This window comes from Phyllostomus hastatus, unplaced genomic scaffold (genome assembly GCF_019186645.2).
Source record: "Phyllostomus hastatus isolate PE091 unplaced genomic scaffold, TTU_PhHast_1.1 phas_contig_196, whole genome shotgun sequence".
Lineage (NCBI taxonomy): Eukaryota > Metazoa > Chordata > Mammalia > Chiroptera > Phyllostomidae > Phyllostomus > Phyllostomus hastatus.
The window spans coordinates 14,197,184-14,341,362 of NW_025333709.1; the positions used below are offsets into that span (position 1 = coordinate 14,197,184).

Sequence of the window (144,179 nt, forward strand, 5' to 3'; positions counted from 1 at the left end):
GCAAGGGATGGGCAGTATGTGAATTATGTCTCAATAAATCTGCTAAAAACAACCAATAGGCAGGCAAGTGTGGGAGTTCCGGGAGCCCGGGGAGGGCGACCTGATTCTGACTCCGGGTGGGGGTGGGTCTCAGCCGAGTCTCCTAAAGGGGCCGAGTCTCCTCTCTGCTCGGATATCAGCGGCAGCCAGACCTGCTGAGATAATGAAGGGAGAAGTGTTCCCTTAATTCCCATTTGTAAAGCAACAACCTCTTACATTATTGACAGTATAGGACACACTACATAATTAAGTCTGTTAATGAGTATTAACAAATTGGCACTTTTTTTTTCCCATTTAGATTAACACTTTTCAAGCCTCGGGAACAGCTTTTGGTGGTTGGGTAGGATCCTATTGGGAACTTGGGGAGAAGACATTTTGTGGGGGAACAAAAAAAGAGCAAGTCCTGGCCCAGAAAATCACAGTGGCAGCTTTGACTCAACCCTCCCCCCTCCTTGGGTCCGAGTGACCACCAGTCCTGATAGGTCTCTGCAGTGAACACACTCCAATACAGTCCCCACTAACGTCCCCTCCCTGACATGCTGCTCTTCACAGTATGAGGCAGCTCTGTCTCCCCTCCCCTGGAATCTCAATGGGCCTGGAACCTCCTTTGGTCAGCAGAAGGTTGTGGAAGCAATTTTCTGAAGAGAACTGAAAGGTTCTCTTTTGTCTCTCTGGACCCCAGGTGCCATGCAGTAAGGAAGCACAGGCCAGGTGGAGGCGTGATCGGAGCTTAAGCACAGAGAGACCTGGGAGGAGGCAGTGGCCTGAATTGCCCGCCCCCCAAAGCTCAGGTTGAAGTCCTAATCTCCGGTGTGGTGGTACCTGGAGATAGGGCCTTTGCAGAAGTAAATAAGGTTAAATGAGGTCACAGGGGTGGGGCCCTAATCTGATAGGGTTAGTGTCCTTACAAGAACAGGAACCTAGACCAGAGCTTTCTCTCCATGAACGTGCACCAAGGGAAGGTCCAGTGAGCACAGAGCAAGCAGGTGGCTGTGTACACGCCAGAAAGAAAGCCCTCACCAGAAATCGGTGTGGCCAGAAACTTCTTGGACTTTCCAGTCTCCAAAACTGGGAGGAAATAAATTGCCCTTGTTTAAGCCATTCAGTCTACGGTATCTTGCTCTGGCAGCCGAAGCAGACTAGTACACGGGATGAGAGGCCAGTTGGAAGCTTCAGCTGCAGCCATCCCCTCAACCGAACGGAGACACGTGAAAACCCCAAGTGAAACCAGCAGCACACCGCCCAGCTGAGCCCTCAAGCACATAACATACAGAGGGAATCCATAACTCATTGTTCTAAGCCAGGGGTGTCAAACTCACTTTCACCAGGGGCCATATCAGCCTCACAGTTGCCTTCAAAGGGCCAAATGTGATTTTAGGACTGTATAAATGTAACCACTCCTTAACAGTTAAGCAAGAGCTCAGTGCTGCTGCTGGGTAGAAACAAGGTGCTGGGCCAGATAACACAGGGTGGAGGAGCAGATTTGGCCCAGGGGCCTTGTGTTTGCCACCTGTGTAATCTAAGCCAATATGTTTTGAAATCTTTTGTTTCATAGCAATGGTACCTGGGGCCAGGGGTGGGGAATCTTCCTTTGGCCCCTTTTCCCTCCTTGGTGTGGTGCTGCAGTCTGACCTCACTAAACCCACCTGGTCACACACAATTATTAGCTGGGTAGCTATTAGCAGTCTCCCCATAGGGGTTTTTAAACTGAGAGTCATGGAATTCAAAAAGGTCTGAGAACTTGGATAAGAAAAAAATAAAATTTTTATTTTCCTTAACTTTTACTGAAGTTTACTATTATCTTAAATTATACAAGGTCTGTCCAGAAAGTATCCACTCATGCAATATGAAAAATGGAGACATTTATTGAAGAAGATACAAGGCACGAGAAACATTGTACATAGGACAATGAAGCCTCAGTCCCCTTCAAAGTAGGCACCTTGGGACCTCACATAGTTCTCCCAATTGCCACCAGCTGCCCCATCATATTTTCCTGAATCTCATCAATAGTCTGAAATCTCTTCCCTTTCAAAGGTGATTTTAGTTTTAGGAAAAGCCAGAAATCACAGGGCACTGAGTCTGGGCTGTGGAGGGGCTGAGTCACCTGGGTGATTTGATGTTTTGCCAAAAAACTGCATGAGGCATGATACATGAGTGGGCACATTGTCATGATGAAGCTGCCAATCACCAGTTGCTCATAGCTGTGGTTTTCAGAATCATCTGAATAGTTTCCATGGAGGAATGTTCAAGCTTACTGCAAAATTTGATGCAGTTTCACTGCTCTACTTGCTCAGTCATTTTGAATGGGACTGGCCACACAGTACACATGCTCACTCAATGGCATCTACCGCCCCCACTGATTAATACAGTGAAGTCATCATTGTTCACACATGTGCATTCCAGTCCACTCTCCTTGGCTGCCAGGTTACATAGATGTTGAATAAACCATCCTCATTATATTAACAATGGCTGGACTTTTTCCAAACAGACCTCGTAAATGAGGCAACAAACCAAAGTAATATAATAGTGCCTATGACTTTGTCAGTAATGGAAATCACAGATAGGTTATTTTTATATCACATTACAGTTGTTAGCAAGCAGCCTAAAATACCTTTCCTTTTATCACTATGTACTGCTTAGACCTTGCTTTTAAGGTGTGAGTAAAGAAGTACATATATTGTTACAATCACTTTGCCTATTGATATTTTGATAACAGTACTTCAGTGTAATCCATTTCCTCTGTAGTACTAGTATTTTGTTTTATGTATTCAGAATCGTTATCCTCCCATGGTATCCATGGGCTTCCCCAGACTGCTAAAGGGGTCCACGGCCCTGGAAAGGAATAACAACCCAGGAAGCAGAGGCAGGTACAGGCCAACATTCTCTGCTCCACAAGTTTCCCACCAGGTTGCGTTGGAAGCAAGTTCCAGAGTCCCACCGTCTACACAGACATTCGTCAGCAAGCTGGCGCCAAAGCAGCTCCTACCACTTCTTCTGAAAGTGAGATCAGGGTCCGGCTCCCGCCCTTTTCGGGGGTTTCTGCAGCCTCTCCTTGGAAAGGTTTGTTCAAGGCAATTATTCTAGTTGCAGGCGTCAGCCCACAAATAGCTAGACAATATAACCCCACCCTAGGAACTTTCCCGAAGATCATCCTAAAAATGGTTTGAGTCAGGATAATATAGTAACAGCTAACACTCAGACACTATTCTAAGCATTCAGCATAAATTAACTCATTAAATCCTCACAACCGCCAGAGGAGATAAGCGTGTTATTATGCCCATGTTACAGACGAAACCGAGGCTCAGAAAGGTTATTAACTTGCTGAAGGTCACACAGTTCGTAAGTGATGGAGCTCAGTGTGGAGCACACCAGTTCAGTCCATTTGTGCAGGGAGAACCCTGATCTCCTGGTCCTCAGTTGGCCGGCCCACCGTGGCCCGGCCGCAGGGGGAGTGAGAGGAGGAATGAATGTACCGACACTGACTCCAACCCCGTGCTCCTTCCCTGAGCACCAGCAGCCCCTCTGACTTGGAACTTGGTCCTGGATGCAGCAGCGGCAGAAGGTGTGGGAGCAGGAAAGGCAGGCTGTGTGGTGCTGGGCAGGTCACTGGGCCTCTCTGAGCACGTGGCACCTGACCTACAGACCCAGGGACTAGATCCACTGCAGACTATGTAGGACATGAACTCCCTGAAACGGGGTTTTCCCTCTTTGGGGAAAATTACAGCGTCCTAACCAGATTGGCGGTCCACTGGCCTTCTTCCCGGGTTTCTGGCCCGCCCAGGGTGAAATGAGATTCCTTTCACAGCCCCCAGGCTGCCACCCCAGCCTTCCTGGTCCCCCTCCATCTGTCCAGGCCGTGTTAACAGTGCCAGGCATGGGATCCTGGGTTAGGAATCACTGACTGCAGCAGAAATGAAAAAGATACCCCCTCCCTGCCTTAGGAGGGTTCTCAGAAAGCGAGGGATTGGGCAGGGGCGGGGGGGGGGGGGCGGGGAGCGAGGCCCCTCACGCAGCCCACCTCCCAGGGAAGGAAGGGCATTTGCAGAGGCAACAACCTTGAGCCTCCGCACGCACATCTGCTCCTGGCGTGTGCAGTGCACAGCGCGCGGCAGACACGACGCGAAGGGTCCCAGTCATTAACTGGCTGTCAGGCTCTTCAGAAGATGGAGCTAAAAATAGCGCGCTATAGATAGAACCTTCTCCCACGCAGGCAGGCACAGGCTGCAAATGGAAGCGGGGAGTAGGGGCCTGTGTGGCTCTCCCTCCCCTCCAGGAAGGTTGTGCCTATCTCCAGCCCCCACCGCACCTCCCCAGGCCCCCACCCCCACCCTCCACCACCTCCCCAGCCAGGTCCTCTGCGTCCAGCAGCAGCATCCCTCCCTCCTGACCCTCAGGTGCGCCCAAATGTTCCAGACCCCGCGGGGTGCACAGTGGCAGGGTTCATTTGTATGCTGCACCCTGGATAAAAGTGATAAGGCCCCAAACACTCCAAGGAGACACCGCAGATGAAGACCGGTGCTGGCTCGCTCAGGAGGCGAGCTATTTATAGAATCCAAATATCAGCATTTTCCACCCATTTACACAAAGCCATTTCAGCCTTTTCAGATGAGAAAAGAGCAGCCCGGGCCGTCATTCATTCCGGTGCTGGAATCACATTTGGGGCCAGGAAGCCCTGATTTTATAGGAAACCTCGAGGCAGGCTCGGATTAAAGATCAATGGCGACATAAAATGTAGGCTGTCATATTTTCGCTGCGAACATGTCCTGGTAATAAAAAATGTTGCGTTAGTAAATAAACTGGGGGAAATGCATTGCTGGCTGCTGTTTATCCCGCAGGCCTCACCCTCAGCGCTGGGAGAAGGGGACTGGGAGACAGGGGCCCGCAGCCCAGCCCGCCAGGCAGCCCTCGGCCTCCAGCACATTCTCACCTTCACAGCCCAGGCTGCTGTGCTGCGTGTTTCTCTGCAGAGAGACTCCCTTTGCTGCTGCTTTGAGAAAAGTGTGAAATGCCTTTCTAAATAATGATGAGGCAGGCAACTGAGCTGGCTGGCTGGCCCGCAGACCTTGGGGATCCATACACTTGAGATCAGGTAAGGGCCCTGCTGCTCGCCCCGGCTGTGAAGTTAGCTGGGAAGTTACCTAATTCCACTCAAGCTGCGTTTCTGCACTGTTAAATGGGGGCATATAGTCTCTCTCCCTCTCTCTTTCTCCCTCTCTCTTTCTCCCTCTCTCTCTCCCTCTCTCCCTCTCTCCCTCTCTGCCTCTCTGTCTCTCTCTCCCTCTCTCTCTTTCACTCTCTCCCTCTCTCTGTCCCTCTCTCTCTCTCTGTCTCTCTCTATCTCTCCCTCTCTCTCTCTCATTAGGCAGAGTCCCTGTGCATTCAGACCATCCCCTCCAAACCAGTCTGGCATTTCTGACTCCATGCCCTGAGTTGGCCGAATCCAGCAGAGCAGGGAGCTCATACAGGGTTGCCTTTTTTTCAGGCCCCATCTCCTCATCCCTCGCTTCCTCCCCAACTCACTTCTCTCCTTAGACCAGTGGTTCTCAAACTCCAGTTTGTCACCAAAATCACCAGGACAGCTCATCAACCCCAGAGGCCGAGGTCCACCTCCTCCGGAGTTTTCGATTCAGAAGGACTGGGGTGGGGCCTGAGAATTCACATCCCTGACAAGTTCCCAGATGATGCCAAATGATGTAGATCCCATCAGGGACCACACTTTGAGAACCAACAGTCTAGAGAAACTGATAGGGAAAGTGAGGGACCAGGGAGTTCTGATGTTACCATCACGTCTTACAGAATCTCCGTGCATAAACGCTTCAGGTCTTGCTGGATATGGACTTTGAAATGCACAGATAAATACATGATCACAAACGGAGATGAGCGCTATGCAGGAAAGCTCAGCATCTCTCAGGAGAGCATCCGGGGGCGCTGGTCAGGATGAAGAACTGCACTGAGGACAAAACAGAATCTGAGAATGTACAGAATTCTCAGTGTCTTTCGAGTGAGGATGCACAGAATTAAGCGGATGAGGGGCCAGCAAACAGCATTGCAGGAAAGGGGCCCCGCATGGGCCTTGGAGCCACCCTGCCAAGAGAGGGAAGTGAGAACAAAGGAGTCAATACACCGAGTGCGGGTTCCCAAGCCAAAGAAGCCAGTTGCCAGCCGTGGTCTGGACGAGATGTGCTGATAAGAGGTAAGGACAGAGAAGCCGGCTCTTCCTCACCACTCGTCTCTGCCCTTCGCCTCTCCCCTGACCCTCCTCCCACCTGGCCCGGCTCCACCAAGTCCTGCAGCGGGGTGCCCTGCTTCCTTGGATGGTCTCTTCATTGCACTTGTTTTCCGTTGTGGACCGCTGCATAGCAAACCCCGACAGTTAGCTCCCTGATTCTGTGGGCTGGTCGGTGGGCTCTTTAGCCAGACCCACCTGCGATCACTCACGCAGCCATACTCAGCTGACAGGCGGGCCGGGCAGTCAGTGAGCTGGCTTAGCTGGGTGTCAGCCTCCATGTGGCCTTCCCTCACGGGCTCCTTGTCCCATGAAGGCCTCAGGGCAATTAGCAGCCCTGTGTTCCCGTCCTTTCCTCTCTTCCAGAGGCAGCGCGGATGCCGGTTCTGCAGAGTTCCCCCTCCATGTCCCCAATTCCCAGGAACGCCCACCTCTCCCTGCGTCCCAGAGTTACCACCTGTTAGCTACCTCCGTGGTCCTTTTCAGCTTTTTCAGTACTCTGTTCAGCCAATCTCCTGTATTAAACCATCTCTGCCAGAGGTACTGGATGTGGTTTCTGATTTCCTGACTGAGCCCCGAGTAACACTGCCTGTCAGCTACAATGTGCTTTGCTGCAAGCATCAGACACCCAGCTCTTACTGGATTAAACCATAGGACGTTTGTGCTTTACTCAGGAAAAGGTCTGGGGGTTGATAGTGTGGAAGCTGGCGTTGTTTCTCAACAACGTTGCAAAGGACTCGGGTTCCATCTTCCTAGTCTGTGGTCCGTGGGAAGTTGTCTTCTCGCATCCATGCCCATTACCACGTGGTATATATAGCAAGATGGCTGCTGTGGCTCCAGGTGTCACGGCTACATTCAAGGGCAGAAAGCAGAGAGACAGCCTCATGGGACAGTGAGAAAGGACTTTCTCGACTCAGTTTCTCTTTCTCTGCCTCTCCCCTTCTTTCCCTCTCTTAAAATTTCTTTAACAGGCTTTCCCCTACATATCATAGACCCCAAACTAGGACAGCGGTCTACCCCTAACTGCAAGGGAGGCTGGTAAATTATCTAGCAAAGGAGGATGGGATTACCCCAAGAGGCTGCAGTTAATCATTCCTCCCCACCTGGGGCTCCACCTACTGCCTGGAAAAGGTCAGGGCTCGTTCTCGGTGGGCTGTGGGGAGGAGTGGGGACGCTGTGGAGAAAACAGTCCTCCGTCTAGCTCCCGGCTGTGCCTGTCCCCCGTCCCCTGGCAGCTTCACTGCGCTGGACTCCCTTCCCAGTCTCCTCATCCAGGGCTTGCTGCCACCTCCGGGCCCACCTTGCAGCACTGGAAAGAAAGGTGGAGAGACAGACTCCCGCCATGCTAGCCATGCAGGCGGCTAGACAAGCCTGAGGGCATGGCCTCTCCTGCTGCCTTGGCTTCCATACTGCTTACTAGGGCTCCCTTTCTGGGCAGCTAACAGGACATCTCTCTGTCCCTCCAGGCTCAGTTATGCCCTGGGCTGTGTGGCCAATGTCCCTTTCCAAAAGAGTCTCCAGCCTTAAAAAATCCAGAGTCCCACCAGGGCCCTGCCGGCCCCTTCTCCCTGCTACTGCCCCTTCACTCACTGGCCTGCCTAGGGTCAACAGAGAAATAAAGGAATTTAGAAAAACATTCCCCACTGCAGCAGCACCTTGCTTAGCAAGGCTACTCTCCTACGAAGAGGGTCCCAGATGCCAGGGAATGCCCCCTCAGCTGGTCTGGCTCCTGCTCCCACCCCTGTCTCTCCACCATCGCCCACAGCCACGTCCTGTGGGGACAGGCTGAGGGTTGGGTTTCCCCGGGGGCCTGAAGCCCCCCTGAGCCATGCTCCCCCCAGTACAAAAGGTCCAAACTCCACATTCCCTGGCGTACCCCTGCCTAGCTGGACATTTCTGGTGGAGCTGCCCACTCCACCGGTGGCCGGCAGGGAACAGAAAAGCAAAGACCAGTTCGTGACCTATTCAGTCTCCTTTGAGTGCCATTTTCCCCCCACAATCCCTTGAGGTTAGAGAGTGGAGAAGGAATTTTCACCTCCTTTTGTTATATTCCCTTCTTCCTAACTCCAGCTAAGCCTTCGTGATCTCCGTCGGTCCCTGCTGTGTTCTGGGCCTGGCACACAGTGGTGCTCGCCGAGCCACACTGGCTGGGTGGATGCCTTTGTCCCCTGCCCTCACTCTGTGCCTGGGGTGTCTGGCCCCTTTCCCTAGCCCACCCCCAACCCTACGACCCTTCAGGGTCTTGCACACACTCACACCCTCCAGGCAGCCCTCCCATGCTCCCCAGCAGTCAGGATAACTTGGGGAGTCCCTCCTTCTCTCCTCCAGCCTCTCTGAGCCTCATCATCCCCACCTCCCCTGCTTAGGAAGGATTTTGTTCAGCTTCCTGTTAGAGCGACTGGCATGTGCCTCCTGCTGCTGTCCTAGGCGTGTGTCCCCATCCCTGGGGACAGGAGACAGCTGGCCGTGTTCTACAGTTATCGCCTCATTCCCAGGGGCCGGCCCCATGCTTGGCACATAGCAGGCACTTACTGAGTGTTTGTTGAATGAGTAATAATTATGGTACTATATTATCTATAAATACATTATATGTTGTATATCATCTATATATGTAATATGATATTTTGCTTATAATATGTGTTGTGTATATAATACATACTAGCTCTAATAAATTAGCCTTCCTCTGTTCCAGGCAGAGTTCTATGTTTTTTATATATCAACCCATTCCATCCTCCCAGCAGCTCTGAGGGTTCCCCAAGGCCACACAGGCCATACAAGAAAAGTTTGGAAATCTAGCACCGGAGGCTGGTTTTTAAAAAGTGCGTTCTAAGGAAAGGGTACTGGATGGCCGGTTGAGCTCGGTAAGTCCAGGAAGGCTTCTTGAAGGTGGGGCATAGATTCCATGGTATTCAAAGACAGGAAGAATGTTTTCTCGGTGGGAGCAGGCAGAGAAAACCGAGGAGGGATAGAACATTCACAGGCAAAGCCGTGTGCCCTTTTTCTACGCCTCGCTCATTGGCCTGAAGTCAGCAAACGTGAAAGAGCAGCTGCCTTCATCGGTTCCAGGGAAAGCGGGTTCCGCGAGCATTACCCTGATAGTGCTGACCGCATCGGCCAGCGTGGTGGCCCGGTCTCGGCACATCAGACCTTTAGTGAGAGTTCACGGTCAGTTACCGAGGTGCGCCCCTTTCCGCGTAGTTATTCGGCGGATTGCGAGAACGCCATCCACTGTAGCTAACGGGCCCCTCCTCCGCCTGCACAATTCTCAGTGCTGTCAGTCGGCGTGACATGTGTGTGCACCGGGCCTCTCACCGCCATCTGGCAGCCTCTGTGAAAGCACAGCTCCCCCTGCACCCCCCACCCCGCCCTCCATCAGGAGCGGGGTCCCGAGCCAAGACTGTGGGTAAAGCGAGATCAGGACGTATGGGCGCCCCGGCGTTGACAGCCATGATTTAGCTGCGTCGATTGCTTTCTGACATTTCCATAGCTCTTCCTGGCTCTGCCTCTGCAGCCGGCCAGTGGAGAGCGGCGGGAGGCAACAAGCAGAAATTGAATTTTCCACAGTGTGCTCATCTGAGAGGCTCATTCCTCAGTTCTACAGGCAGCTACCTGGGAAGGTTCCAGAGGGTATGACTACCCCCTTCTCCCCCTCCCTCGCCCCCGTGCTTTGCCCTGGCTAACGCCCCTGGGTTGGGGATGGGAGCGGGACTGTCCCCCCCACCCCTCCTGAGGTAGGGAAGCTTGACTCTGGGGAAAGTCAGGGAGGTAAGAGGACGCTCTTCACTGTGGTCACCGAGGGGTGGACAGACACACTGCCCTGAGTGTCCTGAGAACACCCAAGAGAACTTCCCATTTGTTGACACACGTAGCCACCCAGAGGCTCCCAGGGTGTCACAGTGAGCGTGGCTGTGGGGAAGTCATGTGAGTGCCCACACCCGGCCGGTTCTCTAAATCCCTCTGAGGAAGATATGTTCGCAACCCCCACCCCGTGTCTGCCTGGCCCGGGCACAGCGGGCTGGCTCGGGGTGTGCAGGTGACGGGAGGGGCCAGAAAAGCCAGCCAGGTGCTTCTGTGTAAACCTGCTTTCTCCGCCCAGTTCACCCTAACACCTGCGGGGCGGGTGTGGCCCTGAGTCTGGGTATGTAAAGCAATGTCTTGGTAGCTGTGTCCAGACCTGTCCAGTGTCTGGAGGCTCTGACTCCGTGGCTTCGAGATGGGCCCAGGAAAACGCATTTTGAACAAGCACTAGGCGGCGTCCTCTTGTCGGTGGTTCTCCGCTGTAGTTTAGGAGATGTGGTTGCTATACCCAGTCCCTTCCTCCTGCATTGAAACTCTCCTTTCGGGGGATGCTCTGGGATGTTCCCTGCATCCCCTGTCCATCCCCTGGACCTCAAGACGGCTCCCAGAGCACATCCTCTGCAATCCACCACGTGGGGCACCCCTCAGTTCCCTGTTTACCTCCCTCCCCAGCATCGCCTCTTCCTCTCCAAAGGTGGGTGGCCACCCCACACACTCCAGGTCACGTGCTGGGCTCCCCGTGGGCAACAGCGGAAACGATGCCACATTCCCCTCATGTCCGAAGGGGCCCAACATGATGAGAGCTTTATACGTATGCTTGAGCAACTGCGTTACATATACAGCAACACTGACCTCTCTTCAGACCCCAGGCTAACTACCGGTGAGAAGAAAAATGGTAGACAAACACTGTTAACCAAATTGATAAATGGTGCTCAGGGTATAAAGCATGGAACCTAGTAGATTGGGGAAGGGTAGGGAAAAGGAGACCACCCAGCTTTGTCGCAGGTGAGGGGGAGCTCTGACAGCATGTATAGGGCTGTCCTCAGGGTCAATCTGGCCGTTTGTGACTCATCAAAATGTTTCTTCCATTTGATCCCAAAATTCTAGTTCCGGGATCTTGCCCTAAGGAGATAATAGAATGAGGACACAAAACTCTCTGTTCGAGTTATTCCCCAAACACCAACTAAGAACCTGCTCTACACAGGGCTGGGAACCAGGGGCTGGCCTCTGTGACTCAGCAGGGCAGGGGGGTGTCAGAGTGTGCAGGGTCCCCGGGGAATCACCGTGGCAGGGTTCCTCGGAGGAAAAGGCCGGTAGCGACCCACACACGCATCCATGGATGGTGGAGACCACATTCTGATAAAGCCACATACACCATCCAAAACACTCATTTAACATGTTTCTGAGCATCTATAGTCGTTGTTAGAGGGGCTCTCTGGGACATTGTTGAACAAAACATGCAAATTGGGAAACGGAAAAAGGCTCATGTTGAGTCACACACACACGTCAACATGAGCGTGTAGAGAGAAGAAGGTGTGGAAAACTGCACTGTCATGTGTCAGAGTGTTCGAGGAGTTGTTTCTCATTGGTGGGAAGTTGTACATTCTTTCTAGGAAAGTGGTACCTCTTTCTACCTATGTGTTTGAAGTTTTCTACAAGGGCATATACACAAAATGCAAATATTATCTTTCTGAACAGAATGAATGAATGAATGAATGAATGAGGAAAAAGCGAAACAGCATCAAAGTTCAACCGAGGAACTAACTATTAACGACCTGGGAAGGCTAGACAGCCTTCCCCGAAGACCGGCTCCCCCTCACATGCTCCCTGGGAGGGTGTGAGCCCAGAAAGCCTAACAGGTCTCCTCCAATCCGCCAACCATTGAACTCCATGACCTTCCTGTGCCTCTTCCAGCGCCGAGGCTCTGAGAGTCCGAGGCGGCCGTCAGACAAGTGAAACCGATCCAGGGCCCGTGTCAGGCTGGGAGCTGGCTGGCCCCGGCCCTGGCTTGCTGTGCCGAGGCTCCGCTGTACTGGCTGAGGGAAGAGGCACAGCTGAGGCAGTTAAATCTTCCCCGGCAACTGCATGGGCTGTCAGGATTATTCACAGCAGCGTGAGTCCCCTGCCCAAGACCCCTCTCCCAGAGATACCCTTCCAAGCCCGACTCACGGCTAATAAACCCACACCCACGCTGATCTCACAGCTGTTCCCCCTGCGTGCCGCCAGCCCCTCGTCTGAGCCAAGCTGTTCGGACTTGCGATAAATCGGGGTGATTTTTCATCTGGGGCTTGTCATCGGTTTCAGACACTGTTCTCATTCGGCAAAAGCTTTTTTAAAAGATTTTATTTTGTTTACGGCAATGTTAGGTTTACAATAAAATTGAGAGGAAGGCACAGAGGTTTCCCATAGGCCCTCTGTCCTCACACGCACAGCCTCCCCCATGACCAACCCACCAGGCTGGCCGATTTTTCACCAAGGGCAAGCGCACATTGATTGACACGTAATCACCCAAAGGCCGTCGCTGGCCTCAGGGTTCGCTTTTGGTGTTGTACACTCAAAGGCTTTGGAAAAAAGTATAATCACATGTAGCCATCAGTATAATACCATACAGGTATTTTCACTGCCGTAAAAGTCCTCTGTGCTCTGCCTAGACACCTCCCGCACCCCACCCCTGGCTCTCACAGGTGTTTTCACTGTCTCCATAGTTTCGGCAAAGGCTTTTCAAGAGAGACAGGAACCCGTCTGGGCAACCGCGTGAGTGTGGCGTGGTGGTCGGCTTTCCCCTGCTGCCAGATATGCCGGCACAAGAGGCCCCCTCCCTCTGCTGACACAGTTTGGTTCTTTGCAACAACACGATGACAGAACAAATGGAATGCCCCTCCCCGTCCCCCGGCCCCTGTGCCACACCCCATCATGGCTTCCTTCTTTCAGATGGAGCCACAGCTTCAAACACTGTGGCCCAGACGTGACAAGGAGACTGGAAATGAAACACCAGTTGATCAGCTCAGCACCAGGCAGCTGGGGAAAGAGGAGCAGGGTCGTTATTTGGAACAAGGTACCTGGCAGCCCGCAAGCACAGCAGCTGCAGACCACATTGAGGCCCGCACTGGCACGAGGCCTAGAGCCAGAAGCCACAGTGGTGGTGGTAAGTGGTGGCAGGAGTGACAATTACAATGACAAACGTTTGTGGAGAGGTTGGCCCTTTACGAGTGTGTGGCCACACACAATCCCGTTCGCTGCAGATGAAGAGGTTTCTCCTTGGGTGCACAGGGCCTAAGGCCCACGCAGGATCCCTCCACCCGTTCGCTCATCTATTCACTCACATATTCACAAACACAGACTCTCGCTTTTTCCCAGGCACCCTGTTAGGTAATTGTTTTAGCCAGCGTTCTCCAGTGGAACAGAACTGATAGGGTATGTGGACAGAAAGGGACAGATATGTTGTAAGGGATTCACTCAGGTGGTTGCGGAGGCTGGCAAATCTAAAGTGCACAGGGTGGGCCAGGAGGCTGAAGGCCCAGGAAGAGCTAATGTTGCAGTTTGAGTCTGAAAGCTGTCCGCAGGCAGAATTCCCTCGTGCTGAGGGGAGGCAAATTTTTGTTCTATTCAGGCCTTCAACTGATTGGATGAGGCCCACCCACACTGTGGAGGGCAATCTGCTTTACTCAGTATCAACTGATTAAAATGTTAATCTTACCCAAAAACACTTCAGAGACATCCGGAATGATATTCCAAAGCCCCCTGGACACTCCTCATGGGCAGGCAGGCTGGAGAGCCTGAGTTCATGGAGAATATAGTTCTTAATTCTCTCAGGCAGTGCCAGCCCCTTGTGCGAAACCAGGTGACTCCAAGCTCCCAGCAGCTCAGGGCAACCCTCAGTTTGACTAAACACCTCCATTTGGATCACACAGGTCGCGTCCACCCCTGACTGATGGGACTGCCATCTGATCTGCAGGGGCCAAGCGAGGGGTGGGGGATGGGCCAGGAGAAAAGAGGAGACCGCTCCTTCTCTATTTCATTTGGCCTGTCGTTTTTGGAAGGCACACTTTATAGGACTAGGCAGTGACAAAGCGCAGCTGCAGTGAGAAACTCCAGGGACAGCGGCTCCTGGCTTGTCACCACCATGATCCATGTTCTGTCCCACAGCACTTACAAGCACACATGTCCCTGTGACGTGCGGGGGGCAGGGCTGGACCCGAGGCACAGGGAGCAGCGTGAGGGCCAGGACGGGGCCTGGCTGGGACAGGGCCGGGACCCCGCCACATCTGGTCTTTTTACTGGGTTGTTCCATTGTTGGAGCCGTGGGGCTAGGGCCGGGGGTTGGTGACTGGTTTTCCGTGGTTGGCCAAATGTAATCATTTTGAAGTTCCTTTCTGAACCGGCTTCCTTGTTTAAATTAAAAAAAAAAAAATGCCTGGATTGCAATTTTGTTTTATGGCCTCTCCCTCGAGATCAGCTTTTATGTCAAAGATAAAATCCCAGCACAAAGGGGAGGTACGGAGCTAGCAAACCTTTGAGGAGGGCAGGAGAGCACGGGCTTCCGTGACAATGCTTCTGCAGCCCCCACGCTCTCGAGAACACGCACGCTGCGTGCATGTTCTGGGAGATCTCCAGCCTCCTCATGAGCCTGTGACGCGCTCCTGTCCTGCACGGTGCCTGGCACATAGTTGATATTAAGCAAATATTTTTTTTGAAAGAGCAGCAGAAAAGAATGTCTATTGACCAAGAAGCTTCCTTCTTCATCGGCAGATTCTGCGGGGACTTCAGGATTAATGAACCGTGAAATGAGTACCGAACTGTTCGAATTTTGATGAAACATTTCACCATTGGGAGAAAAGTTAAGAAAAAAATGCAAATAAAAAGCGATCCCACGCTTGTTGTTAGTGTTAAGGTGTTTCTACAAACAAATAAAAAATCTCTAATAGTAAGAGGGGGAGAAAAACAGAATAATAGGCCCACTGCTGGGGAGGATGGTACTTATTTCTAAAAGGCCACAGGGAGACGTGCGAGTCCAGGACAGAGCTCTTAAAACCTTCCCCTCAAACAGGTCATTGTTCAACACTCTTCGGCTACAGCCAAAGATGAATCAAGTTGTCCATGCTGTGCAGCCAGACTATATTTCTCCTTCTTGTTCAAAAGGCTGTTGTGTCTCTGATAAATATCTCACAAGGTCAGGGTCCACCAGGTCAAGGTCCACCAGGTCTTTGGCATTTTCTAAATTTATATTAACCCATCACCAAAAGTGATAAAGTGGGTTTGGCATGACTTGTTTGCAGGGAGCCCGTGACAGTGCCGGACAGGACATCTGTGCCCAAACTGTCTCATATCCTCATAAGGGATTATTATCACACCAGTCTGGAGTGTCTACGATTCCCCCTTTTTTGCCTTAAAAAAGAACTAGGAAAGCCCTTTTCATCTCTGGTTCTCTCCTACCACTCCTCTACCTCTTGTTTCCTCGCAGGACACCGACACTAGTTCCATGGCCACGCCAGCAAGTTTTTTGGTGTCCTGGGGTGCCACGTAGCTGAGCCTCAGGCACGGCACTAATCTGGAGTAGCTCAATACACCTTCACGATTCTCCTGGTCTTGAGGATCGGTTCGCTGTTCCCTGCATTGCTGTTTAAAGGCAAGCCTCTCCGAAGAAGCTAGAGGCAAAGCGAATGTGGTCAGGTGTGTTCTGGGCCTCACATTCACCTGTTCACGTCTGGCATAATAACTGTGGCACTTACTGAAGAGCATACAGTAGGAAGGGCATTGTTCTGAGGGCTTTACTTCCAGCCTCACCAGTGACTCTTGCAACAACAGCTTAGAGAAGTAAGTATAGCTGTTCCCCACCTTGTGCAGATGAAGGAACTGAAGCACAGAGAGTGAGAGTAACTTATCCAAGGTCACCCAGCTAGTAGGCAGCAAGACTGCCGTTCAGTCCCCTGTCCTGCTCCATTACACTGTACAGATCTGTCCATATCATGTCGCTTTCAGGACCTGAGCTTTAAAAGCCCTTCATGATGTCTTCATGATGTGATGGAATTATGGGAGATGATTTTTGGTTTCCTGTTAAATTTTTTGCCTTGGAGGAGTAGTGTTTTAAAGCCCTTTTAGGTGGCTCGGGCTCTGCTGACCGGCCCCGCATATATGGAGGCCTGGCCTTCTTCCCAGCAGCCCCCTGGCTTGCTGCCTCCTGGGCTCCTGGTTTAGAGCCGCCCCCTGCTTTGCCCGTCCCGGCTCACCACAGGCAGGCTGCGGCCCTTCCCCAGTCCTCACCAGCACAGCCACTCAGGCTCCTTCCTTTGCTGCCTCCTGGCTCACGCGTCTCTCAGGAGCCACGGGTCCAGACTGTCCATGGTCGTGACAGCAGCCTCTTCCCTGGAGGCGTCCTCCACAGGGACAGACCTGATGTTAGAAGTTGAATTGCATCCACCCCCACCCCCAAAATTCACAGGTTGAAGTCCTAAGCCCAGAACCTCAGAATGTGACCTTCTTTGGAAACGGGTTAAATGCAGATGCCATTAGCTAAGACCAGGTCAGACTGGAGTGGGAAGGGCCCCAATGCAAGAGGACTGGCGTCCTTATGCAGGGAGGAAGTTTGCACACAGACACACACGGGGAGAAGGCCGTGCGGGGGCGGGAAGGGGAGGCAGGGATCAGGGTGAGGCAGCCGGAGCGCAGGGCTGCGGGGCTGACCAGCACACCCCCGGAGCGGGCAGAGGCCTGGACGCGGCTCCCTCACGGCCCTCACAGGGAACCAGCCCAGCCGACACCTTGACCTGACTTCCAGCCTCCAGAACTGGGAGACCAGGTATTTCCGTGGTCTTGGCAGAATTTAAGGACTGTGTTACTGCAGCCCTTGCAAACGAAGACACCGGGTATGACATGATACAGAGGAAAGAAGGAAATCCCAGCGAATGAACTACCTGGACTCCTCACTGAGGTGCCGCCCCCTCAGGAAGCGTCCGGAGCCCCACAGCGGGCCATGGGAGGGGGCTGGGGCAGGTCCCCGGTGAAGAGCAGGTCGGGGATGGCTCTGAGCCCGTGTCTCACAGGTGATGTGCTACTCTGTTTGCTGCGGTGCCTTTGGAGCACGCAGTGTGAAACTGGGAGGGAGCAAAGCCACCTGACGGCTCCCACCTGGGCCCCATCCTGACCCATCCCCACCCGAGTCTGGGAGGGGTCTTCTTCCCACGTGCTCCCTAGCACCTTACTTTCCCTGTCTTCACTTCATCACCAGCCTTGGTGACCACCTCTTTGCTTGTCAGCTGCCCCACTAGACTCAACTCTCAGGACCCGACTGAGGTCAGGGCTGCACCCGCTCTGTCATCCTTGTACCTGCGTGGCTAATCGTGCGCCTGGCTAATCGCGTGCCTGGCCCGCCGTGCCTCTCTGCTCGGTGGATGGATGGGTGGATGGGTGGGTGGATGGATGGATGGATGGATGGGTGGGTTCACGTGTGCATGATTCCATGGCGGGGAGAGGGAGCAAAGAACTAAGATGGAGAAGAAGAAACAGGATGTCTTTAAAAACAGATCGTTCTCATGGAGAGGTAAGAAGGAGGAGAAAGGGGAAGACAGACAAAGAAAGAAAGAGAGCAGGGTGAGAAGAAGGATGTTCAGCCCCTTTTCTAATATGGATTCACAGTTCTCCATCTGGTATCATATGGGACCAAACAGTTCCATATTCTGAATGTTGGGTGTGTTCAGAAAGGTACCGCGGGGCCTGGTCCAAATGGGGTCGCCTCTTGTACACAAACACACTGACATTTCTGCAGCGAAAACGGAGGGCTCGTGTACAAAGCAGGATCCGTGAAGACTAACTGGAGCCTTGCACAGCTCGTCAAGTCGGATTGCTTTCAACGGGAGGTTTTCAGAGTCTGGGATGACGCTAATGGAGTGTGGCTCCGAACCGGCGCGAAGCCAAGCTGAGACCGTCTCTGCTCCACTTCCCACTTCTAAGGAGGGAAATGTTCAGCGCAGAGAGCCCTTCCCCTGCATGGTGAGGTCACAGCCAGGGGGAATTTGGGAAGGGGGTTCCCAAGAAGCTTCTGGGGACAAACCATTTGTTCAATGTATGAAAAAGTGCTTTGTTCTCGAAGCAAGTTGAAGAATGAGAGGCCAGAGGGAAGACTTCTTTTTGAAAATCAGATCCTTTCTTTAGTGCCAGACTCTTCCCCACCTTCCCCCGCCCCCAATCAACTACACTTTCCATTGTTCTCCTTTTCTGGGAAATATTTCCACAGCCATCTCCCCAGCTGCCCAGAGCCCAGCTGTCCTGAGCTGCAGATGGCCCCCAGGCTACCCCTGGGACCTGCTGAGCATTGAGACCGCTCCCCTCCTATAGGATTTTTCCCTGAACCTGGCTGGTTCAAATAACTCGAGACAGATGCAGACATATATTTGCTGTCACTCAAGGGTCCAACTCCCCACTCCCGCTACTGCAGCACCGGGAGAGGATCAGACTAGGGCAGGGGAAGGAAAATGAGATGCAAAGCCAGGCAGGTCTGGCCCTCAGCTGTGTCCTTACCACTTGCCTTGTGACCTCAGGCATGTGGTTCACCTCTTTCTCAGTTCCAGTATCCTCTCCGCAGGAGAGCAATGATTTATTTTTGCAGGATTGCTGTAACATCTACACCAGATAACATATGATAATATATGAAAAGCCTAGGCCCTTAATAAATAGCCACCTTCCCTATGTTTACTGGTCCACGAACCATTCCTCGATTCTCCTCGGAGCCGGCGGCCCACTGCTTCCTAGGAAGGGGTGACGGGATGGAGAACTCAGAAGACATGTGGAGCAAGGCCCAGGTTTCTCTTGCACTGGTCCGTATGCCCCAAACCTCAGGCAATGGCACGGCTTTTAGGACCCTCCATGGATTCCCCTTACAAGGCTGTCCTGGATTTAGAGTTAGTTCCTATAAGGGTAGATTGACCTCAAAACCCCTCTTACAAAATGTCAATGCTCAGGAGCAGGATGTTAATGCTCCCATCAGCTCATCTGCGAGTGGTCTTGCCTACCTGGGGACTGGTAGACATATCCCACCCCCCGGCAGGGCTGGCCCTATCTCAGCACAGACACTCCCCTGTGCCTAGGCAAATGCGCACTGGGCACAGCCCCTCAGTTCATATCATTTCAATTCATATCACTTCATATCTTACTAAGTCCAGTGGTGTGATGGTTGGCAGCTCCCAGGGCCCTCAGAGACAGGGAGGGCACTGGCCAGCACTGACAGCTGCTATCGATACCCAGGGCAGCACAGAGTCCTCCTCAGCCTCCTGGATCTCAGAACACACCCGTGTTAGGTTAGGTCTGGAAAGACTGGCTACCCGTGGTCCCTATCACTTGTTCCATGCTCTCGGCTCCTGGTATCTTTGTGAAACCTTCATGGTCCAAAATAGTTGCTTAAGCTCCAGCCATTACATCTGTGCTCCTCTTGTTTCCCAGAGGCCTCCCAGCCAGAGGTACCAGTACCAAGATAATTTATTGATATGTGTGGTGGTTTTAAACATGTCCACAAATTCTTTGATATTCTTACACGAAAAGGTGGAGATCTGTGTCCCCTCTTCCTGAATCCAGGCCAGCCTTTGTGACTCACTTGTTACCAGTAAAATGCAATGGAAGAGAGGAAGCATAGCTCAGGTCAGAAAGGCCATGTAGCTTCTGGCCGGTACTCAAAGGATGCTTGCTTTGGGGGACTAGGCACCACCTCAGGAGTCTCACACCCCAGGACTGCTATGCTGAATATGCCACGCCACGGAACAGGACTGGTATAAAGACCACTGGAGGGGACCCAGAGGGCCAGTGGCCAGCCGGGTGGCAGTTTCCGAGCAGTCCTTCCTCTCTCCAGCCTGCTGAGGGACGGCAGGGACAAACCGTTAGGATGTGGGCTGCTCAGGCTGAATGCCGTTGATTCATGTGTTGCTTTATCCACCCACTGGCCGAGCACCCTCAGAAAAGCAACTTTACCTCTCTGTGCCTCTGTTTTCCCCATCCGTGCAATGGGGATAACAGCAAGCCTCCTATCACCCAACTGACATGAAAACTCTATTGGTTAAAACACGTGACAGCTCACAATCACACTTCATTCAATACGATCTCGTTTTCTTCGCGGCAGCAGTTATTCCTTGGAAGGCCTCGGTCTCCTCCTTTGCAGCTCTCTGTCCACGAGAATGGGAGTAGACAGGGCAGGCACCAGATATAGCGCCCTCACCACCTAGAAGAATGTCTGGCACACAGTAGGGACTTGTATCACTTTAGGTTGGGTTTGGCTGTGTGTAACACATGAACACATGACAACACTAGTTTAAAAAGTAGCAGTTTATCTGCCTGTCACGAAGCACATTTGGAGGTGTGCAGCCCAGGGAAAGCTCTGTGGAGCTGCCATAGTCAGAGGCCCAAGCTATTTTTATCAGCTCCTCTGCCACACTGGGCTATCTGCCTCATGGCCCAAGATAGGTGCTTGAGCTCCAGCCATCCTAACTGAATCCTGTGTTAGGAACAAGGAAGCATGAAAATGTGTATTGCTTGTCTTTTAAGGAAACTTTCCAGCAATCCCACAAAATAACTCAGCTGATATCTCACTGGCCTGACCTTGCTAGGTGGCTACACCTAACGCCAAGGCAAGCTGGGAAATTTAATCCATCAGAAGGGGTCCATTATTCCCAGTTAGAGATGGGGAGAGACTAGTCTCTGGCCGGTGCTCAGCCAGCAGCTTCATTCCTTTCCAGCCATGCCCTGGGGAGTCCTGCTGAACGGAAGGCCAGTCGGCCTGCAGTTCACGCCAGCCCTGCCTGCAGGAGGCTGTGACTGCTGCCTGAGTGAGCGGGGGTCAGAAGGTCAGGAGGCTGGCTCAAGAGAGGGGATGGGGGAGGCAGAAGCAGCCCCACTCCAGTCTAGGCCTTACCCGCTCCATCCCATACAGAAGGCCCCCACCTCACTGCCAGAGCTGTCCCTGAGCACAGAAGCGGGGACTGACGGGTAGCGGGCTACCTTCTTCCTTTGCATTTCACTCCAGGACTTCAGGTCCCTCCGTGATGCTTCTTACCACCCACCGCCGCACGATGCACAATGTCACCTTCACCCTGGCAGCGGGAGCGTCAGCAGTCCTGCAGGCAGGTGCGCAGAGTCCAGCTGACGGGAACTTCAGGCCAGAGAGCAGGACACTCCACTCGGCCTCTTGGGTCCCAAGAGCCCAGCTCTCCCCCCTGGACCGCACCGTCCCCCGCTCAAGGGTGCGCAGTCATCCAGGAGGGCTGGTCTCCAGAGGGCTCAGAGACAGGTGCCAAGTCACAAGCTCCCGCCTCTGAGCGCGGAGCGCAGGGAGCCCGATCCGGGCAGATCTAGGCCAGGTCCCCACATGCTGAGTGGACAGACTCAGGGCTCTTGCCTGGATCCGGCTCCTCAGCAGCCTTCTGTGCTCGCGGACATCTCCCGCCGGCCCCCACCCTCGCCTTCCCCGCCGAGGTCGGACCCCTGGAGACCGTGCCCCTGGTCTGGGCTGAATGCTCTGGGTGCCAGGAGCGGGGAGTTTCCAAAGTTCACAGTCCCCCGGGGAAAAAGGTACATATTCGGCTAACGGCCAACTCTCTTGCCTGCTCCTCCACCCCCACACCACCAATACCAGCGCCACCATTAACACCAACGCTGGTCTCTCAGAATGCAGACATGACAAGGGGCAGGCAGGGAGCTGTTCCCATGTTGGGAATCGTGTTCAGAACATGCTAAGCACCGTGCTGTGCGCTCGATGCCCATTATCCTATTCATCTTCCCAGCCCTGCGAGGCAGAGACGGTTACTATCACCCCGTTTTACTGAAAGCAGACACTCATCCTGAGCTCCTCTCGGCGGGCCAAACAGGCAGCCTGTTTTCATTTCGTTTGGGCCTTTCTGTCACTGACAAGTTATTATTTTATAAAGATTTATCTTTGGTTTGGGGGAAAAAAAAAGCATGTCTGTAGGCATGTCTGGATTTCCCTGCAACACACAATTTTTCATTAGCTCCAGGTGCAGAAAAGGCTGAGGTTGCTTTAAAAAGACCAGAATCCCCTTTCCATGTATTTAGGGAGGACAAGCCATTCCCCGAACCTGGCATCATTGAATCATGACGCCTCCCATCTACGGAGGGCCAAGGGTACAGCAGGTGCTACGCCGGACACGGCACGGCACTGCAGCTCTCCCTCCAGGCCCCGAAGGTGGAAATCACCGTGACTCTTCCCCTCTCGCGGGCGCTGAGACTCACCCGGGAACCTGCCCCAGTTGCATCCTTAATAAGCGGTGGCCAGCTCTACAGGAGGGTCAGCACCAACCGGCCTATGAGCCAAAGCCAGCCAGCCTCCTATTTTTGCACGGCCCACGGAGTAAGAATAGTTATTACACTTTTAAATGATTGGGGGGAAAAAATCAAACAGAAATAGTTCACAACTCATGAAAATTGCATGGAATTCAAATGTCAGTGTCCATAAATAGCTACTGGACCACAGCCATGCCCATTCCTTCACACGCTGTCTGTGGCTGCTTTCGAGTAGTTGCCACAGAGGCAGGCGTGCAGCCTGCAGAGCCTAAACTATTTACTACCTGCCTAGCCCTTTACAAAACAAAAAAGGCAAAAAAAAAAAAGAAAAGCTTGCTTATCCCTGCTCCAAAGTGCAGGATTTAACCCTCATTCCAAAGCTCCCAGGCTCTGAGGCCCACGTCAGAGCCCTGGGCACCAGGGTTCCCGATCCTGCCCCTGGAAGGAGGCCAGATGAGCCATCTACGCCATCCGGCTTCTCTGGGGCTTAACCGCAAAACACGAAGCATCGCCAGGTCTTGCCCGGCTCCCAAGTCTGTCAGGAGACGAAAACACGATAATGTGCGTGAAAGCATTTTGTGATCCAGGAAGCACTCGGTAACAACGGGAAGGATTACTGCATGATTTGATTCAGAGAAAGGAGGCTGGCACAGACGGGGAAGTCAGCCAGCTGGGGGAGGGGAGGGTTCTGCCTGGCGTTCGTGTGATTTGACAAAGGGACCACACCTGCTAGACGGGGCCTTTGTGTAAGCCCCGGGCCCCTCCTCGCTCAGGTAGCAGTTTCCCTAACCCTGAAGACTGGAATCATCCCTTAGGGTTCAACTCTGGGGCCAGTGCCGCTCCCCCAGACAAACGGCTCACAGCCCCCCCAAGCTCCGCCTCGTCCTCACCCCCCATCCCCGCCCCCACTCCTGGGGAATCTTAAGGTGCTCCTAGGACTTCCCTTCTTCCCCACACCCACCCAGATTCATTTCTATCTTTATTCCGGACTTGTTAAAACAAGTAGTTCTGGAATAGGCTAACGTTAAACCCTATTGGTTATTTCTTTAGCGTGAACAAGTTAGCTGTTCATTTGTTCAACAAACATTCACTGAGGTTCTCCAATGTGCTGAGGAGAAGGAGCTCAATGTAAGTGGACCAACGATCCCCAGAAGGGAGGCAATCCAAGGGACAGGGAGGGGAAGCTAAGTGGGTGCCGTGGGATCGGGAGGCAACACCACTGTGCTGAACCAAACCCCGTTTTCAAGGTGTCTAAGAAAGGGCAAGGTGGAGAGCAAGGTGCAGGGAGAGTTCCTGGAGGTGCGGTTAGGTTCGGGATAGTTCTGTAATAGAGAAGGTCAAGGGTGTGAGACACACCTAGGGTGTGAAGGGGCTCTTGGGGTTGCTGGCCAGTAACGCCAGGGAGGGGTCCCCTGCCACAGAACCTCCTCCCACTCACTGGAAACCCCCGCCCTGGGGGCTCTCAGGACGAAGCCAACCTGGAATGTGAGGCGGCCCCGCTCTCCCTCGACCGTGCCCAGGCCCCCGGCTGGCACGGTGCTGGCCTGACACTCGGCCGATCTTTCACACGTGAGAGACAGACAAAACTGTGCGCAGAATTGGATGTTTATTTCCACCATCTGCGTGGCAATACAAGTTCAAGTTATAACGGCATCCGCTCTCCATCAGTATTAGGGAACCGTTTAAACACCCACAGCCATTTACTGATTATAAACACACACTAAAAAACGGCATCGAGTGGCATGTGGCCCCGCACCTGCTGCCTTTGTGCGCGTCAGTCAATTTCATGCCTAGGAAGCCTGGGCTCCGTGGGGACGGCTATGCACGCAGTGTGGTTGGTTGTGGGCTTTTTTCTTTGTCTTTTTTTTTGTCCTGGGGAACAGCATAAACCAAGTTGGCTCAAAAATACACTTATTGCAAATAGATGGCAATAAATGGAAAATAGACAGTAATCATAAATGCAAACAAAAATTGCTGAATTTACCAATGTTAAAAGGTCCATTTACTTATAATTAGTAAATAAAATGGAAGAGTATCTTTATCGGCCTTGAAGGAAAGTTAGCAGGGACAGCTGTGCAGAAGGCTCCTCTCCCCCACCCCAGACCCCACCAGGCCCCCACCCGGCCCACCCAGGACTGCGTGAGTCACTGGCACAAACAGGGAATACAGCGGGCCTGGTGAGAGCAGGCAGGGGGACTGGAGGTACAAAGAGGAATGGACACATTTTACAAGGAAACAAAGAAAACTGACCTAAAAGGTGTGCAAATGTTTCCTTGGCGGCTCCTGACTCCGAGACTGAGATCTGCCTCCATCTGTGTGACTTGGGGTAGTCGTTCTCAGAACCTGTCTTCTTACTGGGGGCAGCTTCGAAGGGCTGGGGGGCGGGGGGAGGCGTTCATCACACCAATGTATCCAGGAGCTTTTCCGATGGCACGGTTCCAGGTTCACTTCTCCAAGCTGGGGTTGTTTCTGCCTCATTTTGTCTTGTCTGTTTTTCCTCCCCTGACACCTTTCTAAGTACTTTCTGCCTCTATGGTATAAAAGGACCCTTGTATTGCCTATGACCATATTTTTTGGAGGAGGGAGTGCGAAATAACACTCATCTTTGTAATGTCGGGGGATGCAATGTACAATGAAGGGGATATAGTCAGTAATATAGTAACTGTGTGATGACACAAGGTTGCTAGACTTTCTGTGATAACTTCGTAAGGTATACAAATGTCTGATCACTGTTGTACACCTGAAACGGACACACTGTGTGTCGACTATAATTTAAAATCAATTTCAAAAGCTAAAAAGAGAAGATACGCACTTATAGGGGAGTAATGCCTTATAAAAGGGGGGAGCAGGCTGGGCAGGGGGAGCCATCAGCCTGTGATGTAGACCCCACAAAGTTCAGCCAGCCCCCCGGGGGGCTCTGAAGCAAGGACTACCTGTTAGAAAAGTTGTATCGGGTGAAACAGCCAGGCACCTACACTACCACCTTGCCCTGAAATTGACCCAAGAGCTTGACTTTGGCTCAAAAAATGAGTTTTGGGCTCAACCTGAAGGAACTAATAGCAGGGAGGCTGCCGGCTAAGCACACGACTTGCAGCGGGAAGCAGGCCTTTCCTAGAAGGGAGAGCGGAGCAGTACCTTTTGCATCAGCCACACCAGATGCAATTTTTAAGAGTTCTGTCCTAAAAGCAATGGAAAACCACTGAGTAGTTTCAATGACACAAGACAAGCTGGGATTTCATAGTTGCATAAGTATTTAGTAATGCCTACTGAGTCATCCACACAACAAATAGTTGACAATCTGTCACGTGCCAGGTGCCTAGGTGCTTGGGGTCCATGAGTGGACAGGACGAAGACCCTGCCCTGGTGCAGCTTATGTTCTACACAAAGGGAGGGAGACCAACTACAGGACATGATAAATGTGTCAAGTACGTAGTGTGCTGGACTTTCGCTCCTCAGTGTGGTCCATGGGCCAACAGGATCACACTGGGGTTTGCTAGAAACGCCAGCCTCACCCCAGACCTACTGACTTCAAATCTGCATTTTACCAAGGACCCCAAGTGATTCTTATGCACAGTAAAATGGAAGCTCCACTCTCAATTCTGAGATAAGTTTCGGACAATGTGAAAGTGGGGGAAATGACTACAGTATTTTAAAAATGTAGTCTAGGCAGACCTCGTTGGAAAGGGAAACCTTGATTACAAACCTGAAAGAGGGGAGGAGTTAGCCGAGCATCCAGTGCGAGATGTTCACTGGCAGAGGGAGCAGCTGGAAGCAAGGCTGAAGGCAAACAATGCCCACAGTGTTTGAGAGCAAGATGATGCGGGGGGAGGGGGGAGCCATTACAGTAACCCAGGTGAGAAACATGGGTGGCCCACAGCCAGCTGGCCGCAGAGGAGGTGAGAAGTGGTCTGATTCGGGGTCAGTTTTGAAGGTATATCACATCCAACAGGCTTTCTTGATGGATTAGATGTAGGATGTGAGAAAGAGAGGAGTTGAGGGTAAGTCCAAGGCTTTCGGCCTAAGCAGCTGAAAGAACAGACGTGTGAAAGGACTCGAGTGGGGAAGGCTGTGGGTGGAACCGGTGTTTGGGAGGGGAAGATCAAGGAATCATGCTGAAGGTGAGGTGTCTGTCAGACATCCAAGAAATGATCGGGCAGTTCCACCCCAGTGTGGAGTTCAGAACACAGGTCTGTCTGCTGAGATGTAAATTTGGGAGCCATGCTCAGTCACTCCACTACAGTCACCTAAGAACAGAGCTAACTGTAATGAATTACTGCTGCCGCGCCTGCGGATCTGCTGATTACACCGAACAGTGTGGTCAGACAACACAATGATGTGGAAGTCATGGGGGCACAACTTCCGTACACTGTGATCTGAAACTTCAGGTACATAAAATAGCACACTTTAACTATGTTTTAAAAAAATATTCTCAAATATAAATGCAAAACCAAAGGTATTCATAGAAACCAAAAAACTGAAAAAAACGATGATCATCTAAAATCAACTATATACGTTTTAATTTCTGCTGGAGAACAGACAAAACTCATGGATGACTCCCTCTAAAAAAAAACTGTACTAAAACAGAAGTCCTACTGGACCAGATAATGACTACGTTAATTAAAATCTAGCACCACTCGGTACAGTGTAGCTGGGTGCAGCTCATTACAGCGGTTATCAAGTGCTATGTTTTAGGCCCTGAGTTAACCAGTCTCTTATACTATCATCTCACTTAGTGTCAATCCTATCAGGTTGTACCCATTTCACTTAGGATGAGACTGAGATTCAGAGAGGTTAAATATGTGAGCTCATATGGTAATAAGGACCAGCACAGGAATGGAACTCCCAACCAAATGAAAACTACCCACAAAATTCAAACAACACAATTGAAACCTGCTGCAGAAGGAAGTGACACTAATCTATTTTATTTTCAAATAAAAGATAAAGTGCTTCTTTTGGAAAACAGTAACTTCTAAGCATCTAACTTTATATAGTCGATAGACCCTTTACAAAATGGATGCTGGACTGTCATCTCTTTCCTCTTTTTTTTTAATAAAGTACTCTAACCACCCCCCACCCCCTATGACTCATGATTCTCATCGAAGGTCTGTATGACTCTTCTTGCTGGTATCTAGGCAAGTGATACCGATGACTGAATCAGAAATAGGCAAGTAGTTTTGTGTTACCTGTCCTTTCAGATTTTATCTATAGCAATGATGAGGCAAATAATATAATGTACAGTCAATGATTTATTAAAAATTTATTTCATGTAATAAATTATAGAATTCATTTTTAAACCGTATACACCAAAATATTTTTGGAAACATCTTTCTTTTTTTGATAAAACAAACAGTTTAGCAGGTTAGTGTCTGTTTCAATTCTAATGACTAAAATCCCCACAATTATACAGTTAAACATAGCCTTTCTTCACACTTCTCTAAAAGTTTAAGTTGATACTACTTGAAAAAACAATCCAGTATAAACATTTCCATTTTGCCTAAGGCTTTAGATTGAACTGTAGAACATTAGGTGGAAAATTATAAAGATATATTCATTAGCTTTGAACTCATTATCACCTTACATGTGTATATACCATAATGGCCAAAAGGAGCAGGAAAGTGAAAAAAAAAAAGCACAAAAGAATACAGTGGGTAAGTCTTAGCCCTGTATATTATAAGTAGCCATAAAAGATGTATCATCAACACAATGTGAAAGACAAAGAAAAAAACCAGTTTACAGGTTGTTTGTTTGTTTTTCCCTAACAAAGCAAATTCGATTGTTCTTATCAAAGCATTCAGAGGGTATCAAACTGTGTACATAAACTGGATTATTTTTTTATTACAAAATAAGATTAGAGTTACGAAAAGCACAAGATAACAAAACCATTTAAGGGTTTGGCAGAAAGCAGTACATCTTACAAAATGGAAAAGAAAACCCAGCTATTTTATGCACCGAGTGGATTCGTATTCAGAAAAATTTCTGAGTGTAACAAGAACAAGACTCATCGGTGTTTGTTGTTTTTGTCAATTGCTGGCTATCTTCCTCCATGAAAGAACACAAGAATTTTAACTCTCACGGGGAGCTACTAATCCAATATTAAAGCAACATCACTGGCTTAAAAAAATTGCCTTTGCTTAATTTTTTTTTTTTCAATTTACTTTTGTTTCATTTAAATTTCACTAAAACCTACCCTAGGCATATAAGTAAAAGTAAAAGCACATCCTGGAGCTTAGGCCTCATTCAAGTTCTTCTTCTGGGGGGGTTAGAGAAACAGCCACAGTAGAGTTACGTGCTAAGGCAAAATACTGAAAAAATTTATATTTAAATTTTCCATTTTGTATATCAAGTACCTATTGGCTAAACAGGACTGTATTCAATAACTCACATCCTATAATTTTATTCAACTAACAGAAAAAGCTAAATGGAAAGATTTACTGTCGAAGGCTGAGTTCCTAAGGCTGGCATCACACATCACTCCCTGACAGAGGGGGAATTCATCAGCCGAGAGCGCAAGAGCCGGGCGGAGAGCTGGATTTAAAATTCTTCTCCCTGCTGTGCGTATAAGGAGCACAACGTGGAATGACCTAAAGAATACGTTGTGTTATTCGATTTTCTTTTCTGGGCGGACTACCACAGCCCGAGGGCTTTAGAAACCAAACTCCTAAACTCTACCTGACAGCCTGAGGGAAGAGCAGGTGGGCCATAAAGATGGAAGAGGCCACCCCGGCCAACGGCTGGAAAAGGCACCGTCCGCCGCCCGTCTGCCACAGTTCCGGGATAACTAGGGCCAGTTATGCGGGTTGCCAGTGACCCCCAATACTAGCACTTTGAAATGAACAACCGCCTGTACATACTTTTGTATACTTATACGTGGAAACAGGAGTGAACATGGGAAAACACCACCAGGGTGGGGGCAAAGGAAAGCCTGAACATACAGAACCCATAACATCCCTTCAAAAACTCAGGAATTCTGTAATCTCAAGGTCGAATTTAAACCAGCAGGAACAGGACTGAGATTCCAAAACCTCTGAAAAGAAAGCACTGACAATAAAAACTGCAGCTGATTTCATGGACCGGGAATGAGACGTTATAACTTATCTATCATTCACATGTGGGTTCATATAATTTATCTTCAATTAGAATTATTATCTATTCAGCAGCCGAAGCCCAAGAACTGCTGATACACTGCGGATGAGACGACATTTGCTAGTCTCTCAGCTCTGGCCTTTCTTCAGCTAAACGATGATCACGCAGCACAGAGCGCTTATTCTGTAAACCAGCCCTGGCCTACCTGGAGAGTTAGTGCGCCGCCAGCACTGATGCTGGCAACGGCCCTTCGTCCCCTTTCGCAGACTCCAGAGGTTCTGTGGGGACTTTCCAGCTTTCCTGGTTCTACAGTTCAGCCCCGAATTCACATGGAAAACACTACACAACCTTTTAATCCAGGATTTATTCCTTTAAAATGAATTATTAAAACTATTTTTAAAAACAGATTTAAAGTATTTGAACTCCAAAGATTCATTTAAAAGTAACTTCTGTGACATTTATAATTGAGTATTTTATCTCAGGTCTCGACTTCCAAGGCTGCCACCACGCCAGCGTCTGAAGCGCGCTGACGCACCCGAGCGGGAGCAGTGTCTGTCTGAGCTCGTGCGTCACAGCTCACACCGCCAGGTCAGCGGGAAAACACCACCCAGAAACGAAGGCAGGATTCTCTCCCGTAGTGTCTTTAAAAGTATGGTCAATGCATGTAAGTCTTCAAATAAGGATACATTCAAACTGGTTTCAAAGAAATTCTTAGAGCTTTTAATATGCCGATAGGCAGGTTTTCGAAGTCCCCAAACTATTTGTCCACAGAATCTTTTACCCGTGTCAGCACGTCTCAGGAGCAATGTTCTACAGAGCAGGTCTCAGGAAACACGCTTTACCACCTGGTGTGTTCAGAGGTTTCACTGATTCCTCAGACTGTGAGACATCAGTCTATTTCTTAAAATTAACCACCAAACACTTGTTACGGCCAATAATTCTGGAATTTCACACTCAAAAAGTGAGCATGTGGGAGGGAGGGGGGGTTACACCTGTTTATCATCCTGCATCATTTTCACCTCCCTGGAAAAACGTGTTCAAAAATACCCATGGTCAACCACTCTGGCTGGTGGCTCTGCACAACACCCAAACAAATCAACCAACACACAAAGTCTGCTTAAAGCAAAAACAGTGGAATTCAAGTTTTCAGTTGCCCAAATGGAAAAACATGTAAGTGCCACATAAAACAATTTATAATTACATATTTAGAACTGGTAACCCTGGTTATTACTCAGGACTCTATACCATATGCTGAGATAACATTATGGAGCTGTCTTCTTTGAAGCACTAATGAACAATTAAAGTTGCTATGGAAAACTTGTTACTTGAGGAGTTCACTGGCTTTACAGCAGTGTTTCTCAACCTCAGCTCGGCTGAAATTTGGGGCTGGATAATTCTTTGTTTTAGGAAGTTTTCTTGTCCACTGAGAGATGTCAGACGTCAGTAACATCCCACCAGTCAGAACAACCAGAAAAGTCCCAGATGTTGCCTGGATATAAGCAAATTGTCCCCTGTTGAGAACCATTGTTACTGAGAGAAAATCACAGCTTACACCTTGACTCTGCCTCCCATTTTACAGGCATATCGTGACCTACATGTATCAACAGACATCTAGTTCTTAGTGGCATTGGAGACCCTCTAAATTCAGTGTGATCAGAAGCGTAAGTGGTCTGTGAACAGCAGAGATGGTCAGGAAGAAGCAGTCTACGCATTTCAAAGCGTACTATGGTAATTACACTGCCCTCACATTAGTAAGAATTATCTGAATCATAATGCTTAATTGACAAATATTCTCACAATTAGAAAAATGCTAATTGCATATTGTAATATGTTAAGGATCATAATGACTCAGGCAGTGTAAGAATAAGAAATGTAACAATCATCAGTGGCCAATCAGACCATATTCTACTCCCTGACCAAACATGCTCCATGACATTCTCAATCCAAGTATCTCAAGTCTTGTCTTTAAACTGCTTCCTGTACTGTTGCCGCATCGTTTCTTTCAAATTAGCACAAGGAACCCCTTCACATGTCATGAGGAAGGGTCCTGCTATGTGTCAAGAATTCGATTACTACTTGTAGAGTTCTTCAGCGTCCACATCTTCAGCTTTGTCACTACTGTCAATTCCAGACACGTCACTCTCCCTATTTTGTTCTTTCCTTATTGTCTTTAAACACTTGTCAAGTCTCTGTATGAACAAGTCCACGTCCTGGGTCTTCATTCCGATGGCGGACGCAGCATTGAGGTACGCACACGGGTAACTATCTGTGTGTGACATGAAGCCTCTGAAAGTGTAGCCGTTCACGGTTTGCACAGACCCAAGAGGCACAACTCTAGAATGGAAAAAGTTTACCCATTTAATATATCTGGTGATGTTAGTACACCACCCATAAACAAAAGATGTCTGTGTTAGTAAGCCTTACATCTACTTAAGAGGGTTATAATTTGTTGCCTATGAAAAAAGACTGTCAGCCTTAAACTACCATATTTTTCAGACTATAAGACACACCCCTTCTTTCTCTCCCCGCCCCCACCACAAATCTGGGAGGAATAATGGTTGTTAATGCTGCTGTTGAGTTCTGTTTACATTTACATTGGTGAAATAATGTTATTTATGTTATTAAATATTTTATCACATTTTTTGCTTCAAAAATTTTTTTCCTATTTTCCTCCTCTAAAACCTAGGTGGGTCTTATGGTCCAAAAATATGGTAAAAAGTATACAATGCACTCAATTTTATATGGAAACATGATTACCATGTATTCATCTTATATTAAAGAGGTAAAAGCTCGCAGAATCATAAATACCCATACATATTCTTCAAAAAGGTGAAAAGAAAATTATTCATTTTTATACCAAATATGGAATGTGACCTCACATATACAGACTTTAATGGAATGGTTAAACTAGTAAGCCAAAACCATTTTGATTAATTGCCATGTGTCATCTCAAATAATCAACAAACAAAAATACCACTGATCTAACCAGTGCTATGCAGTAAGGGTTTTAAAGCAAGGATCTAGAAGAAATTATGTAACTGCTTACAGTGGGGTAGTTCTCAGCAATCAATAATACTCAGCAATGACACATGTATTTTTTAAGGTTGATTTCACTGGCATACTTGATATAAGAAGATTTCTAAGAGTTACTTTTTTTTTCTGCAAAGAAGTCAATTAAGATCAACTCTAACATAAAGACAAATAGTGGCAACACTAAAAGCAAGGCCAAGAAAAACATTTTAGGAGTGTCCAACTATGCTGTGTTAAACAGAAATGGAACAAGTTCTGTTTACAGAACATGTAAACATGAATAGTTCAAGGTAAAAACTCAACTAATCTAAGTTTTTTTTCTTTTAAAAAGTTGTTCTTCGATGTAAAATCTCTAACCTCTGGTGGTCAGAGAAAAATAATAGAAGAATGTAAAGAAGAATACTTAGAGCAAGATATTTCTTTTCAAGTCATTTTTCTCTGACACCAGCAAATTAAAAGTTAAATTAATTTTTAAGCCATGTACATAAAAAAGCAAAAATTGCATTTTTAAAAGGCAGTACTTAGACAAGAACTGCATAACCTGCCCTGACCAGCGCGGCTCAGTTGGTTGACTGTCATCCTGCAAAGCAAAATGTTGCCAGTTCGATTCCCGGTCAAGACGCATGCCTGGGTTGCAGGCCAGGTCCCCAGATGGGGCGTGTGTGAGAGGCTACCAATCAACGTTTCTCTCACACATTGATATTTCCTTCTCTCCCTCTCTTTCTCCCTCCCTCCCCTCTCTCTAAAATAAACAAATAAAATCTTTTAATAAAAATAAATTTTTAAAAAAGAATTGCATAACCTTCTTTAGTTTAGAAAATGGGCTTTTCCTTAAAAACATTTTCACTTAAATTTAGTAACGAAGATGACTTATTTCTAACACCATTAAGTGACACCACAGGGCAGATTATCTAACAAAAGAAAATAAAGACAAATATTTGCACAGAGAGGTAATGTACTTCTGTTTCTGTGTGTCTATTAAAACCAACAAGATTCATATCTCTCTGTGACGATTTCAAGTGCAGGCAGCCCACAGGTGCACATTACCCTCCTGGGTTCTCTACCGCATCACCACTTACTGCACGATGAATCCTCGCGGGTGGTTCAGCATATGCGTGGGGGGCAATTGTTAAAGAAAGGTACTTCATTAAAATTAACTTTACAGGCTGAACAAATCCAAGCCCCTTTTAAACATACCTGGCTCCAGAAACCTGTCTGGTGAAAAGCATTGAGCCCAGCTGAGTGACAGCTTTGTCACAGTGTTCATCTAATGTCTTAAGTGTTACAGCTGAAAAGGAAAAAAAGTATCCCAATGAGCCTCAAAAAAACAACACATAATAACGAGACATTACTTATTTGTGTCTAAAAACACACGTAACATGGAATTTACCATCTCAGCCAGTTTTAAGTGCACGTTCTGTGGTACTAAATACATTCACACTGCTGTGCGGCCATCACCACCACCCGCCCACCCCAGAGTTCTTATCATCTTGCAAAACCAGAACTGTGCACCTAACACAAAATGACTCGCAGTTCTCCCCTCCTAGCAGCCACCACTGTACTTCCTGTCTCTGTAGTTCTGACTGCTCTAAGCACCTCATATAAATGAATCAATGCAGTATTTGTCTTTTTCTAACTGGCTTATTTCACAGAGACGTTACTTTTTATTCATTGTCAAGTGGCATGATTTTACTTGAATGCACTTAATAAATTATAGTCAGGATTTGTTTGTATATCAGACAAAAATATGTTAATATAAATTAACATACTCAGAATCAGACAGAATTTCCATATCACCCCTCTAAAGAGTGAATTTTCCAATTAAACAGATGGAACAATGACGTGATCAATATGGCAGTTTATTCAAATTCAACCATGTTTTAAGACATTATGAAATGAGAATGTGGGGTGTATTTCAGCACACGTGTAAGACTAAGTAACATCAGCTTCTGCATATGGACATAAAAACTCCTTCTGAGGTCATGGGCAAACTACACTCTACTCATACCGCCAACCACTGACACTGGGCACCGCTTCCTGAGGACAGACTTACCATACTAGATGGTTTACAAACATAAGCTCAACCATTCTTTACCAACTTTGCATGTGAGGGATCGTTATCTCTCTTTTACAGATAAGAGAAAGGAAGTTAGAGGCTAGTATGTGGCAGAACAGGGATTCAAACTATACTATATCACCTTCCACAATATCTACCAGGGCTATAGGCTAGCGAAGGACTGACTGGGGTGAGGGTTATTACATATTAATAGTCACATCGTTTTACATGGAAGCCCATTCCAGAAAAGGTTTCAGTTACAAATGACTGTTTCCTTACTTTCCTCAAATGTACATGAAATATGAAACATATTACACTGCATATATTCACAAACTAAAAAGGATAATTATGAAATCCTTTATGCATAAAAGTCAACATTCATATTACTCTGTTTAGTAGGTCTTGTACTACATGACAAAAATATATAATTCTTATATAAACAAAGGAAATTATCATAAATACAGAATTCTCTAACATAGAGACACTCAAGAAAACAAACTTCTAATATTATGGTGTTTTGTTAACTGATAGAAATTTTTTATATAGACTCCTTACTAGTGACCAAATGATTTTTATTAGAAGCAGGAGTTAAAGTATTACTTCTCTGTCTCTTCATTATAATATTTAATATTGATTTGGATTCTTTCAGTATGTAGTTTTTTTATCTCAGAAATACATTAAAGCATTTCTAAAGGCTAACTAAATCTTTTCAATTTACAAATTAATACTGTAATAAATTTAGAAATAACACTGTAACCAGAAAGAATTCATACTCTTTCTAGAAATAAGAGCTTCCTGCTGGGGATGGTTCAGAAGTGCTGATTTTTTCTTTAAAGGAAAAAAAGATTACCTAAAGATATGGGATTTTGAGGTGTATGCAACAGTCTTTCATTATAGGCTTCTGACAGCTTCTTTAGTTGGATGGACAAATATGAAAACATTTCCTGCAATAACAAAATGTTACACTTAAAGAAAATCAAATAAATTTGTATTGCAACTTGCCAAATTTAGAAAGACAAAATCTGCCTGGTGAAAGCGTGTGATGTATATTAAATTATACTCATCCGTGTGCCTAGGAGCAGTTCTGTCCTTTGCTGGCAATCCAGTGAGATTCAGAGCTGCCACGCTGATCAGAAACCACAGGATTTAGGTGAAGAAGGCAATGAACCTGAATTGGGGCTATTACATATCTATCACAAATCGATCCTCTTTTCAGAACCTCTGGGGCTACTGCTCTCATCCAAGCGGCTGTCGCCCTCTGTCCTGGACCACAGCAATACATTCTAAATGATTTCTCTGCCTCCTTTCCCACCTCTCTACAATCCGTTCTACACGCAGAGGCCAGAGTGGTCTTTCAAAAGCATAAATCAGATCACGTCCCTCCCAATGACTTCCACTTGTAGGTATGAAAAAACAAACTCTTCATCTGTAAGGCCCAAAATGATCTGCCTACCCAACAAGCCCAAGTCAGCCACTGTCCTCCCCTCCACTTCCTGTGGCACCAGCCAACATCAGCCTTCTCGCCGACAGCGCCTGCGCCTGCTTCCGCAGACTCAGAAGGTCTTCCCCCAGGCCATCCCACCAGTGGTTCCTCCTGACACAGACTAGTAAGACATTCCTTTGTCACTTCCCTACAAAAGTAGCTCTCCAACCCTGCCCATTCCCAACTCGCAGTCTCACTCCAACACCATTACCTATTTTGGTTCCTTCACTATATTATCACAATTTGAAATTACCTCATTTATTTGCTAAAATGCATATTGCCTATGATGACCTAGTAAAATAGAAAAACTCCTTGAAAGGGACTTTGTCTCCTTCACCAGTTTTCTCAACATGAAGAAAAATGTGCCAGGCTTTTAGAATATTTTACTTCCTAAGTAAATTAGGAAGAGGTAGTTTAAAAATGTATTTCTTTTAAATCATATAAACTGAAAATCAATGATTCTCTAAACTCAATTAAAAAATATAGCAACTAAAAACTAAAAATTGTATTCATGATCCCACTCCAAAAAACAATGAAGAAAATAAAATTAAAAAATGTATATTTTGTGAGTATAAAATTTCATGGGCACATGTAAGAAGTTACAAATTGACCTAGAATTATACTTTCTTCTCCTAGTAAGCCCTTACAAAAGGACAGAAATGAAAATCTGCCCACCAAAGTCTGCCCTTGAACACCCATCCGTACTGGCCTCCTCCAGCCACAGTCAAAGCCGATACACTAAGGGCCAGGGGCCAGCCCTGGCAGGGAGACAGCAGGAGAAGATGCTCCTCTGATGCCCAAGGCCACAGAAGCTGCCGCAGTCTCCGTAAGGCCAGGGCTACAGAGTCTGGTCCCACACAGGCCCTCGGAAGAGCTTTTTCATGTCTAAAGCACAAAGATGACGAACTCCATCTTTTGTTAGCTAAAGGTTAAAAGAAGAGGACAATTCCTACCAAGTTTATGAATTATTAATGAGTCTACTGAAGACCACAACATTTTTACCCTTGTTGACACACAGTATATTTCATATTCTGACATAAAAAATTTTTAAACTAATTATTGTTCTTAAGTTCTTAGGATATTATATAAGACTGATCTCAACATGCCAGAATTACGAAATCTTAGATTAAAAGAAATTGATTTTTTTGTATTTAAAAAGTCGATATCCATATCTGTCATACCTACTGAACCCACTGATAGATGTGATGTCTTTTTCTTTTGTCATTTAAAAATTGTAGAGAAATATTTAAGGAGACAAATGTTATCACCATAAACAGAAAAAGAAAGTTGTGGTAGGCATCTTTTCTTAAACATATAAAGATTTCTGACCCCTCCTTCTTAAATTAGTATTTCGATATTCACTTCAGAAGGTAAAACAATCACCAAATAGAATAAAGAAGCTAAGAGGTTTTCTAGCAACTGGAACAATTCATAATCTTTTAGTACCACACCAGTGTTAATGAAGAGCAGAATTCCTGGGTTCCTTTTACATATTTTCATCTACTATAAAGTACGTAGGTCACAAATTTAAATGCTCTGTATTTTTTAACTCACATTTTTAAATACTAATTGCTGATTTTCCTTCCCCTATATTATAAACTAAAGTCTTAATCTGCATTTTCTTATTCTTGTATTCATCAACTTCTCATAAATAGAAATAAATATAATAGCCCGGAAATGCCTATTACAGACTCCTATGTTTTCCCTCCAGTGTAACAAAAAAAATTTTCCGAAGTGAGGAACAATTTAAAATATCATTCTGTCTAGTATGGCTGCCACAACACTCACCAATGTGGTCACACTTGTAGAGTACAGCTGACCCTTGAACAGCACAGATTTCAGTACTTTGATGCACAGTTCGGACTCCGTGGATATATATGGAGGGCCTACTGGATACATTGCTCTATGCCGTTTTATATAAGGACTTGGGCACCTGCAGATCTATCTACAGGGGCAGGGGAGTGTCCTAGAGCCAATCAATCTCCCACAGATAGCCAGGGCTCACTGTAGTTAAGTTTCAGGGGAGTCAAAAGTTATATGTGGATTTTCAACACTATGTTGTTTGAATGAACTATACTTAATTTGTACTTAGCTATTTCTAAAGAGAGAAATATGCATCCTTAGTAATAGCCCTAGCAGTACTTTTAAACTTACTACTGCATACATGCCTATTAAAAAACTGAGATTTTTTTCCCAATGTTCAATTTCTAGTACTTGAACAAATTAGTTTTAACCAAATCAGTTCTATAATCACTTGGTAATGGCACTAGACTTCAGTGTTAACTGCAGCTAACAATGGGATAAAAATCTTTAGACAATAAACATAACACTAAGGGAACTAAATCTCATACCACTACTCTGGGAGTAATTAGACAAAAAAAAATACTTGTGAGTCAAGTTCACATCCACTTGCAAATATTTATAGTATCTCTACTCTGTGAAAAGTTATGATAGGTAATCCAATAAGCAAAGGAGCTTAAATTATCTGAAAGCATAATACACTGAATCTTACAATATTCCAGATATTAAGGTCCTAAATGCTCTCCCGTTAATATCACTACATTTAAAATACATCATTTAGGAGACCGTATCACTATTTCCTACACTAATACTTAGCTAAGCATTTTTTTACCTGATATATTAAAGGTACTACAGAACCTGCACTATATATTTTTGCTACAGTTAAATCTATAACTGACATTTATTATAAAATACTTCTATAAAGGGAGAAATTTATTAGCACCCCAAGCAAATGTATATAGAAAGATCTTACTTAAAAGAAATGAAATATTATTGATTTTCTATGTCTTTTTTGCTGTACTTAACCTAATTTTAAAAGACTCTCACTAGAGATAAACTGAGCTGTATACCTGAATGCTAATGTCAGCTACATTTCCAGACTAAAAATACAAAACTTTACACCATAGTTCAAGATGTTAATGGAAGAGAAGTTGAATTATATTAAGCATTACCTTTCATGTGGCCTTTTGCAAACTAATTTGCAGTCATGACGCCCAACATTCAGCCTATCCCTCCCCATAACCCAAAGATGCACATAATTCACTAAATTTTAAAGAGAAAAGTCTTTTGTAATCATGTTTTTTGAAACATACTGTTTCATGTTACAGAATAAGATGTAAAAAGAACTCCACATATTATTGCAGTATGCCTCGCAGGTGGATAATACATCAAATGAGAAACGTAACAAGCAGCCTAGTAGTTCAGTGATGGCAGGAAAGGGCGAGTGGACAGCAGACTGCAGGCACTTATCCATGCACAGATGTCCGTATCCGAAGATAGCAGTACAGACGCAGTGTGCTGCTCTCTCTGAGCGTGGCCAGATTAGAGGATCCAGGCACACGTGGCGGTCTTTGCACTGGAGGCTAAAGCACTGATTTCAACCCTTCTGTTGAGGCCCCACAGCGAGGCTTGAAATCTCATGCTTTTGTTGAGATTCAACTACTCCACTTTTAGGGGTGCAGAAATACTAATGTGTCCAAACTCAGCTTTGTTATAGGACGTTGTTTGAAGCAGATGTCTGATGTCCTCTTAGAACTTAGCCTGTCCTCCAAGCTTCAGCTAAGAAATGCCCGCCACTGGCGCGGCCATTCCCATGTCATCCCTCCTCTGCACCTGTCCGACTCCGCAGCTATCTGCGACCGTGACTACCTGCCGGCCCTGTTCCACACAGCACTCCTCTAACACGGAAGCTAGGCAGAATAATGGTTTTTTTCTCTGGAAGCAAAACAGAGGCGAGGATAAACTTCTGAGACTGACCTTTCTTTTTCTTAGGGAAACCCAAAGAAACAGTCTCTTACATTTTAACCCCTTTTCTTCAAGGCTGCTTCAGTTAAATTCACGGTCGTTTCTCCCCTCAACGCAGCAGATGTGTTGGTGGGGAAGGGGCTAAGGACAAAGCTTCAATTCACACACACAGTTCCACTCTCTCTGCTCCTTTCACCCTTCAAAAATGATGGCTTGAGGAGGAATGGCTTCAAGCTGAGTTCTTGTCTGTCTCTATTTTGAAAAAAGATAGTCTTTTCTGAAGGGATATACTAGATGAAATAACCTCTAAAAATATCATTGTGGTGAATAAGGGCACAGAATAAAAAAATCCTAAGTTTTCTTTTAACACTCCTTTTTTAGTACGCGGTTACACCAATAATATAAAAAGGAGCTCTCAGTGATGGTATATAAATAGCTCTGGATGGAGCAAAATAGCTTTGCCTCAGCTTCTCCAGAGCTGAACCAATAAACTATTACGATTAAATTTTCACAGTTCAGAAGCAAGTCCATTTAAACAGAAGAGGCCCTTACTTCTGCAACAAATCCAATAAAAAAAAACAATATTTATGCTACATATATGCAATTATGGTTTATGGAGGACATCGACATTTTTCAATGGAAAGACTTGCCTGATGAATGAAGTTGTTAAAGAACAATTTTATTCGCTTACAGTGACAGAGTTCTCAAATGAGCATTCCAACACTTTGAAGGTTACTACTGCAGACGGTCTCTATTCGAAGTAAATGCTATACAAAGAATTTTAAATAAAACCAGTTAACCCAATAGAGTCGGTGGGGTTTTACATACCTCCACTAGAGAAAATGCGGGGCAGTCACGAAACCATCCTTTTCACGGCTCTCATGCCTAGCACAGAGCAGGCGAACCCTCCCTCACCACTGCAAGCAGTGGGAGCAGAATGGCAAGACAGAAAGGAGAAGCTTTAGGGTCACACCAACCTGAGTTTCAATGGCAGTTCTGCCACTTACATGTGGGCCCTGGGTAAGTACTTAGCTTTTCTGAGCCTCAGTTCCATCTGGTAAACAGGAATAACAGCTACCTCATAAACTTACTCTGAGTCATACGAAATGTTGAATTTAATAAACCTAGCAGAGTTCCTGGAGTATAGCACACATTCATAAAAATGTTTGCTCCCCACCCACCTGCTTTTCCCACAGCCTAAAAGGGTTTTCTGGTTACAGCTAACATTAGCTAACAGGACTCCTACAGACTCATGCTAATGCCTGGTAGCTATAATCCTACTCTTGTCCTGTCCCTGTGTATCCCACACTTCTCTACCTAGATAAAAGGAAAAGAACCAAGTTCTGGATGTTACAAAAACAGTTACCTCTTGACATCTGACATAGAGCCACCCAATTCATAAATATCACTAGAACATAAAATTTCTCCCATGAAATATTTATCCAATGATTAATAAGAACAACATCCCAGGGACAAGCAGAGCTGGGCTGCCTCCTGGAGCCACTCACCAGCTGACCTACACATTCCTGCAGGTCATTCTCAAAGCAGGTGCCTTTCCATTCATACTAAGCACAACGAACACAAGCATGGGCCCGTCAGTCATCTAAAAGTAGCTGAAAACTTTAAAGTCAAACCCCAAATGTCAAAAGTTAGAAGAACCATAGTATAACAGGAATGCTTAGATTCCAAAATGATGACAGAACACCCCTCAAGTCAACAGCACCATCACCTGGATGTAAGAAAAGAGCCTTCGAAGGGCAGCGCCTGCCCAGGAGGAAGTCCTGTGCCCACAAGTGTGGTTCCTGTTACACACAACAGGCACTCGCCATTTCAACTCAGTCCCTTCCACGAGGTTTCAACGATATTCACACAGGGAAATGTTCTGTAAAACATCTAATTCAATGAAGTCAGTGTCAAAATCAGTGTCGAAATGTGATTTGCTTTTTAACTAATTTTCCAGAAAGATGCTATTCTTTCTGGATGACTCTACATCCAGAACAAGAGATGACTACACAATGGTGAACCTGAGTGTGCCCAAATACCCTGCACTGGCTCATTCAACAAGCATCCGATGAGCATCTACCATGTATCAAGCAAAGGATGCCAAGAGTAGAAAGACCAATGGCAACTCCAAGGTGGACACTAGTCTACTAGATTACCTATAATCAAGGACCAAGTTTCATTTCAGACACCTGATGGTTAATTCTTAGGGGCGTGCACTAAAATAATCGGTTTAATCTGCTAGCTAAGTAAGTGTAACCAAAAAATCACTTTGAGACTTACATTAATTTATTATAGCAAATATTTAATATTATTAGCTATTTAGTTTCAATTCAAGAACAAAAATAGAAAATAGAAATATGCTCATTTGACGTAACAGCATATTAAATTTTTTTAAGTTTCTATGTATCAATACATAATAAATTATACTCTTTAAGTGTCTAACTTTGTGTAAAAGTCTTATTGTCACAGCTATTATATATTCCATAGTGATTAATATAAGGCAAAAAGCAGCTATGACATAAGAAAAGACAACAACTATGAAAAATAAAAAATAAATAATAATGAATTATATCTCAAAGCTTCGATATTTGGGATATTTATACAGTCTGTCTCAAACTCCATAAAATATTACCTACCTAAGCATAAGTATTAAAATGCTATGAAAGGGTTCTGGTCAAGACGGCAGCAGAGGTAAATGCAGCACTCACATCCTCCCACAACCAGGCCCAGCACTAGCAGCAGCTGGCTGTAGTTCACAGCCTGGCCTCGCTGGGGTACCTCCAAGCCCAGCACAAGTAGTGGTCATCTGCAGATAACTTTGTAGCTCCTGCTGGGTGACCCTGAACAAGGCACAGGTGCTGGCTGACCTTGGCCTGCACCTCCCAGGAGGCCCCAGAGCCAGCACACCTGGTGGAGAGCTTTAGACCACGTTGAACCACCACACAACCTCCTCCACGAGGAACATGCTCCGGGGGAGGACTCAGCAGGCCCCAGGCCCCAGTGAAGTAAGCCCTGTTCTGTAGGATCAGCCCCTGCACAGCTGATCCTCCACGGTGGTTGCAGCCAGTCCTTGCCCCAATCCGTCTAGGGGGAAATCCTTCCCATTGAAGTGCCAACAGTAACCGAAACTTGACTACAACAGGAGAGTACACACAGCTCTCATGGGGATGGGTCTAGAATGCCCAGCTCAAGTGATGGGGAGGCTGTGCCACTGGACCCCACAGGACCCCTAATATATAAGGCAAACCCATGAGACACAGCAGCTCCACCTAATACATAGAGACAAACATGAGGAGGCAGCCAAAATGAGGAAACAAAGAAATGTGTCCCAAAAGAACAGGGCAAAATTCCAGAAAAAGAACTAAATAATATAGAGCCAAGCAATCTATTAGATGCAGAGTTCAAAACACTGGTTATAAGGATGCTTAATGAACTTAAGGGGGAGTAGATGAACTTAGAACTTCAACAAAGAGGCAGGAAACATAAAAACAGAGAAAATATAAAAAAGAACTGATCAAAAATAAAGAGTACACTAACTACTAACTAAAATGAACATATTACAGGGAATCCATAGGGGAGCAGATGAAGCAGAAAATCACATCAGAGATTGGAAGATAAGGAAGCAGAAAACACCTAATCAGAAAAGCTAAAAGAAAAAAAATTAAAAAAAATGAAGATAGTATAAGGAGCCTCTGGGAGAACTTCAAGAATACCAGCATTCACATTATAGAGGTATCAGTGGGAGAAGAGAGCGAGCAAGGAATAATTGAAAACGTATGGGAAAAAATAATGACAGAAAACTTCTCTAACCTGGTGAAGGAAACAGACATACACACAAGTCCAGGAAGCACAGAGAGTCCTAAACAAGATAACCCCAAAGAAGTCCACACCAAGACACATCATCATTAAAATGCCAAAAATGAAAAACAAGGACTCTTAAAAGCAGCAAGAGAAACGCACTTAGTTATGTACAAGGGAACTCCTATAAGGCTGTCAGCTGATCTCTCAACAGATACTTTGCAGGCCAGAAGGGATTGGCAAGAAATATTCAAAGTGATGAAAAGCAAGGACCTACAACCAAGATTACTCTACCCTGCAAAGCTGTCATTTAGAATCAAAGGACAGATAAAAGCTCCCCAGGAAAGCAAAAGTTAAAGGAGTTCATTACCACCTAACCAGTATTACAAGAAAGATAAAAATGTAAATAAAATGACAATAAATACATATTTATCAACAATTACTTGAAATACAAATGGATTAAATGCTCTAATCAAAAGACACGTGGAGACTGAATGGTTAACGAAACAAGACCCTTACATAAGCTGCCTATAAGAGACTCACTCCCAATCCAAAGACACACAGACTGGAAGTAAAGGGACAGAAAAAGATATTTCATGAACATGAAAACAAACAAAAAAGCTGTGGTAGCAATACTTACACTAGACAAAACAGACTTTAAAACAAAGGTTCTACAACAAGAGACAAAGAAGGACTTAGCATTCTACTTCTGGGTATTTACCCAAAGAACCCAAAACACTAAATTGAAAAAACATACACGCATATGTTCATTGAAACATTATTTACAATCTCCAGGATATGGAAGCAACCTAAGTGTCCATCAACAGATGAGTGGATAAAGAAGTGATGCATAGCCCTGGGTGGTGTAGCTCAGTGGATTGAGCACTGGCCTGCGAACCAAAGGGTGGCCAGTTTGATGTCCAGTCACAGCACATGCCTGGGTTGCAGGCCAGGTCATCTGTAGGAGGTGCATGAGAGGAAACCACACATTGATGTTTCTCTCCCTCTCTTCCTCCCTCCCTTCCCTTCCTTCTAAAAACAAGTAAATTTTAAAAAATTGTTTAAAGTGATGCATATACACAATGGAATATGACTCAGCCATAAAAAAAGAATGAAATCTTGCTACCTACAACATCATAAATGGACCTAGCAGGTATTGTGCTGAGTAAAATAAGTCAAAGGAAGACAAATACCACATGATTTCACTTCTATGTGGAATCTAAAAAACAAAACAAACAATGAGAGCCGAAATAGAATCGCAGATACAGAGAACATTTTGATGGGTGACAGATGGAAGGGGGTTGGAGAGACGAGTGAAAAAGGTGAAAAGATTAAGTAGCACAAATTGGTAGTTACAGAATAGTCAGGGGGATGTAAAGTACAACATAGGGGCTGTAGCCAATAATATAGTAATAACTATGTATGGCGTCAGATGGGGGACTAGATTTACCAGAGTGATCACTTAGTAGGTTACATAATGTCTAACCACTGGGTTGCACAACTGAAATGAATATAATATTGCATGTCAACTGTAATCGAAAAATAAAAAATTATGTTTCCTCTTCAAATTTTTGTTATTTGAAACTCCTTTATTTTTAAAGATTTTATTTATTTTTAGGGAAAGGGAGGGAGAAAGGGAGAGAAACATCAATTGGTTACCTCTCGTACACCCCCAACCAAGGACCTAGCCTGCAACCCAAGCATGTGCCCTGACTGAGAATTGAACCAGTGACCTTTCAGTTTGCAGAACATCCAACCCACTGAGCCACACCAGTCAGGCCATTATTTGAAACTCCTTTGCAGGTACCTTTTCTTCTCCCAGGCTTCTTAATGTTGGTGTATCCAGAGCTCAGTTCCTGTACTTTTCTGTTCAGACTCACTCTCTTGCAATTTCATCTAGTCTCTCGGCCAATTAATTCCTCAAATCTTTACCTCCAGCCCAGTTCTACCTCTGAACACAAGACTCATTTCCCACTCTCTACTTGACATCTCTATCTAGATGTCAATGGATGTTTTGACTTCAGTTTTGTCAGAAACTGAACTCTTAGCCTTCTACCGAAACCCACAGGCTTACCCATCTCAGTCAGTGGTTCCTCCATCATTCCAATTGCTCAGGTCAAAAATCTCACAAGTATTCTTGACTTCTCTGTTTCCGTCATACGATACATCCATGCGGAACTCCTATTGGCTCAAAAGAGACTTAGAATCCAACCATTTCTCACGGCCTCCACTGTTAACTATCTGGATCCAGGCTCACGTCACTTCTATACTATTGCAAAAGCCTAATAGGGTCCAAGCTTCTACCCTTTGCCCCTTTAATTTGGTCTCAACATGGCCATCAGAGTGGTCCTTCCAAATAAGTCAGATCACAATACTCCTCTATTCAAAACCCTGCAGTAACTCCCTATTTCACTCAGAACATGAGGCGAAGACCTTACTGTGGCCTAGAAAGCCCTACACGATCAGCCCGCCCCATTACCACCCTGACCTGAGCCCCCACAACTCTCTTGCTCACTTTGCTGCAGCCACGCTGGCCTCTTTCCTGCTCCTTAAACACACGTCTGGCTTTCTGCCTAAAACACTCGTCTCCATCCCATGTGTGTATTCCCTCAAACTTCTTCATGTCAACTCAAATGTCACCTTCTCAGTGAGGACTGTCCTAACCACTGTATTTAAAAAACAATTCCCATCACTCACCACCACCACATCATCATCCCCAAGTTCCCTTATATTACTCTTCTTCCTTTTTTTCCAGAGCACTTTTCACCTTTCTAACTTATGTACTAAGCAAACTTTATAATTTATGTTTTATGTTACTCGTTCATTGCCGGTCTCCCCTGAATGCAATGTAAGCTCCATCTTTGTCTATTTTATTGATTGCTATATCACTATAATGTGCCTGAAACAAAACATATACTCAATAAATATCTGGTAAATTAAATATCTACTCCAGGAAACTTATCCCACACTCGACTTTATCTGCTGTGGATTTCACAGAAACACTGGCCCACACTTCAAAGCTGTCTGGTGTGGGCTTGGCATCGTTCAGATGGAGGGTCACAACCGACTGGCAGGGGCCGAAGTGGACACGAGGCACCCTGGAACCGAAGACACCAACATCTTCAACTGTTCAACCTTACAACGTGTCCGGTCTATAAATCACCAATGGGTCTGGTGCTGGATTACTAACTCATAAGCCAATTACCGTGATCATGCTGCTCCGGCCCAGGAAGTAATTGCAGTATTTTTAAAAATATTCTGTAGTCTTTTAGAACTAGAATTGGCCTGAGATATCAATTGTTTCTTTCACAAGTAAGGAAATAAAATCTGTGAATTCAAGTGCCTTTCCCATAGTGACACAACTAGTTACGAGAGAGCTAAGACCACAGGAATCTGATGTAACTTAACTCTCATAGAAAGAGAGGACAGTTTTCCTCATCTATAAACAGCGCCTTCATCTGTTCTTGGAGAACATTCATTGAAAGATTTTCTGAGGTCTCTTGGCTACGACAATCTGTGACCATGATGATTACTTTTTGGAGTTTATCAAACTAGAGTTTCATTCTAATCTTTTTTTAAAATTCTCAGGTTTATCAAGGCATAATTTATATACAGTAAAATTTCAAATGTCCACTAAGTGTTTTCCAAAGTTGCTATACTATCTTCATTCCTACCAGCAATGTCTGAGTTCTACTTGCTTGCAATCTTGCCCAACACTTAACATTGTCAGGTTGTTTTTTTTTTTAATTAGACCCCCTAATAGGTGTATATGTAGTGGTATGTCATTGTAGGTTTAATTTGACTAATAATGTTACATATTTTTTCCTCTACCATGTAAATCTTAAGATATCCTCACAATAAAAAGTAAATAATTATTAACCCTGGCCAGATAGCTCGGATGGTTAGAGTATCATCCTGATACACCAGGGATGCAGGTTCAATCCCCAGTCAGGGCACATACAAGCAGCAGCCAATGATGAATAAATAAGTGGAACAACATACTGATGTTTCTCTCTCCCTCTCTCTCCATTCTTCTGTTTCTAGGACCAATAAATTCTAAAAAACGTAAATAATACTTTCCTATGGACTGAATGAGCAGGGGCAGAAAGACCAGGGTAAAACAGGGCACAAAATTTTTTAAACTTACTCATATCCATAAAGCTGTGAAGGGGATCTATCTAATAACACAGATGGAAATATTTAAAAATATGTAAAGTACTATTAGAAAATCCAAGGTGCTATAATTGCTACTAAGCATTCAAAAGTTACACAGATACAAAAACTGCGCAGGGGCCTCCAGCTCTCCGCAAAGAGAGATGAATAAAACATCTTAGTCTGACTCACCTTGTCAACACTGTCTCTGTCTACGATGTTGCAGCTGTCCTGAGTTAGGCTAGTTTTCAGTGTTAGAGACAAAGCTCAGTTTTCAAGCACAAATATCACTTTTCTTTTCACAGTCAATATAGCCATGAGGTCAACATTCTAATAATGGCAAGGGATAAATGTATTATTTTAGAACGAGAAGCTGGCCAACGTCTGATCTGGTTCTTCCTCCTTTGACTGATGTCTCATCCCTGAACAAGTCTCCAGGCTTCCGAAAATGAAAAGAAAAGCCTTTTCCATTTGTCTTTCAAGAAGCGCTAAGTGATAAATGAGTTGAATTTTACTGAAGTATAAGAATCCCTAATGTAGAAGTTTCTAAAAAAAAAAAAAAGCAAAATCACCTGTCCAAGACTCCTTGGACTACCTGGATAAACAGGATGACAATGATTAATTGCAAACCAGCTAGAGTGGTTCCAGATCAAACAAAATCCTGTAGGACCGCACTGGATACCTAAATATAATCCAAAATAATAAACTAATAGGCAAAATCACCAATGATTTGGAGTGCCATTCTAGATAAGATTATTATTTTATACCTAAAGAGAAGGCTTACCTTTCTTTCTTTTAATAGCTTCTTATAGCCATTTGATCCAAGTGATAATAAAGTAATAAGAACATCTAAAGAAGGCGAAGCTGAAGCTCTTCCTGAAATAAGAACAAGTTATAATCAGGAGGGTAAAAAAGCTTTGGAAATTAAGATTTATTATAGTAGCCTATTTACAAATGGATTTTTGTTTGTTAGTTACTTTTTTCTGAAGAGCAACTAATTTATTTACCTGGATACATCTTGCTGATTTCCTGAATGAAGGAATCATTAAAGCCAGCAATTATAGCGCCACCTACTGGAACCATAAAATTTTTGTCCAAGCTCTGAACAAAAGCGTCTATTCTACCAACCCGGGCCCCCTAGAATAAAATATTACATATTAGTTTCTAGAAGAAGAGACAACAGTGACTATTAACAAATAAACACCAGTAAAATAATGCATGAAAATCAAAAACAGATACAATATTTTATTCTTTGCAACAGTGCCAGTAAAATATTTTAAAATATTAAACTGAATACCTCTAAATATTAAACATATACTCCTTTCATGTGGAACAGCACTTTATAGTTTACAACCTGCTTTCACACAAAAATCACTTAATCCTCACAACAACCCTGTGAGAAGGCAGGGTTTTAGTATCAATTCAGGAGGGAACTATATTGAAACAGAGCCTTTCACCTTAAAATTGGGTAAGAGAGAGTGGATTCCTCCTGTGCCTATCATCTGTGATCCTCTATTCAACAATAAATGTCAACAGTGGGCCCTAAAGCTATTAAGTAATTTTAAACACCCTCTGTGAGGTTAAGAGTGGCCACCATAATCTAATGGACTGCAGCCACCCACGCTGCCAATCGATTAGTCACACATGTGAGTGCCTCTCTTTGATTCCTGGATAACCTACTACCTGCATGACCACTTAAAGCAGCAAGTCTGCTCCTACCACCACTCAGAAAACAAAAGAGAAAAAGAAAATTTTTATTTTTAACATTGACTAATGGAAATTCCTATTAACTCTTGGCAGTGTTTCTACATTTAACTCATGTTTCCTAATGTTATCATTTAGGTGATCTCATTCTACTGCAAATGAACTTCAAGTGAAAATCTAATATTCTGATAAAAAATTGAACACTTACTTAACAGAAATATAAAACCAAATTCTAGTTCCAATCTGACATAGTCTATGACCTTCTATCTAATGTGCTTCAATTTTCTCCTCTTAAAAACAGAGATACTATCTAAATTTCAACTAAGAATTTTTTTTCTTTATCTGTGGTGACAGATTTTCAATCTGAATTCAGAATCTACATTCCTATTAATATTATAACCGCATTTGACCTTCAGCATCGCACTTTCTCTCTGCATCTGTATCTCAGGAAAAATAGGAGCAGCAGATAGCTGGCCTAATCTAAGAGACCAGAGCCAGGCCACAGGTAAAAGCAGCAAAAGCTGGAGGCCATCACAGGATTATTTAACTCTTAACCTTCCTGTTACTTTTCTAATTTTCTCATAAACTGTGATCAGAGAAAAATCTCACCGTATCACAGGAAAACAGAAGCATGTAAGACTGATAGAGAAAATAACTGAAAAACATGCAAAGTAGTAGCATATAAAAATCAAGCAAACACTTATAGTTGCCTTCTATTGACATTTAAGTACTGTCCAAGGCTTCCTGAGAGAAACTTGAACCTCAGTTGGGAGTGGGATTACTAAGAGAACAATCAGTGCCCTCAACTTTGCTAAACTCCTTCATCACTGCAGCACAGAAAGTGCTGGCAGCACATCTGTGGCAAGAAAACAGAGGCTGGACCCATCTCACGAAGGATTTATGTTGTATATGGACCTCACTCTCCACACTAAAGTCAGAGGCTATTAAAGAGCAGGAAAAACCTTGAAGGTTGGAAGAGTTTAAATAGGAAAACAGAAGCATGTTCTATGAAGTGAAGAACTGAAATTTATCAGCTCATCCATTTAGCAGTTGTCAAACACTGTTCCAGGATCTGGAGACAGCAGCAGGGAATACGGATGACCCCTAAACAACGTGGGGATTAAAGGTACTGGGAGCCTGCAGAGTCGAAAATCCACACTTAAGTCAGTCCTTGGCACAGGCAGATTCCCAACCCCGTGACTCCAGGAGAGGATCCTGGATCACTCCATCTACTCTGACACCCCTCCCCTCCAAAATATGAGAGCATCAGCCAAGACCCGTCATACTCATTGTTTACTGCCTGCTTCTGCTCCATGAGGGTAGGCTTTTGTTGTACTCACTCCTGCATCCCCAGCACCTACACTGGTGCTTGGCACATCGGTGGGAACCCTGTAGATATTTGTTAACTGAACTGACAATTAGGTCTGTGAATGAGTAATATAAGATGTACTTCTCTCAAATTCTTAATAAACAAAGTTGCTGCTTCCTTACTCTTTGGATCTTTACAATCCATCTGACTCTACAATAATTAATTCTATGTATTTCTATAATTCTACTATATCCCTCTCCATTACACCGTCCTAACATCCATATTCCATGAGTCTCCTAAATTAGTTCAGTATATAAACAGAAGTGTAGGTTCTTTAAAACTGACTGCCTGGGGACTACCTGTGCATACAGAATGTCCTACATGCTGCAATAAGTCATTCTGGGGCACTGCCCTTTAAAAAAAAGGAATCCTGACACATTTTAGTTCTTCACCAACTGCCTCATTATTACAGTATGAGCTTCCCAAGAAAGTATCTGCAGTGTTAGTACTTTGTCTTTTAGAGCAAAATATAGGGCTTTGGAGTCACAATGAATTACATGGGCCATTTTGCAGCTTCAAGCCTTGGGCAAGTCACTCAGGCCTCCTGAGCTTGCCTCTTCATCTGTAGAATGGAAACAGTAAACATACCTAAATGGTTGGGGTTAAGTTAATAAACTTTGAAAGTCTAGCAAGATGCCTGACACACAACGGGTACTCAGTAAATGGCATATATCACTAGTACGAACTACTGGGAAGAATTAAAGCTAACTAATTTTTCAGAATGTCGGAAATAGTAATCAGCACTCAGTAAGACCCAAGTACTTATTCGATTTAAAGCAACTGACTCACCATCTCTATTTGTAAGGAGCAATTTGGGAAAATGGAATGTTTGTGTACTGCTTTTTAAAATTTCTGAATAAGTGACCATTATAGAAGGTAATATAGTATCTCCAACACCAGAATAGCTACATGTAAAAAAATTTACTCACTGATCTTACCGTGTAATTTTCTGGTTAAAATTTTAGTAAAACCACCTCATGAATGAAGAGAGGTGATGACAGAGCAGGGTATTCCTGATGCACAACTATGAGGGCACCTTTCGTATCCTATCCTGGAGCTCATTTTCTTTCAATCTTAACTTCTTCAAGGGTGCCACCTGATTTCCAGTATTCAAAAATATATATAAGCACCAAAACACAGAGTACTCCCAGGTTAAGTAAACAATTTTCAAGTAAACATTAAGGAACCAATTAAAATGATCATTTTGAAACTTCATAGGCATGTATAGAGTGTAAAGCTTTAAGTTTATATTTAAATTAAAAAACTACATATATTTTTCACTGTTTTGAAAAGTTAATTCTAAATGCCCACAATGACAATATATAAAAAGCAGTAAATGTATATAAAACAAGAAAAAGTGGATACATAAATTACTATGAGTGTTAGGGTCACAGGGTTATGAATGAGTTTCTGCTCCTTCCTCTCCCTTTCTTAACTTTTCATAATGCTGATACATTTGACTTTCAAAATTGAGGCTGCTATAAATTTAGAAAGAGGAGAAAGGAAGAGAATGGGAAAAGGGGAAGGGAAATAAAAATAAATCACCGATTTAAAATTATTTTTAATATTTCCAGCACAGAGAATTATACAACCTTCCTCTGCTACCAATCAAATTAGATATAATCTAGTTTAGAATTGTGAGGAAGCCTTAAAAAGTTCAGGAATAACAGAAAAGGACATCAAGGAAATGGTAGTTTTCCTCCAAAGATCTTAAGAAATACTGACATACCATGTCTACAGTGTACTCCAATCCTGGACTTCTTCCGTTATATAAACAAATCTATTTCCTTATTGGTTAAGCTAATTTAAGTTGGAATTTCTGTTACTTGCTGCCAAGTACATCCTAACAGGTACAACTTTTGAGTAAAGAAATTAGTAAATCAGCTATTACTATCATATAAGCCACATTTATATCAGAGATGATACTAGTATACTCAAATGATAAAAAACAAAAAAAATGTACTAGGAAAAATTTCCTGGGCTCATAAGCATTCACCACCACGTTGGAGAAGACCACAGGTAACCTGTGAGTAACCTGTGTCTACTTGACATAAATCACATGTATTTCAGAAGTGAGTATGTGATTAACTCATCATGCACACAAATGATATAACTTGTCATTCAGGGATAATACCTATCCACTTCCTAATATAGTATGAATAATTAACTATTTGTACTATACTTCATAATACTTCATGTAGTCATTCCCTTTTTTCAGTAACTATTTATCGAGTGTCAATTATGTACCAGGTACTGTGTCCTAAGTAATGAGGACATGACAGTGAACAAAACAAAGTCCTTGTCCTGACAGAAACTTAATTCTAATTACTATCAATAACTAGACAATAAATAAATACTCTATTAAATGGTAATAAGTGCTATGAGAAAAAGAGCAAGGGCCATCCATTTTAAGAAGCAACATTATTTTACATAGCAGTAGGTAAGAAAAATTGCCAACTAACATTTATAAGACACCAATAATTGTAAAACATCCCAATTTCAGAAATGTTGAAGTGAAAAATGTGCATCTTGCCCTGGCTGGCGTAGCTCAGTGGATTGAGCACAGGCTGTGAACCAAAGTGTCACAGGTTCGATTCCCAGTCAGGGTACATGCCTGGGTTGCAGGCCATGACCCCCCAGCAACCACACATTGATGTTTCTCTCTCTCTCTACCTCCCTCCCTTCCCTCTCTAAACATAAATAAAATCTTTAAAAAAATGTGCATCTTAAAATTGATGAAAATGGTAAAACAGGAAAAGGGGAACAGACATGGTGGCAAGGGAGAGGAGGTGTTATTTTAGATCAGAGTGTCTGAGACGGTCTCGCTGACCTAGAAAGGGCAGGCAGCCATGCACCTCCTGGAAGAGGAGCCCAGTGAGAGGGATGCGTGAGAGCAGAAGCCTGGCGGTGCGCGCACCTGTGGCCCCACGGAGGAACACCAGGCAGGCCCGTGCAGCCAGAGACAGCAGGCAAGAGGAGAGCAGGAGGAAATGAACTCGGAGAAGCTGCAGAGGCCTGAATACACAAAGCCTAGCAGGCCATGGCTGTCACTCGCATTCTAAGAGGGATGGGTAACCCAAGCATACTTTCAAAATAAGAACCTAAAACAGATGACCAGGATCTAGTTGATACTTATAAGTCATAACATTTTTTAAAACCTGCCTACTCCAGTTATATGCTAGAATGTTTTTATAAATGAAGTCATTTCTAGTCCAGGATAAGATAAAATGATTTCCTTAAATATTAAATGCAGAACAAATCATCGATATAGTTTGAAAAATACTATAATCCAGTATTCAGAAAAATGAGAATCCCAGCAACGAAACATTCTCAGAAAGTTAAAAACTAAGCCCCTTAAATATTTCTATGTTGGTTCTGACCAAAGCTATTAGTCCAATTACCACCATACTACCAAAAAATGACTTTTAGTGCCCTGGCCAGGTGGCTCAGGTGGTTGGAGCTTCATCCCATGCACCAAAAGCCTGTGGGTTCAATCCCCGTCACGGCACATATGTATGTTGCAGGTTTGATCCCCGTTGGGGTGTCTATGGGAGGCAACTGATTAATGTTTCTCTCTCATATTGATGTTAATGTCTCTCTACACCCTTCCTCTCTAAAATCAGTTTTTTTAAACAGAGTTTTATTGAGTAAATATTGGGTGCAAATAACTGATTTTACTATATTAAGTTGCAGGAAAAAGTAGTAATTCTACGTGTTAAAATCCATTTTTTCTTGACATACTTTCCTAAACTCTCTCACCTGCTGAATGAGGTGCATACACTTTGAAGACTGCAGTCCATAAGCATTGTTGACTATGTGTGGAATGCCGTAATTGGCACAAATCACAGCCAGTTCTTCTAACCTGTAAACAAAAATATTCAATAGAAAGACACACTCCTACTGTGCTTTTATAAGTTACAGTGTGAAAACTAATTTAATAGTTAATATTACTGTATACTAGGAGAAAAAATAACAAAACTTAAATTTCTACAGCAATATTTTCATATATAATTTGGCAGTTTGGCAAGGCATAGCAGGCACTTTTAGGGTAAACTTTAAAAAGCTTTTAAATTTAAAATGTTACCAATAAATGAGAAAATATGTATTTATAAAAATATGTATAGACGGTTTCAGCCACTTTAAAATTTCCTATATAAAATGCAAGAAGCAGATTATTTATAATGACCCCTTATAATGTGATACATTCATGTTGAAATATTTTTGGCCACTTATCATACTAAAAATATTATCTGTAAAGTAGTAAGCATATCCTGAAATCTTTAAAAAATCTCACATTGCTTGCCATACTAAAAATATTATCTGCAAAATAATAAGCATATCTAAAAATCTTTCAAAAGTCTCACATCAAACATCTTACAGTGTAAAAAATTCATTTTCAAATATAGACTTCAGTGTATTAAAAAATACAGAACATTAAAATGTTTCAGTACCAAATAAGATTTTCCAACAACTTGGATACTAAAAAATCTGGTTTTAAATTCACTCTTACTTTCTCACTTGACACTCCTTACATTAAGACAATCTGACACAGGGATGTAAAGTACAGCATGGGGAATACAGACAATAATACTGTAATAACGAAGTATGGTGCCAGATGGGTACTGGAAATACCAAGGGGAACACTTTGTAAAGGATATGGCTGTCTAACCACTATGCTGTACACCTGAAACTAATACAAAATAATAGTCAGTGCAAACTGTTATTGAAAGATAAAATTTAAATTAAAAAAGAAACATAAAGAAAAGACAATCTGAGAGTCTAACTTTATGCAAAGGTAATTAAATTTCAATTAGAGTATAATAAATGATATCCTTTTGCAAAGTCAAATAATATTTGTGACAGAGGCTATCTTTAACAAGAATGTCTTCACACTGTAAAGCAAAGACCAAATTCTATGGTTTAATAAAATTAATTTTTAAAAAATATTCTTTCTACAACACAAAGAATTTGGAAGATATTTTTATACAATAAAAGTTCCTTTACATGTAATGTATTTCAAATATACAGTATATAGATTTATATCTATTTATGTATTATTTATTCTTCTTATAGTAGATGTGCACTCATATGTTTTTAAGCCACAAATAGAAATTACTTTATTCTGTTAATCTGGCAGAAGTTTTCAACTTCCTCCCTTAGAGTTTTATGAATTAAAAACTCATTTTATCATTCATTTCCATAAATCTCACAAATCACAGAACACCTCATTTAAACTAATCAATGTTGTTAACAAAATAGACCTTCTGAGATATACACAGTATTTTCTTCATAAAAGCACTTTCAGATGTTTGTCTTCTAACAAAAGCATTCATTAATAATAAACTTCCTTGACAGTAAGGCACTATAATAACAAAAGCACTGTGTTTTTTTTAAAGTCACTTGTGAGTAGTTTTAAATATTCTGAATTGATCAAATCTACTAATATTAAGAATGTATATACAGGTATTTAGTGAAAGGCAAAGGGATACTGAAAATATATCTTCTGTGTGAATAAAATTGTATTCTAATTTAAGGTGTTTATCAATTAAAGACATGATACCCTTCCTCTTTTTTTTAACATTTCTTTTGGCTGATTTTGCCCCACAATGTTCTCTGTCCAATTAATGGACTAATAAGGACAATATCTATCTATTCAAATTGAGAGTACAAAAGAATTAAGCTTAATGTGAAATCAAAATGTATTTTTAGACTTAATAAATCAGATATTCAAACATATTATTAATAACAGTGCATGATCATTTTCCTAAGGTCCCCTCTTATAAGAAACATTCATCAGATAACACTGCTAAAAAGTGGTATATGAGAATTTTAATGACAAAAAATGTGATGATACATGTAAAATACTTAATACTGCAGCAAGCATATATGAACATCCAAAAAGATTTACTCAAGGTGAAACAAAACAACACTATCTTCAAGGATAAATAGATAATACAAATATCCATATGCTGTTTTTGGAAATGTGTTTTATTTCTATCACATTAAAATTTTTCTAGATAGCAACACCATCAATGAAAAAAGAACAAAGATGTTTCATATTAATATTTCAATATAAATTTAAAATACCTATGACTGGTAAATAATAAAAGCATATATAATACAGGGTGGGGCAAACGTAGGTTTGCAGTTTGTGAAATGTAAGAGTTTATTCTTATATTATTTATTAATTATTGCATTATTTTCAAGATATTCTTAAAGCAAATTCAAATTCATGACTGAAGCAAGGTGAATTTTCAAGAGCATAGTTTTCAAATTGTATCTTAAAGTCTGCCTTTAAGATAGTGAAAGCTGCCCTGGCTGGCGTAGCTCAGTGGATTTGAGCTCGGGCTGTGAACCAAAGTGTCGCAGGTTCAATTCCCAGTCAGGGCACATGCCTGGGTTGCAGGCCATGGCCCCCAGCAACCGCACACTGATGTTTCTCTCTCTCTCTCTTTCTCCTTCCCTTCCCTCTCTAAAAATAAATAAATAAAATCTTTAAAAAAAAAAGATAGTAAAAGCTAATATGCATTCGTTACTGCTGTAGTATGTGATTCCATGGATACTACAAAAATAGCACAAAGTCAATATAGTTCTAACAAATTCTAGGACTTTATTCAAAATGTTAAAGGAAACAAAAACTTTATGTCAAAACTTGAAATCTGGCTCTGGCTGATAGGATTCAGTGGATTGAATGCCAGCCTGGGAACTGAAAGGTTGTTGGTTCGATTCCCTGTCAAGGCACATGCCTGGGCTGTGGACCTGGTCCCTAGTAGGGGTTGTGTGAGAGGTAACCAGTCAATGTTTCTCTCAGACACCACATCTCTGTTCCTCTCCTTCTCATTCTCCCTCCCTTCCCCCTCTCTAAAAATAAATAAATAAAATCTTTAAAAAAAGAACCCAGCACCTCTATACCTAAGTCTATTATACTTTCAGAACAAAAATTTGGGGGCATCCTTTAGAAAAGTAAACATTTGCTTTTTTTTTTCATTTTGCTTTTTATTTTCTTAAACATTTGCATTTTTCTCAGAATGCAAAGACAACCACTGTGTACACCTAAATTAATCTTCCAATTAAAAAATAACCAAAGGGCAGTAAATAATTCTAAAAATGTCTCTACTGATAGTTCCTGCATATGAAAACTAACTGTAAGATCAAAGAAGTGGAGATAGCAATGAAAACAAGTAAAAACCCAATACTTAGCTTAGAAACTCCTATTAAATAATGAGGGAAAAGATGCCAGGGGATCACAAACCACAAAAGAGCAAGAACACAGTTGCTCTGCATCTGCTCAGGGGATACAGGGGTCTCCACACTGGGTACCAGTTGTTTCTCCTTCTTATATATCAAATTTTACTTTTCTCAAGAAATAATACTGTTTCTCCACAAAGTCAATCTATTCTCTTAGAACAGTCCATTCACCTACTTACTGCCAATTGTTACTTAGGCATCTTTGAGAATGAGCATGTGTGCATTTTATTTAAGAAACTGATGATATCTAAAGGACAACATTCACCTATCATTTACCTGTCAGGCACCCGGGGAGCAAAGCAGGATGTAGTGGAATGAACACACAGCACGTTGTCAGGCCCAAGTTCCTCGACCTTAGCTTCCACTGCGTTCAGGTCCGTGCGCAGCTCGTCGCCTTCTAAAACGTTTTCTATCACCACAGGCTCAAAACCTGACCCCGCCAAGCAGAAATCAAAACATGAGCGTAAACTGGAACCAGAGAAGACCCTGGCACTCTAGAATGCAGTGCTGTACTCGACACGTTCATGGGGCTGCTGGGCCCTGCTCCAGCCAGAAAGAGCTGGCTCGGTACTGGGATGAGGCCAGGGCAGGCCGAATACCACAAGGGACAGCTAGTCCTCAGCCAGACCCACAAATCTATTTAGGACTTTGATATGAGAAGATTAATTCTGGGAGTTAAGGAAAACAAATGTTCCACAGATACCTACAAAAGTAGTAACGGTCACGGATGATGAAAAGGACCATGTAGTCCAGTTCAGTCTCAGTCCACGGAAAAGTAAATCTACACACTCTCTCGCAATGCTTAAGGTTTATCTTAAAGTTCGCTTTATTCAGAGACAAAAATAATAACTCGTGTTGAAAACAAATCACAACTGCCAACTTAATGTTTTACCTCTAGAAAAAAGGGTAATGAATTTTAGTAGTCTAGGGAATACTGACTCATCTCATAGTTTACAAGGCCTTCTGTAACCTACATATAAACATTATTTTTCAATTTCTAATTGAATTAGTATATTTAATTATAATGTGATCAAAGGTCCACCCAAATAATAACTATGTAAACTTGTAAGTAAATATTTAGGTATCCATAAACTTAAAAAGGTGTATAAGCAATATGTATACTAAATAATGTACAGAGCACTTACATAACCAAGTACACTGTGATACTAGTGAATACTTTACTCAGGGTAAAAGTAAACCCTTAATGTTTAAGTTTCAGAAACTGGATAGAAAATAAACCTGGGAAATTTTGCACAGAAAGTTATACAGTCAAATCTTCTGTCTTCCCAAATACCAAATCTAGCAGCCCAGCTAGATTCATGGATTTAAAAGCCTAAAGAGATTTAGAAACCATTTAGCTCAACTCATTCATTTCAAAGATAAGGGAGCCAGAGTTCAGGAAGATTAAGTGGCTTCCCTGAGTTCACACTGCCCGTTATAACAAAGTCAAGAGCAAGTAGTTTTCTTCTGTATTTTAGAATCCACATCAAGGTGTCTGCATTCTATTTACAGACAAATAAAACCTTTGCCACTAAAAAGTCATCATTTCAAATATTCGATGCAGAGATGTGCAGGTTAATTCAAATCTTCACAGCTATTAAAACTAACACATAAAACTTCACTTAAGTAGCTCCCTGAGGATGGCTAATTTTCTATTTCTCAGATTCTCTAGACCCAACACTATTGTGGCTTTCAAACAATTAAAATACAACCTTTTTTAAAGAATACAACTATGCTGCTGCCTAAGAATAGAAGCTATCCTGGAAAAGAATAAACTGTACATTGTGGTCCAAATCATAACATCTTTTGGAAAAAAGTTTCCAGTTTATCAGTAAGGCAATCTTTTCCCTAAGTTTGGTTATCAATTATTTGGTTAACAGGATGTAAATTAACAGACTTGACAACTTTATGCCACTTAAAATAAATCAGCATATTTTTAAAAGTTGATTAGTTTCTGTTATATGTCCTTCTTACAAATCTCTTTACATGAGTTTCTTTAGGATTATTTACACATAATACAGTTTAATTATAGCCCACTACTGTTCATTTCATATAACAGACTGAAGCCATTAAAAAACGACCTTAAATATTCAAATTTGACTTGAGAAAGCCAAATACTAAAATACCAATGCAAAGTTTTGTCTCATCTGTACTGCATGATATCTGTTATCCTCGCACTAGGCCTCATGGTGAAAATTTACATGTACTCCACTCATGTATATTCAACCGACATTTCTAAGCACGATTCATGCTCCAGGAATTACTGTTGGGCATTTTACACGTCATCCCACTTGATCCTCAAAACAATCTAGTAAGGTAGCTATTCATAACCCCATTGTAAAAACGGGAACATACGATCCAAAAATTCTACTTTTGAATATGTATTTTGAATTCCACTTTTCAGAAGAATTCACAGCAGAGACTCAGGCAGGTACTGGTACACCCATGCTCACAGCAACATTATTCACAATACCCAAAAAGTAGAAGCAACCCAAGTGTCTATCAATGAATTTATGAATGAATTCACTAACAAAATGTGGGATACACACACAGAATGGAATATCAGTCAGGCCTTGAAAAGGAAAGAAATTCTGCCACATACACCACCATGGATTAAATCTTAAAGACATAAGTAAAACAAGTCAGTCACAAAAGACAAACACTCTACTTATGTGAAGGGCCTGCAACAGTCAAATTCATAGAGACTGAAAGCAGAATGATGATAGCTAGGGACTGGGAGTGGCGAGGACGGGGCAGTTGCTGTTCAGTGGGCAGAACTTCAGTTTCAGAGGATGAAAAGCTCTGGAGGTGAATGGTGGTGATAGCTGCACAACAAGGTGAATGTCACAGAACTGTACATTTAAAAATGGCAAACTTTATGTGTATGTTACACAATAAAAAGAAGAAATAGGAACAGGTTTAGTTTCTTTCCATGTATCTCTATCTTTACATTAAAAGTCTGAAATGCCTAACTGGGATACTGAAGACATTACATATAACACTTCTCTTCTTTTACCTGCAGTGATCATGGACTTAAAGCAGGACTTCTGGTCTATCCGTGGCCAAATAATATACTTTGCCTTTGGTCTTTTGTGTCGCAATGTTAAGAAGCACAGAGTCAGGCTCATACCAGTTGCCATAGGCACTACAAAGCAACTGGTCGCTGTATGGACACCTAGGAATAAGAAGTAAAACAGAAATTAGTTATTCCATTAAAAAACCAGCATCTTCTTGAAGAAACAATATACTTCCAGCAAATAACAGAAGTTGTAGATTTAGAGCTACTTCCTCTGCACTCACTCTCAGGAAGCTCACAGCCAAATTCATCTTCCATGCTTATGGCTCTGATTTTCTATCTTATTCTAAAGGTTTTTATATATACATATGTCTTTTCAAAAGCCATTTATATCCTTTTTGTAAGATGCATTAACAAAAGAAATTAGGCAAAGGCATGAGTGGCCGGTCAGCCAAAAGTATTATGATTAACACAGCACTTACCAGCTATTTTTATGATGTCCAGGACCAAAGAATTGGTAATTTTGTTCAAAAGGCTAGAACCTGCAGCTTTTGGTTGCACAGCAGAAATATCACCTGATCGTCCAATTCCATGAATGAACCTAAGCAAAAAATGGACCAACAACTAGACAAAAATATTCAGTGTTCTAAGTAATCAATTGTATAAATATACAAATACAATAACCAAAAAAATACCAGGTGCAATACTTAACTATTACAGACATATTTCATCAACTATTACTATTATACAAATATCCTATTAAATTGAAACAAATTCATCAACTATGCTGTGAAATCTAGTCTCCAAAGGTGGCAACCATTAATCCCTTTCTTCCCTATGCCCACATGGTACTGCCACACCAAGAGACACAGTCTAATTCCCTCCACTTGTACCTGGCCTGGCCTCAGTGACTTGTTTGGCCAGAGAGAATCTAGCAGAAGAAATGGTCTGGTTAGACCCATGATCTGAGTTAGATCATAAGAAGCTGGAAGCTCCAACCAAGCCTCTTGAAGGGCTTGCTCTCTAGGGACTCCCTCTTACAATCCACATGCCCTGCTGGGAGAAGCCAAAGCCACATGGAGAAGTCATCTGAGCTCTCTAAGGCCATCTGCAGCAATCTAAGTGCAGCACCGTGGATAAACTGTCCAGCTGAACCTTCAGATGACTTAAATTCTCCACCAACATCTGACTGCAACTACATGAGAAACCCAAAGCAATCATCACCCTGCTGAGCTCAGTTCACCCACAGAACTATGAGATAATAAATGATTCTTTGAAGCCACTAAATTTTAAGTGGTTTGCTGTGCAATAATAGAAAAACAAAACATATGCTACATTAAATTCTCTTCTTTCTTTCCTCTTCCCCTAACCAGAGGAGGGGGCTAAGCTGCAGTGGGGATGAGTTGGTATTTCAAGTGTTGCCTTTATCCATTATCTGAAAACGTGTGCAAATCCACTCATTTCAAATTAGATGTTATAATGCTATTTAAAAATACTTCTGAATAGTCTTCAAAATAAAAATCTATTTGTAATTTACAGTAAAAGAGATCAGAAATTCTACACACTGGAATTATCACAGGACATTAGTTTCGCACTTCATTACCACTGAAACCTCACGTACAAAGAATTTTTTACAGTTAATATCAACCATTATCAGTCCATTTTTAATATGAATTTTTCACCTAAGATATACATTCATTATCTTTGGTTTTAACTGCAATGGATTTAACTGACACATATAATTGACACATATAATATCATATTAGTTTCAGATATACAAAATAATGATTCCATACTTGTATATATTATAAAACAATCTCCACAAGTTAGTTTAACATCCATCACCATACACAGTAACAGATTTTTCTTTCTTGTGATGATAACTTTCAAGGTTCTACTCTCTTAGCAACTTTCAAACACACAATACAGTATTATTAATTACAGACACCATGCTGTACCTTACATCCCACCACGTACTTATTTTATAACTTGAAGTTGTACCTTTTGATCGAACTAGAAGTTTGGTGGTTTGATTGAAATAAAATAGTATTACAGGATGGAAAATTTCACCATGATGTGAAATCAAGGAAGACAGGAATTTTTAAGAGTATACCTGTATCTCACAGAAAGGTTGGAGAACAGAGAAATGATTATATTTGGAATCACTGTCAAATGGTTATTAGAACTGAAGAAACACTTTTTACAAAAATATAAAAGAGTGACTTAATAATCTAAAATTAAATTGAATATACCTTTTCCTACATCTATCACAACAAAAAGCAAGGTGCCTATAAAATGGGATTCAGTTTACATGCACATAAACAATGCTTGAAGTCCTACCTAGAGGTCATTCTCAAAAAAAAAAACAAAAAACAAAAAACTTGTGACTGTAGGAAAGAAACACAGAAGAAATCGTAACATGTTTTAAACTCTTACAAACACTAGGTTTACTAGGTTAACTGTTCTTAAATGTATAGCCAGTATGGTTAGCCACCCACAACCTGTCAAAAACTTTTACCCTCCTCCCTTGAAAAGCAACTACTCAGATTAAATTGTTGCATCTAGTTTACATGCCCACTTAAGTAAGGAAGAAGTAGGTTCCAGACAGACATTTTATAATCTAACATGATAAATACTGCCACCATTGTTTTTAGGAGGAAAAAAGCAAGGAAAAGACAAATGTTTTCACATGCTATTTGAAAAAAATACCTGTAATGACGCCGAGCGACTAACGCTGATGCCACTCTCCCTTCCCTTTCTCCCACACCGCAATTGCCCAGGAAATTGTTGCTATCCATGATTGCGAGCTCATGCAGGAAGAGTTCAAGTGTGCTTTCATCCCAACCGTCCTCTGGACATTTGCCCTTAAAACGAACAAACAAAAAACATGTAATTATACTGAATTATCATTTAATACTATGTAAGAGGGCTTCGTCGTTCCCCAGAACCCACTTCAATGAGTTTTAAAACTTTTTAATATGTTCTTTTGCCCTGCTCCTTGCTGTCTAAAATTCAGACAGAAATGGAGTACTATGAAAAAACTTCAAATAGGCAAAACTCTGTATGTTACACTGTACTACAATTAACTATGGATTGCAAGGGATAAGTGAACATGATGAGAGATTTACTCGGGTTTAAAAGTTGCACTCAGTTAAGGTCACCGAAAACCAAGAAAACCGTATCTTCAACGCAGATTCTTCAAACCAGAGTATTAAAACTAGAGGCTGTCAATCTTGAGTAAAATTAAAATTCAAAATGCTGGCAGAAGGGACACCTGGGGCGTTCCGAGGCAGCACTCGGTTCGAGCTGGTAAACCGTGGCTTACAAACACGTGTTCCCCGAGTTCTCGGTGGGAGGTGCGAACTTTGCCCTTTCCGCAAACAAAAGAGTAAACCAAGGGGGACTTCCACTCACTTCCGTCTCTCGAAGTTACACACGCGAGACTCAAAAAGTTTCGACCCTCACACTCCCCCTACTAACACTCTCTGGATCCTGCTGGCGTTGGCGAGGTCGAGCCGGAGCTGAGCGCAGCAAGTCCGCACAATGCACGACAAGCTGCGACAGCCTGCGGGGACAGCTCTCAACCTGCAAACCGGAGCCAGGGCCGCGGGACTCTGCAGTCACAGGGAGCGGGGCGGAGCCTGGGGGCTCGGCGGCGGCTGCGGAGGGACCCGACAGTCCGGTACCTTCTCCAGAAGCAGCCGTATGAGGTGCTCGTGCGAGCGGCGGGCCTCACAGCCTTGCCGCACGTACGCCGGCGACACTAGCCTCTCGCCGGCCGCGAAACTCTCCCGGTTCATCGTGCTGGTAGCAACTGTGGCGGGACCGCGAAGAGTCGACAAGAAACGGACACGGGACTAAACCGGGAGGCAACGCGCCGCCCGGACGGTACGGCAAGACCTCGGGTCAAAAATTCACGTCTCACTCTCGCACATGCGCGAAACGCCTCTGCCGGTGCACCGGGAAACCGGAGAATTTGAGCATGCGCAGGGGTGTCAGCGCGTCCTGCGAACTTCGGAGGACACTGAAAATTAGCCCCGCCTCGCTGCCTCGGATTGGTCTAGTTGATCCCTAGTGTCTGAGACGGACTGTAAGGAAGGACCTTGCACTTGTGCAGGAGGGCGGAGGAAAGTGAAGGGCAACGGCGTGGGTTTCCCCGAAGAAAACATCTCCTAAATTAGTCCGTGCCAGTCCTGTTGAATGGTGAGATCTGCGCAGTGTCTGTGCTTCAGCCTTCCTTGGACCGTGTCTCTCGGATTCCAGAACATTTCATCGTTACTTAATTCGTCACACAAACCCTTATGAAATAGCAGTTATCCACTCCTTTTCTCCTTTGCACTACAGAATTTTTACCCCTGTCACTCACAGCCTTGTATGACAGAAATTCGTTCTTACACATGCACACACGCACCCCCATGAAGCAAACTTCGTAAAGGCAGTGCATTGGTTTTTACTGCCAAATCCACCCAGTCCCAACGTCAAGCCCCTAGAATAGTTCCCAGAATATAGTAGGGGCTAACTTTAAAAAATATATATATTGCATTAATGATTTACATTGACCAGTCAACAACCTAGAGCTAGGTGCCAGAGATACAGAAATGAAAAGGCAGGATCCCTGCCTTCGGTTTGCTTGCAGTCTTAACCTTAGGTGACTCGACAGTAATTGCTGACATCGCTCTTGTCCAGGGATGTGCTACAGCCCATTTGCCCTGGTTCACACTTTCTTGCAAGTGCTGATTGTTAAATGTTCAATAATTTCGTGAGCAGGTTTTTAAATATGGCTGCTTTTTAACAATAAGTTTACAATTGTTAACTATATTAAAAAAACAAAAGTAATAAATGCTTGAACTCTTCGCTTCCTAACTATTTTACTACATTTTACTGTTACCTATGCTTTTGACATAATGCACATCGATTTCATCCGTACAGTGGAAATAGAATGTAATATGTAATGTGTGCTGCTACACATCCCTATCCAACTTCCTTTCTGGTGGCATCATGTTAGTAGCTTGAAATTGCCATGGTGGGAGCATTTACACCATGGCAATCAGCAAACACTAAAAACCAGGCCCTTGCATGTGTACCCCCCACCCACTAGGAGTCAGTGGTTTGACATGTACTAACTCACCACTGTTCCTACTGCATGTTGCCAGGGTATCCTACCATTTATGAGCCATGGTACTTGCCTAAATAGAATTTCAGTTTCTAACTTCCTATCTTCCTTAACTAGACTCTTGAGATCCTGGCTGACGGGGCTATATTTCATATCTATGTTCAAAGCACACACTGAACACATAATAGAGGTTCAGCAAATATTTGTTAAATGATGTAGACAATTTGAGAACTGTGTAAAACTACACAGAAAGGTAAATTGTGAAAATGTAGGAGACCGCTCTGCATGGCGTGGGCTCAGTTCCCACTCAGAGATGTACAGGACCCACGGATAGGTTCTCCCGTGGAGAATCAGGCCTGCTATGTACCTAGACCACTATGAGTCTTGCTTTTTGCTAAAACTCCCTCACCCTGAACTGAGGACATTCACTGCAAAGTAACTTCCTAAAATCCATGTAAAACCTTCCAAGGATGAGTATAACCAGTTCAACCACTTCTGCCTTTTCATTTGCAAATATCCCTCTTTTGCGATGTGATTAGCAGCATTGGCTCCTTTGTTTTGTGTATAAGGTAACCCCCTAAAGTGAACGCGTGCATAGAAAATGAGGACCGAAGTGTAATGTGCCCAGAGATAGAAATAAAGGCCTGTCATGGTGGAGGCTGCAGCCTTTGCTCCCCTTGAGAGAAAAGCTATGCTGCTGTCCCTTTCCCTCCACGGGACTTGGTAATCCGTGTGAATGTCTCATTTCATCCATAATGATTCAGACACTGCGGGCTGGTGTCTGCATCACAAAAATAATGAAAATTTAGCTCACTTTTTTAAAAATAAGCATTAGCCTTCAAACTTTGGAAAAGTGGAGATCTTACTCCCAAATATGCAACTGTTTTTACAAGTTTTCCTTTGAAAAAGCCTTCAAAGCTGCTTTGTTGACCGCATGCAAAATGTGCAAAAATCCCAAGATCCATCCCAACAACGAATGCCTACACTAGGTTTTGTGCCAGCGGGTTCTCAAACACTGTTCACCAGTCTTAACTTGGAAAAATGTTTGTTTCCAAAAACTAAATCCATCAAGGCATGCCATCATTGAAGGATTAAAAAAATGCAGGCGGTGGAGACAACCTCCAAAGAAGTGTTCCAAAATTTTTGAGTACCTACTATTTCTAATGAATAGGACAGCATCAGAATAATTCTATGGCCTTTACAAGATGTAACATAGTGAAAAATAGATCCAACATTTATGGGTCTGAATTTTGTTTATGTCACTGTATGGCCTTGGATGCATTCATTATTCACAGTCCCTGAGCTTTGCTTTCCTCGTCTGTAAAAAAGGGACAGGGAGGGGATAGTTACGATGACTCAATGAGATCTAACTGCTCAATGACACCTTCGCCTCCATAGACTGATTATACAAATGGACAAGGGCCAGATGAGAACTCCAACCCACAGGCTTGGCAGCAAATAGCCTAGGAAGCCAAACCAAAACCTCTGCAGCCATCCGCCCAGAACAGTTAATACATAGTCCATGACTGCCAGTTTCCCAATTTTTTCCCTTGCATCTAACTCAGATCAAACCGGAGAAAGCCAAATAGACTCGCCAAACCAGTGACGTAAGGTGCTCATTTCTAGTTAGCCAACTTTCATTTTTCCTTTGCCAACAACCTCCACCCAGAGTACACCTGAACTTTCCTTATTTTTTAAATATGATTGTTGACTTTTTTTTAGAGAGAGAGAAAAAAAATCAACATGAAAGAGAAACATCAATTGGTTGCCTCCCATACACTCCCCGGCCAGGGATTCAAACCCACAACCCGGGTATGTGCCCTGACCAGGAGTCAAACCCCCAGGCTTTTGGTGTAGAAGACAATGCTCCAACCAACTGAGCCACACCAGCAAGGGCTGAACATTTCCTCAATTTTTACCTGTAAAGCTTTTCCATTCCCCTGCCTACCTTTGAGGCTTCCAAATGTAAGTGATGGTGCCTAACACCCTTGCTCTAGCAAGCTCTGAAAATCTGTCTGTTACTCGAGTGGTCTTTGTTTATTTCCACAGTTTTCCTGAAGACTCCATGAAGACACAGTCTTCACTGTATCACCATGGACCCCAGCCTTCAACCCAACAAGGTATCTGCAGAGGCCTCTTGTACCTTGCAGCGTGTGGCTTGTCAGGTCTGTGTCATCGTGGTATGTCAGTGCTGGGTATGAACTCTGCTGTCTTTGCTCTGAGCCCCTGAACTATTTATCCTAAGTTTGGTACCCAGGTTTTGTTATTGGTTCCCTTTGTATGTCATCTTTGGTGGAATGAAGCTATTCTTTTTCATCTTTGTTGTCTCTCTTTTGTACTTGTATTTTGAATTGTGCTGCCTAAAAGTGTTGTTTGTCATAAGAGGCAGAATCACAAGATGGAAAACAGGCCCAGGCCCTAGAAACCCGTTGTTGGAGCGGCCTTGTAGCCCAATCAGTTTGCAGTTCTCTCCAAACTGGCATCCATCTGGACGAACTTTGTTGAGGGTGACCAACAAAACTAGATAAGGTCCCTGCTGTCTTGATTTTTTTTTCCTGAGAATTTGCCTGTAAGTTAGAGAGAGAATTTACTCTAATTTTCCACCTGCCATGGGGCACAGATTGTCAGGTCTGTGTTCAGAGGGGGCCAACCCTCAGGAGGGGGGCCTGAGACACTAAGACCACAAGCGTCACTTTAAACTAGCTGTTGCCAGCTCTCCTGGGTCCTCCAAGCCTAAATCCTCTCCTCCTCCAGGAGAAACTGCTGCTGCTTATCTGTGTTCTCTTTACAATCCTAGTTCAGGTGCCTTGCTCTCTAAGTGGTGTAGCTTCAGCTACGAGGATTTGAACCTTCAGTGGCCATTCTGGGGGACATTTGACTTAAATAATTTTTTTATTCAAGGCACCTTAGAAAAGAAGGGGAATTAAGATTTCTCAGGTCAATGGGAAGCAGTTTTTGATTGGTATGTAGAAGCCTCCGAAAGAAATTCTGGTTCAAAAATTATTTCAGTAAAAAATATTTGTCCAAAGCTATTGGGCAATTTGACAAACTTAGGCAACAACCAACTAGACTCATTTTCTAGAATATCCTTCCTCTCCCTGTGCCTCGGTTGCCGCCCTGCATCCAGTATCCCTCTTCCCCTTTATCCTTCCGATCTCTCTCTTTCCTCACTTCCATCAACTACTCCCTTCTCTTCCTCTTGACCAGACCCCCTACCTGTTCCCAAAGCTCTGCGAAGACCACAGAATACTAATTGCCTGTAAAAATATATCCCTCCAAAGAGCCAGGTATGCAGGCAACTGTAGAGTTTCAACTTTGGACCTAAGATGAAGTAAGGGCTGTGGTTAAGGACCCTCCCTACTTTCCAACCAGAGCAGCAACTATTCCTAAAAGAATTTAAAATTCTTTTGGGTGCGTATGATTCAGGGTTACCTCACTTACATCAGTTTGTACCCATATTGGTCAGAACCTCAGATGCTAAATCGTGGATGGCTGATTGGACTGTCCCAAAAAGGAACCTATAGGGTCTCTCTTTCCACAACAAACCTAGGGTTTAAAAAAAAAAAAGAGCCTGGCTATATGGCTCAGTTGGCTGGGTGTCATCCTGCAAAGCAAAAAGGTCACTAGTTCGATTCCTGGTTGGGGCACATGCCTAGGTTGTGGGTTTGAGGCAACCCGTTGACATTTCTCTCTCATGTTGATGTTTCTCTCCCTCTCTTTCACCCTCCCTTCCCCTCTCTCTAAAAAAAATAAGTAATTTAAAAAATAAAACAGCCTGAAAAGTAGGGCAAAATCTCCTAAAAAGTAGTTTCCCAAAAGATTTCCAATAAAAAATTTATTGGGCCATAATTCAATCATGCAAACAGAAAAAAGATGAAAATATAGGAGATTTTTATGATAGACGAGGAGATATCTTCAGATAGCATTCCGGAGTTAATGAAGGTGTGAGTGTAGAAGCAGCTCTTTCATCTCGTTCCGTCAGTGGAGTGAAGCCTGAAACTGGAAGCCTAATTCAGAAACAGAAATTAGAACGGGAAGTAGCACCTTTGCCTGAGCTAAAACACTGGTCAGAGCACTGAGAGGGATTTAGAAGGAAAGACAGGCAGAATCCAAAATAAACTATGATCTTGCAAATCAAACAGCTAGGTGGCCCCCTTCCCAAGCCACCGTATTTGACAAGGACAGTATAGATCGTGTAAACAGAAGGGACACTTGGAAAACAGAACCTCCCATCTTACAAAAACCAAGACAGTGAAAATCCCTTGATTCCGATCAATGTGGGTGCTCCAATGAAGGAAAACCTCCCAATATCCCAACTTACCCTTAGACACTGAAGTTCAATAAACACAGATGGTCAGCCTCATCACTTCTGGGAGATAGGGTGCTACTCACCCCATAAACCCCTCATTTTTGCTCAACTTCTTGTGCGTCAAATCACCCACATATTTTTCCTGTCTCCCAGCCCTTGCCTGTAACCTTGGGCCCTTGAATGAAAAATATCTCTTCCTGCACTGTGACATCACCCCTGAAAATTTAATAAGGAGAGGCTTACTCTGCAAATAGAATTGTAATATTAAATGCTCAACAGAGGAACTATTCCTTAAAGTTCTAGAGAACTTTTCTATTCATTATCAAGTTGTGCCTGCCCTGGATATAACCTTGCCTTTCCCATTATATTCGATGCATACCCAGAAAATAGGTTTTTAACATCGTACCCGACATTCTGTGGCCTTCAAAGTCCACTGACACCAAAAAAAATAATAATTAAGGTGAAACCCAGAGGGTAGGTAGCTCCCAATACCCAGACAAACGTCCACAGGGTCTCTTGAAGTCAGAAGCAGAGGGAGGGTTCAGCACTACAGCTGCCGGCCTGACATCGGAAGGTCTTCTCAGACGCTGCACTACCCCTTGCAACACTTCGGTCCTGCAAGTAAAGACACCGAATGGATAGAGATATCATTTTATTCAAGACCTTGGGACAAGCAACAAAATTTCTGGCCCTCGCTTGCCATTGATACCAGGCTTGGCGTGAGCTCTCCCTGAAGCTACTCTGCTTGCCCTTCCTGACATGTCAACCCAGGATATCACATTGCTTTCCGTGATCGTGTCTCCTAGTCTCCTTGGTTTGCGACTGTTTCTCAGGGTGTTTGTTAGTTTGTTTGTTTTCCACGACTGCAAGTTTTGAAGAGTGTTTGCCAGGTATTTTCTAGAACATTTCACCATTGATCTTGCCAATCCTTTCTGTGTTCTCTATTTTCCTAGTTTCTGGTCTTATCTGGATCATTTCTTTCCTTCTACTTTCTTTGGGTTTATTTTTCTATTCCTTTGCTAACCCCAGATAAAATCTTAGCTCAGAAAGGTTTGGCCTTTTTTTGTTTTCTGCTATATGCTTTCCCCCCAGTCCCTTACTATTAGCAAAACCAATCGTGGTTTCTGTGAGAAGCTAAGGGAGAGGTGAGGGGGCGAGTCCCGGTCCAGAGGCCAGGAAAACTGCAAGAAGGAAGAGAGGATGGGGGCTCAGGGGTAGGAATGCAGCAAGTGTCCAGGGAGGGAGAAAAGAGGCCAGATTTTCAGTGGGAGGTTTACCATGAAATGTGGTACACTCTAGAGGAAATCCTCACCCTCCCTGACCCTGTAAAACACTTAGTAAAATAGTTTTTTCCTGTTAACCCACTATGGGATCATTAGGTCTATTTCAGAGATGCCTCAAAGCACTATATCCTGCTGTAAAGGTGGGCGGAGAGGGAAGGCAGCTCAGGCACCTGGTCCGTCTGGCTTACACTAACAGGAGCTAACCCTGAGCCTGCATGCCGGGAGCTGCTTTAAGGACTTTACCTGCAGTGAGCTGCCCTTTGGGTAGGTATGATCTTCCTCACTCCATTTTACAAGTGAAGAGACTAAGCCCAGAGAAGCCACGTGAGACTGCATGCGAGTCAGAGGAAGTAGCCAGGATTCACACCGGGCTGTCCGACTCAGGAAACTAAGCTCTTCACCACTTTCCCCCACTGTCAGAGACGAGAAAAGATGCCACCACATTGGTGCCAGGGGTCGTCAATGCTGAAAACCCGAAAGGCGTCACAGACCCCTCGGCTCCATCACCACCAGATCTACTCTACCGGCCATCTTGTCAGGTACACCCCACCCCTTTCTCTCCACCTGCACCACCTCCCCACTGCCATCTTCCCATTGCAGAGGACAACCACAATGGCCTGCCTGCTTCTACTTTGGCTGACCGTCTTCCATCCCTGTCCAGCTCCCACTCAGCAGACAGTATCCATCAAAGCACATCCTTCGCCTGCTTAGAGCCTTCAACGCTTTCCCATCGCACTGCGCACATGGTCCAGACTCTTCACCGAGACTCCTAAGGCTCTGTAAGGTCCGGCTCCCATTGATATCGAGCACTGCCCTCCCTTGAGTGGGTGGGCTCCCACCCCGCTGACCTCCTTGCAGACTGCAAAACACACCTTTGCACTTTTCCCACTTCCAGACCTTCTCATGTGCTATGCTTGCTGCCTTAAATGATCTTCCCCTTTGCATCTGTGTAGCTGGTTCTTTCTTTTCCTCCACTGTAAATGTCACCTCCTCTGAGAAGCCTTCCCCGACCACGTTATTGAAGTGGGAACTTAATTCGAAGTAAAAAAATATTTTTTTCAATTTTTTAATGAGTTGCTTACTTGTGGTAATCAACTGGATTAGAAGCTTCTGGAAGACAGGAACCCTGAGTTTTTACCTATTTTTCCTAGCAGCTAGCATGTGCCTGGCCCATGGTGTGCATTTAGAAACATTTTTGAGTGAATAAGTGATAAGAACGGGTCCCAAAGATGGCTTATGATTTGACGGTTGATGAATAAACCCAGAAGTGGAGAGCGGAGAGAGAGCAGGGGTCAGGGATGAGTAGGTGACACCTCACGTGATGAGGGTACCCTAACTCGAGGAAGTGTTTCCCAATGGCAATGCAAACAGACAAATGGTGACCACATCACTTTGTCATTCCATTCGCGTGTGCTCTCAGATGTTGGGGTAGGGGAAATGACAAGTCTTTTAAGAAGCATGGCAGGATCTGGCTGTCATCAACCTCATTAATGAGGCCGCTCAAGCAATCTGAAGCAAAATAACTTCCACACCAAGGCCAAGCTTCAAAGAGCCGTTGGAAGGGAGAAGTGAGGGAGCAGTAGAATCTGTAACTAGGCTGTTCAGAGAAGTCTCCTGTGATTAGAAAAAGGGAAAAAAGGCAGTAATTACATTTTGCTGAGACTCAGAGAATTCAGAACGCATGGTCTCACCTTCATCTTCCCTATTTCAGATGGAGAAAGATGAAATAAAAGTAGATGTGGATGTAGCAGAAAGTAATTTCAGGACTTCCCTGGGATGAGTAAAGCCAGTTCTCTCTCCAGTGCCAAGACAGTTGGTAGAGAAAGCTTCCTCCAAGCAGTAAAGCTGCAGACATAGTTATAAAGTTACAATACCCAGTTAAAAGCAGGAGCAAGAAAAAAGCTGCAGGAGACCTGTCAGGAGTCTGTGAACTGGCCCAGAGCCTGGGGCTTGCTGACATTTGAAAGAGAGCGAGGAAGAGTTGCAGAGACCTTGGACTTGGAGTGATGGCCGGTAGTGTAGCAGTGATAGCAGAAGTGGTCAAGTAGTGCTGGCAGTCAGGCAGGTGGGGTTCAGAGCCTGGCCCCTCTTCTCCCTCCAGCCTAAATTTGTGCAAAATTACCCAATCTGTGTAGGCAGAGACCTCTTGTCTCTGCTGCGTAGCTTGCCAGTGATGACACAGTGGAAAGGAGCAGGCCCAGCTCGCTCCACTGTCCCACTGTCTCGGTAGGCTCCTGCTCACTCTGTCCCAGGGGCACAGTAAGAGTGAGGGGGAGGCAGTGGCAGATGTAAAAGTGTCAGCGCAGCCATGACACAGAGGGAGTGCTCAGCAAACGGGAGACATGATCTCTGCTGCTGCAGCCAGTCATTTCCGCGGAGGTACACGACGGTGTGGAGAGCGTGGACTGGCTGGGTCAGCCTCCTCCTCTGGGCCTTTCAGAGGCTGCACAGCTACAAACTCGAGTTTCCAGACTCCCTTCCACTGAACAATTCTTAATTCTAAGAGCAACTTTGTCCAATTACATGTGCTTGCATGAGACTTGCAAGGTGGAGAACATGTCCCGCTTCTTTCAACTGTGTCATCCTGACAAACTACACAGCAGAGATGTGAGATCTTTTCAGCCTTTTGGAGTCCATCCTCCAGCCTCCCGGGTGTCCAGAGGCAGTGTGGCTTCCTGATACCAGAAATACAGTCTCAGCAGTGGCTTCTCGACATCAGGAGCCCTAGTGGTGGCCTCAGCGGTGATAGCTCCCCTGGTGGGTCAGTACTGAAGCATGCTGAGTCGTTTCTAGAAGTCCGGTCTAGAGCCCACATCCCTAGACTTCCCAGAGATTTTGTAAGCACACTATTCCTTACAGTAAGTCCTTTCTAAGGTCATATCTGCTTCCTGCACTGAATCCTGACTGCTACACGAGCTGTTTACATTTCTTTCCTCCACAGTCTCAATTGTGTACCGTATTTTTACAAGGGAAAAAATTTGAAAGCATTATTTGCTTCACCTGGTGATATATTGTTCTTCCTGCATTAGTCACACCCACAGAAAGACTGACCAATTATCCCATCCCTATATAACTAAACCTAAACCACTGTCATCCCCTGGCGACAGCTACCCAAGCTGCTCTAATGCTGGGACGTGACTAACCAGAGTCAGAATAGAGCAGACTTTGCAATCCCAAACCAAGAGAGCGAAGCCCAATCAATATTGATGTTCTCAAGGAATATTGAAAATGGAGGCGTTGAGAGGAAAGAACTCCTCCAGTATTGCGGGAGAGAGATGGAGTGTTGATGACTCAATATGCATCTTCCCGTCAGCCTGGCGGATTTAGCATTTTAATCCAGCATGACTCACCGTGCCTCAGCGGCAACTGTGTTGCTTAAGAGCAGCCACTCCCTTTGCAGTGGGCTCGGATCCTTTTTGGAAGGAGGCAGGAAGTGAACACACTCTGCAACCTTCTCATCTTAGCTTCTTTCACTTCTGATAAAGCATTAATTATGCTCACCATCTGATATCTGCGCTGGTACGGTTGTCACTGCTTTAAGACACGAATAAGTAAGCATTCTAGTTTTTTCTTTTCTTTCAGTCTTTTGTGAGTTTGAAATCATTTTATCAATGATTCTGTTCCACACAGCCTGGAAACTGTTCTACCGAGAACCAAGAACTATTTGTGAGCCTACAGACTTGACTGAAAGTCTGAGCTCATCTCTGTGAGAAGCCCATTAACCCTGCACCTTCTTTTACCCCCTGAAGCCTGACTTGCATTCCTACCAAGTGGACATTCACTCTTTGGTCAATTCTTAATTATCTGCACGTGGCTTATTCAAAGCCATTTATTTCGATTGAACAAGGAGATGTCAAAAAGGCCAGGTTCCGAGTTTCGATAGATAATGTGTTCAAATCCTGACTCTGCCACATCTGGCTCTGTGATCTTGGACAGTTACTTCATTTCTCTGGGTTTCATCTCCTAATCTGTAAAAAAAAGCCAATAAAAATACTGAGTTTGAGCCCTGGCTGGCGTAGTTCAGTGGATTGAGCGCGGGCTGCAAACCAAAGTGTCGCAGGTTCGATTCCCAGTCAGGGCACATGCCTGGGTTGCAGGCCATGGCCCCCAGCAACTGCACATTGATGTTTCTCGCTCTCTCTTTCTCCCTCCGTTCCCTCTCTAAAAAGAAATAAATAAAAAATCTTTAAAAAAAATACTGAGTTTGTATGAGATAAAAGATATTTAAAGTAAGTACACTCAATAAATGGTAGCACTTAAGAAATAGTCGCAATCGATATTATTTGCTGGATGTTACAAGAATGCAGAACTGAACAAGCCACAGTCAAAACCCTTTGGAAATACCCGATCTAGTAGGGGAGGGTGCAGCCTGTACGTAAGTGAATTTAAGAGTCTGAGTGAGATGTGCCATATGGCTGAAGAGCCCGTCCAATTTAGACTTCAAGCTTATAAGTAGGAGTTCGCATGGGAACGTGGTCTAGGGCTCCATTCACAGGTAGACAGAAAGTGGCCCCGGGGAATGGAGTGAAAGCAATAGGGTGGAGAAAAAGCAAACCTGATAGGCCTCTCTGAGGAAGGCCTTAAAGGCCAATTTGAACTTGAATATTCCGATTGCAGAAACGGCTGCAAATGCTCCCCCTCCTAGCAGCCGCGTCCTTAGGTAATTCTGTCCCACAAATAATTTTAAAAACTGCCTTTATCCTTTGAAGTTGCATTTTCTGTTTTTTAAATTGTTGTTCAGTCACATTTGTCCCCATTTTCCCCCATTACTCTCTCCTGCCCTACCCAACCCCCCACCTCCCACATTCAGTCCTCCCCCTACAACCCCAACAGTTGCCTTTGCCCATGGGTCCTTCATACATGTTTCTTGACCCTTCCCCTTCTTTTCCCCATTGTCCTCCCCCCCTCTCCCCTCTGGTCACTGTCTGTTTGTTCTTTATTTCCATGTCTCTCGTTCTATTTTGCTCACTTGTTTGTTTTGTTGATTAGGTTCCACTTAAAGGTGAGATCATATGGTATTTGTCCCTCACCACCTGGCTTACTTCACTTAGCATAATGCTCTCTGGTTCCTTCCATGCTGTTGGGAAGGGCAGGAGCTCCTGCTTTCTTTCTGCTGCATAGTATTCCATTGTGTAAATGTACCACAGTTTTCGATCCACTCATTTATTGATGGGCACTTAGGTTGTTTCCAACTCTTGGCTATTATAAATAACCCTGCCATGAACATTGGGGTGCATAGGTCCTTCTGAATTGATGATTCAGGATTCTTAGGGTATAACCCCAGCAGTAGAATTGCTGGGTCAAAAGACAGTTTCCTTTTTAGTTTTTTTAAGGAAATTCCATACTGTTTTCCACAGTGGCTGCAGCAGTCTGCATTCCCACCAACAGTGCCCTAGGGTTCCCTTTACTCTACATCCTCTCCAGCACTTGTTGTTTGTTGACTTGTTGATGATGGCCATTCTGACCTGTGCGAAGTGGTATCTCGTTGTGATTTTAATTTGCATCCTCTGATGGCTAGTGATGCTGAGCATCCTTTCATATGTCTCTGGGCCCTCTGTATGTCCTCCTTGGAGAGGTGTCTGTTCAGGTCCTTTGTCCATTTTTTAATCGTTGTTCTTCCTGTTATGGAGTCATATGAGTTCTTTATATATTTTGGAGATCAAACCCTTGTCCAAGGTATATTGGCAAATGTATTTTCCCATATGGTTGGTTCCCTTTTCATTTTGCTGATGTTTTATTTAGCTGTGCAGATGCTTTCAGTTTGATGTAGTCTCATTTGTTTATTCTTTCCTTTATATCTCTTGCTCTTGGGGATACATCAGTGAAAATACTGCTGTGTGGAATATCTGAGATTTTCCTGCCTATGTTCTTTTCTAGGACTTTTATGGTGTCATGACATATTTAAGTCTTTTATCCATCTTGTGTTAATTTTTGTGTATGGTATAAGTTGGTGGTCGATTTTCATTTTTTTGCATGTAGCTGTCCAGTTCTCCCAACACCATTTGTTGAAGAGGCTACTTTTACTTCATTTTATGCTCCTGCCCCCTTTGTCAAATATTAATTGACCATAGAGACATGGGTTTATTTCTGAGCTCTCTATTCTGTTCCATTGATCTATGTGTCTGTTCTTATGCCAGTACCAGGCTGTTTTGATTACAGTGGGCTTGTAATATAGTTTGATGTCAGGTATTGTGATCCCTCCTACTTTGTTCTTCTTTCCCAACATTGCTGAGGCTATCTGGGGTCATTTATGGTTCCATACAAATTTTTGAAATATTTGTTCTGTATCTGTGAAATATGTCATTAGTATTTGAATAGGGATTATATTGAATTTATAAATTGCTTTGGGTAGTATGGATATTTTGATGTTAATTCTTCCGATCCATGAACAGGGTATATGCTTCCATTTATCTGTGTCTTCCTTAATTTCTTTTCTTTAGTGTTTTGTAGTTTTCTGAGTACAGGTCTTTTACCTCCTTGGTTAGGTTTATTCCTAGGTACTTTATTTTTCTTGTTGCTATAGCAAATGGGATTTTTTTTTCTAATTTCTGTTTCTGATATTTCATTGTTGGTTTGGCCTATATTCTTTGAAGTTGTATTTTCAAGAAAACGTGTGTGTGCATATTTTCTTGGCACCTTTGAGTAGGGCCAGAAATGAAACTGCTTTCCCTATCTAGATTTTAAACCAATTAAGAAAATAAGACAGAGCAGAAGGCAGGTAGAGGCCAAAATTCATCTTAATCACTGATCAAGTCTACGTCAGAGACATTGTCAAGTGGTTTCTTATACAATATCCAGAATTCACCAGGCTTATCCACAATCAGTGCTGGCACAGCAAAGTCTTGCTGCTGCCTTCCCCAGAGAGAGGGAAGGAGAGAGGCCTGGCTGGGGGACGCAGGAGAAGGTCGGAGTGGGTGAGAGGCTGGAGGGAGCCAGGAGCGTTACCTCCACGTGCAAAGCAACTCCAGGAATGGGGACAGGTATGTGGGTGGTAGTGATGAAAGAGACACGTTCTATAAACTGCGGTCTTTGCAACTGCTTAGAAATGTCTTAAAAGCCATATTCTTTAGAAATGATCTTTTAGGATGGCAAATTGGTGGTATGATCTTCTGTTAAAATAAAATCATGAAGATTATAATTTGTAGGTTTTTTTAAAAATGAGATTAGAGTTTAGGCTGAATGGTCTTAACAACACAGAGAATGTTTGAAAGTTTATGAATAAGAATAGTACAAAAACCGAGGTGAAAGAAATGCAATGTGGGTGTGGGAGAAGAGGCCGGACTTCATTTCTGAAGGTTGAAGTTGGGCCCAGAAGTGGAGAGAGTGTTCTAAGTTATCCCACGACCTCACGCTGCCCTCCCACAGAATTCTGTGACTGTTACTAACGCTCATGGTAACAATGGTGAAGCTCCGGGAGCACTTACTGCGCGCCAAGCCCTGAACCAGGAGAACAATCTTTTATTTAAGCCTCATAACAAGCCACTGAGGTCAGTATTTTTATTTCCCGTATTCTCATTTTATGGATGAGGAAATCAAGACTTGGAAAGGTTGATAACTTATCCAAAGCAAAACCATTAATAAGCTGTAGAGGGAGGATTCAAATCTAGCTCGCCAATTCCTTTCAACCTTGTGCCTTTTATCCTTGTTTTATGGTCATCGGTATTCATTATTTTATTTTTAAATGGTTTATTATTTGTATTTCAAGTGTCATACATTTTTATATTCCCAAACATTTAGAAACTACACATTACAAAAACTAAGAATCACCTATAATTTCCCAGAGGGATAACCACTGTTAAAATAGTGATATACTGGATATCCATTCATTCTCTCTTCAGTACATGTATTTGCTGTTTTGTGGTTGTTTTACAAAAAAGGGAACATACTGCATATATGTTTTGTTACCTGCTTTATACACTCAACAATGCATCCTAAACATTTTCCATGTCATTCTAAACCATGTATTCTTCTAAAACACCATATTTAACATTGCATTTTATTCTGTTGTATGAAGTCATCACAACACATTCGACCAATCTCCTATTAATGGCGGATCTAAGCTGTTAGAATATGTTCACCATTATAAACAATTCTGTGATGAAAATGTTTGCAGCTATTTCAAACACTATCTTTTGCCTAGTCTGAAGCCGTTTACTCTCCCCCTTTTTCCTCCTAAGGAAACCTCCCTTTTTAGAAGTTAGAAGAGAGCTATCCTTTGATCTCAACTTTCCTCAGCTGCTGTTGCAGTTAGGCGTGGCCATGGGCCTGAGTTCTACACAATGGAACTTAAATGAAAGTTGCATGCGTCATTCCCTAGTCAACGTGAAGAAGTGGCTGTGCTTCTTCCATTCTCTCTGTGCCCATCTGCTTGGATGCGCCCACGGCTGCAGCTCTGCCGTGGTCCTAGAGAGAGGGCGTGTTAGCCAGGGGTCTCCAGAGGGACAGAACCAACAGGCTATGTAAGTGTAGAAAGAGATTTACTCTAAGGAATTGTGTCATGTGACTATGGAGGCTGGAGTCTGAGATTGCAGCTGGCCAGCTGGAAACCCAGGAGAGCCAGTTGGAGTCTGAAGGCCAGAGAACCAGGAGAGCAGGAGGTATAAATTCTAGCTGGAGTCTGAGTCCAAAGACAGGAGAAGACCAATGTCCCAGCTCAAAGCCAGTCAGGCAGAGAGAAAGAGTTTTCTTATTCAGACTTTGATTTCCTTCAGGCCCTCAACAGATTGGATGAGGCCCGACTACATCGGGGTGGGAGCGGAGAGGCAATTAGCTTTACTCAGTCTACTGATTCAAGTGTTAATCTCATCCAGCAATTCCTGTACAGACACACCCAGAAATACTGTTTTACCAAATCTCTGGGCATCCATGCCCAGTGCATTGACACAGAAAATCAACCATCAAAGTGGTAGAGTCACAAAATGAGGAGTCTGGGTTACTTGACAAGAAATCTTGCAAGACCGATGAGCTTTCTTAGACTCTTCTGTAGAAAGACAACGCAAAACAAAACAAACACACTTCTATTATGTTGGAGCCATTATACAATTATTTCCGCTGTGACACGGAATAGACATTGCTGAAAGAACCACACATTCAGCAAAACTGTACATTGAAAATAATGCTTTCAGGAACATTGGGATTGTAATCAGAGCACTAAAAATGTATGTGACTTTCTAACTAGAGCACTGGCAAAAACAGTAATTGGCACCTTGAGAGACAACTTGGACAGTCCAGGCAGGAAGCTCAGCATGGGTGGAGGTTGCCTCAAGGTTATTAAAATGCTATTAAAAAATAATTGTGGAAAATTATAGAGATGAAAAACATTAGCTGTTGCTAGGGATTAGGGACGGTAGTGGGAGGGGCGGGCATGGCTCTGAAGGGATAGCGCAGGGAGCATCCTGGCGATAGAACCGTTCTACAGCTGCGCTGTGGTCGAGGTTGTACTGATCCACACATGTGATAAAATTGCACGGAACTTCAGACACACATGCATGGGTGCACACTCACACAGACACTCATACAATGCAAGTAAAACTGGAGAAACCTGGGTAAGCTCTGTGAATTGTACCCATGGCCAGTGTCAATTTCCTGGCTGTGCTATTGTACTGTAGTTGTGCAAGACGTTACCCTTGGGGAAACTGGGTGCAGGGTATATGGAACATCCCTGTGCATTATGTTTACGATTTTCTACAAATCTATAGTTATTTCAAAATCAAGTTTAAAAAATTGGGTAGAAATGCTGTCTGTCGGTTGTAGAAACCATGCAGGTGGAAGTGGAGCTCTGAGCTCCGGGTGGTCAGAGGAAGAAGTGCGGTCTGCCCTGAGCAGGGCAGGGGCGTGCTGCCTGTCTGGGGAGGAAGCCCAGGGTGGGTGTTGCACTTATTTTTATGTTCTTAACCAACACGTGAAAGGGCTCTTGGCCTGCCTGTCAGCCAAGCTCAGGGCTTTTCCCCTTCTTTCAGAGTATGTCAGTGTTTTGAATTCGACCTGTTCACTGCCATTGTTTAGGATCTAGCTGGCCATTTCGAAAGTTATATTTGATTGGATGTGGGACGTTTTCAAAATATAAGCCATAAAATATTTAAGGGACGGGAAGTTTTCTGGGAAGATTCGAATCATAGGAATAGACCCGTCCTTTGTGATACTGAGGTGTATTGTTTTGGGAACCAGCTGCTGCAGACTGTTCACGACCCTGTGTGTGAAGAATACAACAGGCTCAACCAAAACATAGTTAACGGCTGTAAAAGCCCTAACTCAGAGGTCTTAACCATCAGTGCACAGGAATCACTGGGGCAAATGCAGGTTCCCTGGTCTCCCGTGCCCCGAGTCTCCGAATGCCTGGGTTGGGAATGAGGTCCAGGAATATGCAGTGTAAAATCCACCCCAGGCACGCGGCTGCTGCCTACCTGAAGATCACTCTTTGAAAAACACTGCATTTAATCTTCGACGAGGAGGAAGCTGGCCCACTCCCTTTTAAGTATTTAGCTGAGTTCCTGCTGAGATGGTGTAATTTGGCTGAACAGTGAGCTGTGGAGGAGATGAGTAGAGGCAGTGCTTCAAAGACATGCTGAGCAAACTGAAAAGCAAGTTAAAGCACCGTGACATTGCTTCCAAAGCCCGGGATTGACAGCCGCTGACAGTCGTGCTTGTACCGGTGTCACCTCTGAATACAAAGAACACTGGGTGTTTTGACTTATTTCAGCAGGGATAAAATGTGAGGGAGGAAATATTCCCCTAACTAGTTTCCTCCTCTGAAGCATCACTGTGGAATAATAATGCCTCGCATTCATGCATCAGCTTTCCAATCACCAACTTATTTTAAAGCCATCACAAGAGGGGTCTTTTAAATCATCTGCCCGGAGGCAAATGGTACATTTCTTAAAATTCTTTTAATGTTTAAAAATGTACATTTGAAAAACACGGCCCAAGTTCTTTATAGCTTAGAAACATTTCCTTCTCAGGATGTTAGGAGATGTCCAGCCGAAGTCAAAGTCAATACGAACTGAGGCCGAAAACAGGTGGGCAGATGGGTAAGGCATCAGGGAAAGTTTCACGCCCAGGTGACACCGTGTAGCATCTGAATTTATAAAATTATGAGAACTGTGATTTGCCAAACACTGCCCTGAACATTACTTGGAGAATACCCATCTTACACTCTTGGTCTGTCTGGTCCATTTTTAGAATTTGGGTTCGGAATATTCTTGGCTTCTCAAGGACAAGAACCGTAGTCTGTTGATTTTGTACAGTCCACATTTAGTACATAATCCAATGTATGAAAGATATTCAATAATGCTGAAAGAATGAAATGTTTTCTCTAGAATGCACGAATCAAAGGGAATCCAGGATGCGGTGGGAGGAGCGAAGGGGAAGGGAAACATACCTCTTGTCCCCTTTCTCCCTTTTTGCTAACAATTTGTTCAGATCCAAAGCACTATCCAAGGTAGATGAGGTGGTGGTGAGACTTCTGTAGGCCAGAGAAAGCAGTGGAGAGCAAGAGCCTGCAAGCTCTTCCCCCAAAAGCTGAAGATCTTCAGCAAATATGACCAACTTCCAAAGCAGGTTGCTCTAATTGGACATTTGGATCACATGTAATTTAAAGTCAATACTAACAATAAATGCTGCACCAGGCCCTTTATTTGAATTACTCCATTTAATCCACACGACAATCCTATGAAATAGAAAGTATTATTTGTAAGGGACTGTGTTTGTGCTTGCTCATCATTGCATCCCCAGCCACTACCACCTAGTAGATGCCCAAATCATAGTGTTTCAGTGAATGAAGCAATGAGCAAGCGACTCTCCCCGTCTGCAAGTAAAGAACTGAGGCTCAGAGAGGGCAGGAACTGGCCCCGGGGCACACCAGTCAGTGGCCGAGCTGTGATTTGAAGGTCTGCCTCCGGAAGAGCCAGCACTGCTCACGCAGCCTCAGTCTCTCACTCCGTCTCCGCAGACAGGACGTGGTTTGGTTTCATAACAACAGAGCCTCAATGATTCGCTAAGGTTCAGGTGCTCGTTTAACTGATCGTGTGTATCTCCGGTGTAAGCTTGTTTCTTCAAATAACGAACGAGTCATGAGTAAGGGGGACACACCGACTCCCTCCGAAATGGTGGTAGACTCAGCCTCCACATTCACAGTTGGAAGCTCCACCTTCCAGAGCAAATCATCACCAACACGTTTCACCTCACAGTCAGCAGGCGCCAGAGGATTTCCCTGGAGGGATTATGTCCCCAAATCAAAACAATACCCAGAGGCTGCTCTTGTTGACCAAATCAAGCCAGCTGCCTAATTTCATGGACTCTTTTTTTCTTTCCTTACACTGAGAAGGTATAACTAATGTAAAGGTGGGGGAGAGAATTTTCCTCTACCTTCTTTTGTCTAGTGACTGGGGCCCTGCAAATTAGACTGACAAGACAGATGAACAGGAGGAGGTGTTCTTACTATGCATTTGGCCGAAAGAAGTGAATAGGCCTGAGAACTTTATATATATATAGTTATATGTAATGTTATATATATGAAGAATATATAAAGGATATATATACACATATATCCATGTATCCATATGTATCTATATATTATATGTATCCATATATATCCATGTATATATATATCCTTTAATATATATGCATATATATCCTTTTAAACAAAATATTATAAATTGTGGAGATATGGGAAGACAAAGGAAAGGAGCTTGGGGGTGGGGGTGGGAGAGTGATTAGGAAACACGGGCAAAGCTGGTGGAAGGTGAGAGTTGGTTTGCAGACCTACTCTTGCGTACCTGTCTGGGTACTGGCTTTCTGTCTCCCTCATGGCCACTAGTGTTTTTGTAAAAATGGCATGAACGTACATGTAGGGAAGGAAAGGAAACCTGTGGGTTTTCCAAGAACTCTTGGGATCCCGGGTGGAGCGCACGTGATGTGTTTAACGGTCACCTTCTGCTGGCACCTCCACCTTAACTCAGGGGCATCTTGCTATTCGTGTGTGATGATATCTCACTGGCTTTCATCCCTTCCTCCCCATTTTGTTTTACTCAGTATTTTGATTGGTCATTTCTTCTGTTCTTTTTACTTCTGCAAGCCTGGTCAAGTTTCTGTGTATTCACAACACTCCCCCTTTATTTTAGTCCCTAGTTTTCTGAAAGCTCTGGGCTTTGGAACTCCTCTAGTATTCACTTTCCCCTCTTTAACCTGTATTTTTAAGATTAACAATGTGCATGAATAAGCTGGTATGTGCCGATCCCTGCGTTAGGAACCGGGAAAGATGCGTGGGAAGGTTGTCTCACTTCCCTAGGCTTCCAGATGTTGACAGTTCCCTTACTTTATGGCAGCAGCTTCCGATCCATCACCACTCATCTTTGTACATTTCAGCTCACAAAGTGAAGTTCCAGTCTTCCCTTACTCTCTTTCTCCTGGATTTACAATTTTTTTAAAAATCATTTATTGTGGTTTTTAGTGAGGACTTTGTTGAGAACAGAGTAGAATTATGTGCTCCTTTTTCCACCTTTAACCAGCATCTTTTATTTTTCAACTAATATAGAAAAATTAAATAACATCTATGCCACACAAATAAGACATTTTCTTGCCCACTTCCTATAGCCTTTTACAAGTTTTTACTTATTTAAACAAAAATTGGTCATACAGTTGTTCAGAAAGACAATCTTTCTGAAATATATAGTTTCTATAGATCAATTTCTCTAACCATAAGCTAGTAAAATTACATCAACAGCAAAATTATATCAAAAGATCTTAAGTAATTGAGAATTTAAAACTATCTTTGGAAAATAAAAGAAAATTAAACAACTTGGATCAAACAGAGAACTCAAAACTGAAAAAATATATGGAAATTAACAAAGAAAATACCTCATACCTCAGCCTGTGCATACAGGTAGCATTATACTCAAGTGGAAATTTATAGACTTAATGCCATTATTATTTTAAAAATCTAAAAACGTAAAAATGGTCAATTTGAAAAAACTAGAGAGAGAATAAAGTAAAGCAAAGAAAGTCATGAATAAAAGCTAAAACTAATAAAATAGAAAATAAAAGACATAGAAAGAAAATACCCTAAGCTTTTTTTTTAGAGAACATTGACTAGGTTCCGGTCAAGACAGCACATAGCAACATTAATATTCACACACATTAATAGTAGCAAGTGGTAACCAATCTTATAAATTCATAATTCTATTTCCAATTAAACAGATTCAGCACTTGAAAAAATAAAAAATGAAGAATAATTTAATATTAATAAATAAATTGGATAATTAATGAAGTATTAGCGAGTCTAATCCAATAGTGTAGGGAAAAGATGGCATACCACTTCCTTGTCGATTTTATCTCACCGCTGCTGGAACGATTCAACATTATGAAATATATAAGTAAAATTTGCTACCTCACATTAAAGAAGAAGACTATAATTCCGTCACTAGACGCCAGCAGAGCTGACCAGAGGCGCCAAACTGCACCCACCACTCCTCCGGTTTTAATGCTTATTCCTCGTCCGAATTCTCTTTCACAACAGAGAGGACACTTCCAGGAATACCGGAGACAGAATGTCCCGGCTGCAGTCTCCCTCACTGCTCCCCTCCCACCAGGAATATTTCTTGGAAAACAAGAAGTGCACATTTGTGTTAACTAAAATGCCCTCTCCTCTGCTTCCTTCATCCCGAGTCCCCACAGGCGTACAGTGAAGGATTCCTCTGCAAGTGCGAACTGTCATATGGGCCTCTGACTTGTGCACAAGAGATTCTGGAAATCTGTGAATGGGGAGAATGCCCATCTCAGAAAACGGCATCACTACTCACCCACATGCTCAGGCCACAAACAGAGCCACTCCGATTCTCTTCCCACCCCTAACCCCTCATGTAACCCATCGGTGTCTTAGTCCTAGACTGGGTGGCCTAAACAGCATAGACGTATCCCTCACCCTTTGGAGGCTGGATGTCTGAGACCGGGTGCCAGCACAGTCAGGTTCTGCTGAGAGCCCTCTTCTGACTAGTAGGCAGCTCCCTTCTGGCTGTGTCCTCACATGCCAGTGAGAAGTTCTTGTGTCTCTTTCTCATATAAGGGCACTAATCTCATCATGAGGTCTCTGCCCTCATAGACTCGTCCAATTGAAATTAACCTCCCAAAGGCCCCATCTCCTACTACTATCACATTAGGGGGCAGAGCTTCAACATATGAATTGGGGTGGGGGCACAGACATTCAGTTCATAACAACCAGCACATCTGGAGGCCCTACCTTCAAAACACATGCCCCGATCCAGCCACTTCTCACCACCCCTCCCTAGTCTAAGGCACCATCGTCCCTTGTCTAGGCCACTGCAAAGCCGCTTCACCGCTCTCCCTGCTTCCGTTCTTTCCCCCACTGCAGTCAAAGTGATCCTTTAAAAACATAAACCAAACCCTGATGCTCTCCGGCTCAAAACCCTTTAGTGCTTCCCATTGTGCTCAAGGCACAAGGCACCTGCCTGGGCCTCAGGCCTCAGCTTCTACTATTTGCCACCTTGCGCGCTCCACTCTGCCAGGCTGGCCTTCCTGATGTTCCCCCCAAACCCCAGTGTCCCTCCTGAAACTAGGACCTGCCTTTTGCATTTTAACCGACTCAGCTGGGAATGCTCTTCTCCCACACCCTTCCGTTGCGGACTCCTTTCAGGCCTCTGCTCCATGCCACAGCCTCAGGAAGGCCTTCCCTGTGGCCGCTCCTCCCACCCCTTCCCCCGGCTTCATTTTTCTTCAAGTATGTATCTCTGCCTGACGTTAAATTACTTGTTTTTGTCTGCCTCCCACACTAGAAAGTTCTCCAGGAGGACAGACTTTTTTTATTCACTGCTCTATTCTTAGTGTCTGGAAGGTAACTTGGCTCATAATAGATGCTCAATAAATACTTGTTGGATAAATAAGTGGAAATTGATTTCTTTGTTGTCATTTCTATGGATTGACAATCCCTAAAGATAGGGGTCTCTGATTTTGAGGTTTGAACGGTATCACAGGTTAGGTTTCCCAGAAAGCAGTGCATCAGAATCTGTGTGCCAGGAAGGGAAGAAAGCAGGATTGGGCAGAGATGCAGGGAGAGCTGCAACACAATCCTAGTAGGAGCCTCAGCCAACTCTACTGGGAGTTCTGAAAACAGATTGTGCCTTTGAAACTGTTGGAGCTTAAAAGTTGGAGCAGTGGAACAAGACAGCCCTCTTAGCTGATGCAATCCCTTTAGACAGCTGAGGGCTAGCTGCCAGCAGCTGGGGAGTTAGTCCTTCCCTCCTGAGCGGCACAGCAAAATATCTCCCACAAATGGGAAGACATGTGGCTTAATCGTAGTAATGCCAAGGAAGCCTATAGCTCTTTACCCAGGGACCTCATAATGTGGCATCTATTTCCTTGGCAACATTACAGCACTCCGGGGACCGGTTCTTGGTCTGCCAAATCCAAAACTCTGATGGTGTTAGCACAGAGAAAATAGAGCAGTCTCAGTGGTGGGCTCACATTAATTCAGGTTCACAGATAGCAATGCATATGACTCGATGCCCATTTACGTTACAATGAGTGACATAACTCGCACGAAAACTACAGGTGTCAGCATGACTAGTCCATTCTTTCCAGAGCCACCTACCCATAGTATTCCACACTGCATGCATCAGAACCTAGGGTCTGCCATTCCTGGGGACTGCAATATGAACGGTACAACCCCTACCCCCACAATTGTCCAGTGCACTGGTACTGAATTACCATAGGTCCATTGTCAAGCACAGAACCAGAGGGAAGAGAGTCAGGAAGGGAGAGTTTAGTAGTCATCCTCAGATAAAATGGCTTCAGGCATTCTTCCCCCCTGCAAAGATAACCTTGCCAATAGAACCACAATATTATATGAAATCTGTTGGTCAAGTTTAAATCCTATGTGTAGCTTTTAAATGAGACCTGCATTTTCATCATGTTTATAACCGAGAGCAGAGGGTTCACTTCACTGACGAATTCATTGCCTCTCTGTAGATAATGAAATACTGAATAATTAAAATAAGCGATTTCTTCTTTTTAAATACTTTTCCAATAAGGCTTAAAAGCATTTCTTTATTTTTCAAAAACACAACAAATATGTGTGTGCCAATATATACTATGTTCCTTTTGGTTCTGTGCTAATTTAGGTAATTAGGAAGCATAATAGTTTGCACTTGGTTTGACGAGTGAAAAGTCTCGTCCAGTAGTCACACAGACAGCTCAAGTCCCACTTCTGTGGGCCCTTTGTGATCCAAGGCAAGGTACTTGGTCCTTTGAGCCTCAGGCTGCTCATCTGTAAAATGGCAATAGTAATAACCAATTCATAGTGTGGCTTTAAGGATGCAATAAAACTATTTCAATACATGAGAAATGCATATAAAACAACACAGCATCTAGCAGAATCAGAGGTTGGCAACCATCATCTGTAAAGACTCAGAGAGTAAATATTTTTGGCTCTGAGGACTGCAATGTCTCTGTCCTGACTCTTCAGCTCGGTGGCAGAGTGCAAAAGCAGCCACAGATAATATGTAAATGAATGGGCATCGCTATGCTCCCATACAACTGTATTTACAAAAGCAGGCAGTAGACCACATTTTGCCTGAGACCATAGCTTGTCAACCACTGGACTGGGTGAACTGACTGATTTCGTAGCACCGTAGTACTATTTATGCATGACTTTTTCCATTTATTTTGTTGTAAGCTCTAGAATTGACACTGAAGGATTTCTAGAGTTAATCTGCTTCTCCTTGCTTCTTCCTTTAATGAACATGAAATATCATTAGCACTGAGGGGGAAAAATGGCTTATACCCTTTACCCCTTCAAGTTCATGGCTTCAAAGCCTAAGAGAAAAATAAACTTTCCAAGTATTCTTACTGGACTCAACATATCCATTGTATTTGTGTAGCCATTCTACACTTTCAAATGTGCTAACAGGTACCACATACTAGGTTTAATGATCTGTGCCACCACAGTTATTCGGCGTTCCATGCTATTACCGCAGAGTTCTGCCAGTTGTGGGTCTTAGCAACCAGTAGGGGGCGTCCTCATTTACTACTTGAGTGCTCACCCATCTGCAGCCCCTTCAATTTGAGGAAAGAGGATCCCTCTCAAGCCTTTCAAAATACTTATTTATATTTATTTAAGGTGAAGCAATTATATAACCCCCTAGAATTTTACCCCAATGACTTTTATACATGTATTTAAAATTACTATTTCCAGTTTGTGATGGGTTGACTTGGCCTCCACCCACCCTCCCGAAAAAGATATCTCCACACCTTGATCTGGAACCTGTGACCTTATTTGGAAAAGGGTCTTTGCATATGTAATGAAGTTAAGTATCACAACAGGAAATCATCATGAATTGCCCGGGAAATTGCCTATACCTAATGACAAGTGTCCCTACAGAGTCGAAGACAGGGAAAAGCCATGTGAAAATGTGGGCAGAGAATGGATCGATGTAGCCACCTTGCCAAGGAATGCCTAGAGCTGCCAGAAGCTGGAAGAGACAAGGGAGGGTTTTACCCCGGAGACTTTGGAGAGAGCACAGCTTGCCATTACGTTGATGTTGGACTTCTGATTTACAGAACAGTAAGAGAATAATGTTTTGTTGTTTTATGCCAACAAGTTTGTGTCATTTGTTATGCTAGCCTTAGGAAACTAATGCACAGTCCAAGCCAATAAAACCAGCCCAAAACAAGGCAGTTTAACAAAATCATGAAGTTTTTGAACTCAACTGATTATCCAAAATGTTCACCCTAGTAAACTGTACATCTTCTATGCATCTATCATTTTAAATATGAATGTTCATATTATTTGTGAGGCAGAGTTATATTGGATTATATTTTGATTTCCCCAAATATAACAAATATAGTCTCTTGCCTACTCCCATACATCATTCAGGAACAATGACGCATTCCATTGTCCACAGCTTTTCCAAGTGCAATTTTAGAAACAAAGCAGGGACCACACAGAGCTATAAATGTGCTTTATAGCATCTCCGAATGAGTCATTCTCATCTTATTTATTGTGACCTTGCATAGGCACTCGGTCAGATGCATTCAGCAAGCATTCACTGTGCACCTGCCAGGTACCAGGCATGCCACCAGGTGCTAAGGAGTCAAAGATGAATTGGGCATCGTTCTTGTGGTATAGCCGAGAAAATCAAAGTTGCTTGAGGGAGACAAAGAAGGAGTCAGACATGGTGCGTGTGACGAGCGAGGAAGCATGGCGGTGAAGGGGACGCAGTGAGGTGCCCCTCACCCAGGGGCCAGAGAAGGAAGAGATGGAACCAGACCCGAATCCTGAAAGCCTGGTTATCTGCACTGGAGGCTGGGGCACATGGGGCAAGGTGGCAGAAGTTAGACCACAGAGGTCTGGGCAGCGGCCAGAGCATCAGTATGTCCGGTTGGGGAATTATATTACGGACAGGCTGCAGATGCAGGCGGGGCTGCAATGGCCAAGGGCTTTGGTAAGGGGTTCAGATTTCATCCTGTAACAACAGTGCCATGAAGAAGTTTTGCATCCATTACTGAGTGATAGGGATTAATTTGGTTTTTGGAAATGTTCATCTGCTGGTGTGTGGATTCTGGCTTCAACCGGGGCAGGAGGCCATTGCAGCCATTGTCTGGCAATAGGGGTAAAAGGGAGGAAAAGTCCAGGGCGGGCGTTGAAGGGCCTTTAGTGCTTTAGCACTAGGTATAATGGCAGGGGAGGGGAAAAAAGTATTCAAGATTCTCTCGTGGTTTTGAACTCCTGGAAGATTAAGGGCGGTCTTTTCATTCATTTCTGTGCCAGCCCACCCACTTGCACAAAATAAGTCTTCAATTTGTTAGTGGTCAAATCCAGTTTCCAAGGTTTCTATCAGAAACTGAGGTCCCAGGTACTTTCCACGGTGCTCCGGGTACCTTCACTTTCAAGTCCATAAAGCTGTTACGAGAGATAATTTACGGCTCTCAGAAGGGCTTGCTGTTTTTGTTCGTCTGCCCATTTAGCAGCTTCTTACTGGATTAATGGCCTGGTACATGAATCACGATGGCTACCTGCGCAGAATTAAGTGTTGGCTAGAGGTTTCAGGAGAGCCATCACTGATGCCACCTGGAGCCCCAGGCAAAGGTCAGCCACGGCTGAAGGTCCCCCACTCCCACTCCAGGTCTCTCACAGGTATCTGTGGCATGCATATTTACACTCACTCCGTATAAAGCGCCCCTGTTTGTCTCTCTAGCGACAATCCCTATAGAAATACCTACAGCACTGCCACTTTTAAATCATCTTCTGGCAGATGGAACAAGCCCAACACTGCCCCTGAACTGCTGGGTACAACTGCACCGCAGACTTGGTTTCCTGAAGCCAGAGTGCCTTCCACGTGCTTGGGCAGACAGGCTCTTAACGCCGAGAAGAGAAGAAAACGGGAGAACACAGGGCCAAAAGCTGTGCAGGAGCAGCAGAGGTAGCAACAGCCCGGTGTCATTCAAGGGGGAGCTGTATCAGGGGCCGGGTTGGGCAGACAAAGCCTTGCAGAGATGAGTTGAGTTGGGTTTCTACCGACAGGACTTAGCCAAAGTTTTGGGGGGAGTGTGATAGTACTATTGGTGACTTGGAGCTGGGTGATTCCTTCAAGCTTCACACATGGCATAACAGAATACTTAGCATCCCTGACTCCTGCCCACTAAGAACCAGTGGGTCCAAAGTGCCCCCTGACACACAGGTTTCCAAATATCCCCTGGAGGACTGTGCTTTCCTGGGTGTGAACCACTGACGGAGAGCAAAGGGGAACGTGAGGGAGTGATTCAAAAGGAAGACACCAACGCATGGAGTGGGGGGCACGTGAGACACTCTCCCACCGCTGGGAGAGCACTGCGATTGTGGAGAGAACGCGCGCGCGCGACAGGAAACATTTAAAACAGGTTTCAAAGGAGGTCTATCATTAAATGCTAATCACAGCATGAGCAAATGGCCCCAAAAGACCATGTTAAATACTAATGTCAGGTGCAATTAAGAAGTCAAAGGCTTGTCGTGGATGGGATGTGAGCTCTGAACTCAGACGTAATTTGAATTCCAGTCTCACCACTTACTAGCTATTTCCTTGGGCAAGTTACTCATGTTCTCTCAGCCTGCTTTATCATCTTCAAAGTGAAGATCATAGCTCTTCAAAGAGTTGGTGGAATGTCTTCAATCTGATATTAAAAATATCTGAGCCTCAGAACTTGAGCTTTATAAGTTAAGTGTTCTACCATTGTGTCGAACTCTTTGTAAACCAGTGTTTTAAATTTTGGTTTCATGTTGTTCAAAATAGTTGGGTATTTTTCCCCTCTTGTTGTTAATCAAAATAATATTTACTAACTTTAAGTGTCCAATTTGGCGAATGTTTGTAATTTGTACAGTCATTTAACTGCCACCACAATCAAGACACAGAATGATTTTCTCACCCTAAAAAGTTTCCTTGACCTCGTTTATATTTAATCATCCCCTTCACGCCCACCCCAGTCAATCATTGGTCTGCTTTTTATCATTACAGTTTTGCATATGATAGAATGTTATATAAATACTCATCCAGTATGGAATCTTTGTGTTTGACTTTTTTCACATAGCATAGTATTTGTGAGATGTATCTATGCTGTTGTCTGCATTCATATTTCCTTCCTTTTTACTGCTGAGTAGTTTCCCAAGGTGTGCATACACCACCCTTGGTTTATCCACTCACCGGTGATGAACATTTGTGTTGTTTCCAGTTTGGGGCTATTGTACATAATGCTGCTACAACTATTCATGAACATGTTTTGTCTGGACATATATTTTTATATCTTTGGGGGAATACCCAGAGGTAGAATTTCTGGCTTGTATGGGGATGATCTTTAAACTGATGAGGTAATGCCGTACTGTTTGCCAAGGTGACTCTGTTCCACCAGCCAAATCCAGGAGTTCTGGTTGTACCACATCCTGGCCAGCACTTGGCGGTGTCAGTCTTTCTCACTTTACCCATTCTAGTGTACAGGGATGTCTCATTGTGATTTTATTATTTGATTTTTAATATATTTTATTGATGATGTTATTACAGTTGTCCCAATTTCTTCCCCTTTGCCTCCCTCAGCCTGGTAATCCCCACCCCTTAGTTTATGTCTGTGGATCGTGCATATAGGTGCATCTGATAGGTCAGTTATCTCCATTTCATTTAGTTCTTTTTTTTTTGAGATTTTATTTATTTATTTTTAGAGAGGGAAGGAAGAGAGAAAGAGAGAGAGAGAAACATCAAAGTGCAGTTGCTGGGGGCCGTGGCCTGCACCCCAGGCATGTACTCTGACTGGGAATCAAACCTGCGACACTTGGGTTTGCAGCCCACGCTCAATCCACTGAGCTACGCCAGCCAGGGCCCAGTTCTTTTTCTGGAGTTCTGTTCTTTTTCTGGAGTTTTGTTCTGTTCTTTCATTTGAGCCATATTTCTTTGTCTTCTCAATTTAGCAGCCTCCCTGTGTTTGTTTCTGTGTATTAGGTAGAGCTGCTTTTCCTCCCTGTCTGAGCAGTGTGGCCTGTTGTAAAAAAGGCACCCGGAAATCGTGTGGGACAGACCCTCAGGTAATTGCCAGGGTGGAGCAACCTGCTTCACTGCTTTGTGGCTCTGTGTGTGGAGAGGGCTCAGAGAAGGGACAGTGCTGCTGCCTGGCTTCTGGAAGTTTGCCCAACACTCACCCCATGTTCAATCACTTCACCTACTTACTGTATGTGATTTGTGCCCATCCAGCTGTTGCCCTTGTGGTGAATCCCAGGGTGGGTGGCTTTGCGTGTGTTCTAAATCCACGTGGGCCCTTTCCATGGACTCTCCTGAAAATCCGGCAGGTTCTTCTGCCTCCCCAACACAGCCAGAAGTTATGGGGATTTACCTTCCTGGCGCTGGCACCATGGGCTGTGCGGTCTGGCCCAGGGTTGGGATCACTCACTCCCGAAGTGTCCCTCTCGATTTCTATTCCCCACACCTGAGTGTGGGACTGCCCGTTCCACGCCTGCTTCTCCCCTTTATGTGCACAGCTCTGCCCCTCCTGCCTGTCTGCGTGTGTGTGGGTTCTTGAAATCCTTGTCAGGCTTCCATGCAGCTCAATTTTCTGACAGTTCTTCGGGTTACTTACTTTGAGATCTAGTTGTAATTTTTTCTGTAGTTGCGAGAGGAGCTGAAGCATGTCTACCTGTGCCTCCATCTTGACCAGAAATCTCTCATTGGCATTTTAATTGGCATTTTAATCACTCTGATGACCAATCAAAATGGACATCTTTTCTTGTGCTTATGGAATTTTTAAATCTAAGTATTTATCAAATGAAATGCCAAAATGCGGTTATTGAAAGCAAGATTTGCGAACATGGAGACTAGCAATTTATCTTTTCATAAGCACAGGAGATACAAAACAAATTAAACAAAGGAACCCTCAAATAGTATAATATTAATATTGGAATTCTGTAATTGCATTTTGGAATATCTCAACTTGCAGGATGACTCATTTGTTGAAGCAGCTACTTTTAATTAGATAAATTTATGTTCTGTACTGGAATTAAATGAAATTTAGGAGACCTATAATTATGCAGAATCATAAGTAGAGACAACTTATTTGATGAGGTTTTTCTTATGAAATTTGTTGAAAAAAAGGTACTCTGAATTAAGGCAAAAAGGGCAACATCTGTGAAAATATTTGGGCTGAAATATTTATGTATTTCAACATGCAAAGACTTAAAATTGTGAATAATACCCTTGTATGGTTTGCTAGGGCTGTGTTAACAAAATACCACAGGCTGGGTGGCTTCAACAACAGAAATGTATTTATTTTTTTGAAGTTCAAGACCGAGTTGCCAACAGGTTTGGTTTTTTCTGAGGCCTCTGTCCTTGCCTTGCGGATCACAGCCCTCTCACTGTCCTCACACGGTCTTTCCTCTGTGCTTGCACACACTGAGGGTTTCTCTGTGTGTCTGACTTCCTCTTCTCTAAAAAAAAATTATCTATTTATTTTTAGAGACAGGGGAAAGAGGGAGACAGAGAGGGAGAGAAACATCAGTGTGTGGTTGCCTCTCAAGTGCCCCCTACTGGGGACCTGGCCCTCAACCCAGGCTTGTGACCTGAGCCAGAGCCGGAGTCAAGCCAGGGACCTTCAGGTTCACAGGCCAGCACTCAGTCCAATGAGCCACACCAGGCAGGGCTGATTTCCTCTTCTTAAGGCTACTAATCAGACTGCGTTAGGGCCTACCCTCACAGGCTCTTTTTAACTTAATCACTTCTTTAAAGACCCTATCTGAAAATACAGTCTCATTCTCAGGTGCTAGGGATGAGGGCTTCGACGTATGAATTTTAGGAACATGCCATTCAGCCCACAACACTCCTGCAATTTGCAGACCAGTTTTGGACACCTCTTTTGTTTCCACATATCGCAGAAGAAGACATGACCACCAGCATCCAGTGGTCACGAGGGGTACATCATGAGTCAGAAAGCTCACGCCCTCTGCCGGCAGGCTGGAATCACCCTTGTACTCTGTGCTTTTCCACGTGTCTTCACGGACCTGCCCGGCTCCAAAGTCTACTTGTTTAGAGCTATAATATTTACCCAACCCTGTCATGTTGGCATATTTTTTAAAAATTGTTTTGTTTCTTCCGTTTATAAAAGTAATGTATGCTTATTGAAAAAAAAAAGAAAAGGAAAGATACGTGGTGAAGTATATGGACGTATATAGAAGATAATAAGAATCACCTCCTAAAGTATACCACCCAGGAACAGCCACTGTTATCACATTGGTTGTATGTCCATCAGAATGTTTTCCCTCTGCAAATACTTGTATGCTTTTTAATATAAAAACTAGAAATCACAACATATGCAATTGTTCAGCTTTGGTTTTTTCTACTTCATATATTATGGTGCGTGAGACATTAGTCTCTTGTCCAAGTGGAGCTGAAGTTTTTCCTCCTTGCTCCTTGATCAAAAGAGTTGGTGGTAGAAAACAGGGACTGGAATAACCAGGCCACACTCCCTGCACACACAATCACCACCATCACGACTGCATCACACTGGGATCAAATCTTGCCTCCCTATTTCTTATCAAGACTTTGGTGCAGCAAAGGAAATGAAAGGGGGGAAAATGAAGATGAATGAAGTGAAATAAAGGCTATGAAATCTACAATGGGGATAACTCATTGTCACTTTTCTTTCAAAAAGGTTTAACAACAGGTACAGGATAGGCACTGCCCTGACCTGATGGCCACCATAAACTGTTGTCCCACGTGTGTGGGTGCTGTCTGGCTCAGTGTTAGCCCTGCCATTATCCCTCTTCCTCCAGAGTGGACACCTTTCCCTGGCACTAGTAAGGATACAATATGTTTTTTTCCTGCTGGGTTTGCTGAGAAGACAAATGGTGGTAGCTATCCTCTCACCACTAGAGTTTAGCCTACCTGAAAATGGAACCGCCATGAGGAAAACAGGAAAGACACAAGACATGCAAACCAATCCTTTGACAACATTCAAGCACCTGGATCCAGCCATACCTGAGGTCAGTATGGCCTAGACTTTGTAGTTATATGAACCAATCAATATTCTTTTTGTGGTAGGGGTTTAGGGGCTAAGTCGTTAAGCTGGATTTCTTATATTGGAATCCAATAATCTTATCACACCCATATATTCTTCCCTTCTTCAAAGTTCCAATGCTGAAAAAAAAAAGCCATTATATGCCTTACATACGAATAGAGAAAGATTTCTGTCTAAGAAATGAGAATAAACCTAAGGAAAGTAAATGAAGTTCATGTGTGATCATACCAATTTCCTAGGCACAAACTCCTGAAATTATCACCCCTCATACCCATACTTACAACCTTCAATTTTTAGAAAAGGATGAATAGCAACAGAAAAAGGAATTGACCACTGACATGCATGGGGAAGCATCAGTATACTGAGTATTTTATCTCTCCACTAAAAAGATTTAGTACTAGCTGCAGCGAAGTTTCATGCCCCTAAAATTCATTACAGCTATAAAAAATGCCACCATATTTCCATAAGCTATTAAAACAAACAGTTAAAAATAAAACCCATTTGGTATCCAATATCCTTCACATGATCATTTTTTTTCACATATTTGTGAAGCAACAAAATTTGATTAACTGAAATACATCTTGTAACTGATTCAGATTTCCATGTTCTCTTCCACCCTTTAAAATAATAAGCTACAATTTCTCTAGCCATATAATTTATAAATTACACAGGCTTGAATCATAACATGAAAAACATTCGTTGTTTCTCTTCTTTGTCTTTTTCAACTGGTCTTTCATTTTAACAATTCTTTTTTGTTCTTTTTTTAAAGCATTTTATTGATTATGCGATTACAGTTTTCCCAATTTTCCTCCCTTTATCCCCCCTCTGCCCTGCATCCCCAACCCTCCTGCATTCCCCACCCCCCTCATTCATGTCCATGGGTTGTACACATAAGTTCTTTGATTTCTCTGTTTCCTATACTATTCTTAACTTCTTTCCATCTATTTTATGCCTACCAATTATGCTTCTTATTCCCTGTACCTTCCCCCCATTCTTCCCCTCCCCTTCCCCACTGAAAACCCTCCATGTGATGTCCATTTATTTGATTTTGTTCCTGTTCTAGTTGTTTGCTTAGTTTTTGTTTTCATTGTTTTTCTTTTTTTAGGTTCAGTTATTGATAGTTGTGAGTTTGTTGTCATTTTACTGTTCATAGTTTTTGATCTTCTATTTCTTAGATAAGTCCCTTTAACATTTCATATAATAAGGGCTTGGTATTGATGAACTCTTTTAACTTGACCGTATCTGGGAAACACTTTATTTGCCCTTCCATTCTAAATGATAGCTTTGCTGGATAAAGTAATCTTGGATGTAGGTCCTTGCCTTTCATGACTTCAAATATTTCTTTCTGGTCCCTTCTTGCCTGTAAGGTTTCTTTTGAGAAATCAGCTGATACTCTTATGGGAACTCCTTTGTAGGTAACTCTCTCCTTTCCTCTTGCTGCTTTTAGCATTCTTTCTCACTTTAATCTTGGTAACTTAATGATGATGTGCCTTGGTGTGTTCTTCTTTGGGTCCAACTTCTTTGGGACTCTCTGGGCTTTCTGGACTTCCTGGAGGTCTATTTCCTTCTCCAGATTGGGGGAGTTTTCCTTCATTATTTGTTCAAATAAGTTTTCAATTTCTTTTTCTTGTTCTTTTCCTTCTGGCACCCCTACGATTCAGATAGAGGAATGTTTAAAGCTGTCCCAGAGGTTCCTAAGCCTCTCCTCATTTTTCTGAAGTCTTGTTTCTTCATTCTTCATTCTGTTCTGGTTGCATGTTTAGTTCTTCCTTTTGTTCCAATTGTTGATTTGCGTCCCAGTTTCCTTCCTGTCACTGTTGGTTCCCTAGATATTTTGCTTTATTTCACTTTGGGTAGCCTTCATTTGTTCCTTCATTTTGCAACCAAGCTCAGTCAGTTCTGTGAGCATCCTGATTACCAAGGTTTTGAACTTTCCATCATATAAGTTGGCTATCTCCTCATCGCTTAGCTCTCTTTCTGGAGTTTTGCTCTGTTCTTTCATTTGGGCCATATTTCTTTGTCTTGGTGTACCTGCTAAGTTGTAGGGGGCAGAGCCTTAGATATTCACCAGAGTGGGGCAACCCTCTTTGCTGTGTTGCTGCACTGCCTATGGGGGAGGGGACAGAGAGGGAACAGTGCGGCTTGCTTGCTCGGCTCTAGCCCCACTTTCCAATGAACTCTCAACTGAGACTGGGAGTTTCTCCCACTGTGGCAGCCCCTGCCATAGTTTACAGCTAGCTTTGACTCTTAGTTTCCCATTCAGCCAGCCCTGCCTCGCTTGTGTGGTCCATTGCCGCCTCCCTGCGGGTCCTTCCAGCCAGCCCTGCTCCCGAGGTCCACTTCCTTGCCGCGATCTCCTCTGCCCGCCAGCTGCCTGTCTCCTTCCTACTGGTCTGGTTGAATGTTTCCTTAATTCCTCAGTTGTTGGAGTCCCATGCAGTTTGGTTTTCTAGCACTTCCGGTTACTTACTGTCCTTAGAGTGGTTGTTAGCCTACTTTTGGTTGTGCGAGGAAGCAAAGGGTTTCTACCTATCTTGGCTGAAACTCTCACTTTAACAATTCTTGATGAAATCTTCACACACATTGAATGGCACGGGTGTGAGAATAATATAAAGGGAGGGTATTAACATTTATTTGGTACTTATTATATACCTATTACATCACATGGTTTTTTATTTTATAATATTCACTACTAACCCTATTCTTTGGAACAGGTGTTATTGCCCCCTTTTTCTAATAGGAAAGGCTTTATCCAAGTTTTACTCAAGTTCAAAAAGCTATAAAATAGCCATGATAGACATTGTTAATTGCTCATCCATAGCTATTTTTCTTCTTCTTTGCTGGTTGAACATGCTTTCATTAAAAAGTTTAAAATGTTGAACACACTGTGTCCCAGAGTTCTCTACTGCTAGAGCATGAGCATATGACCCAGTCTAGTCAATGGGGCCTGAGGAGAGTCCACTGGGGAGGATTCTGGAAAGTTTCCTTCCTGATTAAAAAATAAAATAAAATACATACACAAGAGAAGAGTCCTCCTTCCCCCTACTTTTTATTTTTGGACAAGGTCTTGTAATGATGTGATACCTGGAGCTGCAGCATCCTTCTTGAGACTATGAGGGTGCAAACCTGAAGATGAAGTTGACTGTTCTAAAACATTGTAAAGATGGTGAAAGGAAAAATGGTCCTTAATGACATCTTTGAAATTCTCATTTAACTAACCCTGAATCCCCTCCACCTCAAGACTTAGAACAGGGCTTGGTGAATATCAGGCACTTAACAAACATCTGTTGAGTGAATAAATGAATGGTTTTAACTTTTCTAAATTTGGTCGTTTAGCATGGTGGGTAGCGTGCACGGTTGGCTTCCTGCGTTGTCTTTCCTTCCGTGTGTGTCTCTTATAAGTTCTGTTAACCTGGGCTTTTATCTTCCCTCTTGGAGTCTCAGTTACCTCCTCTGTACAATGGTGCTATAGACTGAATGTTTGTGTCCCCCAAAAATTCATATGTTAACTTCTAACCATGAATGTGATAGTATTAGGAAGTGGGGTCTTTGGGAGGTGATTAGGTCACAGGGGTGGAGTACTCATGAATGGGATTAGTGCCCTTATAAATGAGAGGTCCCTTATCTCTTCTGTCCTGTGAGGTTGCCTGGAGAAGGCTGTTGTCTATGAACCAGGAAGTGAGCTTTGGGCAGACATTGAATTTGCAAGTGCTTTGATCTTGACCTTCCCTGCCTCCAGAACTGTGAGAAATAAATCCCTGTTGTGTATAAGCCATTCAGTCTATAGTGTTTTATTATAGCAGCTCAAAAGGACTAAGACAAATGGAGGTAATGTTATCTTGGAGGATATAGTCATTCATTCTTTCATTAACTATCTGCTTATGCGTCCAGGCCCGTCCTCAGCAGTATTATCGGGTGGCACAGTTTCACACATAATGTAGACACAAAATATGTTCACTTTGCTTTCCAGGTTCTAAAGATGCAATGGGGAAAAAGACAGGCAAGGTATTTCTGAAATCTTTTGTCTAAGGGCAATATCATTGGTGCCTCAAAGACATGAGCCAGTTCCCAAAACGAGCATGTTACAGTTGGAGAAAGGAGTATGTGGGTTCAAGTTGCTATTATTTGATCTTGGGGAAACTTCTGAACACTTCTCCTTCAATTCCCTCCTGAGCAAAATGTAAATAACGGTTTCTTCCCACTTACCTCCCCCAAGTGTCTAGGCAGTTACAAGTCCTAGCAGTGCACCTCCAGTTCAGGGAGATCATCAAATGAGGTTATTTCCATGAGTGCCCTGTGTAGACTGTAAATACACAGGTGGTGATCAAAATTCTTCCTAAAAAACAATAACATTCGGGTTTAAAGACCAAGCCCTACGGGCACCAGCCTTAGAGATGATTTACGTGAAAGCCCTTCTCTAGCTATGACACTCAGATGGTATAATAGGGGGAATATTGACGAGGACCTGCCAGCCGTGATTTGCTATTACAGTGTTCTATTGAAACAATTCATTTCACTTAAGATTTACTTCCAAGATCCTTAGTCTGACTAATGACAACCTTCTGAAATGATTTTTTTAGAAAACTAAATGATTTTGCTTCCTGAAAAATTCATATAATATAGTATATGACAGATCACCATAGCCATACATTTAGACCCACAATTACTAGATACAAATAAAGGAGAGCTGGAGAGAAGATATCATACATACTTTTAATCAGGAAAGAAAAAGACCTTTGTAATCAGTGTCTTGCAAAAGCCATTAACCGGAGTCCTAAACTGAAGCTCAAATAATTGAAAAATGAAAATGATCCATCTACTCATGACAGGGAGATTGCAGCCCTATAAAACTGTCGAATGCACATATGGATGAAGAGGGTTGACACTGCCATTTGGTAATTGGCTAAATAACAGTCATAAACAAATGGAAGAAATAACTAAGTTGAGAGTAGAAGTCAGAATGTTCCCCGTCATTGTCAAAAGACCACAGCACAGTCATCCGGAATGCTGATGCTCACATCTTTAGTTATGTGGAATAAAACCAACAATGGTGAAAGTCATTAGAATGCACCCACCCCTTGTCTGTCATTCCATCCATCCATTCATCCATCTCTCCATCCACTCAGTTTAATCACATGAAAATGCCATTATTTGGTTCCTTTCAACTTAGAAGAAAGCCAACTTCATGTAATTTAATATAAAATATTCAATTAATACTTACTGAACATGCTACCATGTTCAATGCACTATGTGAGGTTGGTGGAGTAAGGGCAGAATAAGAAATCTCTCCATCTCTGCACACCCCCAGTGGGAAAGCACATACCAACAACTATGTATAAGAGTTGTGAATGTTCAAAGCATTATGGAATTACATGGATATGTATCCATGAAAGAGCATACAACAAAGTTATGAGTAGGGACGTGGTGGTAGGGGTTTATAAATTTATTTTCCCCTTTGCCTAGTGTATTTTAAAACTTTTTAATCAATAAAAATGCATTATTTTTGTGATTAAAAGTTTCTTGAAGATGTACCATGGAGGTTGCAGAATTAATGGCTCTTAGTAGATGTGATTAAGATAAAGGATTTAAAAGTTAAAATAGATGAAGCAACCTAGGTAAAATAAAAAGTGAGAGACTGAATATACAGACGATATCTAGACCATACATAAAAACAGAACTTTGACCTACAACCTGCAGCAACCAGACTGGGAAACCAAACTATTTTCTATAGTAACCAGACCAGGAAGCTAAACAATAATTTTGGTAGCAACTGACCCCAAACATCCAGGACTTGATTAATAACTGAGCTTCCCTAATGTTTGTCTCCATTTCAAACTTAGGACCAATCAGACAGAGCCCAATACGTAACCCTAACCAATCACATAACATGACCCACTCGTAGTTAGTCCACCTCTAGCTTCCCCAGGCCAACAGCCTCTAATCAGGGCCCACTGGGAGCCTCCCTTTGTTTCACTCTCAAAACTTGCCCACTCCTCTGCCTGCCTTTGATTCTCTGCCAAAACACAGGTGATGGTGGCTGACACCTTTACGATAGCGCTATACACACTCTAAATAAAGGCACCTTGCCCATTCTCATTTGGTTGGTCTTCATTTATTTCCGCCAAAGAGAAAGAGAAATGAATTCAGGAATTAGCTTAGCACACAGAATGCAATGACAAAGGCATATATGTTTATGAGAAATAAGCACTGTAGCAACTCTCCACAGCCCACTGACCACAGGGACTAGCTGGGTTCTGATTAAGTGTCAAGAGATGAAGTTGTTTTATCTCTCTCTATCTCCTTCCTCACATCCCGTTCCAGCACACTTGACCTCCCAGGCCCTTCACCCGAAAAAGACAAATCTAGAACTACCATATACTTCTGTTCAGGTTTGACCTTTGAGGGCTGAGTCAGGATCAGGAAGACCTAGGAACCAGATTTAGTGACTAGAATACCAACTCCATGAGGGACAGGAAGGAACATATCTATTCACACCCTCTCATTGTGCCCAGGTATATGACTGAAATAACCAGTTACGTTATTGAAATAAACACACAGATACATCCAGGGCTACTAAAATGACTAGATTAGATTAAAAAATCTACCTTGCTTCCCTGAAGTTCCCGAACCAACACACAGTTGGAGAACACCTATGGTCCTACATACCAAATGTGACCAAATAGACGCAGGAACCAAAGATTGGGGTCATCACTCCCTAGTCATTTGTCCTACAATGCTCAGTGCTTACTCAGATACTGCTGCATTTCTAAATGCTATCTTCCTCTCGTGCTCACTGGATAGTAAACATGAATCGCTATTAATAATAATTTTCCACTGCACATCCAGAACAATCCATCCAGAGAAAATTGGAACTTCTTCTTTGCTGAGGTCCAGTCCCATCAATTTGATGCTCATTTCATAGAAAGGCCATTGAGCAAAATTAATGTACCCAAACAAATAGAGTTTGTCCTTGTAACTGATTCAGAGTATGACAGGAAACAGGAGGGCTGCCGCAACGGCTTCCTCTGGGAAATTTATTTTCAGAACATTGAGTTATTTTCTTCTACTCTACCAGATTACATTAAAATCTTTTTTAAAAAAAAGGAAAGAAAGGAAAATAAAACTTAGCTGTCTGTTTTTATAGAAATCACTTTGTGATCTAGCTTCATTTAGATTCACTTGTTATTGTCCGAGTCAAAGACTGTTATCATCTCAGGGTTATTTTACTTCTTTCCATTATTCATTTTTTCCCCATTGTCTTCACGCTGCCCCCACCACGGTTCACTCCCAGCCTCTTAGCATGAAAAGGAAAATCTGGAGCCACCATGTGCCACAGATGAGGGCGCCTCTTTAAAACACTGTACCTTGTCTGAGACAACACTGCAGACTATTACCCAGACACTCGGGCCATCTTTTTCCCGCACGTTAGACAGGTCAGTTATGGTGCCTGCCTCACTCCCAGTCAGCACAAGAGGAAACAAATACCTCCCCCATGGGATCCGTCGGCCGCTTGACACCCGCTATCACAGCCGATTGAACTTAAAAACAGCCAGCTCAGGGGCTAACCTGTGAGGGCATGAAAGGCAAGCACGAAATCTGAAAATATGTGTTTCCTACTATGTGACATTCTGGAAAAGGCAAAACTGTGCAGACAGTAAAAGGGTTGGAGGTTAAGGAAGAAGAAGGCGTGAAGAGATGGAGCACAGAGAACTGTTTAGGGCCGTGAAAATACTCTGTGTGATACCCGATGGTGGATACATATCAGTGTACACTTGTCCAAGCCCACAGAGCACGTAACACCAAGAGTGAACCCTAACGTCAATTACCGACTTTGGCTGGGAATGACAAGTCAACGTCAGTTCGTGGATTATAGCAAATGTACCACCTTGGTGTGGTATGTTGATGTGTGCGGACAGGTGGTATATTAGGAACCTCTGTACCTTCTGATCAATTTTGCTGTGAACTTAATACTGCTCTAAAAAAATATAAAGTCTATTAAAAAAAATCAGGCATGAAAAATTCTATCCAAACAGAAAAGACGGTAGCAAAAGAAACCAACCAGAGGGCTTCGGTCAGAGATTAGATTTGGGAAACATGAAGCAAGCCAGTTGGTTGGCAGAAAGAGACACTGGAAACTCTCAAACAGAAGGCAGGAGTGAGCCCACATCCCCCATACGCGGTCAGGAAGGCACTAACGGACGGACAGGGGGTCGTTGGTGGTTAGTGGCAGGAAAAGGAGAGCAGGGCTGAGTCAGCCGGATGGCGGGCCACTGGCAATCGCCGGCTGCTGAGCGGCAAGGAGAGAACCTAGTTCAGGTTTCCCACAGGCTCTCCAGGGCAGTTCCTGTCATGTGACCTTCCTATCATCATGTGTATATTTAAAAAAACATAAAACCCCATTGCAGAGAGTCTGCCTCTCTTTTATAATAGAAAAGAGCTGAACACACTCTGAGAACTAAACCTTACCACATCTCATGGATCTTAACCTTCCTGCGCAAAGAGGAGTAGCCAGGTAGAGAGGAGCCTGAGGTTACAGGCAAGAGCTGCGAGTTCTAATCCAGCTCTGCTACTAATCTGCATGGTAATCGTAAGTAAGGGGCTTATTAACTCTAAATCTATTACTTCAACCGTAAAGTGGAGTTGGATCAGACGCGTTCACTTGGTAGCTGTTTACTGAGTGCCTGCTGTGGGGCAAGTTGTATGCTGGCTGATGGGCACGACAGTGAACGAAGCACAGTTTTTGCTCTTCAGGCTTATGTTGTAGTTGGCAAACAGGTAAACAGGTTATTACAAAATTGTATAATATTAGTGGTACGTTTAAAGAGTCCATTTAGAGTTAATGAGGAGGAGTCATCTGGTTGGCGAAGGGGGCCTTCCTGGGGACATGGAGTCCCAGATGAAAGATGGGCGTGATCTAGCCAGACAGAGGAAGAAAAGAATGGTCCATCTGATGGTTAACTATATGTGTCTATTTGCTTAGGCTATATTTTCAGTTATGTGATCAAATACTAAACTAGCTGTTGCCCCAAGAATATTTTGGAGAAATGGTTAACATCTGTAATCAGTTAACTTGAAGTAAAGGAGATTACTCCCAATAACATGGGTGGGGCTCATCCAATCAGTTGAAAGGCCATAAGCAAAAAAAACAGCTGAGGTTTCCCAGAGAAGAAGTTCAAGGCTACTGTATCAACCCTTGACTGAGTTGCCAGCCTACTGACCTGCCCTACAAATTCTGCGCTTACTTGCTTTCCCCTACCCAAGTGTATGAGCAAGTTCCTCAAAATAAATCTTTTCTATCCTGTTAATTCTATGTCCTTGGAGAACACCGACTAGTACAGTCCAGGCACGGACAGAGTCCCAATGAGCTGCCCTGGTAGACAACATTTCACACTTGTACTTTGTCACGGCGGGTGGTTTCAGGAGGTAAGAGCATCCTGTGCAGCTCCTGAGAGCGGGCTCTTGGAAATAAGTGCCTGGTTTTCTCCTGGCTTCACCTCATGCACCTTTCCCCTTTGCTTCTTCCATTTTGCGTTTCTTCCACTATAATAACTCATAGCTGTGAAGATGGCGTATGCTGAGACCATGAGTCCTCCTAGAATCATCAAGCCCGGGGGTGCTCTTGGGGACCTCCAACATAGGTTGTCTTGGTGATACTTGGGGAGCAGATATCAATACTATGAAAGAGAAGTTGGGAGTTGATGGCTTTCACTACAAAAGTCATTTACAAAACTCCTTTAAATCAAATTTTACTCATTCATTTATTGTTCATTGATATATAAAACTTTTGTCAAGTGCACACTATGCTGTAGTCACTCTCCTAGGAACTGGAGGGATGAGAGAGCAATGTGGGGAAGAGAACATCACATCCCTCTTTGCAAGGGGCTCAGAGTTTCAAGGCATGTTTATAGGGAGATGGGGAGATGAAGTTCAGTGGGAGACGGCTCCACCCAAGGTCAGAGCAAGGCTTTGGGGAGAACACAAGGCAGAGACAGGACGATCTCTCCTTAGGAAACTGGGGACAGTGTTCCAAAGACATTGGACATTAAACCGGGATTTAGTGGCCAGGTAGATGTTGGTGCAGTCGAGAAGAGGGTAAGGACACCCTGCAAGCAAGAATAAAGACACAGAGTCAGGACAGAAGTGGTTCTAGAAGTAGGAAGTTCAGGGTGGCTGCCGCTGGGAGGAGGTGAAGCCAGGTTTGCATTAGAGGTAAGAGCCCAGTCTGTGGGAAGAATTGCATGCCATGGTAAATTTTTAGGTTTGATTTTGTTTTTCTGGTCAGCACCAGAATAACACTGGAAGTTAGTGAGAAGGATCAGAATTGTGATTTAGAAAGACCCTTCTACTGGTTTCCTAAGCGAACAGAGGCTGCATTAATAGAAGGGCTAAGAGGAGGGAGCCAGACCACCTGTGTTCTAACACTGCCTCTGTCACTTATGTCTGGATGGTCTGGGATGAGTTTCTTAACTTACATGCCTTGGTTTCTGCATGTGTAAAGAGAGGATAGTGAGGACCCCTGCCTCAGTGGGTTGTTGTGAAGGTGTATATGCTAATGAACTCAAAGCACACGGAACAGCATCTGCTCTCGATAGCCTGTAGCCTTCCTTAGTACCACATTAAAGCAGCATTTGTTTCACAAGTTTTATTTGCATGTAAGTTTTTGGGAACAGATTCTGCATAAAGCAAGATCCAATATTAGTATAAGTTTTGGGAGTTGCAGAGATGTGGGAATTAAGTTTTTCCTAAATGTATCTGTATTTAAATCACAATACACACATGCAAATATTGAAGTGGAGCAGAACACACAGATTAGAGGGCCTGTCTGGAGGATCTGTGTGTTCTTTCAAGGTAGTAACAGATGCCCATGAAGCCAAAGTCCACTGCAGCTAGCCCACGGAAGCCAACACAGATTACCAGCTACCAATTCAGTGGTTGTTATCTCTTTTCCTTGCTGATTGCTAATCAGATGAGTCATAACCTTTAAAATCTGCCACATCGAATTAAGATTTCACCCAAGTCAAGTAGTTCTTGTTTCTTTTTCCCATTACTATAAGAGCCTTAATAATGCACTAAAATGATTTCTAATGTAATTTTTTTGGAAAAAAAAACTCAAACAGCCCCAAAACGTAGATGGCAGTAGAAGCTCCAGAACTGCTGTACAGAAGGGAGTTAGAGGTAACCATGCATTTGGAACGTTCTTCTCCCAGGTAGCTCAATAGCCACCACTATCACCTTGATTTTGTCAAGACTCCCTCTGAGCGTTTGACTGCTGTGTTAGTTCCTGGCGGATGCTGGCATTCTTTGGTTTCCTCAGCTTGTGGCCACATCTGTCTGCGCCTCATCTTCATATCTGTCTCTCTGTGTGTCCTCTCCTCTTCTACCTGTTTCAAATCAGTCTCTGCCTTTCTTTTATAAGGACATTTATTGTATTTGGGGTCAGCCAAGGTAATCTGGGATGATCTCATCCCAAGATCCTTAACTTAATTACATCTGCAAAGACATTCTTCCAAATGAGATAATATTCACAGAATCTAGGGATTTGACATGGATACATCTTTTGGGGGAAACACCATTCAACCCACTACAACCACCTTATATAAACTAATGCCCCCCCCCCCGCATTCACACCACCATCATTCTGACTCCTCACCCTGCATTCTTCTTTTTCATAGCGTGTCATCACTTCACATTCTACTATTCTACTAATTGCATGTCATTGTTTGTGTCTTCCATGAGAATGGAAACTTCATGAGGACAGAGATGTGTTTACTCCTCTCTCTCCTCACTGCTAGAGTAACACCTGGCACGATTTATTTGTTGAATGAATGAATGAATGGAAATATCCATTAGGAAACATTCTTAAGTCTGTGTTTGCTTGGCAAGCATGGTTTTCTGCCTAGAGTGTATATTCATTTGGGATGTGCTGGAGGGAGGAGGGTTGCTGATGGAGCCCAACCAGGACCGATAAGCCACCCCACGATCCTGCCACTTGTGTAGAGAGGAAAGCACATCTTGTGCCCACCCCATTTTCTCATCTCCCAGTCATCCTCTAGAGGTGACATTGTTACCATTTTTCTCTATACATTTCTTAAAACATCCTTTCAGTGCCTATATGTGCATCTAAGATTAACTTTCAACAGTATGATATGGTTCTCTGTTGAATTCACTTATTAGAAGAATCACTTGTTTCTTTAAAACATCTCTTTAAGCAAAAGTTCTTATCCTTTTGAACTCATTGAATTTCCAATCCAATCCCAACCCTACTTAACCCATACAGTCCAGCCTGATAAATCCCCTAAATCTCTGAACTCATTTTGTATCATTGTCCACCCTGTAGATTGTAGACAGAGAGCAGCAGGATGGTCAGGACCTTCAGCACAAGGACTGAAAATATTGGCATGATTTTTGTACTGAAAGGCAACACACAGGTGAGGCCCTGGACCACCGTTTGGACCCAGTGTCTGGCTTCCCCCTCTCCCCACCTCCACTCCTCCACACTGTGCTCAGCCCCGGAGGTCTCCAGGGCTTAATGCATACCGCAGGGTCTTTGCTCAAACTGTTCCTTCTGCCAGGACTGCTCTTTCCTCCACTCTGTCCAGGAACAGCTCTCTTATCACTTGTCTCCACCTGAATGTCATCCGCCCTATGAGGTCTTCCCTGACCTACTTGCCCAGCAAAAAGCAACAGCTCCATCGCTGAAAACAATGATAAAATGCTTCAAGCGAGATTTTACATCAGCCAAGTCTCTCCCCTGCCCCATATTCTTTTTTCTTAATCTTAGCATCTTTTCCTAATCTTTCCTAATCTTAGCATCTTTTATATGCTTTATTTGCTCTCAGAGCACGCTGTACGTCCTCCACATACTTCTCAACATACTGTATTGTAACTGCCTGGTTATTCATCTGTAAGTTCCATCTCACGGTGATCTCCTTGAGGGCAAGAACCTTGGGATCTTTGTTGAGATTGTTCTAGCAAATTATAGAAACTGAGGGGACTGTGGATCCCCCAGATTCATTGTCAGTTGGTTGTGAATGGAGACTACCAAAGCGTGCCTGACATCTGAAGTGATGGCAGTGTTATGGAGGACTGGCCTCCTAATTTGCGGGCTCTCTGCTAACTCTGGGAGGTTAGTGCCAAAATTCAATTGCAGTGCACTAGTTGGTGTTGGAGCACCCCTGTTCTGACTCTTCCAGTGGCTCCTTGCTCCAGGGTGCAAAACACCCGAGGCTCCCAACAGAGACTGGCTTTGAAATACAGGTGTTGGCAAAGCCTCTTTTAACGGAAGCCTGAAGATAGCAGCAGTGCTTCACATCTTTTCTTAATAAAGGAGCATTATTTTAAAGGTGATGATGATACTGAACACAGTGCGTTCAGGCCTGTGTTAGGATGTTCTGAACACATAGGTATTGTAGAGTGAGGCTGTGAAAGTGATAAGTTTCACTTAAAGATTTCGCCTTTTCTGAACCCTGAGTACTATCAAAAAATACACTCCCAAGGAATATTCCGTGGGGACAGGGTAAGGAAATTATCTGTAGGAGATACTGAAGGCAAAAGAGCCTTGGCATTCAAAACTGAGATGTTGACATAGGGATGTTTTCACATGTTCGTGTGATTTGGAAAAAGTCTGTTTTGGTCAGTTGATTTGCTAATGAAGCCTGGCTTTGCCCATTTACTTTTAAGTTATAAGCTCTATATACAATGAATAAGCCAAATCTGCAGTTCCAAGCTTTTAAAAATATATACTTAAAGCTCAAGATAAGATAAATAATTGTAATAAATAATATTGTATTTGGCAAAAGGTTTGTAAAAATGTTAATATCTTTACTTTCTCAATTCTGAGTGAAAAAAATAAGGAGCCTTGAATTGAATGAGTTACATGAATAATATGATGTATTTTCAAAGCCTTTTTGGTGTGCTTCCCAGAAACGGAGAAAGTGAGTGACTCAAGCAAGGGAGGACCTAAATGAGATGCCTGGTAATAAAATAAAGAACAATTTTTGGTGATAGAGTGCTCTGTGATTTTTTTTAGTGTATTCTTAGGAGATTAGAGATTTTAGTGACATTGTTATTACAAAACAATTTCCATATTTACCTATATATTTGGACATATTTTGTCAGTGTTTATCTATAAAAATTTAAACTATAAATAGAACTAATGATGAATCCTGTCTTACCTAGCAATAACTAATATTCCTCTGCTAACATGTGGACTACTGACAAAAAATATTGCACCATTCATCTCACCAAAAGATACATTTCCAATAAAATGCCATAGAAGGGTATATCAGGCTAACCTTTTCACAGATAAAATCATAAACTTTGGACAAAATACAAGAACCATTACAGTCACACACCCCATAACAATGTTTCAGTCAATGATGGACTGCATACTTATTTACATGACAGTGATCCCATAAGATTATAACGGAGCTGAAAAATTCCCATCACCTACTACACCATGGGTGTTGTACCATCATAGTGCAATGCGTTACAATTGCCTACAGCGTTCAGTATGGTAACATGCTGTATAGGTGTATAGCCCAGAAGCAATGGGATATACCATACAGCTTAGGCTATACCATCTGGGTTTGTGGAAGTGCACTCTATGATGTTCGCACAATAATGAAATTGCCTAATGACACATTTCCCAGAATATATCCTCATCGGTAAATGATGCATGATTATATTTGATGACACTAGAAAGCACTCAAAAGCCAGCTGGCAATAACTGATGGGATGGCCACTCTTCAAAGAATTGAAATATAATGAGTGTGATCTATGCTCATACATCTTTTCATCTGAGAGCACTACTCAGGTTGCACTGTGAAAGGCAGCTGGAATTCAATCAAAAAGCCACAGTCTTAATGGCTTAAGGAATTAAAGGATGAAGTCTGGGGATTCCAGAACAGCTCGAGATTGAGGTGGGAAACCCTGAAAAGGAGGGAGTAATAGGAGAGAGTTCCAAAATCTATACATACATTCTGCCCAAATCCTTGGTTGACCCCTGAGTTCTGTGCGCATGGTGGATAGTCCAAAGAGCTCCGGAAAAAAGCAACAGCTAAAAGAAATGATCAGAAATTTCAGGTAGAATTTGACTTCAATGGAGTTAACTACCTACTAAAATACATCAACACTCATCAGAGGAAGATAACAGAATTCAAGGCTCTAAATATTATTGATGTTATCCAGTAAACAGTTAAAAATTAACAGGTATGTAAAGACAGAGAAAAGTTTGATTCATTGGCCAGAGAAAAAGTAGTCAATAGAAACTCATTTCAAAATGACTCCCATGCAAGAATTAGCAAAGACTTTTAAACAGTCATTACACATAATCACTTTTTAAAGGACTTTAAAAATAAGTGGTCATAATGAATTAACACATGGAAAATAGCAGAAATGTAGACACTCTTTAAAAAGAACCAAATGGAAATTCGAGAACCGAAAACTACAAAATTTGAAATTAAAAAGTCCACTGGGTGGGTTTAACAGCTAATTGGAAATGGCTGAAAAATGGGCAAAGAACAAATGAAGAGAAATTATCCAATCTGACAAAGAGATACAAACTCCTGGAAAAAAATGAACAGATTCCTACTAACCTGTAGGATAATATCAAAGAGTCTAACATACATGTAACAGGAATGCCACACAGAAAAAATATTTGAAAAATTAATGGCTGAAATTTACTCAAATGTGGTGGACTACATAAATTAACACATTCAACAAGCCCAGCAAAACTCAAGCTGAATATAAATACAGAAATTCATACCAAGAGCATCAGGTCAAACTATTGAAAACCAAAAATAAAGAGAGAACCATAAAGACAGCTGGAGAAAATGAACTTGGTACACATCGGGTGGGTGGGTGAATGGATAGGATTCGGACACAGTGAAGGCTAGAGGACAACAGCATTACACAGTTGGAGCCAGGAAGGAGGTTACCATTCATCCAGAATTCTATATCCAGAGCAAATATCCTTTGAAAATAATGGTGAAATAAAAATAATTTCAGATAAATGAAAACTTCGAATTTATTACCCGCAATCTGCATTACAAGAAATGCTTTAACAGATTCTTCAGAAAGAAGGGAAATGATAGTAGATGGAAACTAAGATCTACAGAAAGGATTGAAGAGCACTGGAAATGGTAAAATGAAAGATTATACATTGTTTTCTTAATTTCTTTGAAAGAAGTGTGATTATTTAAGGCAAAAATGATTCACTGTACTTAAACATATGTGGGTCTAACATATAGCACAATGATAATATATAGAATGAATGATGGGGACTCCGGCCAGCGGTGTCCACGGTGTTGTGGATGGGACAAACAAATTCACAACAACTACAGAAGTCCTGTGGAGAAAAATGTCCTGTCTCAACCACTCTCTGAGACAGAGAGTGCCTCGACCCCTGCCTGGACAGGCTTTTCTTGCTTTCTGATAGCATACATCAAAGAAGGTTCTCATTCATTATGCTCAGGTTTGCTTTAGGTGATTACTTTTTACAGATAACAAAGGAAAAATGTTGCAAATGCAAGGGAATAAGAGGGATTGGTCTGATTACACTCCATCCTTGGGAGAATTAGCACAGACTTCAGGAAGTTACTTTAAAGATATGCAGTGAGCATTTGCTTCTTCACCTAATGGTGAAAGAGTTTTAGCAAGAGCAGGTCTCAAAGCAGCTTAGGTATGATGCGGGCCTGGTTTCCCATGGGAAAGCTGATCCGAGGGTCTGGCTTTCTGTGTGCTGACTCGCACCTGTTGGTTTTCCAATAGGGCTGAGCTACATTTGCCATTGCCAGACAGATCAGTTCGCTATACTTGCGGGATAAATGGAACTATAATGCTGCAAGATTCTTACATTTTATGTTAGGTCTAAGTGCATTGAAATAACTAAGGATATATACAGTAAACAACAGAGTAGGGACTAAAAACTAATGTAAAGACTTTTAGCAAAAGGTCAATAGAAGAATTAAGATGAAATATGAAGACATATTAACTGAAAAGGAAGCAAGGAAGGTGGAACAAAGGAACAAAAAAGGATAAAACAAATAGAATACAAATTGTAAAGCAATAGATCTAAATCCAACCATGTTAATATTACATTAAATGTAAATAGACTAAACACTGCAATTAAAAGGCAGAAATTATCAGACTGGATTTAAAAAAACAACAACTATAAGCTATCTACCATTCATATTAAATATAAAGTCACAAATAGATTGAAAGGAAAAGGATGGAAAAAAGATTTACCATTGCAAGAAGTAAGCCTAAGAAAGGTGGAGTTGTTGTATTAATATCAGAGAATGTAGCAATATAGACTTCAAGCCTGGAGTACTAAGAGAGATAAGGAGGGATAGTTCATAAAAAAGAGAGAGAAGAAAAGATCAAATCATGAGTAAGACATAAAAATCCCGTGTATGCACCTAATAACTTCAGAATCCATAAAGCAAAAACTCACCAAACTAAAAGAATAGACAAAGCCACAATCATAGTTATATTGTAGTACCCTATCAGTAAACAAAATCCATAATTAAAAAATCCATATAGGTGATGTGAACAACATTGTCAATACTTAACTGAATTGATATTTATAGAAACAACTGATAGTTATAGAACCACTCAATCTGCAGAATACACATTCTTTTTAAAGCACACATGCAATGTTCACCAAGGTAAATAATATTTTGGATTATTAAATAAGTCTCAATTAAATTTCAAAGGTTAAAATCTTAGAGTATTTTCTCTAGCACAACAGAATTAAATTAGAAATCAATAATAGTATCTAGAAAAATCCCTAAATATTTGGAAATTAAACAACACACTTCAAAGAAGTGAGTCAAAGAAGAAATCATAATGAAAATAAACAACTGTTTAGACCTAACTGAAACTAAAAGCATAACATATGAAAAAACGTGTAATGCAGATAAAGCAGTGCTTAAAGAAAAATGCATAGCTTTATTTAAAAAATAGCTTATACTAAAAACATTAAAAATAGAAAGGTGAAGAATTATAATGTAATCTACTCTAAGCAGCTAGAAAAAAACAAGAGGAAATCAAACCCCAATTAATGGGATGACAGAAATGAATAAAGAGCAAAACTTACGATACTAGAAAACAAATACAATGGAACAAGAGATAGGTTTCTGAAAAGATTCAAAAAGTTGATAAACTTTTAGCTAGATTACTCAGGGGAAAAAAAAGAAAAGAAAATACTAACTACCGATATAGGGATGTCTGAACAAAGGACAAGGCCCCTGCTCTCACGGATTCTAGTGGGAGAAATAAATGTTAAATAGTCACGCAAGGAAATACAGAGGTATAGACTGTGGCAAACTGGGAGAGAAGTCTTCAGTGGAGACAGAGGCCGATATAAGCCGGAGAGAGGCACTCTGGGTAAACAGACTAACTCGGACCCCAAGCCAAGGGTCCACAAACAGCAGCACCAGCCCTGCACACGCGGGACCCACGGTGCTCTCGGGCAGGTGGCGGCTTAGCGCCGCGTCCCGCCCCACGACGCCCGGGCCCTGACGCACAGGCGCGGGGCGGCGCGCGATGGGGCGTGGCGGCCGGCCGGCGGGGCGGGGCAACCGCTGGGCGGGAACCGAGCGGCGCGGCACTAAGTGAGGTGGCCGCTCTAAGACGCGGCGACTCCCGGTATCCCGCGATGCCGAGACCGGACGCGGACGGCTCGCCTCTCTGAGCCGGTGTCGGCGCGGAAGGCACCGAGGGAGGCCATGGCGGAGTCCTCCGAGCCCGGGCGGCGGGTGGCCGCGGGTGGCGAGAGCCTGGACGAAGAAGAGGACGAGGAGCGGGAGCCGCTGCTGCCGAGGATCGCCTGGGCCCCGCCGCGGAAGGGAGCCCCGGGGACCGCCGTGAGGCTGGTGGGGGATGCAGGGGAGGCGGGCGCGGCGTCCCCTGACCAGGCGGACGACAGGGAACTGCTGCTCCGGCCCGCAGACTCGCCCCGCTGCCCCTCCCGCGGCGGGGTGCTCCCGCGGAGCTCTCCCACCGACCTGGACTGCAGCCGCTCCGTGGGCTCAGGTGCGACCCGGCTCTGCCCTTCTCCCCGAGGCCGTCCCGGGGTGGCCCCCCCCCCGTCCCCGCCCCTCCCCGGGCCCCCGCTCCTGCTCCCCGCCTTGTCCCCGGCTCCATTCTCTGCCTCTCACCAGCGCTTGTCTAGTAAGAAAGGCAATTAGTTGGCCAGGCATCCCGGCCGGGGCACGGGCCAGGGGCCAGCCGCGGGGCGGACCTCGGACACCTTCTGTGCCCGTCTTCCCCGCCCCCGCGCCTCCCGCACCTTCCCCAGGGGCTGCAAACTACTTCACCTACGGCCCGCGGCTGTCCTTCAGCTCTGATCCCCGAGGCCTCCCTTAATAGGGAGCCCAAACTTTTAGAATCAGACACTGGAGGAAACTTAACATTGTAAAGTGACGTAAGCTGTTTGCTCAAGTTTGGACTTGAGTTTTGGGCTAAGAACCCTGAAGTATGCAGAAGGTTCCCGGGATTATGCATTTGCAAGATGTACAGCAAGAATAGCCAGTAGCTACTGGGACACGTTTCAAAAACTTTTGCTATTAAATGTTGTTATTGTGACGTTGGCCAGAGGGGGCAGAGGCTGTTGCATTTCTGTACCTGCTGTCTCCGGCGAAGTTTTTTTTTTTCCCCCCCGCCCTTGAGTTCCTTCTGTTATTGTACCTTAAAAAGAAAAAAGAATATATTGTTAAGCGGACTGATAGCCTCAGGTGAAAGAGAGGGTAACTGAAATGATGTTGAAAGTTAGTAAAATTTAGACATGCTACCGCAGGCATGGATATTTATTATTTAGGCGGGTTTTTTTTTTGTGGCATGGCAGATGGAGTTAGGCTAAATTGATAGATAGTAAAATAGACTTATACGAGTTCTACTTATAGGCGAGACGAGTTAGTTTGTAAAGTCGTGATAGCACCTACTTGCCAGTGGTTAGGATGGTTTAAACGAGATAGTGTGTGTACTAATTAATGCCTGGATTATGGCGAGAGCTTTTCCAAAGGGCCACAGAGCCCTTGCCAGGTACCTCGGCGCCGGGGGCGGTTAGAGCGACCCCGGGTACCCAGAGGGGTGTGGTCAGGACGCTAGAAGAAACAGCCAATGAATGCCTACTCAGGTGGAAGACCGGCGAAGTTCTCCTCTCTGTGTCTGTCTGCCTGTCTGCCTCTCTCCCTCCTTCCCTCCCTCCCTGTCCCGCATCCTTTCCTTCCTGCCCCGCTCTGCTTCTCTCTTTCTCAACTCAGTTTTTTTAAAAGCCATAGAAAATGTTATTTTCATTAATGCTGCTTAGTTTTTCTGGAGTTGTTAGATTTTTACTTGTGTTTACTAGTGCACTAATGGGCCATCTACATTTTAAAGAATTTTGGACAGACTGGGTTATTCAGGTTGTAGATGAATGTAAGAGTCAAACATATTTAGAGTACACAAATCAGAGAGGCCTAATGGAAGCAGACTTTCAAATTTAAGAGTTTCATGAATAATGCAGGTTTAGAAAACCGTCCCGACATGCAGGTTGGCTACCATTGTGTTAGCTAATGGATGCATTGGCTTTACAACATGTAACAGAACAAACAAGCGTGAAGTCGGAACCGGATCACAGGTGGACCCACACTCACCAGCTGCATTGATAATTTGGATGTATATCACCTAGAGTCCAGTCTGTGAAGTAACTGCAGTCTGTGTGTCTAGCTTGCCTTTTTCTACCCCAAATTTACCTTGGCAGCTAAATTTTAAAAAGAGCCTAAAACCTTAAAAGTGTGTTTATTCTGTGACAGTGAGTGAGGTTTTGTAAAGAAATAATATTAAGGCCAGAAAAACTAAAAATGGTGATATGGTACTTGGAATACAAATGGATTATGAAAAAGAATTCCTGCCTTTTTAAATTGTAATTAACTTCTATTACAGTCTATGATTTAGGATCTTTTTGTGTATTTTGTTCTCACAACATAGCAAGGTAGTTGCTCACCCCCATCCCTGTAGTGAGGATTGAAAGTGAATGAGAAACTGTAGTGACCAGTATTTAGTTACAGAACCTCAGAGGTCGTTGACGTTAGGTATCCAGGAAGTGCTAAAGCCAGGACTCGCAGCCTGGTTCTTCACGTCATGCACTTTCTCCATTCGCGGTAGGTCCCCAAGTGTTACAAAACCTTTGTTACTTTGGTGATTTATTATGGAGATCGTATTTTAAGGCATTTAAAAATAGTTTTGAATCGTAAAAGTTGTTTTATAAATTCTAAACCAGCCTCCTAAAAAGTGGACGATTGAGTAATTTAACTCTATACTTAAGGTTAGTTGTTTTTTAGAGTACGTTAATTTCCTTTACCATCCAATTTCCATGAAACCACATCTCTAGTTCCAAGAAATTCTTGCCTTTGGATGAATAATAACAATTTATGACTGTTCTGTTTATGTAATTTATGTACTTGAGCCAGTGGGAGAATGTAGTACGTCTCTCATCTTTGACAAGGCATTTGACAGAGTCGAGAACCAGCTTAAACCATAGTGTTGGTGGATCGATGTCAAAGTAGAGGGGTTAGTGGCATTCCGTGTTCTGTCATTTTAATCAGTGAGTTGGGGAGTGATAAAGATGATAATAATTAATCCCTACATAACAGTACATGTAGGATGTAGTTCTGTGCACTTCGTGTATATTATTCATAACCAGCCCTGTGCATGCGCACTTTTTTTTTAAATTCTCATTTTGAGGAAGCACAGAGAGGTAAAGTGACTTCTTCAAGGTCCTGTTAATACAAACCAGGAGCACTTAGCCAATTTTGTTAGTAAACCTAACAATCAGAGAATTCACAAAGAGCTACTAAAGTAAAAGAAAGTGTGTATTTATAGCCATGTAATGATTGGTGGTGGCTTATAAATATAGGAACAAAATAGAATTTGAAAATAAGGAGGAAAGATGAGAATGGGAAATAAGGATAATAGAACACATAGAGAGGGGCTGGAATAAGTGTACAAAATGCTCACCAGACACTTGGTGCGGGCAGCCCACAAATTTGATTTTAAGGTTACTGAGCAGCTGACTTGCGAGAAACACTATTGGTGTCCATAAACTTAGAGCAAACTGAATATTTGAAGCAAAACAATTGAGAAACGATGACCTGTCATGTATTCTCTTGGGGAAGAGACTGTATGTTAAATAGTATCTTTGTAATGAAAGTGATTGGTGTTGTGGTATTTCTTACAACTTCCCTGCAGCCCATTTCACTAGAATACTTCTGATGGGTGGCACTGTCAGTATTGCTGGATCTAGATTCACAACGCTGGTAATCCGGCTTAATTTAGAGGAGGGTATTAGAAGAATTGATGTCCTTCCTAGGTGTCTTGACAATTCTCCATAACTCAGCTTTTGGAACGTATTAAGCAGCAGTGTTTTGGGTGCAGCATGGGGGTGGGTAGATGCTGGGCCGAGGGCTAATGACATTTTTTTTCTTATTGCTTCTCTTAGTGAAATGGGAAACTAGATCATCTGCTGAGAGAGGGGATGTTGGAAATTTGGGGAGAGGAGAGAGTGTGAGGTGGTTGTTCAGAAGAGTGGGAGAGTCTGTAGGCTGGAGTCGTCTTAGTTTGGGCTGCTGAAACAAAATACCATGAATTGGGTGACTTAACCAACAGTCATTTGTTTCTCTCAGTTCTGGAGTCTGGAAGTGCAAGTTCAGGGAGCCAGCATAGCCATGTTCTGAGGGCTCTCTCCCTGGCTTGCCACCTTCTCAGGGTACCATCACATGGCAGAGGGGAAGAGACCCCACTGTGGGCCCTGGTCTCCCGATGAAGGCCCTGTCTTCCTGAGCTCCTCTAAACTTGATCACTCTGAAAGACCCATCTTCTGATACAATAACACTGGGGGTTAGGGCTTCAGCGTATTTGGGGGAGAGACAAACATTCCGTTTACTACCAGAGTGTAGCATGCTGCCTGGGCAGCATGAAGCCCACCGGAGGTTTGCGGTGATGGGTTTCCAGTGAGACCAGGCATTCTGGGTGCGTGTGCCTCTCCTGACAAGTTCGGCCGGCTGAGCACAGGCATAGTCAGCTGACAGCTGGGTTTAACCAGGGCTGGGGTTTTTCCAGGAGCCCACGATGAGGGGATAGGAAGGGAATGATCATATGATCACTGACCGTAAGTTAAGGTGACCAAGGAGGGCAAGAAAGGCACGAGGGAGGTAAAGATCAGTGACAACCTGACACATGAGGGCTTCGTAGTTCCTGGTGGGATGGGAGAATTAGGGGCTCAGGATGCCAGAGGAAAAGTGAATTAGATATAAGGTGCTTGGAATTCAGAGTATGGAGAGATTGCAGGTATTGGTAATGACATATCTGGGGTGTGACTGTGCAGTTGGAGACTTCGGTAGAATGGCAAACAAAATCAGTGGGAGTGAGGAGTTCAAAGTAATGTGAAAGAGTAGTGTGTTTATGTCAACAAATAGGGGTCGAGCGTTCCATGTGTCATCACTTGAAACTTGAAGAGAAGTGGGGGTAGTGAGGAGGAGGAGGATCCAAGGAGCCCATATACTGCTTGATTACGTTCTTATACTTTCATGTCCTAATGCTGTTAACCTGATCCCACATGACAGGTTCATTTCATGAGCGTTCTCATAGCTGGTCTTCTTTTTTCTTCATGTGCTACCTTAACATTGATTTTTTTAATGCAATAATTGTTGGTTCTTCAGAGTTGAACACATTCTTGGATGATCCAGTGTTTGCTGATGTTATTTTGAAAGCAGAGCAAGCAATTGAATTTGGAGTTTTTCCAGAAAGAATCTCTCAAGGTTCAAGTGGAAGTTATTTTGTCAAGGATCCTAAGAGGGTGAGAATTTCACAGACCTCCTATACATAACAGACATTTTGGGAAACACTAACTTAAATGTGAAGTCCTTGCAAGTTTCTGAGATAGTTTCCTAACCTGATTACACCCTCTTTGCAGAAAGAAAGGTCAGTTTTTTCGTGTGTGTGTGTGTGTGTGTTGTTTTGTTTTTTAACTAAAGTGCTACTATTTAGAAATCAACCTATTCATTTGAAGTCATAGTTTGCCGTTCTATTATTTTACTATTTGGTTTTAAACGTTTATTGAATACTCACTTTCAGCTGTAGAGTTTTTGCGTTTATCATGAGGCATTATGTTATAGTAGTCTAGAAACATAGTAGCCAAGCAAGGTAGAAGTTTAAACTTTCAAAACCTTTTTAATGTTGTTTCCAAATTGCTTGACTTTTTCCAAAGTTTTATTTTACCCTAGCAATATTATTTTCCTGCATTATACCAGAGTAGGAGCCTGGGAAGTTTGAAGTTTGAATTCATTGGAATGAGACAAAGTGAAATGAAATGAACCAAACCACAATTTAGGGCAGATAAGAAAAGCTGATATGGGACTTTGTTCCACTCAGTATAGAATTTTTCAAATACCAGTGTTATCATTTGTAAAAGCTTTCTGAATGATGCATAGCCAGCAGTTCCTTTTAGACATCCATGAACAAAATTTTTTTAAGAGGAGAAAATTATTGGAAAAGAGATTAGAGTAGGACTCTGATAGCATAGATGTTCACTATGCCCTGTCATTACCTTTGTATTTTATCTTTGTCATTATCTTTGTTTAGAGAACACTTTTTGTCATTGGGTTTATTAATTTAACAAACGCTTGGATGCCTGCCGAGTTTCAAGGACGGTTCTGAGTTCCTGGGATACAGTCCTGAGAAAGTCCCTGCCCTTTTAGAATGTACATTGTCGAGTGGGGAAAGTAGACAATAAGCAAATAAACATATAATTTGGGTATTTAACAGATACTGGGTAATAACTATTGGACCTAGAGCAGTGGTTTTCACACATGGTAAAGTCAGTGTTATCCTTTACTCACCTGGAAATCCAGTAATGTAAAACAGGTGGAATCACAGCAGCTCTGGGTAAGGGGCATGAGGTCTCACAGCCCTGACCCCCCTCCCCTCATGCCTTCTCTCGGGTTCCCAGAGCACAGTTTGAAAACCACTAGCCCAAACGATCATTGAGTGTACACTGTTGAACGAGAATGAATGTAAAAATGTGAATGGAACGGAATCCCTCCATATTGAAGGGTTATGTCCAAGTCTGTGGTGGGGAGAAGTATAAGAGATTTACCAGAATGAACTTCATGGATTATTACTCTCTATATGAAAAGTGTAATAAGATTTCTCCTTTTCTCTCCGTATAGAAAATTATTGGTGTGTTTAAGCCCAAATCAGAAGAGCCTTATGGCCAACTGAATCCAAAATGGACCAAATATGTTCATAAGATCTGCTGCCCGTGCTGCTTTGGCAGAGGCTGCTTGGTGCCCAACCAGGGGTATCTTTCCGAAGCTGCTGCCTCCCTTGTGGACGAAAAGCTTCATCTGAGCATTGTACCGAAAACAAGGGTAAAGGAGAATCTGTTTTTAAGCCCGGACTTCTGATTTCTAGCCCACTTCTCTGTAAACACACTTCCAGTGACAGAGCCTGAATTTGAGCCCCCTTTTTCTGGTAATCCAGTCATGAGCGGCTAACAGATTGATTCTAGTGTGGATCCACAGAGTGAGCACCCAAGGGAATGTCTTTTGCACACATGAGCTGAGATGATTCTGACAAAAAGAGGAAAAATAACTAATTTTTAGAAGGCAGATAAAGATCAGGGATCTAGAAATTCTGTGGAAGATAAAGATAACTAATGTACTCAAAAAACTATTTTTTTTTCTTTTTGCCCTTTATATGTTTTTACTTGAAGACTTCCTCAAAATATTCCTTCCTAATTGTATGTGTCAAGACTATACTTTCTTCCACTGGCTGTTTTGAGGCTCCCTGTCAGAGAGAAATATGTGTCATCTAACTGCCTGCAAAATCCCTTAGCCTTTCCATTTTAGATTCTCTGAGGCATTTTGTATGGGATTAAGCTTTGCTAATTTACAGTATTCAAGTGAGTTTCATGATATATATGAATATAAATACTATCATGCAAATTCTAATAACCATTTTTCTAAACTGTATGTTTTTAGGTGGTTTGGCTTGTCAGTGAGACATTTAACTACAGTACCATTGACCGTGCAAAAGCTAGAGGCAAAAAGTATGCCTTAGAGAAAGTGCCCAAAGTAGGAAGAAAATTTCATCGGATAGGACTCCCTCCTAAGGTAAGTTTCTGCGATAAGCTGTGTTGGAGGGGGACAGTTCAGCACCTGTTACCCGAGCTCCATGTGCTAGGCGTCGTGCTGTGGGCTGTGGAGGTAATAGTGAAGAAAAGAATCTTTCATCTTCACAGAGCTTATAGTAAAGAAACAATCGCAATGCAATATGATGTTAGGATGGGGAAGTGCAGGGAACTCAGAGGGGACAGGTGTGGGATGTCTCACCCACTTTGGAGGGCTGGGGCGTGTTTGCCAGAGGAGGTATTTTATAAAGCATCTAAAGCTGTGACTTAATTACAAAGCATCTAAAGCTTTATAAAATAACGGCTGAAAGCACAGGTCCAGAATCAAACCTAGGTTTCACTCCCAGCCTCTCTACCAGTTAGCTCTAAGACCTCAGGCTAGCTCCTTACTCTCCAAGCCTCATTTCTGTAAAGCGGGGGATGATCAAAACTACCTCTTAAGGTTGTGAGGATAAAATGAAGAAATTTATGCCAAGTACTTGGTACAGTCCTAGCATACAGTAAAGTAAGTGGTAGTACCTGTTTACTCATTACATGTTAAATTTCTTTTTCTTACCCACTTTTAAATAAACCTAAGGGATGAGTAGCTGCTAGCTAAGCAAGAATGGGGAGGATTGATGGGAAAGATATTTTAGAAAAAACTCTAGGCTTTTTTCAAAAAAATATATTTAACCTGTAGTTTTGTTGTTGTGTTGTAGCTGTGTATTTATCTAGATAAAAGAATTTGAGTAGAAATCCATGGTCAGCCTAACTTGTCTCTAAAATCATATTCGAAGTAAGCAAGAAGTTGGAAAAAATTTATGAGGCCGGTTACAGGAATTCTTGAATATGCTGAAATAAGTGTGACTAAAAACAGATATTATTTCCTTTTTTATGACTACTGTGACTTAATTATGAATGCTTTGGAGAAAACCTTTAGAAAATCATTAAAATTTCATGCTAACAATGAGAACATAAATTGTGAAGAACCAATAAGAAGTAGATTTTCTTTGTGGTGATTTCCTTGTATTTATGAGACCAACTAGGTACTAGGTTACCTATTACCTGTGTGCCATGTGCTGTTTAAATTTGTATTTACTCTAGTAACTTTTTCAATGCTAACAACCAGTAACTTTTAGTGATAGAAATTCCTTTTGTCCTAAAATAACTGCTACACTCCTTGAAAGTCTAGGGTTGAACACTTTTTATTGCTATGTATTCTCTTTATCTGATTATTTCAAACGGGTGTGTAAAAATAGTGTTCTTGATAAATTGTGGCTTATCTAAATTAATGTTAACTCTTCTGTTTTTCTTACTGTGTTTATATATTTTATGATGATACTGCTGAGAAATTTAAAAAATAATTCCCTTCGTTCTTGTACTTTCTTTTCTAACTATAGTTCTTAAAATTACAGATTGGTTCCTTTCAGTTATTTGTTGAAGGTTACAAGGAGGCTGAATTTTGGCTTAGGAAATTTGAAGCCGACCCTTTGCCTGAGAATATTAGAAAACAATTTCAGTCACAGTTTGAAAGATTAGTGATTTTGGATTACATCATCAGAAACACAGGTATTGAGGTTCTCTCATTTGTTCCCTCGAAACCTTGTTAGTTTTCAAACGGTTTTCAACCATTATCCAAACCAAAGGCATGAAGTTTTCACGCTGAAGTCCTGAGGCCACTTTTTGCCGACCTGCCTTAGAAAAACGGAGATGCAGCACGTCCTCTCCCGGTGGAACTGCTCCTGCTCTGGAGACCCTGCCTCCTAGCGGGCCCCTGCCTGGCGGCCGAGATCAGTCCCTGTCCCTGGTGCGGCGTTTCTGGGCAGTGGGACAGAGCCAGTTATAGAAATGTTACCTGCATGCTGTGAACAATTAACACTGGCTTGTATAAATTATTGCAGATGCTTATTTTGACTGTAGGTAACTTAATGTATTTGATAACTACATTAAACTTTTAATTTTGGGGGGGCTGGAAGGGAGCAGTGAAGTAGGCAGTGTACCACAGTGGTTCCCAGATGTTGTTCCGGCCTGTACAGGTCCGGGTTATGTGGGGACCTGTTGCACCTGCGTCTGGCAGGAGCCCACCCCCGACCTGTGACACGGAAACTGCACGTGGGAGCCAGCAGTGTGTGTTTTAACAAACCCTCCGGTGTTTCTGCTGCACTCTGAAGCTTGAGAAGCACAGGTTAAAAATGCTCATTTATTTTGGTTTCTCAACGAGCATTATATGCTTTTCTAGATTTACCATCTTGATTAATACGGTCTTGGGTCAATGTTAAAAATGAGTGTAAAGCCTAGAATACTCCTATACAGATATTAGGTGAGAACCTATCCAGGTATTTGCCTGCTGATAGGGTTAGATGCTTTTTCTGAGGTGAAGAGAAATTATCCTTGATTTTAATAACCTCGATTTAATAGTTCTTGACCATAATTGTACCTGTCTCACAGAGTGGTTTGAGGATTACTTAAATTAATATATGTTAAGCACTTACAATAATGTCTGGCACAGAGTAAATGCTCAAAAATGTTAGCCAACATTTTTTTTAATATTTTATTTATTTGTTTTTAGAGAGAAAGGGAGAGAGAAAGAGAGGGAGAGAAACATCAACCAGTTGTCTCTTGCATGCCCCGAAACGGAGACCTGGCCTGCAACCCACTCATGTGCCCTAATGGGAATCGAACTGATGACCTTTCAGTTCATAGGCCAGTGCTCAATCCACTGAGCCGCACCAGCCAGGGCTCAAAAATGTTAGCTAATATTTATAAGTATTTTTTAGTTTGTATGTGTTAAATTGGAGCCTTTAATATGTAAATATATGTCACAGAAAACCAATGAAAGTCTTGAAAATAAAGAGCTGACTAGATTTCTCCTTTGATTTAGGCTATGCTACCCATAAAAACAACGAAGTAACAGATTTTGTTGTTGTTGTTTTTCTATTTCAAAAGACAGGGGAAATGATAATTGGTTAATCAGATATGAAAAGCAGAAACGTGCATCAGAAAGTAAGGTAAGGAAATTTAAAAAGAATGTGTATGTATACACACGCACACACATACACACAATTTCTGTGAAAGATTCCTTGAAGTTATTCTTCATTATTTTCTTATTTCCTTCCCTCAAAACCTTGGTTTTTAATCTTCTTTTTCTGTTTTTCTCATCTTTTTTCTTTTTTTCCTTTGTTTACATTACATTTTTTATTTCTGTTTTAAAAAAAAATCACCACACAGTGCTTTATTTTTTATTAGAATAATATTGTATTAGAATAGAAGAATATTACCAGCTTGGTACTTTCTGTAGAGCTTGGGAAATTTTTGTAGAACCACCAGATTTATTTTGCTTTTATGTAATAAAGACTTCCAGTATTTTTGGTCATGTTTATATATTGCTAATTCACTTCTTTCTGAGTCTTATGACTCAGTATTAGGTGATGCAGTATTATAGAACATGTGTCCTTTACCTGTGATTCATATGCATTGAACTTAAAAAAATGTACTTCTGCTGAGAAGAAGCTGGCTTGAATATATATAATGGCCTGCCTAGACCTATATATATCACCATCTGAATGATAGGTTTTAGGTTAATTTTTGTCAGTTTTGGCTACCCAAGTTCAAATTTTAAATATTGACACGAGATAGTTTAGGATAGTTTTACTAGTTCAAAACAGTCTATTCGTTGGAGAAAGTTTTCACTAGTTAAAAAAATAATCTCTCCAGTACTTACAGTCTATGTGTTCTCATCACTTAAAGCATCACTTTAGAAAGTTTGTACTTTTCAGTGTTTACCAGAGAAATTTAAAATTTCATATTCATAGTATTTAGCAATAAAAAATGAATGAACTCAATATAGGCAGTAATGGGGATGAACCTCAAGATCCTGCTAAATGAAAGCAGCCGTGAGAAGTTACACACAAAGGGAATGCACTGTCTGGTCTCAGTTGTATAAAAACCTACAAAGTGCAGACTCACCCCTGTGACAGAAGGCAGACTGGTGGCCTGGGGGAGGGGGCGTAGAGGAAGGGAGGGACTACAAAGAGACACAAGGAACTATTGGGTGAAGACTTCTCATCTACTGGTGCTTATCAAATTGTACACTTTAATATGTGAAGTTTATTGTGTGTGAATTATACCTCAGTAGAGTTGTAAATAGAAAAAAGTGATAGAGATAAAAATAAATGCCACTTATAGCAGAAATGGGTATAAAGTACAGACTTAAATATATATACCTATATATTTATAGTAGTTCCTACATATATTTTATTGGTATATTTTGAGCAATTAGAGTTTACTGAAAACTTCATTATTTTGCTCTTAAGTATTTTGTGCATTTTTACTAAGATATTTGATATATGCCAGGTTTATTTCTTTTAGTTTATATCACACAGACATTTACTCTAATACTTTGAATTTTTTTAAATTTTATTAAATTTATTGGGGTGATATTGGTTAATAAGTTTATGTAGGTTTGGGGTGTACATTTCTTTAATGAATAATCTGTGTATTACATTGTGTGTTCACCACCCAAAGTCAAGTCTCCTTGTATCACTGTATATTCATTCCCCTTTACCCTTTTCTAGCTCCCCACACCTCAGTTTCCCTTTTTCCCTCTGGTAATCACCATGCTGTTGTCTATGTATGTGAGGTGTTATTTGTTTGTTTGTTTTTTGCTTAATCCAGTCACTTTTTTTTACCTAGCCTCTCAACATCCCTCCCCTCTGACAGCTATGATTCTGTTTCTACTTTGCTTGTCAATTTATTTTGTTCATTCGAGTCCACATGTAAGTGAAATCATATGGTACTTGTCTTTCTGTGGCTGGCTTACTTCCCTTAGCATAATGCTCTCCAGGTCCATCCCTACTGTCACACATGGTAAGATTTTATTCTTTTTTTATGGCCAAGTAGTATCCCATCGTGTCAGTATACCACAGCTTTTTTACCCAGTCGTCTACTTTTAATTTAAAAATTACCGATTTTACCTTTTATTATTTTATCTATGCCACTTAATAATGGCAACTGTCTATCGTTAAATAGTAGGAGGTACTCCTTGACATGAAAACCCTCTTGCCCCTGCTGTTTTGTTTCTGCTACAGACAAACGTAACAGTTAGGAATGGCTAGATTCTGTAATCAGGTTTCTTGAGGTTCCTTCTGCACCTCATTAGACTTAGCTTTGGGGAGTTTCATTTATAAACATTTTGTATTTGAAACTAATTGTTTCTATGGGACCCTAAGAAAGACTAGATTTTAATTAGGTAACTTTTTAAGTTGTTGAAAATGTCCATATTTTGCAACTGTCATACATTTAAGAAATGCATCTAGCAATAAATTATCCAAAATAACACTTTAAGTATTAGTAATTCCAAATGCTCTTCCATAAAGCAGAGGGGAAAAAACACTCCTATGTAAATTTATAATATCAAATTTCAAAAAAAATAGTGATTATGAAATTCTTATTTTTAAGATAATCTCTGCCCTTCAACAGTGAATTTGTACTTTCTGGGAACTTATTTTTTATTTTTATAGGCTCTTCAGATAAAATGTCCTTAAACTCCCAAAATTACTGTAAATACTTTATCTGGTAAAAATGTTTGTATACATTTTTTTATCAACAGACTATTTTCTCCTTTTTAGGAAGCAGATTGGACTGATGATAAAGAATCGCTTATTCAAGTAGCTGCAATTGATAACGGTCTAGCATTTCCTTTTAAACATCCTGATGAGTGGAGAACATGTGAGTATTTAAAACATTCCAGAGGTCTGTCATTACCCCTCTCCAGCAGAGGAAGGGAAGAAAATGTATGGTCCTTAAACCAGCAGGAAAAAACCTGGGCGGAGTGTTCGCTGGGACGCTGTCCCAGGCACTGAGCTCCGAGAAAATTAACTATTTACTATTTTGGTAGAGCTTTATTTTAATTTTGGGTAATGTTCACTGACAAAACTCTTTGTCTTAAGCCCCCACCCCCTCTTTAGTGAGTGGTGTTTTAACTGCCTTAGCAGTCTCTGCTGGTTTGGTTTCTGTTTCGACTTATTTCAGTTTTAGACATTTTTTCTTTTTCTTTTTTTTTAAGATTTTATTTATTTACTTTTAGAGACAGGGAAAGGGAGCAAGAAAGAGAGGGGAGAAACATCTATGGGAACATCAAGGGGTTGCCTCTCATACATGCCCCAACCTCGGACTGAACCTACAACCCAGGCAGGCGTGTGCCCTGACCAGGAGTCAAACTGGCGACCTTTGGCTTTGCAGAACACTGTCCAATTGACTGAGCCACACCCGTCAGGGCTAGACATTTTTATTTTGCTTAAAATTGTCCATATCTTCTGTTATAGATTTGTGGGTATAAAGTTTTTTTATAGAATCCTCTTATAAGAAAGAAAATTTCCTCTTCGTATATTAAGTATTTGGGGATGAAACAAAATGTCTGGAATTTACCTCAAAACACTTGGAGAAAGAACAGGGATAGATGAAATCAACTTTGTAAAAGTTTGGGGGTAACTGAATTGAGTTCTTCAGAATATGGGAGCTCCTGTTGCCAGCATTTTGATTTTTGTATATGTTTTTAAGTATCAGTATCAGTACTGTATCAGTACTGTGCTTCTTTTAAATTCCCACTCTTCATTAGTAGCCTTTTTTCCTTCATTGGAGTTGCCAAAGATTTATTATAAAACATTGGCCCCTTCATGTCGTGTGTGTGTGTGTGTGTGTGTGTGAGCTAATTGACCTTTTATTGATCAGATTTTCAGTTTATTTAGTTGCTTTTATTTTTCATTGATCTACATTTTCCATCATTATTTTCTTCTATATTCATCATATATTACCTTCCTATATGTTTTTCTCTAGGTGTCATTTTGACTAAGCCATAGATTGGGCATGCTTCTCTATTGTTCTGCTTTATAGATTCATACTTTCAGATTTGTGTTTGACAGGAGTAATTGAGAAGTGTTTTGTTTGATTATAAAATTTCTAGGTCAGTTGATTTTTTTTACCTGCCCATTGTTATTTCCAAGTTTTATTGCTTTGTGGTCTGTGAATGTGACTATAATAGGATGTATGGCCAGTTTGAAGGACTGTATTTAAAAAGAATGTTTGGGCACAAAGTTCTGTATCTGTCTACTAACTAAAGCTTGTTAGTTGTTAGTCAAATCATATTCTTGATTTATTTTTTGACCATTTAATCTATTAATTTTTGAAAGTTAAAGTTTACTGTGATTACGATTTTGTCAATTTCTGCATTTTTATACACTTTCTGCTTTATATTTCACATTCCTGAAGGCCCAGCGTATTTTACCTTGCTGGCGGCGTGTTCTTCCATCACTGTGAAACACGTCCCCCTTTATCACTACCAGTGTTTTTCTTTTTTCCTTTTGTCGTCTGTTGTAACTTGGTATACCTCATTTCTTTTTATTAGCATTTGCCTGGTATTATTTTATACTTTTATTTCTAACCTCCATCATTTTGTTTTAAGTATACGACTTATAAACATTACTTAGCTGGATATTTTAACCTAGCCTGAGGTCCTTTTAATGGGGACGCTTAACTCTAGTTTGTCTTAATAAGCAACCGATATGTGTGAACTTTTACTGCCATTGTATTTATTTCTATTTACCATAAGTTCTGATGATTTCTTGTTTCCCTTTTCTGTCTTTATTGAAGTGACCTGAGATGTTTTTGTTCCATTTTGTTTTCCTTGAATGATGTAGAGTCTTTGTATAAATTGGACTTTAAAAGTGCTAAGTTTAAGGTGCCTGTATACATCTGGGAAATTTCACCAAACACACAGGTGGCGATTGAAGGCCTTAAAGGAGGAAATGGTATTGAAAATATACCATATTTTGTTGTGTGTACTGTGCCTCCATGATTTTGGCCCAAACTTTCAGGAAAAAAGCTTTTGCTTTAATTTTTTAATTCAATTTTTTATTTATTAATGTTTTAAAAAAATGGATTATTGTATTCCGTTTTTTTATTATTTTGCGTACAGATATCATTATTGTTCTCTAGAGTTACACTTTTAACACATAAGCATAAATTAGAAAATTAAAAACATTTATATAGATACGGAATTAGTACTACCCATATATAATGGGCATCCTTATTTTTCCCTAAAAAAATTTGGGCAAAAAAGTGCACATTATACACAGCAAAATTTGGTAGTTTTCAAACTGCCATCTTGGTAGTGGGAGCCATGGTGTTCACGCTCATCCAGGGAAATGACGGGTTGGTGAACACATATCATCACTAGGGGACAGATGGTTCAAAGCACGTAAGTGCTGAGTGTTTTATGAGTGTTTGGTCGACGAATGAGAGAAAAGAGTAAAAAGAAGCTGGGGGAGTGGTAACATCAAAGAAGAGAAGAAAAGGCAGCACACCAGAGAGGTAGCTTGAAAGACAGAAGGTAGACTCTGAGAGTGGCATATGCAGAGCTGCCCAGGAGAGCACATCACAGAAGGTGGTGGCAGGAGAGGGCACTCCTGTGCGGGGGCATCACGTAGATGTGGGCTGCAGACGGGCCTTTGCAGAGGCTCTGGTGCGCTGACTGGTGGTCTCGGGGGCAGAGTGGTTGCAGAGTTGAGGAGTAGGAATTGGAAGCATAGGCAGGCATTAGAATAAACACTTTTCTTTTATGTAATTGGCCAGGAAAAGGTGAAAAGGAAATTGGATACAACGTCAGGGAGATGTGGGCCTGCAGGAAAGCCTTCTTTGGAATGGAGTCTGAAGGCAGACTTCTTCCCCAGGGATTTCCAAGTGGTGGCAGCCAACAAAGCTAGAGGCTCTCATTCAGTGTACCCACAGTAGTTCTGTGGGTGATCGCATTGTCATAAGCTGTGTACTTTTGTGCAGGAAGCTGAACATGTGCTTTCTCTAGAAGATTCCACTTATTTACAAATCTTTCTAGTCCTGGACCTGTGTAGATAACGGTCCGCTTGGGGGACCTACAGTTAGCCTGGAATGATGGGTCTTATCCTCTAAAGCCACTCCCCTGTTTACCTACTAATGATTTAGAATTGTAGAATATGGGGGCCGGGGAGCGTGATGATCCAGTTCCTAATGATTTGTGGGCTAGAAGTGCACGGAGACCTCTGCCAAGGTGTTTCCATCTGGGGCTGCGAACAAATTGCAGCTATCTCTTAATTTCCAAATTTAGGAACCAGAGGTTCAGATACACATGTTTATATAGGGCTATTTGAAATATACACAGTATCAAAACTGTTTATTCTTTTTTTAAAAGATTTTATTTATTTAGAGAGAGTGGAGGGGAAGGAGAAAGGGAGAGAAACATCAATGTGTGGTTACCCCTCATATATCCCCAACTGGGGACCAGGCCTGCAACCCAGGCATGTGCCCTCCCCAGGAATCAAACCAGTGACCCTTTGGTTTGCAAGCCATGCTCAGTCCACTAAGCTATACCAGCCAGGACAAAACTCTTTATCCTTTAAAACTCAGAAACCTAGCTACTTCAGGTCATAACTTTTTGTGTTGTGCCATCTGAATTAACATAATAAACATGGGATCTGAATAATTTAGGTAACACAAGATAATTGTTGTCTCGTAACTTTTCTCCTTTTTCTAAGAACCTGGGACTTGTGGGGAAAGGACGAGGATGAATGTGGGTCAGAATAAACCCTTGCCCCCACTGATCAGAGTGCTTTTTCCTGTTAGATCCATTTCACTGGGCTTGGCTTCCCCAAGCAAAAGTTCCCTTTTCTGAAGAAACAAGAAACTTGATTCTACCATATATTTCTGACATGAACTTTGTGCAAGATTTATGTGAAGATCTTTATGAACTTTTTAAGGTAAGTAAATTTTCAGTTTTAATTATTACAGAAAATGAAATCTGAAAATGCAAGAGGCTTCTCCCTGCAGAGCTAATTTGCACTTGACTGTGGGTGCCACTTGCTGTAGTAGAACTGGACAGAGCAGGCGGGAGTTAGGAGCACACGTCTGTGGGGCTGTATCCCTGGGAGCATCGTCTGTAGTGAGACCTAACACTTGACAGGCTGTTTTCTTCAAAGCTGAATGTTTACAAAATGACCCTAAAAATTACAACAAATGTTTAGTGACCAGGTATAATTCTCTCAAAACTCCTAAATTCATTGGCTGGAGTGTCATTTTAAATCCTTTCCGGAACAGATGGGAGTATAAATAAACTATTCTTACTCTAGGGATGTACAAAAATACTTCAGGTAAAAAATACCCTTTCGTATGTTATTTTATCAATTAGGAAAGCTTACCAATGATCTTATGTGCTAAGTTGAAAGAGTTCATTTTATTTTCAAATATTTGTTTCAGTGATCCTGATATTTTGAACTATAATGATGTTTTTCTTTTCCTTTTTGTGATAGATTGACAGAAGATTTAACAAAGCTACTTTTGAAAGTCAGATGTCTGTGATGAGGGGTCAGGTAGGTCCACCTTTTCGTGTTCTTGTGAAAAAAAAAAAAAACCTCTCTTTGGAATAGTAATCAGCTTTTTTTCTCTATTGTGACCCAAAGCTGCAACCCTGGGCACTTTTTATAAGTGAGCCGAAATAGCTCCAATGATTAAAGTGAAGTTGATTTTCATAGTATTGTCTCGTAAGTTAGATATCCTTGACTTGGTTGCATTTTGTTGAGTTACCCAGTGAATTCTTTGTCCTCATTTTGGTAACTATTTTCCTGGTTGCTACTGTATTTTCCTCCTCAGATTCACTCGCTTAGATGTACTGTAGCCTGTTGATTACTTGCCTCCTAGAACATGTCTGGCGCTCACGAGAGCAGTCTGTCAGTAACGTCACCAAAGGCTGAGCACTGACCGGGACCTGAAAGTGCCCATTGTAACTCAGTCCTCTCACCCTTCTCACCTCTAAGGAGAAACAGGAGGTGTTAGGTCTGCAGGTCTGCGGGTGTGGACCTGCGGGCTGGGCTGACCTTCGGACCACCTCTGTTTCTTCCACTCCATTAATGGTATTCAGATCCCTGCCCAAAAAAGGGCTTGAAATGAAAATAAAGTAGACTATAAACATTGTCTTTTAGCACCTTACTAATTAACTTTTTAATATAGGGTAGCTGTTTGCTGTATTCCCATGGCAAAAAGACGAGTTTAGGTTTTGCACTCATATAATTTATAGTAAATAAATATAACTAAATTAGGTAGTTATTTATTCACCAAATATTTATTGTCAGAACTAGTGCCAGAAACTGTTCTAGTCACTGAGATAAAGCGGTAAGCAAAGCCCAGCTCCGTTGCTCAGGGAGCTCAGGGAAAGGGGTGGGTATTAGCTTGCACATCCCTGTGCTCTGTTGTTTCCATGCGTGCTGTGCTGGAGTCCCGAGTTTTAAACAGTAAGGGGAGTGCCTGGGCAGTGTCACAGGTCCAGGGCCTGAAGGGCCTGAAGGGCCAGAAGGTCAATTCCACACAGAAGGGATGGGAACCGTTAGAGACTTTAACATTAAAAGGGGTTTTGGTGAGACTGACATCTTCAGAGCGGAGACCTCATCCTGGGTTTCTTCTGAACTCCCTGAAATTGTGTGCTAAATTACATCTGTAAGTGTGATCTGGGCATGGGGGGAAGCTATTGGATTTCTGTCTCAGCAAAAGGCATCCTCGTCCTAACAAAGTTTCAGAGCCCCTGTAGGAGGTTAGTCTGGACAGTGGGTGCAGGTGCACTCAGGGGACAGGAGTGTAGCGCCAGGGAGCCTCCTGGGGTGTGTTTTCAGCAATTCGGGCACGAGTGAAGGGTCTAGGTGATCAGTGATGGTAATTGTGTTGCAGAGTGTTACCATCCCTACTATATTTGAGGTGAATTTTCAAGCATTGATGATTATGCCCTCATTTGACCTTTTTGCTTGAAACAAATTAACTTATAAATATGCTCCCATCTTCTGGAGTTGTCATAACCCTAAATCTTTATCTTAGGAATAATTTTTTAAAATAAAAGCTGTAAATAATTTTATAAACTGTAATTGTTGATTAAAGCTAGTACATGAGGAATTTAAATTTAAAAATGCTTACTGAAAAGATACAGAGATATTCCAGTACTGAGGTCTGTTACAAAGTTACACCAGTATCTCTGCAATTCTAGCTTTGTTTATTCATATCCGGTCTCATTCACAAAGGAGTTAAAGCATTATGCAGATGTGTATAATAAAATAAGAAAATTACAAGATCAAGATCTAGGGGAAAAAATAAAACTATACCTTCTTTATATGTTTTAATTTAATTTTTATCATTTTTTTAAAAGTTGGTTTTGACCTCTCTGATAGCCAGAAAGAGCAGAGTACCCCGACCATGGACATGACTATGCAGTTCTCTAGTTTTAGCTGCATTTTTAAAAATCCACTGTGAAAAATCAGGTAGTATTTTATATTCTAAAGTAGATGAGTGCTTGTGAAACAGGATTAACAAACAAAAACAAATAACAGTAAACAGTGTTCCAAACAACAGAATCATCATTTAGCTAGTTCCTTAAATGAGCCAAAATTCTTGTTATTTCCATCATTTATAATTATCCCATAGATTCCTCTTTTCTTCAGGTTTACCAATTCATTTCATGATTTGTGCTTTATACAACCAACTCCTGTGCCCCACGTTACAGTGAGTCTTTAGCGTTACGCACGTAATCAGTGACGTGCTCTGATTTGTCACACAAAGATACGGAACGGAACTCGGAACTACTATGAAGGCATTCCTCTTAAAATCTGGGATATGATGTTTATGACAGTTAGAGATAAACCATGTTTGAATTTCACATTAAAGAGCAGTAGGTCAAGATGAGGTTTAATAAAATCATTCGTTTTCCTCTCTCCCTGTGCCAGTTTGGAACACTGGACCTCAGAAAATAGTCATGGGCAACGTGAAATACATTGTATAATGATCTGAAAGAAGTGGCAGAAATAATAAGTAAAACTGCTTTATGAATGTATAGCGAACTTGTATTCAGTGATTTGTAAGCCACACCCTCACTTGCAGATTCAGTAATAATCAATTTTAAGGAAAATGAACTTAACGTTTTAGTACCTCCTGAGTACTCGGCTCTACTAGGTATGTTTATGTTTGTTATCCTCATAACGGCTCCCGCAGTTAGTTGCTTTTTACGCGGAGGAAGCTTGGTCAGAAGGGCTGAGTGACATCTGAAATAAGAGGTCCGTCTCAGCCTGGCACACCCGCTGCCTGAGGCACCATCGCTGCTTCTCGGGAGCTGGAGGTCTCCTAGGTGTGTCCTTCCCTCTTCCCTGCCTCTGGTCCACACCTGACCGGAACAGTTTCTCCCAAAGCATATCCAATCTACCGTTTGCGGTGTAGGACTTCTGTGATTCTTCAGTGTGTCTGGGCTCAAGCCCCGGCTTTGGCACCGGCAGCAAGACCCCTCACAGTCTGCCTCCAGTCAGTCATTCAAGGCTTCCCAGAGCCTGAGGCTCTTCAGGGCTCACCTTCACCTTCCCATTGTCACTTCCCCAGGCTGCACCCCCGCCCGTGGCTGTGCCACTGTCTCTCTCCGGTGCCTCTTCCTAGGCTCCACCTGCTACCCAGGGAGTTCTGGGAATCCACTGCTGTCACCTTTTACCCAGAAATGTGGTGCACAAACAAGCCTTTTGGGCATATGCCTTTTAAAAAATACCTTAAGCCCTGGCTGGGTGGCCCAGTTGTTGGGAGCGTTGTCCTCTACACAGAAAAGTCGCCGGTCAGATCCTGGTCAGGGCACACACCTAAGTTACGGGTTTGAGCCCTGGTCGGGGGCATATGGGAGGCAGCTGACCGATGTTTCTCCCTCTCTCCTCGCAACCCCCCCCCCTTCTTCTCTAAGATCAATAAACATACTTGGGTGAGGATTGTAGCTTAAAACCAACCATAAAGCACAATATATGTGTCCTTATAGAGATAATACGGTAGTTCTTATGCCCACTAAACTTGGAGGACTTGTGAATTAACTCATCTGCCCTCCTCATAACTGTCATATCCCTACCAAGTTATCAAGTGTGGCCTGGGTGGCAAAGTCGGAAGTGTTTCTCCTTGCCTGCGTTGTTTAGTCTATTTCGGAAAATAGTCTTCTCTGATTTAAACATATAGCACCTGAGTGCTTTAGGTTGGCTGTAACTCTGCTGGGCTCTTCTCAGTTCTCCTGGGGGAAATACATCTAACGATAGACTTGCTCATTCTTTGAGAAAGGAAAGAATGGTGATACGTAGGGAACGGGAACAGATTTTCAAAGTGAGGGCATACGTCAGCTGTTGTTCAAGTCTTTGTCACGTGACATTGCCATTGTTTGCTCATCCGGCTGTTGTTTCTAGAATGTGGGTATTTTTAGGGCTCACGTGGTTCTTTTTATGGGGAGGAGTCTTCTCCTCACCAGCACAGTGCTTGCTTAGTAAATATTTCTTTGGCAAATAAATGCGACATTATCAAGTGTTTTCTCAACTACATTTAGGGTAGTTTTAGGATAGAATACTTTTTACTATTAGTTAGTATATATTTGAAAAGTGTTCATCTTGTAGAATGACTTTTTCTTTGTACCATTCTGTTTTCCAGAATCTCAACAATAATTACGTATTGTTTTTAGAGTCAGGAGAACATTAGATGTTATTTAAATTAGTGTGCTTAGACTAACATTTTTAGAACAGAATTTTTACAACAAGCAGAGGGAACTAACCAGAACATTTCGTTCTTTAACCACGCTGGTGCTCACGTTTTATTTTCATGGTAAAGACAGTGTTTATAAGTGTAAATTTCATAAATTCTCTTTGTCTTGTTACTCAAACATGCCACAGTAGAAGCTTTTAAGGGAAGGACTTAAGAGGGACACTAAAACGAATGCAGTGAGTAACTACGGTTGCTAGAGATAATTCCCTGATGTGTTACATACTTTCAGTCTCCTAAGATCTGGCCGTGGCTGGTGTGATTCGGTGGGTTGGACGTCATCCTGAAAACAGCCAGGCCGCCAGTTCGATTCCCGGCCAGGGCGCATGCCAGGGCTACGGGCCAGGTCCTCTGTTGGGTGCATGTGAGACGCAACCAGTTGACATATCTCTTGCGCATCAGTGTTTCTCTCCCGCTATTTCTTCCTCCCTTCCCTCTAAAGATAAATAAAATCTTCTAAGATCTAAACCATCTCATTTATACTATTTAAACGTATTATGAAGTGTACTTATTAGTATGGCTTTGTGTTATAACCTTTCTTCTTATCAGTATTAAATAGTCTTTAATGAACCAGTAAAGTGCACACCATCTGCTTACTATATATTTCCACATACTTAAGGAGACCTTCTTATTACTAAATACATAACAAAGGGAACTGTTTTGCTTGATATTCAGGGAAAAAGGAAAATGAATTGTTAAAAGTTTATCTGAACAGAAAAGGCTGTAAGCTATGTATTGAGTTTCATAAGCTTATTTTTATGCTCAAGTAGCATTTCCAAGAATATGTAAACATGGAATGTAGTATATTTTACTTTTCCTACTTTATGTTTCCTATTTAAGAGTTACCTCTTAGATGGATGGAATTGGGGAGCATTATGCTAAGTGAAATAAACCAGGCAGTGAAAGACAGATATCATGTGATCTCACCTATAAGTGGAACCTGATCAACAAAACAAATGAGCAAAACAGAACCAGAGGCATTGAAATGAAGAACAAACGGACAGTGACCAGAGGGGAGGGGGGAGGGGAGGGGGGAGGGGAGGAGGGGAGAGGTCATCAAGGAACATGTCTAAAGGACCCATGGACAAACCAAAGGGGGGTAGGATTAAGGATGGGAGGTGGGGATCAGTGGGGCGAGGGAGAGCAGTGGGGGCAGGGGAAATGGAGACAGCTGTACTTGAACAACAGTTAAAAAAAAAAAGAGTTATCTTTTAAAACTTTATTTTCAATGGCTGCCTTCCCAAAGTCTGTAACCCATTTGCTGCTGGCCTTGCATCATGCTTGTTCACAGCACTTCGACCTTCCAGCAGGGGTGTCCAACCTGCGGCCCACGATGGCTGTGAGGGCGGCCCAACATAAAATCGTAAATTTACTAAAAACATTACGAGATTTTTGTGTGTGTGATTACGTGTTGCAATGTATTTAGTGTGTGGCCCAGAGGCGCCACAAGGTTGGACACCCCTGGTACACGGCATAACTTATTTACTGGTTCGTGATGTTTGCTGACTCCTCCCCCTGCTACAGTGTACGCCCCAGGAGGCGGAGGCTTGGTCTGTTTCTCCAGTGTCGTGACCCTAGCACGAGAATGGAGCCTAGCATGTGTTTGCTTTCCGTAAACGTATCTACTGAATGAGTGTGTGGTTGCAACCGGGCTCTTGAGACCAGCACTGATTTAGGCTCTGTGTCGGATAGAATGTGTGGAAGCACTCGCTTTTGTCAGCCTCCGATTTCTCTTCTTTTGGACGTAGGTGCATTCCGGAGTATTTTAAAGGCACCAGCTGGCAAAAGTTACTCGGTTCTAACTTCGTGCACTTGTGTGTGTATATGTCGTGTGTATAAACATACACACGGACATACAACGTATAGTTACAGCAGTTACTCCTGATTACAATCTGTTGGGCATACACAGATGAAATATAAACCGTAACTATGAATAAATGGTTAAACTGAGTGTCAGTGAACTGAGGGGCTTTTATCTGTTTTGAATTGGTGAAAATGTTTCTTCTCTCCACAGATCTTAAATCTTACCCAGGCTTTGAGGGACGGGAAGAGTCCGGTCCAGCTGGTACAGATGCCTTGTGTGATCGTGGAGCAGAGCCAAGGGCGGGCCCAGGGCCGGATCGTCCAGCTCAGCAGCTCCTTCACGCAGACGTTCCACTGCAGGAAGCCCTTCTTTTCCTCCTGGTAGCAGGTGGCCGAGACGCCTGCGTTCTCGTGCGGCTGAAATGGGAAGTGTGTTGAGATTGTATTGCAGTGATGCAGATCTGCTGTTAAGCGCTCGGGTTGCCAGAACCTCCAATAATAATGTGTTTTAAAGGTTATGTTTTGAATGTTCTCAGAAGTTTACAGTTTTTTGTCCAAATATTAACTTTTTATTTCAGGGAAGAACTGAGATATCTCCTATATAGTATTTTTGTAGAAAAATGTACTTTATGTTGATGATGTTAGTTGCAAAGGTAATTTCATGGTTTACACTTTCTGAAATGACTGTAATTATTTTAGAATTTCAAATAGGAAAATAAGGTATTTGTTGACCTTGAATAAAATAACTTTTTATATACTTTTTAAACATTGAGAAGAATGTTTATGTTAATTCTTCTTAGAATATCAAAGCCTTTGAATATGAAACTACCCTTATGAGCTTAATAGATTAGTTAATAGAAAAACAGGTAAGAACAAAGCAATGCTGCCTTAATTTAAAAAGCTGCTATTTTAGAGCTTGAATATGTCCCTAAAGTGACAGTTGTGAGGGACCAGAAAAGTATATCTTAGTTAAGTAATAGATGACCTTTATTTTTTTTTGTACTTCAGAATATTTTTGGTCAATTATTTTGTTATAATGAGGAAAAAATCTAAAGATGACCCTTTTTTTAAAAATAAAAACACTCAACTGAGACTTGAGAATTATATAAAATTAAGGTAGATCCTTAATGTTTTTGAAATTCCAGGATAACATTAAAAATTCCCTTTCGTTCCTTGCATGGAATCAATTACATAATCACTACTCCAGATTACTAATCTTGTTCAGTTCAGTACTTCAGTTAGTATTAAACTTCACTGAAAAGTAAACCGTCCTCACAGTACGTATTAGATTGTATTTGGGGTCCTAGGATATAAACTTTTAAAAATAACAGTACTGTTTTCAGGTACTTGAAATTCCCAGAGTTATAATTACAGTCAAATTTAGAACATCAGCCCTGATTACAGTGAACCATGACAGAGATAACCATCAAATCATGTATGCTTGAATTTGAACGTCAGTATGTCTGACATTCTGGGAATATGTAGCACTTTTAATTCGCTGAGTGATTTAAAACATGATGCACCCAGTGTGAAGAGGTGATTCCAAAGAAGCAGAAGTTTCCTTCTCGTCTCCAGGCTCCAAACAAGTAACACCACCACTCGGAATGAACAGGGCAGTTTATGGTTTTGGCCTTTTGCTTTTGAAGCTTTCTGTCTTGTGATTTTTTTTTCTTCATTAAGTACTTTTGCATCAAAAGTACTTCCCGAAGGTCAGGTTAGGGGGGAAGACAGGTCTGCAGTTCCCCCTCCCTTCCCTCCTTCCTCTCGACCTCCGACCTCCGTGGCTGGGACGCATGAGAACGCAGCTGTCCTGGCAGGAGCGTCCCCCTGCCTCCCCGACCCTCCGTCGCCCCACTGCTGACAGGACGGAAGACTGCAAGTGTGGGGCTCAGGCTGCTGTCGTTAGGTGAATGCTGGTCACTGGAACATGCCTTTGAAGGCGTGTTCTAGAAGAACTAGACGGTTGTGGTGTGGGTAACGGCTTTCTAAAACAGCTCTTTTTTTTTCCAGTATTTTGAGAATTACTGTATTAATTTTTATAATGAAAATCTTAGTAAGTTACTACTGTGTTATATCCTAAACATTAAAATAGTGTGGAAATATGTTTTAATGGTCTGACCAGGCCAAAAAGCTAAGTTGAAATATTTAAGATGTGATTATAAGTCAGAGTATGTTGGTTATATTTTGTGCATTTTCATGAACTTAATTCTTATTTAAGTATTGTGCTAATTTTTTTCCGTGAATGTATTTATAGTGTCAAATGGTAGACGAAAAGGAGTAGAAATTGTTGTCTGAAGGCTAGATTTCTCCTGAAGTGTGTCTGTTGAATATTTAGGTTTGTAAACATGTTTCTGTTTTAAATGATGCCAAACCATTTTCTTACTTCCTATCTCAGTAGTACAGTTTAGTTCTGTGTAATTCCACAAGATACATTTAACTAGAACCTTTATAACTGGAGACATTTTAATTTTATTTAATTATATGCTGCCTTGTTCTCCCCCAAATTTGTCAGCAGTTGAAGACTGGAAACATGATGTTTTGTCATTGAAAACAATTTGATTCACAATTTTCGATAAATTTAAAATACTTTACTACTGGAATTAAAATTTTATTTTACAATGATGGTAACATGTTCTTCCATCAGATGACACCCTTGAGTCCTCCAGCAGTCAGTACATGAAGAGACAGGTGGCATCTGACGTCGTACGGTCCACCGTCTTTGCCAGAGCGGCCTGGGCACCTGTACAGAGACGTGGCAGAGACTCTCAGTTCGCTGTGTGTTTGCAAGCCTGCTTTCCAGTTACTTCGGGGCCTGCGACTGGGTTCTGGCCAGTGAGATGGGGGGGAAGACCTGGCAGTAAAAGTCGCTGCCACCACAGTCCGTGGTCATGACTGAACACTCGCCTGCCTTCCTGCTTCCTGCTGTCAGCAAGCAGGCTGCCAGCGGAGGCACCCGGGGCCTGGGGCTCGCGGTCTGGCAAGGGGATCCTGCCGACTTCACGAGACCACGAAGTGAACTAGAAATAGACGTGTTTAGTCATGAAGAGTTGGGATTTTTTCGTTACTAACTCTGTCCTGTCTTGGGCATTGTAATGCAAATAGAAAAAATACAAATCATTTTAAAGTAAAAAATTAATCATGGGAGGTAGGATGGCAGCCACAGTGGGTAGTGTTTTCATCCCCCAAGGCCCTCGGAGCTATCCTATGGCAAAAGGGAGAAAAGAAACACGGTGACACCCCTTCACTGAAATTAGACGATAGACTCTCCCTGGGAATCCCAGAGTCTGAGCAGTGTGAACTAGAGCCACCAGTAGCAACACGATCACATGGGAACAACAGCTCAGGGGAGCAAGCAGACAGAAGGGAGATGTGAGGTCCCTAAGAGCCCAAGAACCCAGACTTGGCCGACACGTGCTCAGCCCCAAAGGAGGGGCCCACAGTAGTGGCGGCAACCTCAGCCAGTGGGTCCAAAAAGCACAGTTGGGAGCGGGCTGTCCAGGAATGAATTCTCAGCTAGTGAAAGGAGCCTGCCGAAAGGGAGGGTGCTAGGGCAACCTGGGTTCCCAGAAGCAGCCAGTGAGAGCCCAAAGCCCCACGCCGGGCGAAAGTGCTGGGAACAGAACACACGTTGACAAGGGAAGGACGCCGGGGTGAAGGAGAGAAGGTTCAGGCACTGAGTAGGGCAGAGGTCCGGTGAGATAGACGGAAGTCAGAAGTACCAGAGGCACACAGGACACAGTGGTATTTAGCACCATTTAGTAACAGTGGGAGAGAGAACCCTAGGGCCACGAAATGGGAAACTGTCCTGGCTCCCCTTACCCACCTCCCACACAGGAATCTTCGAAAAATATAAGAGGAAAAATATTAGAAAAACCCACGTCACATAAACATGACCACATCTAACAACATACTCTTTAAAAAACTGAGATGACCAATCTGTCTAACACACCCACAGAAAAGGAAGATATCCCAGAAGCATTTACAGAGCAGAAGAAAATATTTTTTACATGCTGGAGGAATTTAAGAAATGATAGGACCCTAAGAACAACACGGCATCAAAATAGGGAAAGTTCAGAAATGAGATGGGCAAGCAGTGGTCGGGGGAGGGTGCAGATAAAAGGAGAGCTCACAGACAGCTCAGAGGATGTTCCAGAAGTAAAGAAGTAACCCAAGTGCAAATAGCACATTCCCCACCCCACCCCACCCCCACCCCCGGACACATCGTAGTGTGGGAAAGTCCAAAGCTTTCTGCATTGGTTTCCTACTGCTGCTGTAGTAAATTACCACAGACTTGAGGGGCTCAAACAGTCCGGATTAACGAACAGTTCTGCAGGTCAGA

The 144,179-nt window shown here is 42.8% G+C and overlaps 2 protein-coding genes across 2 annotated transcripts; one reads left to right on the forward strand and one right to left on the reverse strand.

Moving 5' to 3' along the window:
* Positions 1-27,567: 27,567 nt before the first annotated feature.
* SEPSECS (Sep (O-phosphoserine) tRNA:Sec (selenocysteine) tRNA synthase) lies at positions 27,568-65,495 on the reverse strand. The gene is made up of 11 exons (XM_045834357.1): positions 64,733-65,495; positions 63,756-63,910; positions 61,529-61,647; positions 61,047-61,205; positions 58,307-58,460; positions 54,542-54,644; positions 48,717-48,846; positions 48,494-48,585; positions 35,359-35,452; positions 33,650-33,740; positions 27,568-31,756 (listed from the first exon to the last, which is right to left on the reverse strand). Exons 1-11 carry the CDS (start codon positions 64,844-64,846, stop codon positions 31,495-31,497), a joined length of 1,473 nt encoding a protein of 490 aa, XP_045690313.1. The 5' UTR covers positions 64,847-65,495; the 3' UTR covers positions 27,568-31,494.
* Positions 65,496-115,874: 50,379 nt separating this feature from the next.
* PI4K2B (phosphatidylinositol 4-kinase type 2 beta) lies at positions 115,875-142,434 on the forward strand. The gene is made up of 10 exons (XM_045834641.1): positions 115,875-116,319; positions 120,984-121,120; positions 122,493-122,693; positions 123,306-123,437; positions 124,849-125,002; positions 126,380-126,441; positions 129,061-129,160; positions 133,085-133,218; positions 133,768-133,827; positions 140,052-142,434. The coding sequence occupies exons 1-10, from the start codon at positions 116,013-116,015 to the stop codon at positions 140,223-140,225; spliced, it is 1,461 nt and encodes a 486-aa protein (XP_045690597.1). The 5' UTR covers positions 115,875-116,012; the 3' UTR covers positions 140,226-142,434.
* Positions 142,435-144,179: the final 1,745 nt, after the last annotated feature.

Excerpts from the sequence above, each read along its gene's own strand:
- SEPSECS (XM_045834357.1), bottom strand. The coding sequence starts at position 64,846 with ATGAACCGGGAGAGTTTCGCGGCCGGCGAGAGGCTAGTGTCGCCGGCG. Across the intron at positions 58,461-61,046 it reads TAAGTCCATGATCACTGCAG|GTTTTGAGCCTGTGGTGATA; the intron begins GTAAAAGAAGAG and ends TGGCGGGGTCAG. Across the intron at positions 35,453-48,493 it reads AGCTATTAAAAGAAAGAAAG|GAAATGTTTTCATATTTGTC; the intron begins GTAAGCCTTCTC and ends TTGTTATTGCAG.
- PI4K2B (XM_045834641.1), top strand. The coding sequence starts at position 116,013 with ATGGCGGAGTCCTCCGAGCCCGGGCGGCGGGTGGCCGCGGGTGGCGAG. Across the intron at positions 133,219-133,767 it reads ATCTTTATGAACTTTTTAAG|ATTGACAGAAGATTTAACAA; the intron begins GTAAGTAAATTT and ends TTTTTGTGATAG. Across the intron at positions 133,828-140,051 it reads TGTCTGTGATGAGGGGTCAG|ATCTTAAATCTTACCCAGGC; the intron begins GTAGGTCCACCT and ends TTCTCTCCACAG.